General features: G+C 32.6%; 1 protein-coding gene and 1 long non-coding RNA gene across 2 annotated transcripts; one reads left to right on the top strand and one right to left on the bottom strand.

Annotated features, from left to right (window-relative positions):
* The first annotated feature begins 33,657 nt into the window (after positions 1-33,657).
* Positions 33,658-99,324, top strand: LOC143053777 (uncharacterized). The gene is made up of 20 exons (XM_076226558.1): positions 33,658-33,765; positions 40,949-41,014; positions 43,719-43,925; positions 46,741-46,764; positions 54,830-54,913; positions 57,114-57,212; positions 57,772-57,870; positions 58,430-58,528; positions 58,980-59,087; positions 60,850-60,921; positions 75,795-75,846; positions 81,415-81,657; positions 83,808-84,299; positions 85,396-85,502; positions 88,182-88,635; positions 91,455-92,230; positions 92,861-92,891; positions 93,857-94,128; positions 97,261-97,288; positions 98,781-99,324. The coding sequence occupies exons 4-20, from the start codon at positions 46,747-46,749 to the stop codon at positions 99,197-99,199; spliced, it is 3,453 nt and encodes a 1,150-aa protein (XP_076082673.1). The 5' UTR covers positions 33,658-33,765; positions 40,949-41,014; positions 43,719-43,925; positions 46,741-46,746; the 3' UTR covers positions 99,200-99,324.
* A 28,446-nt stretch (positions 99,325-127,770) lies between these two features.
* LOC143054990 (uncharacterized) lies at positions 127,771-129,890 on the bottom strand. Its single transcript, XR_012971904.1, has 2 exons — positions 128,580-129,890; positions 127,771-128,037 (listed from the first exon to the last, which is right to left on the bottom strand). It is a non-coding gene; the product is annotated as an uncharacterized LOC143054990 (long non-coding RNA).
* Between the last annotated feature and the right edge of the window lie 8,591 nt (positions 129,891-138,481).

The raw sequence follows: 138,481 nt of genomic DNA, 5'->3' as shown, positions 1-138,481 counted from the left end.
AATGCAGATCAGACCTGTGCAAATGATGAGTAATCAATGATAGCGTTAAATTAGAATTTGAATGTTATGGTCCCATATCATGGTTTAAAAGAATTAGGGACCAAAAACTGGCCATAATAAGCAAAACAACGTTTTTCTGGTTTCCGGACAATAACTTGTGTAAAAGTGTATTGATTTCTATAAAATTATACTACAAATATTTGCACAACGGAGGGAGGGTTGGGTTTTATTTTGTTGGTTATAGCTCAAACCGTTCAGGAGTAAAGTGCAAACAAGAATGTAAACACAATACACGAATGTCCAACTCGCACTATCATTATCTATTTTCAGTAGATAGTGAAATTGGGGCCAAAACTCTAATTTGGCATTAAAATTAGAAATATCATAGTATAGGGAAAATGTGTACTTAGTTTCGAGTTGATTGGACTTCAACTTCATAAAAAAAACTACCTTGACCAAAAACTTTAACCTAAAGCGGGACAGACGGACGACGAACAGACGAACGGACGCACAGAGCAGAACACATAATGCCCCTCTGCTAGCGTTGGTGAAGAATACAAATGGGTATTTTTAATGATTTTCGGAATATCAGTATACTAGTTATAATATCTATAATTTAAAGCACAAGATTCATAAGACCCAGAGGCCCCCTCCCCATTTTTGTGGGAACAAAATGGTTGATTGTATAGGGAATCACTGAATCATGACTGGAGCGCCCCCTTTTATAGGTCAGTCGACGGGCCCCTCCTTATGAAAAATTATGCATGGATCCGCCACTGAGGTTTCATTCCACAAAAGAAAGGTTGGGTCGATTTAGGGGTTAAGGATATATTGCTTAAAATTGTTATAATAATAGAGGCCAAAACAAGACTTTTTGAATACTTTGTAAAACCTAGATAGTTATTAATCAAAGAAACAAAAACCCTTTACTTCTCCGAAATCATTCCACCTGAAAATGTCAGTTTAGTTGTATACATAGAGATGAACGCGTTACGGACATAATTTTGCATTTACTAATCAATACATGTTGAGTTGTACAATTCATATTTCAATAACTGTTTTTCAATTTTCACTGAAGTTATATAAATATATATTTTTCAGTTCGTGTTCCTAAATTCATGTCTTTAATGTGTAAAGATGTTTAGTAACTTTTTATCACAGTAGTATTGTCAGTTAAAATATTTTGGTTAATCTTTGGTGATGTATTTTTTTTCCTTAAGTTAAAGGTATATAGAGTAATGATCTCTTTTTAAAATGCATCAATATACTTTTCTATTGAACCGTCTAAAATATATTATAAGCTTATATTACACATTCACCTTTTAAATAATTTCAATACATCAGTTTTATTTAAAATTAAAGATAATTCTTCTTCTGAACACCCCCCCTTTTTTTTCTTTTTTTTATATGTTGTATCGAAAAGAAAGGATCTGAATCAGAATTTACATCTATTTTTATCTGTGATCATGTTTCATTGAACGCAGCTGTGTACCTAGTTGCATGGGGTTGATATAAATGACATGTTAATTTGAAGTTATGCAGTTACTGATAAGTTTCCTTGTCAGTTTTACTGGATAATTTAAGAGTGTTCAGACTGGAGCGTTGTCAATGTGCACAACTTGTGTTTTTAAATTATAAAATTTCAATAGCAAGGTCAACATTCCAAAACTGAATGATTACCTTTGGAAGACAAAACAAAAGTTTAGTCGGAAGAATAGCCTGCTACAATATTGTACAGATGCTCGAAAAGCATCTTTAACTGTTGTTTTTGGGAGAGGAGTCGTCAAAATTATAAAAGAGGATGTGTCAAATTCAGAGGCGGATTTAGAGGGGACCAGGGAGCCCCCCCCCCCCCCGGGTTTCTGGGGGAAGTTTGGTTGATTATATAGGGAATCACTGAAGCATGACCAGAGCGGAACCCCCCCCCCCTATCTTAGGCAGTCAGTGTGCCCCCCCACGTATAACATTTCTGGATCCGTTAGTTAAATTCCCTATTCTCATACTATATATTTTTCTTATCATGGAACTTAATGCATTAATTCCCAGGGGAAGGCTATAGGGATAGCTTGAATAGGTCTTTCAAGCTTCATTAATATATGAAAAGGGTGGGAAATTTAAAACGGTCAGGGTTATTTCTAATTAAGTGTCTGATGCTAGTAGTATTTATCGTGTTGCGGTTAAAACCACATTAAAATTTTGTAAATGTGTCAGATGTTTCCGGCATTATTTGTAAATTTGCACCCATTTGACATCAAAAATAGACTGTAGGAATTTGCAAGTGTCGATAAGCTTTGTTTTAAAAATGTTTTAAAAGGGAATGGCAATGTAGCGCAAATCAGATCATTATATAGGTGTAGGTCTCCATTTTGGTATATAAATATCTGGAAATATACATGGACATATATATCATGTTTAAACAAAAATATACATTAGAAAAGGGACAGGTTATAAGCAGATCCGGGTGGGTGGGGTTAGGGGGGGGCCACGGGGTCGCCCCCCCATTTCCTGAAGAAAAGATTATATAGAAAATCACTGAAGCATGACTAGAGCGCCCCCCCCCCTCCTTTAGGTCAGTCATTGCCCCAAACCCCTAATGAAAAGTTTTGGATCGCCACTGCAGGTATATGGAGTCTTAATGGCTGACATCTACCTCCAAATAAATGAACAAATTAAATTCAAGATTAAACGGCCTTTTGGGAATAACTTTTTTGAAATGCCTATTTATTTTGATATTTATAAACATCATACAATAATATTTCAATAAAATCTTACTCGCAATGGGGATTCCTTGAAAATAAAGAGAAATTGTCTTTCAAATGACAGCACGCAGAACATGTATCTATATACATGTATGTTACTGTACGGCTTCGTTATCGATCCGTAGCATACCACATCGTCTTGGTTACATGTATATGCATAATTGTGTAAATTATGTTTGCATTTTAACCAGTTTGGGTATTATGGTTTGCAAAAAGATTATCAGCTAATTAAACTACTTATTTGGGTTTTTTGGGCCGCTAATTTGGGCTTAAATTTTATTTAAAAATTACCAACTTGACTGCCAAAAAAAATCTAAATATGTATATATTATAGTCCAGGCATGTTTCATATTAAAGAATTCCCATAATCGAGTTCTTATCAATATTAAAGTCAAACATCGAGTAAGAAAAGAGAAGATAAATGTTTAAGTATCGAGTTAACGAAGTAGGTTCACATTGTCGATCAGACTCAATCAACACTGATCGATGAAGCCACCAGAAGATTGATTTGACTCGTTCAACGAAAATTTTCGGGTGTCTATCTTGCTTGACACTGATTCCAATTTCTATGCGATAACCTTTGAAAGTCAATAAAATTCGAATAGGGACCAAGAAGTAGAATCCATGCACTAGATATTCGTCGGGAAATGTTAGTATATATAGAGAGAGATCAAGAAAGGTCATCATACAAATATTTGAGGTAAACGGACAGAAAGTCACAGGACAAAAGTCACAAGACAGAAAGTGAAAATTTGATAGGACAAACTAACAGTCACACTTACAATCAGTCACGCCGTTGCCGAGGAGGCATTAATTTTTAACCTTGTCTGTTCGTACGTATACGTAAAAATGTACTAATCTTATCGGGGCCTTTTATAGCTGACTAGGCGGTATGGGCTTTGCTCATTGTTGAAGGTCGCATGATGACCTAAAGTTGTTAATGTCTGTGTCATTTTGGTCTCTTGTGGACAGTTGTCTCATTGGCAATCATACCACATCTTCTTTTTTATAAATACGTCCGTACGTTCAAAAAAATGTATCCGTTCTTTAACTTTAGTTTGCCTTAACCAAATGTAAGAATCTCACACACAATGCTTATCACCACATAACACATATCAAGTTTGAATTTTGGTCTCAATAATTTTCACCGTTCCAGAGTTATGCCTTTTACAAATATGCAAAATTGCTGAATATTTCGTTTCTTGTCTCTAACTCAAATTTGCCTCAACCAAATGTTATGAAGTTTAAAAATGCTTACTGCCACAAAACTCACATCAGGAACACACTTTTAATGTTCTTGATTTATGAGCCTTTATAACGTCTTATGCAAGCGGGGGGATTATCTGCATATGGCCCATGCACACATTCCCTATTATGTTTTTTTATTAAGTGTTTTCTTTTTCAAAGAAAACTAATCTCAGAACTAAATTGTGACTATTTTGCCAAGTGACTTTTTGTCCGTGACTTTTTGTCTAGTGACTTTCTTTCCTACATATTTTAATGGTCAGTACTTGATAAGCTTGACTTTTACTTGATAAATAAATATGTACGACGCTTGGAGCTCAATGCCATTAATCTGCGTTTTATCTGTTTTCTAGATTTATTCGAACAATACTTCTTGATCACTGGCTGACTACTGCCACCATTAATAAATCCAAACCTGACCTATATTCGACTCTACCAAACTCGATCGCCTTTTGATTCCTATACTTAACCATGCACATGCACGAGTACAAATGATCGCTACAAGACTCTATGAAAGATATCCACATAGATAGGAAGATGTGGTATGAGTGCCAATGAGACAACTCTGCATCCAAGTCACAATTTATAAAAGTAAACCATTATAGGTCAAGGTACGGTCTTCAACACGGGGCCTATGCTCACACCCAACAACAAGATATAAAGGTCGATAAAAAATACTGGTGTAAAACCATTCAAACGGGAAAAACCAACGGTCCAGGTCTGATCTATATATAAAAAAAAAGATAAACGAGAAACACTCTTTCGATCGAGGTATAATATATATCTGTTATTAGGGGCTGAATGCCAGTCCATTCCATTATTCAAAATATTCATTTCATTATTTAAAATTGGCTATTTTTCAATGTTCACGCGTAATTCGATATTTAAGTCCTTGGTTACTCCTGTAATATCCGTTGCAGAACATATTGACTATATACCTTTTGTTCCTCTTTTAATAAGCTTTCGATTGAGGTATAATATATATCTGTAATTAGGGGCTGAAGGGTCATAGCAGTCCATTCCATAAATCAAAATATCCATTTCATTATTCAAAATGGGCTAACATGTTTAACCCCGTCACATTATTTATGTACATGTATGTGTCTGTCCCAAGTCAGGAGCCTGTAATTTAGTGGTTGTCGTTTGTTTATGTGTTACATATTTGTTCTTCGTTCAGTATTTTACATAAATAAGGCCGTTAGTTTTCTCGTTTGAATTGTTTTACAATGTCTTATCGGGGCCTTAAATAGCTGACTATGCGGTATGGGCTTTGCTCATTGTTGAAGGCCGTACGGTGACCTACAGTTGTTAATGTCTGTGTCATTTTGGTCTTTTGTGGATATTTTTCTCATTGGCAATCATACCACATCTTCTTTTTTATATTTCCTCATTTTTACGCATGTTGTTGCATTTAGGTCCTCCGTAAACCCTCTTATGGTCATTGTGAATCAAAATATAGCTATAGTGTCACAGTCAAATTTTTTTTATATTTATTTCACTATTCACCGCTTCGATTTGAATAATAAAACATAAACCATTTCATTATTCATCATTCATTTTTTAATATTGAATAGTGAATAGTGAACTATGAATAATGGACGTACTTCAGCGCGGTTCATATATGATATATGGGTAGGCCCAAATTGATCACTAACTTTTTTGCAATCTTTATAATGTTCATGTCGTGTTTTTGATACTTTTCGTATTTCATCGAGCACCCATAATATTTCATAATTGAAGGATGGCTAAAATATAGAAATAAGAAATATATTGTTTATTTTCAAATACCACAAATATCTGCCAAAGACCAAACGACGGTAAATTAAACAAACAAGTTGATAGACGGCCTTCAACAATTAGCAAAAGCCATAAAATGTAATAAATTGTTAGACAATTCAAACGAAGGTCACCAACAGCCTTCGGTATGTTATGATAAAACATGATAAGACAGAAAGCAAAAAATCAGGTCCCTGAAAATTTGATTTTACCCTGAACACAGACTTTAATTTTACATGTGACAGAATCACGTTGTTTCATACTTCGTGCTTAAGAAAATAGACACATGCATGGCCCAGAGGCGGATTTAGAGGTTTTTTTTTAAGTTGGCAGCCCCCCCCCCCCCCAATTTTTGGTAAAACAAAAATGGTTGGTCAAACAGGGAATTGCCGCGGCATGATTGCAGCAGCGTACCCCTCTTCGGCAGTCAGTGATCCTCCCCCTTATGAACATTTCTAAATCCGCCACTGCATGCATGGCAAATTAGAAAATAAAAGTCAGGAATAAAAGACCAGTTTAAAAATCTTTGTTTTCTACTAACACTGTCTATATTTTAAAAAGAATATTTAAGATAACATCTTATTTGAAAACTATTTACTAGTAGGTTTGTTTGAAATTGGTGAGAGAAAACAATGTTGCAGGGAGAATAAAGAATTTCATTGAACTTTATATTTCACTCTAAGTCATAAGCCCTGATTTTACACATAATTTACAGTTTTATCTCAGCATGTTATCAGTAATCTGTTACATATATAAACTTTGTGGTCACACTTTCTCTATGGTTCACTAATTGTAACCAGATGTATGTTGACTAAGTAAACCCCAATGTTAAACTGTTTTTATCAGAAATTGTTTTGTATAATTGGTATGTCCCTGTCCTTCCACAGGTTTCATTGTATTTTCTGCTCTCTCTGGTCAAAAATATGATGATGACAAATAAGATCGATCTTATCGAACGCGGCCCTTGTCTTTTTAAGATCGATTCAAATAAAGATCGATTCAGTTTCGTTGCCAGTGTAAACAGGGTCTTATACTAATAGTATAATAGTCCAGATAACATTTATAATAAGAAAAAAATACAAGATTGATAATGAAAAAACGAATATTTATTTTCTATTCCTTGTATTTCTTAATCTAATTTAATTTAATAAAATGTATGGAAAAAAAAATCTAGATAAATTTCTCATTAACTTAATGACTTCCTATTTTTTAAAACTATTGTTGAAGTGAATTCAGGAAAAAACAAAGATGTACCATGATAAACAATTATTCCAGCATCGACAAAGGATCTGATATATATATATATTTTCGTGCGTAAAAATTAACTCTTAAGTAGGCACGAGGTATGCATTGCCCTGCCTGTCTAGTTTGTTTAAATGATCAAACAAACTTTCAATTCCAAGTGTAATACGTAGCTGTAATTAATAGAAAACAAAAACTAACAGATCTTGGAAAAAGGGGGAGGGCTAAACAAAAATATTGTCCTTGATCTATGGATTCATTTTTTATTTATTTTAAATTTTAGATATTGATTGAACTTAAACATACTTTGGAGTAAAGTAGTTTTGACATTTTAGCTACCATTTATTTTACTTAAACTGCGGAGTCCTTGGGACTTTTCTGCGTGACAATTTCTTTTTGGCTTACGGTAATTCATCTTCTTGAATATTTTGTTTTCTTGGGAAAAAAGTTCTCCCTTGATGTCTTTAGCAAAGGTTTTAGGTCCAAAGTTGCATTCACTTTCTCCTGATTATAATTTTGATAGACACCCTTGACCCTAAACAAGAAAATCTGGAATAGGTGCAAAATGAAGACTTGCTGACAAGAAACCTGTATTTGAAAGACAATCTACTGTAACATTTTTTTGCAAGTGTTTGAACGGTTTATTCAATTTCATTTCATTTTGAATATTTTATAAGTTAATATAAACTATACGAAGATTTCAATTGAACAATTTGTTTAACTTTAAAAATCATCAGAATTAATTAATCTATAAGTAAATTTGATAATTTCCAAGCTGGAAACGTTACAAGGTTTAAAGAAAATCCATAAAATAGGGTAACAAGAATTCTGATGATTTGTGACCATAACGAATCACCTTCACAATGTTATTCTATGAAACCCTACTATAGAAAATTCTAAAAGGTTCTATACGGAACTAGATACTAGCTTTTGATCATAAACAAGGTTCTATCCAAGTTTGGCAGAAATCAATGACAGTTTGAGAAGGTTATTATCATTTTAAAACCTTTTACCACAGAATGAATATTTGTGGAGGCCGCAACCAACTACGACGGAATGTAGGATGGCTATGTATCGCTTTTGCGACAAAAGTTGCAGGCTCGACAAAAAGGGAGAAATATTAAAAACAAGAAAAATATCTGAAAAAACTGAAGAAAATAAAACATAGTAAATTAACTAACATGCGATACAAAATTTCAAGAAATTCCATCAAGTAATATGGGAGAATATTACAGCACACACAACTATATAAATCGAGATATAAATGTTGAAAAATAAACTTTGAAGTCCAAAGAGAATTTGAGCAAACTGGATTTTATGACAATATGCACATGACTTTGTTTCATTTTAAGATAACAAATCCATATTTATTTAAGTACAAATGCAGTAACAGCAACACATGATTTTCAAAAACTTGAAAAACATGAACTTGTTTCAGCTACCTGTATTTACCTATCTGGTTAATTAGTATGATTGTTTTGATAAGCATTCCTTTTTGTTGTAATAACTACTTGCACCTTTTTTTTTGGCATTTCTAAAGATATCTTACATATGTCTTCCTATGCAAGTCAATAAAGGCATATTGCCAAATTCCATTTCTACAAAAACTGAGGTAAATATGTCATTTGATAAATAACATGGTGTAGCTTTTGGTGTCATTTCAACATCGCACACGCCCTTGTCAAAATCAATTTTATCAAAAGATAAACGAAAAATATTAATTACACCCCAAATGACTATCCCCCTTTCTCCCCCATAACAGTACAATGTATTTATCAATTTCTTCTTTTCCAGCCTGCCCATTAATGCTTGACAATATCTGAACCTATGTCATTCTCTTTTTAAAAGTGTGTAATATTTGCTACTGTGCAAAACAATTAAAATTGCAATACAACATAATCCCTTTGCAGTTATCATAGAATAAATTAAAGTTTAATTATAAATATTTTAATATATTTCTTTTTCTATATCAACTTCTGATATCAAACTTTCACATAGAATCGATTCTAAATGGGCTAGATTTGATTTAGTCAGTTCTATACATAGAACAGTATTAAGAACTCTTTATCTTAAATGTAAATAAGTCTTATTAATAATAATATATACATATTGTGAAGCCAAGGTGGTCGAGTGGTATATATAAATATATAAATATATACAACTCGTCTAAACATCAACCCAACAATGTTAGATCTGTAACTTTGCTTTCGCAAATTTTTTGTTCTTCCCTCACCGGGATTCGATTAAAACTGACGAGGAAAGGTAACACACGGGCGCTGAAAGCTTTATTTTTGTGAAGCCCAGGTGGTCTTGTGGTCTAGCGGGACGGCTACAGTGCAGGCGATTTGGTGCCACGATATGTCAGTAGCATGGGTTCGAATCCCGGCGAACCCATGCTACTGAGATACCGTGGCACCAAATCGCCTGCACTGTAACCGGCGCGCTAGATCACACGAACACATGGGCTTCATAAAAATGAAGCTTTCGCTGGCCGGGTGTTACCTTTCCTCGCCAGTTTTAATCTAGAATCGTACTACAGTACATGCTATAAAAGGCATGAAGATGTTATTTTTACAGATCAGCTAAATTATCTATATATATAGTGAAGGATCCTACAAATTAATGTAAGATACAGTCGCAGAAATAATTATATTTACAAGTACGTCTGAACCAGTGACAATTTTACAACAGATGTATCTATCGGATCACCAGCAGTGATGGTGATACATGACTGTGTACATTCTGTATATACAACTCGTCTAAACATCAACCCAATAATGTAAGATCTGTAAATTTGCTTTCGCAATTGTTCTGTTCTTGTTATATATATATATATATATATATATATATATATATATATATATATAGGGCAGAACAAAAAAAAATGCGAGAGTAAATTTACAGATCTAACAGTTCTACCTATAACAGTTTAATACAGTTCTATCTAAAACTGGTTCTGACAGTTCTACTAAGAACAGTTTTTGGGGTAGAACTGTTCTAGGTAGAACTGTTCTAGGAGAGTTTACAACAGCTCTATGACAGATTATTCTGACAATTCTAACGAGAGATCAGAAGTTATATCCACTGTATGATTCCAAAAGAAGGTCCTGCATTTATTGTTCCCCTTCTTTTTTTTTAAATCAGGTCGTCATTTTGCACTTTTTTTTTTAATGACTCAGAGGACATAAGAGAAAAAGGTAAGCACGTGTAACCTGCCCCAAACGTTAGATTGTGTTTACGATAGAAACAAAAAGAAAAAAAAGCTGTTTACTTAATAAAACAGAATAAAAAGGGTGGGTTACCCCAACCTTGATTTCCTTTTCCCAGTCTAGGCGTATCAGTGCATGTTCATAGATCTCCGTTGTAGAAAAACATCTTCCTATATCTATTTGAAATACATCCAATTTGGGGTCCTCATTGCGGTCTGCTTTTAAATCATTTCGATTTCTTTCAGAAACAAATGAAATACAGAATTGTGAAAAATATAAAATTCAACTTTTGAACATGTTCAGTTCAATATAACTAAATATGTACAGTCATTTTAAAAATGAATTATCTTAATTTACTTGTCATAGTGTTTCTGAAAAACTAATGCGCGCCAATGTAATTACGCAAACGTAAAAAAAACCAAGAAGTAATTGTAACAGGATGCTGTTACGAAGTCTCCCAAACAAAGCTCCCATAACTCGCCATTCCTATGGTACCATCCATTTACAAGTATTCAAACAGGAGGGGGTGGTGGTGAACACCAGGGACTTTACCTACATTTCATTAGATTTGTTTTATCGTCCCATACAAGAATATATATGGTTTAGGGGTGGGGATCTCAATCATTTAAAAGTTGTGGGGTGGGGTTGACCCCATGGACTCTCCCTATATTTCATTTGATGTGCTTTATTCTTCCATTCAAGAATATATATGGTTTAGGGGTGGGGATCTTGACCGTTTACAAGTTTTCTATCAAGATGGGGGTGGGGTGACTCTCTAGGGACTTTCCTTTTATTTCATTTCATTTGTTTTATTGACCCCTACAATAATATAGATGGTTAAGGGATGGAGATCTGGACTGTTTACAAGATAATAGCACATTCTCAAATTGAACAGGGTGGGGATGACCCCAGGTACTTCCCTTTAATTTCATTTGATTTGTTTTATCCTCAAATTCAAGAATGTATATGGTTTAGGGGTGGGGATCTGGACCGTTTACAAGTTCTCAAACAAGAGGGGTGGGGTGACTCCCTAGGGACTTTTCTTTTATTTCATTGCATTTGTTTTATTGTCCCCTACAATAATATAGATGGTTAAGGGATGGGGATCTGGGCCGTTTACTAGTTAATAGCACGTTCTCAAATTGAATGGGGTGGGGGTGACCCCCCATGACATTCCCATTAGTTTTATTTCATTTGTTTTATTGTTCCATTCATGAATATATATGGTTTAGGGGTGGGGATCTGAATGGTTTACAAAATAATAGCATATTCTCAAATTGAAAGGGGTGGGGGTGACCCCATGGACTTCCCTTTTCTTACATTTGATTTGTTTTATTGTCCTCTACAAGAATATATATGGTTTAGGGGTGGGGATCTGGACCGTTTACAAGATAATAGCACATTCTCAAATTGAATGGGGTGGGGGTGACCCCCGGGACTTCCTATTAGTTTCATTTGATTTGTTTTATTGTCCCATTCAAGAATATATATGGTTTAGGGGTGGGTATCTGGGTCGTTTACAAGATAATAGCATATTCTCAAATTGAAGGGGTGGGGATGACCCCCATGGGACTTGCCCTATGTTTTATGCAATTTGTTTTATTGTCCTTTGAGCATTTCTGAAGACTGCATGTGTCTATCACTTATAGTTTTCAAGTTATATTCTTTTGAAAATTTTAGAAAATAGAATCCTATGCCCCTCCCTTCTTTCTGCCCCCCCCCCCAAAAAAAAATAACCCTAAATAGACCCCAATGCACAAACGAACACTTATAAATTGCTCATCTAGACATATAAGTCTAACATTCTATGAAACCCTAAGTTAATCTGACAAGCGATTTGGAGAAACGCTGCGGACAAGTTCATTTTTAAAGTGGCGGAAGAAGAGGAAGAAGGAGAAGAAGAGGAAGAAGAAGAATAATAAAAATAATAAGAACTGAGCAAAAACAATAAGTCTCCAAACTTTGTTTGGGAGACTTAATAATCACAAAATGCGCGCAAATGAAATGCGTCCGCATAACTTTCACTTACGGAAAAGCGATTTATGTTGTACAAACGGGTATCATTATTTGCGAAAGAGCCGTTAGCAAAAGACGACGACTGGGAAAAAAAATCCCGTTTACTTCGTGAATATTGTGAAATTTGCGCTAAAACAGCTTTTACTTTTTTTTAGTGTGCCCTTTTATACTAGTATGCGGCACATTTGGTTATTTTTTTTTTAAAGAATTATCCACCCATCTGTAAAACTGTGTTGAATATATTAAAAAGAAAGACAAATTTTAAAATGTATAATCTTAAATCTTTACGCTTTTCCAATGTAATGGGAGATAATTATTTTTAAAATAAATATTTTCCTCTGAAACAGATATGATTGTTGACAAAAAGAGTTACATCCCATCATAAATATTATCAAAAAAGTAATACGATATTTAAAAAATATCTGACAAAGTGCACTGTATAGAAGTAAATTTCGTATATATATGATTATTATAAATATCAAATGAAAGAAAAATGTCAAAATGTCAAAATATATTTAGTTTATAATAAGGGGGATAATCAAAACTGCTTGTTTCTAAAAATATATTCTATTTGTGTTGTTGATATGTACATATGTACTTCGATAAATACATGTTGTTTAAACTATTCATAACTGAATTATTCCTTATAAAAGACGATAAAAATCAATCCATGAAATTTAGCCATTATCCAAGCTCTTGTTATTTGTTGTGTTTTGGATTTTCTGTTACTGGGATAAAAGATAACCAGAACGTCCATGGAAATCTGACGAAGACCTTTACTTACTTGAAAATCTCTAAAGGTTTGGGGGATTTTCAAGATTTAGATATTGATTTACGTAAGTTGTAAATATTTTTTCAACGAAAGTTTCTTTTTTCTTCTTCTTCCTTTTGAACAATTATAATAAGCCCGATCGTAAAGTCGTCTTGTTTTCTTAATAACGTTTTCGCTCCATTTTATTTGGTACAACATGTATTCATATGACAGTAGTGAAGCCTTGTTGACCCTTAAGAAGAAGAATTACTTCATTATTGAAATTAAACAAGAAACATAATATAAAAAAGAAGATGTGGTATGATTGCCAATGAGACAACTATCCATAAAAGACCAAAATGATACAGACATTAACAACTATAGGTCACCGTTCGGCCTTCAACAATGAGCAAAGCCCATACCGCATAGTCAGCTATAAATGGCCCCGATAAAACAATGTAAAACACGTTACCAAAACTGGCATTAAATTTCAAATTTACCGAACAAAAATTGATCCGTATAAACTTGTTATTTAATCTAAATTAAAATTCAGTTAAATCGTTTGATATTAGTAGTTTCGATAAAAAATAAACGTATACCAAAACTGGCATTAAATTTCAAATTTACCGAACAAAAATTGATCAGTATAAACTTGTTATTTAATCTAAATTAAATTTCAGTTAAATCGTCTGATATTAGTAGTTTTGATAAAAAATAAACGTATGTTTAAACGAAAAATTTAACGGTGATAAACTAGATTTAAACCTTTTAAATAACAAATTTAAACTGCTATTATTTTTCAAATAAATAACAAGTTTAATAACCCATAAATCGGAATTAAACTAAAGAAAATAAGAAATTTAAAAAAATTATTAAACTTTCATAAACTACTAAAATTATTCTTCATAAATCAGACCTTAAATTCAAAACTAGAAATTTAATTTATGAATAAACTTTGTAAACGTATCATTTCATGCAGTGATGTTTGTGTCCCTTTCTAAAGGTAAATGCAAGCGGAATCATTATCTGTGTCCAAAGGACTCATTTGGATTTATTGCCCTCAAATGGATTTTACCATTTATTTTCGTGTTTGCCTACTATTTTGAAAATGAAAATAGAGACCATGGAGACAGAAAAACTTTATGATGATCAGTATGATCAGTTCTATACAAGTGAGACAACATGGTCGAACTCATTATTAGAATCCTACTTACAGTAAATGTCCATTGATGATGATTTTGACCATTTTTTTGTTTGCGTTTTTTGCCTCATACTGGATCTTAAATCTGCAATAAAGACAATATGAAGGCGACTTCTTATTTAAGTTATTGCCCTTTAATGTTGTGTCTTTCCTCTTCTTTTTTTTAATGTAAATAACAGAGAACCCAAGGACAAATTTGTAATTAAGGTAGTAAAATTTGATTTTGTTTGTTTGATTAGTAATGTTTTTAAATGGTAATTTTAGGGGAGATAACTATAAAACAGAGCAGACAACAGCCGAATGCCACCAATGGGTCTTCAAAGTAGCGAGAAACTCCCGCACCCGTAGGTGTCATTTAGCTGGCCCCTTAAAAAATATGTATACTAGTACAGTGATAATGGACGTCATACTATACTCCGAATTATACACAAGAAACTAAAATAAAAAATCATACAAGACTAAAAAGGCCAGATGCTCCTGACTTGGGACACGTGCAAAATTGCTGCGGGGTTAAACATGTATATGAGATCTCAACCCTCCTCCTATATCTCTAGCCAATGTAGAAAAGTAAACGGATAAAAATACGCACATTAAAATTCAGTTCAAGAGAAGTCCGAGTTCGATGTCAGAAGATGTAACAAAAGAAAAGAAATAACATGACAATAAAATATTTATAAATAACAACAGACTACTACATGATCTTTTGCTATTTTACATTTGAGCACGGTGACCCTTTCTTATCTATTAATGTTTTCAAAGCATTTTCTTTTCTAAAAGCTATCTTCTATCATTTGTTCACCATTCTATCATTTAATTTAGCTTCTGATCACATAATGCTGTTTTTTTTCCCTGTATATAATCCATAAAAATGTGTCATTTTGTCACAACCTGTATCTTGAGAAAATGTTCGTTTACCTATCATACTTATTATATTCCGAACATTTCACAATATTTCTAAGTTTGTTGCAAAATCATTTTTAATCTATTCTCCCATACCAAGACGATTTTCACCACCTATTTTGCATTTTGTCATATATCATAGAAAATTATAATAGATAAAGATACACTTTAAATCACAAAAATGATCTGCAAGTCAAGATCTGCTTACATGTCAAATTTTGCCGACATAGTTAAGTATAGTCCGGCGGCTACAATCATATATCAGACGAATTGTGTACATCCTGCTTCAAGCATGAAATTTGGCATAGACTTTCCTCAACTATTACTCTTTGATTTCAGATACGGAGGCATTTGAAAAAAAAGTCTCACTTACGGTAAAATTCAAAATGACGTACACCATATTTGAATCAGCCTAATATCGAAGACTAGTATTTGAAAAGGTATTATTACCATGCTTCTATCATAATATTCAGTACAAACCTTTGTTTTTGACTACTTTTGGATATATTATATAGATAAGATGTCTTTAAAAACACTACTTTCGGTAAAATCCAACATGGCGGTCATTGTACTAAAAAAAGTTTTTTTTTAGGAAGGGTAATTGAAGTGTGTTTTAATGTATTGCCACTATCATTACATTATGCAGAAACATTTCTTTAGTGCTTCCCATGAACATAATGTATAAGACGTATATCTTTAAAACCCTGACTTCCGGTAAGATAAAAAAAAATGGCGGACATAGAAATATCGATTTATTACTTAAATATTCAACTTTTTTAACATGTAAAGAAAACGTTGGGTCATTCAACTTTTGGCTTTAAGTTATCACCAAAACCACTTATTCTATTCTGTTGTAAATGTTTAAGGGGACGACCATTTGATATTCTGGGGGGGGGGGGGGCAGGAGGATTTGTTTTTGATCAGTTATTTATTTTTGTAATTTGAGAGGACAGATTATTCATTTTCTGCACTATTGAAGCAAGATTTTTCATTTTCATGAAAGCAAGGGACTGATTAATCATTTTCACAACTATATTTATGATACTCGAAAACATACATTTTTTTTAAATATTTGTTAACTATACATGTATAGTCAAGTAATTATGTACCATTTAATCAGAAAAGATCATTATCCCCTGCAGAAATTTTAAGGTTCAAGATTTCATTCATAACCCCAGACACATATACTTGTTTACAATAGGACAATATACAAACATTTTAAGATAATACATAGCGAGACAGGACAAACGAAACACAAATACATAGTAAAAAGTATGTTATAAAAGACAATTGATATAATTAGATTAAGTTTTTTTTTAATTTTCTGCAAGAAATAAATCATTTATGTTCCAAAGCAATATACATGTATTTACATACATAGTATTAAAGTTAATTTAGTTTGGTTTTACCTAGCCTAATTTAAAAGTATTGTCAAACATCTTTTTTTTTTTAAATTTTGAAGGGTTTTTGAACCGGTGAAGGCCATAGAAGCTATAGACCTGCTGAGTTATTTATTTTCAATACATTGCAAGTTGGGTTATTTATTTTCAAACCACCACAGAACAAACCATTTATTTTTGTGATTATCAAGGCTGAGTTATTTATTTTCAAAATCCTCCTGCCCCCCCCCCCCCCCACAGAATATCAAATGGTCGTCCCCTAAATACAAAGTTGACACTTCCGGTAAAAAATATGGAGTGAATAGATTGATTAAAACAAAATATTCACTAAATTACTAATTGAAATATTTTTTAAATTACTACTATTTGGCCAAAAAATACATGTTTATTCTCACTCTCCACCACATGCACACAACGCAGTGCACTGGGGACCCGATTTCCCCTATAACAACGACTGAGGCATCCTTTTTTTACATCCAAAATATACAAACTTCTAACAAAATGATGAGGCCTCAGAAAGATTGTTTTTAAAAGGAATCTTCTTTGTCCCTTCGCCATCCATTAGCGCCTGGACTGGCTAGCATTGGTAAAAAGAGATGGGAAAGTAAAAAAAAGGCTACTTAGCATTTAATTAACGAAATAGATGTGCACAATATCTCATGTACACATAGTGCATTTCTAAATACAAAACACTTTTTTAATAGAAATATTTGAAATAAATACATCAACAATGTAGGTCAAGTCTGTAGGGCGTTAAAAAATATTGTTATTTTTTTCTTCTTCACTGAAATGCGTTACTCATAAAATCCGTAAATATTATCAAGTTTTCGGTATATTTCTTATATTTTCATATATATTTCTTCGGATTATATGTATGTACCAACCAAAGATAGATGACTGTATCTCCAGTTATTAGTCCCGAAAAAGAGGAGAAATAAAATCAAATCTGGAACAGGCCTCGGTTACCCAGACGGTTGAATTTAAGAAATTAATATGTGATATATATAAAACAGTATCTTTATTTTCTCCAATAATGAAGAGCATTAGTTAGATCGATAGTTGAGGCAAACGTGGAAGATAGGACAGTATATTTACATATGATATATCAAAGTTAACCTTTACACAAATATATAAATGTAAAGAATGCGAAACAAGAGAATGAATTTAAATGTTTATCAGCCTAAGAAAGTATAGCAATATTTACACAGTAGAATCTTTAACACAACTAGTTGTCTAATATGTAGAAATTGTTCCATTCATCCAATTCAAGTCACACACATCCAGTATATGTTTGTGATGCAGGCCTTTTGAAACATAGTCCGTTCATCTTCGTTAGATCGAAGTCTGTATGACATCATAAGATGCATGCTAAAAAGTCTTCGTCAGTTAAGCTATGTAGATAGGCACTGAATTCGATTGGACCTATATCTGAGGGTCTCAATGGGGGGGGGGGGGGTGTGGGAGGTCTGTTATTCTGTAAACATTTAATTTTCACCCCTTTTTTCTCTAATCTTCCAAAAATAGGTCTATTCTTTAAAAGTGATTTTTTACGCATTATTCTCTGATTTTTTCCCCAGTTTTCTTTAATCTTAAGTTAAAAGTAAAAAACATTCTTTTAAATGAATGAGAACGGTGATTTCCAAACAACAGCAAGGCTTTCATTTGTTTCTCAACAATGACGTGTCGATGCGTATTGTTCTTCATGATAAAAGTGCTAGTTTAATCATGTAACAAGTCCAAGTTCTCATCAGTTCTTTCCGGTGATTTTGACTACATATAAGAAGATGTGGTGTAATTGCCAATGAGACAACTCTTCAAAGAGACAAAATGACACCGAAATTAACAACTATAGGTCACTGTACGGCATTCAACAATGAGCAAAAGCCAACCGTATAGTCAGCTATAAACAGGGGCGGATCCAGGTTTTTTGAAAGTGGGGCTGTATTTTGCAAAGATCGACGAGCGGAGCGAGGCAAAATTATGTTTGGCCCCTTTTTAGGACTTAAAACATAAAATAAGTGAAATATGCACTTTTTAAACGGTTCCTGGCGTGGGGCATGCATATTTTGTAATTGCTGGTAAGATGTAAGGGTTGGACATTTTAGATGCTGTATCTCCTTATTAATTTCTATCATTAAATGATAGTTTGGATCCAAGAGCTATGCACTGATACATTTAATGTGTGATGTGTCAGTAAAACATATAGGCATGAAAAATTCTCGCACGTTTGTTGTAAGTTAAGTAAGAATAACCTCACAGAGTTGTTGTTGTTAACAAGATATACGCTGGGCTATTCGATTGAATTTGAAATACGACCGACACGAGTAAAAATAGACAAACAAGCAATTTTTATCCAAATATTTGGTTGATATGTTTTACCAACAACATTAAGGGAAGTAAAGGGTTCCAAATCAATCAAAGGCTAAGAATGAGTCTGAAATGACAACGAATTTATGAATGCCGGCCGACAAATGAAGACATAAAGGCCACACCCAGCAGGTAGGTTGCAGTCTGGCCTTGAAAAAAGTATTCCATATATATCAGTTCGGCGAAACAGACATTCCGGTCAACCATGAAAACCCCTGCCACAAAACTTGAAATATGCCCGCTTTTATTCATCATGTTCATTTAATGCTAAATAATTCTGTTGGGAATTTTCGTTTCTAATAGCAAAATAGTGGACAAGATTTTTATTTTGCGTCTATAAATTTTGTTTAAGGCAAAAATCAGAGTTAATTTTTTTTCTCTCAAATATCTAAGACTGTCTCCTCAAATCAAATGGTTCGGGCTTACGACTTTAAAACTATATAGAGCTTATACTGACTAGGGATCATTATTCAGCTAAATTATTTTTAAATAGGCTGGGGCGTTTGGGGTTAAACATATTTCCGTAGTTAGATACTATTGCAGTGGAACTATTTTTCATGAGAGGTTAATGCTCTATTAATAGTCTATAGAGCATTACTTTCTGTTTGGTGGAATAGTAAAATAGAAGTCAATATGTTCTTGCTAAATCCTGTGTTGCTTTGAAGGTTATGATTGTCATCCTCAGCCTATGCAATGTGTTACTGTAATTTGAATTTCAAAATGAAATGCACTGCATGGCAACTTCACCATATCGAATCATATGACTTTGATAATCAGTAAATTCCAGCGAAAAATATCTTTATAAGTCAAAAATTGTCGTATAAAATTAAATAGTAGTACACGGGAAATGGCAAAAGTCACCATGTTCACGAAGTCTATATAAAAAAGAAGATGTGGTATTATTGCCAATGAGACAACTATCCACAAAAGACCAAAATGACACAAACATTAACAACTATAGGTAACCGTACGGCCTTCAACAATGAGCAAAGCCCATACCGCATAGTCCGCTATAAAAGGCCCCGATAAGACAATGTAAAACAACTCAAACGAAAAAACTTGGCTAACGGTCTTATTTATGTAAAAAAAAAAAAAAATATGTAACATATAAACAAACGACAACTACTGAATTACAGGCTCCTGACTTGGGACAGGCACATACATAAATAATGTGGCGGGGTTAAACATGTTAGCGGGATCCAAACCCTCCCCTAACCTGGGACAGTGGTATAACAGTACAAAATAAGAACGAACTATAAAAATCAGTTGAAAAAGGCTTAACTCATCAGATGGACAAAAATATAAATATGTCTGATTAATCTTTTTTTTTTTAAAGTCTGAACAAAGGACGCCCTCTACGCTCCCCTCTGGATCTGCCACTGAATTTAAAGTCCAAGTAGAAGTATCGGAAACCAGTTCACATTGACTGAATCCTATAGTTTGTTATCACGAAACCAAAAAAAGGTTTACCAAGTTTGTTTTCAATTTTATCATATTTTTACAATGATAATTTTGATAATTTTCTTTAAATTTTAAGAAGGAAAATTCTGTTAACAGTTAATTTTTAGTGTTTTCTTTTATTAATCATTCAATATTCATCATATTTTTAGACCATACATTTCTCTAATCTTTTTTTTTTTGCCCGTTATTCTCTAATCTTCATTTTTAAGGGCATTATTCTCTAATCAGTCAACCCCATCCAAACCCTCATATCTATTTCTATTAAATCACACCAAAACTTGTCCCTTTTTGACAGGAACAAGAGAGTACGATGTTGGTTAAGTCGTTAAAACAAGTTAGCTAAGTTGAAATCCAAGCCGTTATAACAAGTTAAACCCCAGTCCCTCTAAACCACGATCACACCACGCTCACCGAGATCTAAAATAAATTCAGATCGTGGTGAGGTCGCGGTATGAGCGGCATGGAAATGTAAATTTTCGTTGCTTTCACGATGCTACTACGTTCTCATTACGCTTCTACGACAATCCTTCTACGATATATAATAACACACTCTCACCGCACGTGGGCGTGGTGGTACTGAGGGGTTGATGTAGAGGCAAAGGGAGCTCTAATAGTTTCGAATCCTGATCCAGCTGAGATGTCGAACCGACCAATCAAATCTAAATTACAACCTATTGCTGGTCCATCAAGCTCAAATGACGATATTTTAGTGAACGATAGCAGAGATGACACAGATGTGTCAATAGAAATAGGAGATGTGATATGAGTGTCAATGAGACAACGCTCCATCCAGGTAACAATCTATATTAGTAAACCAATATTGGTCAAGGTACGGGCTTCTACACGGAAACTTAATGCTTAATCCAAAAATAACTTAATCCAAAAAAAAATGCTCACACCGAACAGCAAGCTATAAAGGGCCCCAAAATTACTACTAGTGTAAAACCATTCAAACGGGAAACCCAACGGTCTAATCTACTAGCATATAAAAACAAGAAGCATGGTTAAGCCGTTAGAGAAAAAGAAGTCCTAATTACATACAGACAAATAAAACCTGGAGAGATTTAATATATTTTATGTGAAAATGACAATGAGAATGATGGTCGTAAAATGAATGTAGTGGGGTCGTAAGAAGAGCGTGTTGAGGACGCCTAGGGCGTACTAGAATCCTACTATGGTCGTGAACAGCGTGGTGTTAACGTGGTATGTTTGTAGTTGGGTCTATTTGATAACACGGTGGTTGTAGTGAGGTCGTAATAACGTCGCTGTGAGATAATAGCGCTGTCTCTCCGAAAATAGAATCACGCTTTCGCTCGCTACGATGGTACAGCGACCTTTGTGATCTTACCACGACCTTAGTGCGCTCTCACTACGCTTCTACTACGACCTGATTTCACCACGACCGCACCACGATTGTTTTGAACATGTTCAAAGTTAGCCACGCTCATCACGATCTTGAAAACCTCACCACGATCGTGATACGGCCTTACTGCGATCTACACGATCGTACTACGATCATCAAAATTGACATTTTTTTCACAGATCGTAATAAAACTTCATTCAAATAAAAACCAACATCTGATAATTTTTTTTAAAATTACCAATTAAGGGGCAGCAACTCTAAAAACTGTTATCCGATGTGTCGAAATAAAATTCAGCAGATAGATCTTGACTTGATAAACATATTTACTCCTTGTCAGATTGACTCTGAATGCTTTGGTTTCAGAAATATAAGCCAAAATCTAAATTTTACCCAAAGTTCTATTTATAGACATGGCGGCCATCTTGATTATTGAGCGGGCCGGGGTCATGTGATATTTTTTTTAAAACTAGATACCTAAAGGATGATTGTGCCAGTAGTTTCAGAGGAGAAAGATTTTGTAAAATTTAACGTCGAAGACGGATGCCTACTGATGAGTAAATCTCAGTTAGTCCTCTGGTCCAGGTGAGCTAAACTAGCAAAACGGACAAAAAGCAACGGACAAAAAGCAAAAGTGTCGGACAAAAAGCAAAATTATCGGACAAAAAGCGATACGGACAAAAGGCAACGGACAAAAAGCAAAAGTTTCGGACAAAAAGCAAAATTATCGGACAAAAAGCGAAACGGACAAAAAGCAACGGACAAAAAAGCAAAAGTTTCGGACAAAAAGCAAAATTATCGGACAAAAAGCAAATTGCGGACAAAAAGCACCGTAGCACGCGGCTTTACTAGTTCTTAAAGGTAAAAAAGGGACGAAGAGAGAATACGTTGACGGGGTACTTTGATTGAGATACGTGCGGCTTTACTGGTTCTTAAAGGTAAAAAAGGGACGAAGAGAGACTACTCTGACGGAATACTTTGATTGAGATACGTGCGGCTTTACTGGTTCTTTAAGGTAAAAAAAGGACGAAGAGAGACTTCTTTGACGAGGTACTATGAATTAGATACACGCGGCTTAACTAGTTCTTAAAGGTAAAAAAAGGACAAAGAGAGACTTCTTTGACGAGGTACTATGATTTAGATCCACGCGGCTTTACTAGTTCTTAAAGGTAAAAAAGGAACCATGAAAGAATACCTTGACGGGGTACTTTGATTGAGATACGTGCGGCTTTACTAGTCCTTAAAGGTAAAAAAGGGACGAAGAGAGACTACTTTGACAGGGTACTTTGATTGAGATACGTGCGGCTTCACTAGTTTTTAAAGGTAAAAAAAGGACGAAGAGAGACTTCTTTGACGAGGTACTATGATTTAGATACACGCGGCCTTACTAGTTCTTAAAGGTAAAAAAGGGACGACGAGAGAATACCTTGACGGGGTACTTTGATTGAGATACGTGCGGCTTTACTAGTTCTTAAAGGTAAAAAAGGGACGTAGTGAGAATACTTTGACGAGGTATTTTGATTGAGATACGTAAGGCTTAACTAGTTCTAACAGGTAAAAAAGTGGAAAAAGAGAGACTTCTTTGACGAGGTACTATGATTGAAATACGTGCGGCTTAACTAGTTCTTAAAGGTAAAGAGGAACGACGAGAGACTACTCTGACGGGGTACTTTGATTGAGATACGTGCGGCTTAACAAGTTCTTAAAGGTAAAGTGGAAGAAGAGAGATTACTTTGACGAGTTATTTTGATTGAGATGCATGCGGCTTTACTAGTTCTTACAGGTAAAAAAGGGACGAAGAGAGACTACTTTGACGAGGTATTTGATAGAGATGCATGCGGCTTAACCAGTTCTTACAGGTAAAAAAGTGGAAGAAGAGAGACTACTTTGACGAGGTATTTTGATATGTGCATGTGGCTTAACTAGATCTTTCAGGTTAAAAAAGTGGAAGAAGAAAGACTACTTTGACGAGGTACTTGGATTGAGATACATGCGGCTTAACTAGTTCTTAAAGGTAAAAAAGGGACGAAGAGAGAATACTCTGACGGGGTACTTTGATTGAGATACATGAGGCTTGACTAGTTCTTACAGGTAAAAAAGGGACGAAGAGAGAATACTCTGACGGGGTACTTTGATTGAGATACATGCGGCTTAACTAGTTCTTAAAGATAAAAAAGGGACGAAGAGAGGCTACATTGACGAGGTATTTTGATTGAGATACATGCGGCTTTAACTAGTTCTTAAAGGTAAAAAAGGGACGAAGAGAGAATACTCTGACGGGGTACTTTGATTGAGATACATGCGGCTTTACTAGTTCTTACAGGTAAAAAAGGGACGAAGAGAGAATACTCTGACGGGGTACTTTGATTGAGAAACATGCGGCTTTACTAGTTCTTAAAGGTAAAGAAAGACGAAGAGAGGTTACTTTGACGAGGTATGTTGATTGAGATACATGCGGCTTAACTAGTTCTTAAAGGTAAATAAAGACGAAGAGAGGCTACTTGGACGAGGTACTTTGATTGAGATACATGCGGCTTAACTAGTTCTTAAAGGTAAAAAAGGAACGAAGAGAGGCTACTTTGACGAGGTATGTTGATTGAGAAACATGCGGCTTAACTAGTTCTTAAAGGTAAAGAGGGACGAAGAGAGGCTACTTTGACGGGGTACTTTGATTGAGATACGTGTGGCTTTACTAGTTCTTAAAGGTAAAAAAAGGACGTAGTGAGGCTACTTGGCCGAGGTATTTTGATTGAGATACGTGCGGCTTAACTAGTTCTTAAAGGTAAAAAATGAACGAAGAGAGACTACTTTGACAGGGTACTTTGATTGAGATACATGCGGCTTTACTAGTTCTTAAAGGTAAAAAAGGGACGAAGAGAGAATACTTTGACGGGGTACTTTGATTGAGATACATGCGGCATAACTAGTTCTTAAAGGTAAAAAAGGGACGAAGAGAGAATACTTTGACGGGGTACTTTGATTGAGATACATGCGGCTTAACTAGTTCTAAAAGGTAAAAAAGGGACGAAGAGAGAATACTCTGACGGGGTACTTTGATTGAGATACGTGCGGCTTAACTAGTTCTAAAAGGTAAAAAAGGGACGAAGAGAGAATACTCTGAGGGGGTACTTTGATTGAGATACATGCGGCTTTACTAGTTCTTAAAGGTAAAGAAAGGACGAAGAGAGGCTACTTGGACGAGGTACTTTGACTGAGATACATGCGGCTTAACTAGTTCTTAAAGGTAAAAAAGGAACGAAGAGAGACTACTTTGACGAGGTATGTTGATTGAGATACATGCCGCTTAAAAAAGGGACGAAGAGAGAATACTCTGACGGGGTACTTTGATTGAGATACATGCGGCTTTACTAGTTCTTAAAGTTAAAAAAAGGATGTAGTGAGGCTACTTGGACGAGGTATTTTGATTGAGATACGTACGGCTTACCTAGTTCTAAAAGGTAAAAAAGGGACGAAGAGAGACAACTTTGACGGGGTACTTTGATTGAGATACGTGCAGCTTAACTAGTTCTAAAAGGTAAAAAAGGGACGAAGAGAGACTACTTTGACGAGGTACTTTGATTGAGATACGTGCGGCTTCACTAGTTCTTAAACATGTTACAGGTAAAAAGGGACGAAGAGAGACTACTTTGACGATGTATTTTGATTGAGATACGGGTTGCTCAACTAGTTCTTAGAGGTAAAAAAGGGACGAAGAGAGGCTACTTTGACGAGGTATTTTGATTGAGATACATGCGGCTTAACTAGTTCTTAAAGGTAAAAAAGGGACGAAGAGAGACTACTTTGACGAGGTACTTTGATTGAGATACGTGCGGCTTTACTAGTTCTTAAAGGTAAAAAAGGGACGAAGAGAGACTACTTTGACGAGGTACTTTGATTGAGATACGTGCGGCTTCACTAGTTCTTAAAGGTAAAAAAGGGACGAAGAGAGACTACTTTGACGAGGTACTTTGATTGAGATACGTGCGGCTTCACTAGTTCTTAAACATGTTAAAGGTAAAAAAGGGACGAAGAGAGGCTACTTTGACGAGGTACTTTGATTGAGATACGTGCGGCTTAACTAGTTCTAAAAGGTGAAGAAGGATGAAGAGAGATTATGAACCATTTCTACTGGAATCATTATTTTTTGCCATCATTTCCCGTTTTGAGTATTCAGTCTTGGATATTTTAATATTCATTTTAATACCGTTTCAATAAAAGATTGTTTGTGCCACAAAAAAGTATTTAACAATAAAACTAACTCGAATTCCTACTTAAATTCACTTGACATTGCTGTTTTAAAAATGGAAGCAGTATTACAGTTTTTTTTAAAGTTCTGGAAGCGCAATTAAAATTAATTGAAGAACGAACTCAAATTAAATACCTCAAATCATAACTCTAAGTTTAACTTTCAACTTGAAATGCGACTCTAACTTGGAGCTTAAATCGAAATGTAAAAAACGAAACTTGAACTTATTAATAAACTCGAACTTTAGCTCGATATCTATCTTGAACGCGAAGCATAACTCCAATTTTAACTCAAACTGCAACTCGAACTTTAAGATCCGCTTGTGTAAAGTTCCGTGTACGTTGTTTTGGCAGCAATGTAGGGACCCCTGTTATTTCATAGTACGTAGAATAATTGTTGTAAGGGAGCTACCATTTTATTTCTAAGGGGGGTGAGAGGAAGGCTAAGATGTAAAATTTTGTCCTGCATTTTTTTAAGTGTAATCTCTGTCCTGTCTTTTAATTTTTCACTCTATTCGGTCCCCTACCCCACCCCCACCCCCCACCCCCACCTTTTTTTACTGAAATTATTCCACAGTCACCATTTTTTTTGCACGTGAACCAAAGACGACTGAACATGTACAAGAATTCGTTCGGTCTTTAATGCGCATGCGCTAGTAATTGTCCATATACAGCGATTACTTTTACTATAGATTTGTATGGGCAAATAGTTTTTATACCCGTATTACTTAATGTTAACATTTGAATTTCTTCTTCGCGTGGTTAAATATAGTTTCTTTAAGGTTTGAACTGTTTAATGATGTAAATTTTATGAAAATAAGATATTTTAAACATCCGTCACTTTTGATTTAAAATTTGCTACCATAAATAGCAAAGTAGCCCTTTTAATGTATACAGAGAAGGCATTGTTTTGCGAACCCCTGACATCTGTTTGCTTCAATAAAAAATAGTATTCGTTATTTTCTTATTTTCGCGTGGATATTTTAATAATCTCCAAAGACAGGAAAATAAAATGGTATTTTTGTCTAAAAATTAACATTTGAAATTCTCCCGTCTTTTTATGGTTGAAAATTGGAAACTGTCATGGAAAAGAGAATTTTACACGCTTGGATACGAAGTCATCGGAAAAAAACTTATACTTTTATGAATTAGTATGATTATATCTTTTAAGATTCTGATATACAATATAATTTTGAAGATATACATGTTTACTCTACATGTGACATTAAAGTAGAAATACTGGCAATACACAAGGTATACGTTTTTTTGTGTATTTTCCCCTTTTCAATCATGATAGAGGATAAAGTATACAAAGGAATCATTATGTTGAAAAGTGAACTTCCAACAATTAACAATCTCAATATATTTTTCATTACAATGACAAAAATAAATATGCTGGAAGCTTCCGAGAAAAACTTTGACAAAAGACTGGTGTAACGGATGCATGTCGAAATTAAAATCCTCCTTCTGATTTTAATTGAATAAAAGAATAAGCTTCAATCGTGACCATGCATAAACATCAATTGGATAAGGTTCTTTGGTTGCACCAGTTATATTTTTTAACAGAAAAAATGGCTATGATTTTTTAAATTATTAAAATTTCAATAATTATTATTTCATAATTTTTCCATAACCGTAAGTTAACTAACAACATTGTAGTAAATGTCTCCTGTAGTATATGTCTCTGCTAACAATAATGATTTATCTTCCCTGAAAAAAAAACCCACATATTAAACAGCCCAATACTCAGTAGTATGATAAAGTTTGAAATATGTTTTCACAGAAATATTTACTAATTAACTTTTTAACAACACATGTACTGCATAAACCTACACACCTCGGGATACCAATATTGATTTGTGTGAATCAAGTATCTTTGATTGTTCTCTACAGGGAGTGATGCGTGCATAAATATTATTAATTTTTCACACTTTTCTTATCATTTCAAGTTGAACACTTTCAGAGTTGTATCTTTGACGAGTTTTTGATTTGGCTAAGTTAGCTACATGTATTTTGGAGAAAAAAAAAACGTGTTTACTAAATACTTTGTCATAGTTGAGATCTGTTACATATATTCCTTTAGAAATAAACATTATTATGAAATAATCATTAAAACGAATATGAAAATAAATTAAAAAAATACTCAAAACTGTAATATATTTGGAAAAGTTTAATTCTTAAAAATCACACAATGGATTGTTACTTGAATACACAACGACTAAAATCATAAAATCTCGCATCATGGAGGTTTACATCTATTATGTCAAATAAAAGATACATGTATGCAACCTTTTAAAAGGTTTTACCATGAAAATCAAGTTATATTAACATTTGAAACCAGGAAGAGTTTAACCAAACAAATTGAAGTCAACAGGGCCGAATTTGTGTCCCTAGTAGTAGATGTTGTAAGAGACCAATATAACAAACAATATAATGAAATTATGTCCAGAATTGCAATATTTAAACAGTGACACTATAGATTGGTTTTGATTATAAAAATTGGATCTCTCTTTTAGAATCTACTATACTTTATGCAATATCATAATTTAATTTAAAAGATAAAATAAAATAAGGCCCAAGTGAGATAAAATAAACATACATTTTGTAGCTTCTGTAAGGAGTACAAATTGACTTTTCTTCCCTTTACACACGTATTACTCATTATAAACTTAAAGACAATGTAGACTTATAATTTAATCTTTTGTTAAGTGTTCATAGTTAAAACAACTGTCTTGCTTGAAGAACGGACAAATCACATTTTAAAAAATCTCTTTATTCGACAAAAAAAAATTGGAACTGTGAAACTGACATGTATGTTATGTTAGGTTGACGTTTTTTTCAACTGAGACCAATTGCATGCAATCCCATCAGAAATAATTATGGTTCACTTTTCACCGACATGCATGTTGCTTTGTTTTAACCAAGCTAGTTTTTAAAAAAATAAATCAGGCCGTTAGGTTTCTCGTTTGAATTGTTTTACATTGTCATTTCGGGGCTTTTTATAGCTGACTATAATTTCCGCAGTTGTTTAGTCATGACAGTCTTTCGAATCAATTTGTACGTGTCTGCTAAATGTAAAATGAAATTATAAAAAAAAATCCTAATGAAAACTTTTAGGATTAATGTATTTATATAACATTGACAATATCACTTAATGATTGTGATGCGTTCAAAGCGCTTTTCTGTATTTACCCTTATCAATATCCAAAGTTATAAAACACTATACAATTAATTGGTTAAAGGTGTCTTCTTAAAACTAAGGAATATATAAAGTATCAGTATGATGACCATAAAATCAGTAGGACATCATCGTTTACGAAGCAGTAACATAAAGGTGTTAATTCTGTTTATTTATGTTAACCTTACTATCTTTACATATAAAACATGTAAAAGATCGTAAACTGGAAATAGATATTCAACAAAATGTGATTACAAAATACTTTTTATTTATTTTTACCTCATGTATCGAAGAAGTGCAATCGATTTTTGTTTTAAATCATTCTCTATTTTAAACTTGCTAAATTTGCTGTTCAAAGATGAAAAAAGAAGCAAACTTTTCACAAAATTCGTTAATAGTTAAATTGAGTTAAGATGAGTTTAGAATTTTTCTCTGTACCGATGTAATGCATTGTCTGTATGAGACTCAAGATATATTTACTAAGTCCTTCAACCAGACATTGCAAAATACAATGTTTTAGGTGGGCAGATTTATTTCTTTTTTTGTCTTTTTTTTGTCTTATAAAATCAAATACTTTTCATTTTCTTAACAGAATTTGCTTGTTTAGAAAAGTGTTCAAAGATAAGAAAGAAGTATATTACACAATAATTACCCATCTCGTATAATAAAAACTAATTGAAATTATTATATATAAACCGTAATAATCCTAATTTGGTTCTAAACTCGGTTTTCTATTAAGATGACAAATTATTATTCTATTGGAATTAAGCGTGGACATCGCTCGTCAAACATTCAAAACCCGTTGTGATCCGATATTTAATTATTTATGTACACAAAGTCAAGTTGGCGTGCAAAAATCTCGTTTCCCTTTATAAGAAAATTGAGTTGCCTCCCCTTTTTTAGTACGAGTTGTCTTTCTTGCCCGAACTAATAGTTCAGTATGATCCCTATAAGACTAAGTTTTAAACGAATAAATATGTGCATCTGTTGTACCGTTCTTTCTGTGCTGTGTCTGATGACATTTAGCACCTGGTGTAAAACAAGAGAAAGTTCTAGTAAATATAGATGTTTATTTCTTGAAATCAGTAATCAAAGTGACCGTTGAAAACATAAATTGTTTCCATGCGGGCGTGGTCACATGATCACTGATTTCTTAACTTTCTCCAGTTTTCTTCTTCTTCTCTGTATTAGCTTCCTTTAAATAGGAACACCTCTAATATATATATTATTAGAGTATTTGGGGTAAATTTTGAAAGATTTTTTTCTGGTTGTATGTAGAGAAAAAAACCAATCAAAAATTACCTTGTAAAGCTCCCTTGACCACAACCTAATTTCACTGGTTGGTCAATAATCAAGTCATGGGTGACAGGTGTTATAAACAATTTCACACATGAGTAATAGGAAAAGGTTTTTTAACAAAAGCCTTAATTTACATGTAAGGTACATAATCCAAAGTAAATAATTTACCACTTACATGTCTCTTTGTTATCCGTCTTAATTACGTAATATAAATATTAAAGTTGTATGTCATTCTTCTTTATCAAAAATTAACATTCCAAAAATAATGTAACTTATGTAAGGAGAAATTTTAGAAAATAAAATTAAAAAAAATTTAAACTTCAAAATACTTTAACTCAAATTGTAAAAATTGAATAATTTTCACTTAAGTTTTGGTCTGTTATATTAAAATTTTGTCTTTGGCAATTCATAATTTTTCTATAACAACTCTTCCTCAACCTCACTAAGCTTTGTCCCAAAGCTTGAATTTGAAACATCATCTGAACTGATAAAATAAGAATAATAATTATATATATATACATGTAAAAAGAATAAAAGTATGATAAACACAATTTAAAAGTTCATATAGAGTCAATGTTTATATATCACAATCATGTGAATGTAGCCTGTTTTGTGATCTAATGCCCATAAAATACTTATGTAAAAAAAGTTAAAAATACATATATGTATGGTCATAATTGCAGACATTCATTCAATAAGACACTTCCAAAATTTCAAAGGATGTATGTTAATACACTTGTAACGGGGAGGCACTGAGGTATTGCTTGTTTGCAAATATGCATTCACTTAATATTGTCATTTTGCATAAGAGGAGGGATATTAACACTTCACACTAAAATATGTGTGTTTTAAAAATAGTACTGATGCAGTTTTCCAATAATGAAAAATCAAGTAAACCAGGTGCTTTAGTGCAACAGAAAGTCAAAGTACCAATAAATTTTCATATTAATAGACATATCTAACAATATAAAATTCAAATAGAAAATAGAAAATGAACGATTCATTATATGCTCACTTCTTGCAAGCCCATGCTCTGCAATCTCATGATCTGCAATCTCTAGATCTGCAATCTCTATGTTATAATGTAATCTAAAAATATGTTTAATATAACTGTGTTCTAAATCCTACAAAAAGAAATAAACTAAACATTAATACACTCTAAACTCCTCCACTTTGGCTCTCGGTAACATTTTACTGAACACTTAACTTCATCTTACATAACTATAACATTGGAATGGATTCTAGTTTCTCAGGACACTAAATTGCTAAAATAAAAAAAGTGATGATTAGTCGAATGAGCACGGCCGTACTCTAGCACTACTGACAACAAAACACATATGCATTCTGTTAGGTTTGACTTCACATCATAATTTGCCTATTAAATTTCTGAAATTAGAAAAAAAATGTTAATCAAAGGGTCAAATAATTTAAGAAAGGTCCACTGCGCAGATTCGAAACTTCAGTTCAATCCAGATTATTTGCATGTAAGTGAGTTATTCGCCTTTAAAGCTTTATCTGTGTTATTCCAGTAAATTTGTACAGTAATTTGTTTTCACCTATGGCCTTGTAAAATATTTCCTCTGTTTTCTCCTCCTTCCTTTTTTTGTTTTCCTCGTAAAGTATTCATGTATCAATCCCTCTCCAATATTCTGTTTTGGTTCCCATGTCGGTTTGGAACCATCTTTCCATTTCACAAGAAAATACTGTATTCCTCTTGTTTTCCTTGTATTTAGTAGTGTCTCAACCTCATGAAACGTATCATCAATAACATTGTTCGGTTCATCTCCATTATCACTGTCGGTTTCTGAATCTGTACTCTCATTGTCTGCAATTTGATCATCTTGATCATTATCTGCTGTTTAAGGTTGGTTATTTTGCGCATCAGGTGGATTATCTGGAACTGGACGTTCTGGAGCTTGTGGCGGGTCACGGAAATCAGTGGGATCTACATATTGCCTAAGATTGCTCGCATTGACCATAGCTTTAACTTCCTTCTGGTCACTGCAGCGTCTTAATTTATATGTGAAATTCGGCCCACAATCAGTTATGTAATAAGGACCATTAAATTTATCAACTAATTTTGGTGAACGACCGACTGGGACTACATGTTCTTTAAGTAAAACTTTATCTCTAAGCCTAAATTCTGGAATTTTGGTATTTTTGTCGTATCGTTCTTTCATTTTTGCTTGTTTAAGCTTAATATTTTCAGCAGCCAAATCTTGGGTAATTTTGAAAAATTGTTATAGAAAAATTATGAATTGCCAAAGACAAAATTTTAATATAACACATCTTACAAACAAGTTTAAGAGCAAAACGGTAAAATATATTTTTGGAAATATGTTAATAATTTTTAGTTATGATTTATCAATTAGTTGTTGCTTAAAACGTCCAGTGGCAAATATTTAATACATATTCAGAACGAGAAACCATCAGTCCCAAATAGGTTGGCCGGTCGGAATGAAGGACGGGAAACTTGAACCCCTTACGAATTTGTTTCAAGTGTTATTTCAAGTGCAGAGGGCCAACCTACTTTCTCTACACGAAGCTTCGATTCTGACCGGATGTGGCAGGGTATTTATACATCCCCGCCCTGTCAAACGGACACCTCCCTTCATCAAGGGTTAAAGTTTCTGCCGGAACGGGAGAAGTCCAGGTGACCATATTTCCGTGCCCCAGTCAACATTGTCAACCTTTGAGATGTTTGTAGTTATGACTCAGCATCATGTGCAATAAATTGTCAAAATGCATGTTTTTTCATCGATTATCGCAGACCCCCCTTTTTGAAATTAATAGCCTTGAACTTACTAAAATCAGAGAGAGATCATATACACATGCATGTAAAATTAAAATTCAGAATGGAAATGGGGAATGTGTCAAAGAGACAACAACCCGACCATAGAACAGACAACAGCAGAAGGTCACCAACAGGTTTCAATGCAGCGAGAAATTCCCGCACCCGGAGGCGTCCTTCAGCTGGCCCCTAAACAAATATATATACTAGATCAGTGATAATGAAATATGTCTCTGCTAAAATATACAATCTCCCTTTCTTTTATGAATGAAATATTGTAATATTATCTGGTGTATGTTCAATTATAATCACTTAACGGCATTTTTAATTGGTTCAAATAAATACATATGTGTATATTCACAGGCACTTGTCTCAGAAATTTTTTCCCCCTATATACCTTATTAAGTGCCTGTGTGTATATTGTATCATGCAATGAATGGTATTGTAATACATTCTAGATACCCGTATGTAAAAATGACTTAGCGACAGTCGTTATGTATGTGTGTTTACATATGAAACGAAAGTGGAAATTCATTTTAACCAAGTGGACAATTGTTTTTTAAAGGTAATTTTAGTTATTTCTGATAATATATGTATTGATTATTAAGACATTAATTTAAGTATCTTATAATCTATATTTGTGTGTTACACGATTTAATCTTCTTTTTTTTTTGAAGAATATCATAGGCTCTGATTGTACTGATTAATAAAAATAGGGGCGTACCAAGGAGGCACCTTATGGCCGAACATTGGGTTGTATGTGCATTTCTCAGGCTTTTAACTGTCGGGTCCCCTGTTTTTTTTAATGTGCCCCTCTGGCCCCCCTCCATTTTTGAAAGTCCTGGATCCGCCACTTGTGAAAGGTATCATATGTTACACATATAGGCCTTCCCTTTGGGGACCTCATTCGGAAATTATTAAAAAATATTGTATTGGTATATGGCACTTGTAACAAGTTAGCCTACTCTTTTGATCAACTTTCTTTTAGTAATTAAAAACATTGCTACATGTATCTGGTCGTAAGGGCCATACTTCCTTGTAATGCTCAGCGGATCCAGGGGTAGGGTTCCGGGGGTTGGAACCCCCCTTTTTCAAGTTTTGGGACGATCAATGCATTTGAATGGGGACATATAGTTGGAACCCCCCCCCCCTTTTTAAAATGACTGGTCCGACCCTGTTTAAATCTGGTCGTAAAGGAATACTTCCTTGTACTGGCCCCATATCTGTTTCCTTGGTATACAAAAATAAATATGTAATAGTATCAAAGACTACTGCCAGGACTAATTTGCCAGTAGGACAACGTTTCAAGTAATTAGTTTACTAAGTTATTTAACTCAATTCATAGTAAACCAAATAGAAAAGATGGACTTCTTAGTACAAAATTTTGGTGTAAGATGCACATATTTATTTATTTATAAACTAGTCGAACAGGTTTTTCAATCGTCTTTGGTTACCGTCCCAATGATTTGTAATAGCTATATAAGTCTTCTTTCAATAGGAAGCTAACAAAGATAAAGGTATTTAAAGGTCCATCTAACAAAGAAGTAAGCATAACGTCCTTATTGATTGTACACGCACAGGTATCCATTGACTATAACATTTAAAACTGATCCAGACAGGTTAACTAGACACAGATTATTGATTTATTTCCTTTGCATGCAACCCTAAACATCAGTAGCATGAGTCTGAGAATTTTTTTTCGATCAAAAGGGGAAAGATTGTACGCTCTAGACGTCTCCGCAGGCCTGGGTCCGCCACTGCAGATCACTGCAACTGCAACCTCTTCTTCTTCCAGGTAAGGAACCGGATTCCAGTGGCGGATGTGGGGGTCCACTGGCTGCCTAAGAGGGGGCCCGATCCCGTCACGCTTCAGTGATTCCCTATATAATCAATCAAATTTTATTCTCAAAAGGGGGGCTAAATTCGCCTCTGGATTCAAAACTGAATGTTATTGGTTCCGCGCGAAAAAAAACCCTCATCTGACTTAAGATTTTCCGGAGAAACAACTCCTGAAACGAGTTGTATATTATACGCACCCGTTTCGCGCCCCTGACAAAAATATGTTTCCTGTGAAAGAAAGGGTAAAACATACGATTTTAGTAAAACCTACTCAAAGATATACAGAGGTATTGTGAGAACACAGATAATTCAATTAAGATATAAGACGGACGTCCATGTTGTCTTGGTTCCAATCCGGGTCCGTTCGCCTAAATTCACGTTCGCTCCATTCTCGTTCACACCCACAGGCACTTGTTTCTATCCATACGAAGGTCGACTATCCATATAAATAGAAGAAGGTGGCTAACGAAAATATTTGTGGGGACTATGAAATTAGTTTAGTGTTAAAGGAAAATATTCACTGAATCGATTCATATAAGGTAGGGATTTTTTAGCATTAAGTTGAAGGGTAGAAAAAGCGTCCCAAGCGGAGACTGTCGTGACCTAAAAAAAATTTCGTTAGCCACCTTCTTCTATTTATATGGATAGTCAACCTTCGTATGGATAGAAAAAAGTGCCTGTGTTCACACCCCACACGTTCACATCAAAGGATTTGTGCTGAATAAGGGAGCTACCATTTGATTTTTATGGGGGGGGGGCTAGGATGAAATTTGAAAAAAAAATAGGCAGGACAGGAGTTTTGAGTTAAAAAAAAGGCAGGATGAGACACAAAAACGTTATGTAAAAAAAGTCACGATAAACTAAAAAAAAAAAAAACAGGACCGGATAGAGTGAAAAAAATAAAAAGGCAGGACAGAGATTACAACTAAAAAAAAAGGCAGGACAAAATTTTTCATCCTAGCCCCCCCCCCATAAAAATCAAATGGTAGCTCCGTAAGTTTGAAAGCTTAATTTATTTTAATCGTCCTTTTGATAGTGTTTTTTTTATTAAATAAAGAAAATTTTTTATTTTTTTATTCCGGGATGATTCCAGGTGTTTACAAATGGGCCCCTTGAATATCAAATTGGGAATTTTTTATCCCAATTGGGATTTTTTTATGCATACAATATAAGACGAAATAATATATAATTTTCCTGTAAAAACGGAAAATGAATATTAAGTTAATTTCTTCTGTACACTGATTGAAGAAATTATTGGATTCAGACCAGGGAAGTTGTAATACATGAATATCATTGCATATGATGCACTATAATCTTAACTTTGGTAAATGAGGCCTATTACAAAAAACATATATACCACAAGTACCAGCTAACATAAACCTATGGCAGGCCGTTTAGCTATTTATTCGAATTTCAAATTATCTCATAATATATACGATATCTCATATAATATATAAGATTTATTTAAGATATCTGAAAGTATATGAAATATCTTATAAATATGTTTTGTATAAGATATCTTATATAGTTCATTGGATATCATATTAAGAATATTATATGAGATATCTTATAAACTACATGTATAAGACATCTCATAAATTATTTCAGATATCTCGTGAACTATATAAGATATCTTATAAACTTTATAAGATATCTTTCAAACTATATCAAATATCCAATGAACTATTATATAAGATATCTTATAAAGTTTATGAGATATCTTGAAGTTAGATTAAATAGCAAAACGGCTTGCCATATTAACCAGTGAAAATTTTTTAAATGTATTTCAAATAGAACTGGCCAATTGTTGAATTAAGAAAAGCAATTACAAAAGTATATATATATATGCTTAATTGATAAGTTATTTAAAGCAATTGAACCAGTGAACTTTAAAATTATATGGATCATTTTCATTTCTTTTGAAACAGTTCCATTATGATGACATCGTATTTCAGGGGTCGGGGGGGGGGGGGGGGGGGTGTTCTCATTTCATGAATGGTCTATCATCAACATTATTTTCAAAAACGCTCAAACTTTTGTCTTTTGCGGAAAAAAGAGCAAAATATAAAATAATTTCTTTTACAAAACAAGTTTTAATCAACATAACCGGCTCTGCTGGGCGATCTGCTTTTGTTTTGACACCCATTTTGACAAAAAGCATATTTTTGTCAACCTGCTGAGCGATCTACTTTTACGAGACCACATACGCTCATAACATTTTAACTTCAATTGAATCCGCCCGCTAAAATTGTTTACCTCATGTTGACATAATTTAATCGTTGTTAATAAAATGCGATCATAGTCAGCATTTTTATCCGGATTTTCATGATTTTACTATGTTTTGACTACAAACTATGAAAAATTATAGTTGCCGTAATAGGAAACTTTTCCGGAAATACCGATTTTTGTTTTATTTTCCTGAATTGGGAATTAATATTGACAAACATTTTTTTGGGGCCGCTGGCCGATTTAAGGGCCGTTAAGCGGCCCTAAACTATATAGTGGAATCATCCCTGTTATTGTTTAAAATAAAATAGTGACATTCTAAAAACGTAAACAGGTTTTCTTTTGTGAATTATTTGGACAGAATTGATAATAAATATTGTCATGATAAAAAAATGGCGGATCCAGAAATTTTCATAAGGGGGGGGGGGGGGGAGGGGCACTGACTGACCAATAAAATAAATCATAATTAATATATCAGTCAGGGGTACTACATTTTACTTGTAAAAGTCATTTTTATTTACTTGAAGAAGTAAATTTTTTTTACACATTTAAGTTAATTATAATGTTAAATAATCTCCCCTTAATTTTCTGAAAAATTCACTGGTATATTAAGTAAATTTTTCTTACAATCCCACAAACATTCTTAAGTTTTGCGATGTAAAATCATGCTTTAATGATTTTTCCCAGGTTAGCTCATAATTTTTTATTAGAGTTCAATGTTTCATCTCATTAATTCAACAAAGAAACTGTTTGCAAAGATCTTAAGTATTTGCTCAAGGCCTTCAAAAATTGCTCCTTGGGGACTTGTAAATGAGCAGTGTTCTGAAGATAACAGACAAATGGGATTTTCATTGTCTGTGAAATTACACTTTGATGATTAGCAAAGACATCTGCAAAGGGCAGACAATTTAAAATTCTATTAGAGTAAAGAAATTCTTAGAATTCAAGAAAGGAGATAGGATGACTTTTTTAACTTAGCTGTATCCTTACTAATGGAAAAAGCTAGGAAAGGATGTTTTAAGATTAAGAAAACAATTGGATTGGATAATCCTTGTAAACTTTTAGAAAAATTATTTGATTCATTAGTAAGCCCCATATTGCTGTATTGTAGCGAGATTTGGGGTGTTTTTGATAATTCGGGAGACAATTCCATTTAGGAAAAATTTCATATGAAATTCATAAAAGAAATTCTAGGTGTTCATTGTAAAGCAATTAATGCTGCTTGTAGAGCTGAACTTTGTAGGTTACCGTTATGCTCAAAAATATCATTTTCTTGTATTAAGTTTTATGATCATATTTTAAGGTCTGAAAACACACTTATATCCAAAGTTTTTCTGGCAACTGAAAAAAATAACCCCTAGACAAAGAAACTTTATTCTATTTTTAACAATCTAGGATTTTCAAACCTAGCTGGGGGAAACTTTTCTATCAAACAATATCTACCAAGTATTAATTTAAACAACGAGTGATTGATCAGTGCACACAGGATCAATCATCAAAAATTCATGATTCATCAAAACTAAAATTTTACCAACAATTTCATAATTCAAAGCAGCGTAGTTCTTATGTTGATGTTCTAAGTAATAGATTAGAAAGGTCATCTCTGTGTAAAATTAGATTGAGTGCACACAATCTTGCTATTGAAAAGGGGCGATATTTAGGTTTACCCACCGATGAAGGAGTTTGTAATGTATGTAAATCAGGTGAGGTAGAAGATGAAAATAACTTTTTACTGAAATGTGAAATTTTTTCCAACTATAGAATTAACTTTAAAAATAAGATATTAAATATACTTCCTACATGTTGTAGTGAAAATCAGCTAAATATTAATAGTTGTATTAATAGTAATTCTTTAAAAGTCCTGAAAGTGACTAGTTCTTATATATATAAATGTCTGGTGTATAGATTTTAGCTTCTTAATTATAACATATTGAACTACTAATGTTGTATTCATTGTAATTGTGTTTGTGCCAATAAAATATTTGTATTTATTTGTATTTGTATACAAGTAAAAAATTCTGAATGTCTAAGGGACATAACTAAGCCATTTCTTTTTACCTATACATATACATGTACAAGCAACTAAAATTCACTTGTACAAGTATCCTACAAATTATTGTATATGTGTATATTTATTTTAACTCCCTCAAGTAAATAAAAATTACTTGTATAAGTAGTACCTCTGACTATTAATCATCTAATCACAGTCAAAAAATATATTTCATTAAAAAAAATCACGAATTTTTATTCATTAAAATATATAAATATTTTGATATATATGTATCTAAAAAAAATCTAATTCAACCAGCATTTGAATAAAAAAGGGTGCGAACGTAGCCAAGGGGCGAACGTGTGGGGGAATGTGTTTTGGGAGCGAACCATAAGAACATATGGATGGACCCCCCCCCCCCTTTAACCTGGGTTGGAACACCCTTTTAAAAATGGATCGATAATTGAATATTTATTGAATATTCTGTAATAATGAGTTGACCAAATCCCGAGATGGTACAAGTCTTGACCACTGCTATACATGGTTATATAATATAAAAGGATTGGAGTGATTTTTATCAGATACATCATCACGTTTGTGTAAAAGAATTATCAGCTGGTTATATGAGCCTGATTTATAGATACAGTGACATGACACAAAAATAACTCCCATTAGACAGCCTGGCTAATAATTCAGTGACATGACACAAAAATAACTCCCATTAGACAGCCTGGCTAATAACATAGTGACATGACACAAACATAACTCTCATTAGACAGCCTGGCTAATAATACAGTGACATGACACAAACATAACTCCCATTAGACAGTCTTGCTCATAATACAGTGACATGACACAAAAATAACTCCCATTAGACAGCCTTGCTAATAAGGCAATGACATGACACAAACATAACTCCCATTAGACAGCCTGGCTAATAATACAGTGACATGACACAAACATAACTCCCATTAGACAGCCTGGCTAATAATACAGTGACATGACACAAAAATAACTCCCATTAGACAGCCTGGCTAATGATACAGTGACATGACACAAAAATAACTCCTATTAGACAGCCTGGCTAATAATACAGTGACATGACACAAAAATAACTCCCATTAGATAGCCTGGCTAATAATACAGTGACTGACACAAACATAACTCCTATTAGATAGCCTGGCTAATAATACAGTGAGATGACACAAACATAACTCCCATTAGACAGTCTTGCTCATAATACTGTGACATGACACACAAATAACTCCCTTTAGACAGCCTGGCTAATAATACAGTGACATGACACAACATAACTCCCATTAGACAGTCTTGCTCATAATACAGTGACATGACACAAAAATAACTCCCTTTAGACAGCCTGGCTAATGATACAGTGACATGACACAAAAATAACTCCCATTAGACAGCCTGGCTAATAATACAGTGACATGACACAAAAATAACTCCCATTAGACAGCCTTGCTAATAACAGGCCTTCATGCTATTATGAATTTGTCCTAAAAACTTCTACACCAAGCTATGTATGGTATATATACAGAAGGTTAATATATCTCTTTCATTCATGACAAGATACTTGTTACAAGCTAAAAAAAGTATATAATACATAATATATTCAGAAATGGTTCAACTGATATTCATCTGAAACTGTAATTGAGCTATTTTATATTTTCAGTTTAAAGATCTACTGTTCGTTTTTATTTGATTCAAGTCCAGTCGGTTGAATACACGTTTAGTAAAGGTAAGTGAATATTATAGTCCAATTGTTTTGAATCGATAAGTTATTTATTTTATCAAATGAAATTCAATTGACAATGTTAAAATGCTTAAAGGGGAGATAATAAAGAGCTAACAGGATTAACATTTTGCACTCATCTACTTTTGTTATTCATGTATATATGGGAATCAAAAAAATATGTGACATAATTACATAATTACTTAACTAACATGTCTAACAAAACATTGCAATCATTACAATGTAAATTGCTTAAAAAATAAGAGTTTTCGACTATGAAGTTAACTTGGGATATTTATGTCAATGACTGAGGCAGCAACCATTCAATGAAAGAGGTCAAAATTGTATTGAATCATTGACAATCATTTTTAAACTATAAGTGGGTTTGTACTTACATTCATGAGCAACACAAGTGCCACATGTGGAGAAGGATCTGCTTACCGTTCCTGAGCACCTGAGATCACCCCAAAATTTTGGTGGGGTTTGTGTTGCTCAGTCTTAAGGTTTTCATTTCTCTACCGACAAAGTGGTAGGGGACTTTAGGTTTGCACTAAGTCAGTCTGTCTGTCCATCCATCAGTCCAGCCAATCAGTTTTCCAGTTTTTATACGCCGTCAAAATTTTGACGGGCTATTGGGGGGGGGGTTTACATGTCGCACCGTATAGATCTCAGAAACTATTTATGATTATTGCATAAAACTTCACACACTTGTTAGTTATATTAATCTGAAGATCTGTATACTTTTTCGTGATGATTCTTTATTTTATTTTTGAGTTATATAAATTGAATTTTTATTGAGCTTTTTGGTAAAAAAACATATAAAACATGTTGTGAGCATTTTTTTTCTGTCTCTTATATAAACTTCCTATTGAGCAGGAATAAGGATGAGCCAGGATATCCTGAACAACCCCCGTGTTATTCCAAAAACATTTTTTGATGTTTTTTTCACAAGACGACGGGCGTATCATGCGCTCGTGGCGCAGCTGTTTATTAGTCCCCTACCGACGAAGGCGAAGACGACTTTAGGTTTGCGCGCTGTCCATCTGTCTGTCCATCTGTCAGTCCGGCAAATCAATTTTCCAAACTTTTTTTCTTCATGCTTGAAGATATTGATTTGATATTTGGTGTATTGTTTTATCATGACAAGTTACAGGTCAAGTTTGATTTTCACGATTCTGGCTTTTCTCCATGTTCAGGTAAAGCCCTTTCTCTAGAATTAAATTTTTGATGAAATACAATGTACTAATTAATTACTAAATTTCTGTTCAAAGGAAAATAACTCATTTTTTAAAAGACATTGTATAAAGATAAATGACATTTTGTATTTTTCCTTTTCTTTAGTAAATTGTTTGAAGAATTAAGTGGTAGGTTTTTGTCTCGCTTGACGGAGTCAAATTATTATTTGTCCCCGCCCCTTCAGTTATGGTCTATTGACTTTGAAACTTTTGCTTTGTTTTCATGTATTAGTTTGTGATTAGGTCAGTTTATGGGGTACCACTAGTGGTAAGTTAATGATAATTGGTATGCAGTTGTTTAAGCATTAGCATATCTCATTTCCATTGAGATGATTTGGCCCCGCCCCCTCAGTAATGGTCTATTGACTTTGAAATTTTTGCTTAATTTTCATGTATTAGTTTGTGATTAGGTCAGTTTATGGGGAACCAATAGTGGTAAGTTAATGATAATTGGTATGCAGTTGTATAAGCATTGGCATATCTTATTTCTATGGAGAATATTTGGCCCCGCCCCCTCAGTCATGGTCTATTGACTTCGAAATTTTTGCTTAGTTTTCATGTATTAGTTTGTAAATAGATCGATTTATGGGGAACAACTAGTGGTAGGTCAATGATATTAGGTATGCAGTTGTATTAGCATTGGCACATCTCATTACCATAGAGATTGTTTGAACCCGCCCCCTCAGTTATGGATTATTGACTTTGAAATTTTGCTTAGTTTACATGTATTAGTTTGTGTAAAGGTTTGTTTAAAGGGAACTACTTATGATAAGTCAATGGTATTTGGTATGCAGTTGGCACATCTCATTTCAATGGAGATTGTTTAGCCATGTACCTTCAGTCATGGTTCATTGACTTTGAATATTTGCAAAACTTACATGTTAAAGTGTTGCTATTTTAATTTCAACATTTGCATTATCGAAATTACAACAAAGCGAGACATATCTCTGTGATAACAGTTTATTTTGTTATTTTATGTAGTTTACACCATGACAAGTTATAGATCAAGTTAGAATTTTGTTCCATTACAATGATTTTTTTAACCGGTAGGTGACTATGTGTTGCCATGCTTGTTTTCTTTGTGCTTGAAGATATTGATTTGATATTTGGTATATAGTTTTATCATGACAAGTTACAGATCAAGTTCAAATTTGTTCCAGTCTGATTATTTTGTGCAGAGTTATGGTCCTTGGACTTCGAAAATTTACTTAAATAATCAGTTTTCTACACTTTTTGTCTTCATGCTTGAAGATATTGACTTGATTTTTGTTATATAGTTTACACCATGACAAGTTATAGATCAAGTTAACATTTTGTTCCAGTACAATGATTTTTTAAATGGTACGGGACTATGTATGCCACGCAATAATGTCAGAATTCTTGTTTATTTTGTGTATTGTGTACTGTTGTTTGTTGGTGTTTTCTTTTTAGCCTAATTGTCTTTAGTTTGAACATCTATTATTTGTATTTTTTAGATCCTTGTCCAGTCAATGTGATCCTTGTCCAGTCAATGTGATCCTTGTCCAGTCAATGTGATCCTTGTCCAGTCAATGTGATACTTGTCCAGTCAATGTGATCCTTGTCCAGTCAATGTGATACTTGTCCAGTCAATGTGATCCTTGTCCAGTCAATGTGATACTTGTCCAGTCAATGTGATCCTTGTCCAGTCAATGTGTATATAGGTAAGTGTACATTATATGTGAACTATATAGGATCATTTACTTTTGAAATTTGTTTCCAATGTAAAATGTGAGCTATATCTCAATGAGACAGCAACCCAACAAAGCAAGTATGGTGATGTATACAGGTCAATATATAGTCAACAAATTGAAAATAACCTCATATGACAAGGTCCTCATTTTAATGAAGCGGGCCATTAAATTTAGGAATTATATTTATGGCAATGATATTATTCAGGCTCATTTTAATTTTCTGATGAGGTGAACACAAAGAAATTATTTGTGGAAAACTTTGCTATGTATTCTAACCAAATTAAAATCGTAAAAAATAGCATTTGTGTTTCACCCATCAGAAAATGAAAACGACCCTCACGAAAATCATGGCCAGATAAACAAAAAAACTTCAGACTATTTCTACATCTTAAGGTTTTTTTTTTTTTAAATCGCTCATAAAGTAATATTTTTTGTTGAAAAATATTGATTTTAGATGAAATGATAGGACATGTTTTTATTGGGAACTCACTTTTGTCAACTATCTGTACCTTTATTGTAAGTTTATTTTATTGAAACAGGAAGATAACCCACAAACATTGATATGTTTATAGGAAGCAGGGAGATAACCCACAAACGATATGTTTATACAGGGAGATAACACACAAACATTGATTTGTTTATACAGGGAGATAACACACAAACGTTGATCTGTTTATACAGGGAGATAACACTTAAACATTGATATGTTAAACAGGGAGATAACCCATACACATTGATTTGTTTAAACAGGGAAATAACCCACAAACATTGATATGTTTATACAGGGAGATAACCCACAAACATTGATATGTTTATACAGGGAGATAACACACAAACATTGATATCTTTATACAGGGAGATGACACAAACATTGATATGTTTATACAGGGAGATAACACACAAACATTGATATCTTTATACAGGGAGATGACACAAACATTGATATATTTATACAGGGAGATAACCCACAAACATTGATATGTTTATACAGGGAGATAACACACAAACATTGATATCTTTATACAGGGAGATGACACAAACATTGATATGTTTATACAGGGAGATAACACACAAACATTGATATCTTTATACAGGGAGATAACACACAAACATTGATATCTTTATACAGGGAGATGACACAAATATTGATATGTTTATACAGGGAGATAACACACAAACATTGATTTGTTTATACAGGGAGATAACCTTACAAACATTGCTATGTTTATAAGAAACAGGGAGATTACCCACAAACATTGATTTGTTTAAAGTTTTTGGTCAAAGGTAGTTTTTGATAAAGTCCAATCAACTTGACACTTAGTTCACATGTTCCCTGTGATATGATCTTTCTAATTATAATGCCAAATTAGAGTTCTGACTTCAATTTCAGGGTCCACTGAACATAGAAAATGTGTCTGTCCCACTTCAGGTTAAAGTTTTTGGTCAAGGTAGAGTTTGATGAAGTTGAAGTCCAATCAACTTGAAACTTCTTACATATGTTCCCTATGATATGATCTTTCTAATTTTAAGAGTTTTGACCCCAATTCCCGGTCCACTGAACATAAAAATGATAGTGGGAGTGAGGCATCCATGTACTATGGACACATTCTTGTATTTTCTGTTGTGCATTGTACAGGGAAAATTTTCATGAAAGTTTTCTTTGCTTTAATAATTTTAGGGAATGATCATTTATGCCTCAGTGAATATGTTACCTCAATAGGCCAGTTCCAGGATTCGGTAGTTAGTTGAATCTGTCATATGACTTCCATCACCACATGACTATAATGTAGGCATCGTCACTTCCAACACATGTTGAGCAAACGGGTAAAAAAGTTTGATCGTATATTGCACGAAATATTTGGAAAATTTAATATTTAATAAGTTGGTCAACCTCCCTTAAGTGGTATGGGAATTAAGATTACGTACTTACGGAACATAAATTATTTCTGAACTACCCTGCAGAATTACGATTCTGAAAATGCTTAAAACTTTAATAGAGTAGGGATACAGGCACGCCTTCTATCTGGTAAATGACGTCATAAAGGCGTGCACAATTGAGGATATTTTCCGGTGAAAGACATGATTCCAGAAATAGCCTGTCAATTGCATGCAGCGACACAAGTCTATTTGTCTAGTTCAAAGTTACCTTAAGGAGGTGTGGTATGATAAACAATGATACAATTATTCCTAGACAATAGGACAAAGATATAAACAATTACAGGTCGTCCAACAGCCTTCAATAATGAGCAAAACCCATGCAATATGATAATAAGGAGGTGTGGTATGATTAACAATGATACAATTATTCCTAGACAATAGGACAAAGATATAAACAATTACAGGTCATCCAATAGCCTTCAACAATGAGCAAAACCCATTCCATATACTCATCTATAAAAAGCCTTGATATGATATTTAATATTGTTCTTTATGTGTGTCTTAATGCTGGTAAATAGAACTTTTGACATTCTTAGGTCTGGGAAAGTGCAATAGATGTTCTGGTGTTCGATGGAAAGAGTCACAACCTGTTTGTAGAATACATTTGTACCTCATTGAGGTATGTGATCAGATCTTCAAGGTTTTGAGTTCAGTTCGTTAACTTCTAATAGCCCAGAAAAGTTGAGATAAATGACTGTTTCAATGCTATTATTATTTAATTAAAATTAGTATCTGAAAATATTAGGTCAGTAGTTTACAATCAATAAATACATTTGGCAGTAACAATAATACCTCAATAATAACTCAACAGTATATATTGAATATATTTTTTCTTTTTTATATTTAGACTATAATGGAGAATTGGAATGAGGTAAGCTTTACTTATTAGTCTACTTGTCAGGTGTTGTTTTGTTCCCCATTATGGTACAATTATATACAAGTATGTGGTAATTTGAGATAAAACTAGTAGAATTCTAGGTGAACTACAAAACTACTTATTCAAAGAACACAGAGCAAACAAAAAAATACAAAAATGGTACAAAGACAGGTGCACTTAAAACATTTGACACTTCTACTTATTACACGGGTGACACTTGCACTCATGCAGATATCCTAGTAACTTGATATATATCCTCTAAGGTTAGAGTGTCAGTAACTTACATCGGAAGGCTCTGCTTATTATTATAGGTTACAGTGTCAGTTATTACATGGAAAGGCTCTGCTTATTATAATAGGTTAGGGTGTCAGTAACTTACATGGGAGGGCTCTGCTTATTATTATAGGTTAGAGTGTCAGTAACTTACATCGGAAGGCTCTGCTTATTATTATAGGTTACAGTGTCAGTAACTACATGGGAAGGCTCTGCTTATTATTATAGGTTAGGGTGTCAGTAACTTACATGGGAAGGCTCTGCTTATTATTATAGGTTAGGGTGTCAGTAACTTACATGGGAGGGCTCTGCTTATTATTATAGGTTAGAGTGTCAGTAACTTACATCGGAAGGCTCTGCTTATTATTATAGGTTACAGTGTCAGTAATTACATGGGAAGGCTCTGCTTATTATTATAGGTTAGGGTGTCAGTCACTTACATCAGAAGGCTCTGCTTATTGTAATAGGGTAGGGTGTCAGTAACTTACATGAGAAGGCTGTGCTTATTATTATAGATTAGGGTGTCAGTAACTTACATGGGAAGGCTGTGCTTATTATAGGTTAGGGTGTCAGTAACTTACATTGGAAGGCTCTGCTTATTATTATAGGTTAGGGTGTCAGTAACGTACATGGTAGTGCTCTGCTTATTATTATAGGTTAGTGTCAGTAACTTACATGGGAAGGCTGTGCTTATTATTATAGTTTACAGTGTCAGTAATTACATGGGAAGGCTGTGCTTATTATAGGTTAGGGTGTCAGTAACTTACATGGGAAGGCTGTGCTTATTATAGGTTAGGGTGTCAGTAACTTACATGGGAAGGCTGTGCTTATTATTATATGTTAGGGTGTCAGTAACTTACATGGGAGTGCTCTGCTTATTATAATAGGTTAGGGTGTCAGTAACTTACATGGGAGTGCTCTGTTTATTATAATAGGTTAGGGTGTCAGTAACTTTCATGGGAGTGCTCTGTTTATTATAATAGGTTAGGGTGTCAGTAACTTTCATGGGAGTGCTCTGCTTATTATTATAGGTTAGGGTGTCAGTAACTTACATGGGAAGGCTGTGCTTATTATAATAGGTTAGAGTGTCAGTAACTTACATGGGAGTGCTCTGCTTATTATTATAGGTTAGGGTGTCAGTAACTTACATGGGAGTGCTCTGCTTATTATAGGTTAGGGTGTCAGTTACTTACATGGGAAGGCTGTGCTTATTATAATAGGTTAGGGTGTCAGTAACTTACATGGGATTGCTCTGCTTATTATAATAGGTTAGGGTGTCAGTTACTTACATGGGAGTGCTCTGCTTATTATAATAGGTTAGGGTGTCAGTTACTTACATGGGAGTGCTCTGCTTATTATTATAGGTAAGGGTGTCAGTAACTTACATGGGAAGGCTGTGCTTATTATAATAGGTTAGAGTGTCAGTAACTTACATGGGAGTGCTCTGCTTATTATTATAGGTTAGGGTGTCAGTAACTTACATGGGAGTGCTCTGCTTATTATAGGTTAGGGTGTCAGTTACTTACATGGGAAGGCTGTGCTTATTATAATAGGTTAGGGTGTCAGTAACTTACATGGGATTGCTCTGCTTATTATAATAGGTTAGGGTGTCAGTAACTTTCACGGGAGTGCTCTGCTTATTATTATAGGTTAGGGTGTCAGTAACTTACATGGGAGTGCTTTGCTTATTATAGGTTAGGGTGTCAGTTACTTACATGGGAGTGCTCTGCTTATTATAATAGGTTAGGGTGTCAGTTACTTACATGGGAGTGCTCTGCTTATTATAATAGGTTAGGGTGTCAGTTACTTACATGGGAGTGCTCTGCTTATTATTATAGGTAAGGGTGTCAGTAACTTACATGGGAAGGCTGTGCTTATTATAATAGGTTAGAGTGTCAGTAACTTACATGGGAGTGCTCTGCTTATTATTATAGGTTAGGGTGTCAGTAACTTTCATGGGAGTGCTCTGCTTATTATAATAGGTTAGGGTGTCAGTAACTTTCATGGGAGTGCTCTGCTTATTATAATAGGTTAGGGTGTCAGTAACTTACATGGGAGTGCTCTGCTTATTATAATATGTTAGGGTGTCAGTAACTTACATGAGAGTGCTCTGCTTATTATAATAGGTTAGAGTGTCAGTAACTTACATGGGAGTGCTCTGCTTATTATTATAGGTTAGGGTGTCAGTTACTTAAATGGGAAGGCTGTGCTTATTATAATAGGTTAGGGTGTCAGTAACTTACTTGGGAGTGCTCTGCTTATTATAATATGTTAGGGTGTCAGTAACTTACATGGGAGTGCTCTGCTTATTATAATAGGTTAGAGTGTCAGTAACTTACATGGGAGTGCTCTGCTTATTATTATAGGTTAGGGTGTCAGTTACTTACATGGGAAGGCTGTGCTTATTATAATAGGTTAGGGTGTCAGTAACTTACATGGGAGTGCTCTTATTATTATAGGTTAGGGTGTCAGTAACTTACATGGGAGTGCTCTGCTTATTATAATAGGTTAGAGTGTCAGTAACTTACATGGGAGTGCTCTGCTTATTATTATAGGTTAGGGTGTCAGTTACTTACATGGGAAGGCTCTGCTTATTATAATAGGTTAGGGTGTCAGTAACTTACATCAGGGACTAAACTTAACGCTCGCCCGGGAGCCCGAGGCGACCAGATTTTCGTCTGGGCGAATATATTTAGTCATCATGGTCGCCCAGCTAGCGACTGTAAAAAAATTGAAGTAAATCCCATTTGTACCCTTTCCCCCGCGATATTAACAAAGACTGTTCCCAAAAGGAAACCTGTTTGTCTTATCAAAGCAATATAGAAATATAGAGTATTTCCGAAAACCAGTAGGTTATTTCTAATAACTGAACCCAGTCGAACAGCTATGTTTTCAATCCGGAGTCACGATGTTGCATATATATATACCTTCTTCTTTCCGCATGTTTTCTTAGTTCTACGATTATTTAATTATTGAACAGTGTTTTCTATTTTACTTTTCAATAAGCATCGTGAAAGGAATGTTTTCTTATCGTCCTGTGAGTCATTACAAGCCTGTGTTAGACGGTAACTTGTTCCTGAATCGCTTTTTACAAAAATATTAAACAAAAGACGAAATTTAAAATCTCGTAAATAAAAATCCCAACAACTAGTTTGATTTCCAATCTTCATTAAAAACTTATTGAAAAATATATTTTGATCAACACTATTAGAGGATGGCTTGGATTGAGATAATATTTCATGTTCAAAGAAAGAGCCATATTGTCTAAAGGTCAACAGGAAGTTGAAAATTTGAAGGGAGATAATTTTGTTAGGAAACAACCTAAAATAAATATTGTCAAATCTTATGATACATTTCTGGTGGCAATCATTCAAATATTATAATGGTTACCACAGAAAACATTTTCAAGACTACAAGTAGGATTTCACAATAAGGCTTCATTAGAAAAACTGTTTTGTTTCATACCATGAACATACATTTAAAGAAGAATCAAAGAAGTTTGTATTTGAACATATATATGAAGACTACTTCCTGTTTTACTTCTTGTATGAATGATCCTCCTTACGTGGGAGCACTTAACAAATGTACAAGTTTGTTAACATAAACATCAAAATGATTTGCTTTGCTTCATAGTATGATAATTTGATAAAAAAAAAATCTGACTGGAACCAACATCAAGAACATATTAATTTCTGAATAAGGTTTAAATACAACTAATGTTCTCCAGCTGAGCCTATAGCTAGCAATATTCAAGGTAATTTATACAATCCCGGTTATTGCGCTAAAGTGCCCTTTCAGAAAACTAGCACCCTTCTGCCCTGAGATTTAAGCTGGAACACTGTTAGTAAGTATATACTAAGTAATTTTCAGTTTTGTTTTATTTTAGTATAAATATTAGTGGGCTCCTAAAATTTTAAGCGGGCCCCTGAAAAAAATATCTTAGGGGCCCAGCTGGCCCCTAGAAAAAAACAGTTAAGTTTAGTCCCTGTTACATGAGAGTACTCTGCTTATTATAACAGGTTAGAGTGTCAGTAACTTACATGGGAGTGCTCTGCTTATTATAATAGGTTAGGGTGTCAGTAACTTTCATGGGAGTGCTCTGCTTATTATAGGTTAGGGTGTCAGTAACTTACATGGGAGTGCTTTGCTTATTATAATATGTTAGGGTGTCAGTAACTTACATGGAAAGGCTCTGCTTATTATAATAGGTTAGGGTGTCAGTAACTTACATGGTAGTGCTCTGCTTATTATTATAGGTTAGGGTGTCAGTAACTTACATGGGAGTGCTCTGCTTATTATAATAGGTTAGGGTGTCAGTTACTTACATGGGAAGGCTGTGCTTATTATAATAGGTTAGGGTGTCAGTAACTTACATGGGAAGTCTCTGCTTATTATAATAGGTTAGGGTGTTAGTAACTTACATGGGAGTGCTCTGCTTATTGTAGGTTAGGGTGTCAGTAACTTACATGGGAGTGCTTTGCTTATTATAGGTTAGGGTGTCAGTAACTTACATGGGAAGGCTGTGCTTATTATAATAGGTTAGGGTGTCAGTAACTTACATGGGAGTGCTCTGCTTATTATAATAGGTTAGGGTGTCAGTAACTTACATGGGAGTGCTCTGCTTATTATAATAGGTTAGGGTGTCAGTAACTTACATGGGAGTGCTTTGCTTATTATAGGTTAGGGTGTCAGTAACTTACATGGGAAGGCTGTGCTTATTATTATAGGTTACAGTGTCAGTAACTTACATGGGAGTGCTCTGCTTATTATAATAGGTTAGGGTGTCAGTAACTTACATGGGAGTGCTCTGCTTATTGTAGGTTAGGGTGTCAGTAACTTACATGGGAGTGCTTTGCTTATTATAAGTTAGGGTGTCAGTAACTTACATGGGAAGGCTGTGCTTATTATAATGGGTTAGGGTGTCAGTAACTTACATGGGAGGGCTCTGCTTATTATTATAGGTTAGGGTGTCAGTAACTTACATGGGAGTGCTCTGTTTATTATAATATGTTAGGGTGTCAGTAACTTACATGGGAGTGCTCTGCTTATTATAATAGGTTAGGGTGTCAGTAACTTACATGGGAGTGCTCTGCTTATTATAATAGGTTAGGGTGTCAGTAACTTACATGGGAAGGCTCTGCTTATTATAATAGGTTATGGTGTCAGTTACTTACATGGGAGTGCTCTGCTTATTATTGTAGGTTAGGGTGCCAGTAACCTACTTGGGAGTGCTCTGCTTATTATCATACAATACTGAGCGGCAGTTTAGTTACACAAAAACATTTGAATCAGTATTGAGTAGCTTTAAGTTTTTTCACTTAGAAATTTATCGAATAATTTGAGTAAAAATTAAGTATGAGTGTCTACTCTGTAAAATTCTTTCCAGTAGTAGACAGTGTATTATGTATGTAGTGCCTTCAGAATCATTGTTTACAATGTCAAATATGTAATTCATTGCATTGGTCTATAGTGTTATTTGAAAAAATATTGGACAATTTTACTGAATAAAAAAAATACAGAAGTTCTCTCCCCTTGCCATTGTTAAGTTCATGTGAGTTGAATAAGACATATCTATTTTGTGGTATGAAGTGCCAACTGCTACAACACACAATTTTAATCCAAAAGTGTTTTGTTCTTGTTCAGTTACAGTCTCATTACTTTATTATAATACACATCTACACATATTCAATGTACAAACACTGATATAATTTTCTCTTTAAGTAAGTAAAGAGAGATTTCTACTATCTGATATAAAAAAAGGATGAGAAAGTACCTAGGGGCAATTAAAGGACTAAGTGAATAAAAAACACAACTACATGTCTTAAAAAGGACAAAATTAGGGGCAGTTAAAGGACCAAGTGAATAAAAAACACAACTACATGTCTTGAAAAGGACAAAAGTAGGGGCAATTAAAGGACAAAGTGAATGAAAAACAAAACTACATGTCTTAAAAATGACAAAAGTAGGGGCAATTAAAGGACTAAGTGAATGAAAAACACAACTACATGTCTTAAAAAGGACAAAAGTAGGAGCAATTAAAGGACTAAGTGAATGAAAAACACAACTACATGTCTTAAAAAGGACAAAAGTAGGAGCAATTAAAGGACTTAGTGAATGAAAAACACAACTACATGTCTTAAAAAGGACAAAAGTAGGGGCAATTAAAGGGCTAAGTGAATGAAAAACCCAAGTACATGTCTTAAAAAGGACAAAAGTAGGGGCAATTAAAGGACTTAGTGAATGAAAAACCCAAGTACATGTCTTAAAAAGGACAAAAGTAGGGGCAATTAAAGGACTTAGTGAATGAAAAACACAACTACATGTCTTAAAAAGGACAAAAGTAGGGGCAATTAAGGGGGTTCGCGGGTCTAAATCATTTATATAGGATTTCTCTATATTTTTCTATAAACGAACTTTATCTTATAGTTAATAGAAAAATAAAATAAAAAAATGGGGTCACCGTTCATTTGCGCTCACAATCTGCCTTCGAAAGAAGCATACATTGTTGTAAAGGTGCTTTTTTTCTGTTGAAGTAATAGGAGAAAGAAAGGTAAATATCGAAATAAAAAAAGAAATTTATTACAGAAATCGCTCAAATTTTACAATAATTTAGTTTAAGTACAGCTTATATGGAAATTATATTAAAAAAGATAGGTCACCGATGAGTTGAAAAAGATATTTCAATTTTAAAGCCAAAAAATGGCATTTTTCCACCAAAGGGAGATAATTTGGAACTTTTTCAATGATGTATACATTTTAAAAGTCATCTGGGGCCAACACGAATTGATTGTTTTGAAAGAATTTTGTACCATATGATAAAGTAACAATTACAAAAGGAAATAAATAAAATTTGTAATGAAAAACAAATGTTTGATTTTTTCCTGAAATTTTTATACCCTCGAGCCTCCTTAAAGGACTAAGTGAATGAAAAACACCAACTACATGTCTTAAAAAGGACAAAAGTAGGGGCAATTAAAGGACTAAGTGAATGAAAAACACCAACTACATGTCTTAAAAAGGACAAAAGTAGGGGCAATTAAAGGACTAAAAGAATGAAAAACAAAACTACATGTCTTAAAAAGGACAAAAGTAGGGGCAATTTAAGGACTAAGTGAATGAAAAACACCAACTACATGTCTTAAAAAGGACAAAATTAGGGGCAACTAAAGGACTAAGTGTATTACATGTCTTTAAAAGGACAAAAGTAGGGGCAATTAAAGGACTAAAAGAATGAAAAACAAAACTACATGTCTTAAAAAGGACAAAAGTAGGGGCAATTTAAGGACTAAGTGTATTACATGTCTTTTAAAGGACAAAGGTCAAAGTCCAGAAAACAATACAAGAAAGAAAAATCAAGGACATGCCAAATCTAGTCAATGATTCTATAAAAAAATAATTTTTCGAAGGTTAACAATTTTTGTTTTTCTTGATAATATAAAATGCATAAACTCCAACAATATATTCAATGTAAAATCTATGATGTATGTACATGTAGTCATAGCTAAACAGAAGAATACATTATTATTACCTAATTTACAATCTATCTCTTTTTACTTACAGAAACTTATTACAGCTGCTAGAGATGGAGATGGAGAAGCCTTAAAATTAAGCCTACAGAATGGTGCAGACATTGATGATCAAGATTAAATTTAATTTCTATGTTTTACTTACAGAAACTTACTACAGCTGCTGGGAATAGAGATATAGAAGCCTTAAAATTATGTCTACAGAATGGTGCAGACATTGATGATCAAGATTAAATTTAATTTCTATGTTTTACTTACAGAAACTTACTACAGCTGCTGAGAAAAGAGATATAGAAGCCTTAGAATTAAGCCTACAGAATGGTGCAGACATTGATTATCTAGATGTAAGTAAAATAGTCACATTCAAAACTACCTTAATTTAATACTTCATAGAAAAATCATTTAAATATGCGTTGTCTTATGGTACATGTAACTTAATAAAGTAAAACCGTGTAAAACTACAAGTATAAAACACACAACTACAAATTACTTTAGAACATAACATTGTACATAAGCAGTATAAAACACACAACAAGAAGTAACTTCAGAACATAACAAATTTTACATAAGCAGTATAAACATACAGCTTCAAGTTACTCCAGAACATAACAGATTGTACACCAGCAGTATAAAACACACAACTGCAACTTACTTCAGAACATAACATTGTACATAAGCAGTATAAAACACACAACAAGAAGTTACTTCAGAACATAACAAATTTTACATTAGCAGTATAAACATACAGCTTCAAGTTACTCCAGAACATAACAGATTGTACACATGCAGTATAAAACACACAACTACAAATTACTTCAGAACATAACAGATTGTACATCAGCAGCATAAAACATACAAATACAAGTTACTTCAGAACATAACAGATTGTACACCAGCAGTATAAAACTCACAACTACAAATTACTTCAGAACATAACAGATTGTACATCAGCAGCATAAAACATACAAATACAAGTCACATTAGAACATAACAGATTGTACTTAAATATTATAAAACACACAACCACAATACCATAACAGATTGTACATAAACAGTAAAAAATTAACAAGTACAAGTTACTTCAGAACATAACAGATTGTACACCAGCAGTATAAAACACACAACTACAAGTTACTTCAGAACATAACAGATTGTACACCAGCAGTATAAAATGTACAACTGCAAATTACTTCAGAACATAACAGATTGTAAATCAGCAGTATAAAACGTACTACAAGTTACTTCAGAACATAACAGATTGTTCATAAGCAGTATAAAACACACAACTACAAGTTACTTCAGAACATAACAGATTGTACATCAGCAGTACAAAAATCGTAACATAACAGATTGTACACAATCAGCAGTATAAAACACACAGCTACAAGCTACTTGAGAACATAACAGATTGTATATCAGGCCTCTACAATAACTTTTGTCCTGTAGGACAAGTACATACCAAAATTTACTTGTCCGAATAAAATTGTTACTTGTCCAAACAATTTCTATTAAAATAACCTTTTTACATTTTTAATTGATTAAAGGATCAAAACAAATTTAAACAATATAACAGAATTTGATGTATTTCTTTTGGAATACTTTTCAAAAATATGAGTCAAGTATAACTGCGAAACTAGTCATGTCACAGGAATTAGGTTCTAGTTTTCATCTATGCCAGTCTCATCAGTTTCTTCAGAACATAACAGATTGTACATCAGCAGTATAAAACATACAAATACAAGTTACTTCAGAACATAACAGATTGTACATAAGCAGTATAAAACACATAACTACAAGTTACTTCTGAACATAATATAATAATATATCTGTATGGAAACTGATATTTATATCATTATACTCTCATTAATTGTTTTTGTTTGTTTTGAATTATAGTTGATAAAGTTCTTGCTTTGAATATTTACAAGAACATTTTTTACACCAAGGTTTTACAGTGGATGTAAAACAAATATCACACATGTATGTTATTGCTTCACTTTGACCACATTCCTTAATATATACAAAATTATGTTGTTAATTAGACAGGGTTAATGGACAACAAATATTTGTAAGAATCATATAAAGTAGGGTCTCATTTTGTTCGTCTCCTTGTACTAAATCAGGAAATGTAACTATTTTTCATATTTCTTTGAAAAAGTTACTTTTTAAAAAATTGATCATTATTCTGAATCATGTTAATCAGACAGATTTAATCATTATATTAACAAATACTTGTTAGAATTATATAAACTGAGATGTTATTTTACTCAGAGAATTGTAATGAAACCATTAATGTAAATATTTTGTTCATTTCTTAAAAAAAACCAAAAAAAAAATTAACATCATGACAGTTCTGATGGAAGTTTGACATCTCACCAAAAAAACATGTTGTTTATTTGTTGTTTATGATCAATATAAATACAAGTGTGACTGGTCATTTTATTCAGTTTTGACCACTGATTCATGTGATATATATTTTGTTGATATTTATTACACAACATTGTCCAGTTTATCAGACAAGTTTTGATGTCAGTTGTATTATTCCAGGATGATGGACGGACAGCATTAATGTGGGCTGCCTGGGAAGGACACCTGGAGGTCTGTAGTCTCCTCATTGATAGAGGATGTAAGATCGACATCACAACAGTATGTTATCTACTTAGTCTGATCACATTACTATTAATCTACACAAAATCATGTTGTTAATTAGACAGGTTTAATGAACAAATATGTGTAATAATTATATCAAGTGGGGTCTCATTTTACTCGTATTATTGTTCTGAATCAGAAAATATAACTCCTTTTCATGTTTCTTAAAAAAGATATTTTATTAAAATGAACAATTATACTGAATCTACACTAATTCCTGTTGTTAATCAGACAGTTTTAACAAACAAATATGTGTAAGAATCATATAAAGTGGGGTCTCATTTTACTTGTTTTGTTCTACTGAATCCATTGATATAATTATTTTACACATTTATTGAAAAAAATATTTTTTTAAGATATCAGGTTTAATGGAAGTTTTGACATTTCACAACAAAACATGTTTATTTATTGTTTATTTACAATATAAATACAAATGTGACTGGTCATTTTATTCAGTTTTGACCACTGATTCATGTGATATATATTTTGTTTATATTTATTACACAACATTGTCCAGTTTATCAGACAAGTTTTGATGTCAGTTGTATTATTCCAGAGAGGTGGAGAGACAGCATTAATGATTGCTGCCAGTGGAGAACACCTGGAGGTCTGTAGACTCCTCATTGATAGAGGATGTAAGATCGACATCACAGATGTATGTTATCTACTTAGTCTGATCACATTACTATTAATCTACACTAAATCATGTTGTTAATTAGACAGTTTTAATGAACAAATATTTGTAATTATTATATCAAGTGGGGTCTCATTTTACTCATATTATTGTTCTGAATCAGAAAATATTACTCCTTTTCATGTTTCTTAAAAAAAATATTTCATTTAAATGAACAATGATACTGAATCTTCACTAAATCATGTTGTTAATTAGACAGCTTTAATGAACAAATAAGTGTAATATTTATATAAAGTGGGGTCTCATTTTACTTGTTTTGTTCTACTAAATCCTTTGATATAATCATTTTACACATTTATTGAAAAAAATATTTTTTTAAGATATCAGATTTTATGGAAGTTTTGACATTTCACTACAAAACATGTTTATTTATTGTTTATATACAATATAAATACAAGTGTGACTGGTCATTTTATTCAGTTTTGACCACTGATTCATGTGATATATATTTTGTTTATATTTATTACACAACATTGTTCAGTTTATCAGACAAGTTTTGATGTCAGTTGTATTATTCCAGGGAGTTGGAGAGACAGCATTAATGAAGGCTGCCTGGTTAGGACACCTGGAGATCTGTAGACTTCTCATTGATAGAGGATGTAAGATCGACATCACAGATGTATGTTATCTACTTAGTCTGATCACATTACTATTAATCTACACTAAATCATGTTGTTAATTAGACAGTTTTAATGAACAAATATGTGTAAGAATCATATAAAGTGGGGTCTCATTTTCCTTGTTTTGTTCTACTGAATCCATTGATATAATTATTTTACACATTTCTTGATTTTTTATTTTTTTTTAAGATATCAGGTTTAATGGAAGTTTTGACATCTCACAACAAAACATGTTTATTTATTGTTTATATAGAATATAAATACAAGTGTGACTGGTCATTTTATTTAGTTTTGACCACTAATTCATGTGATATATATATTGTTTATATTTATTACACAACATTGTTCAGTTTATCAGACAAGTTTTAATGTCAGTTGTAGGATATGTTGTATATTATTGATAACAAAGTATTGTACATAATATTTACATGTTATTTGGTTATATTATAGATTGTTGGAAGAACAGCTTTACATAATGCTGCTGAGGAGGGACATCTACAGATCACAAGATGTCTGGTAGAACAAGGAAGTGCCAGCCCATTGGTTACAACACATGAGGTAATATTTTATAGTATATGCCCAGTGTTCAACTATTAAGTATTAAATCACTCAAATGATGTAAACAGATATAGGAGGGTATGGATGGGGTATACAGATATAGGAGGGTATGGATGGGATATACAGATATAGGAGGGTGTGGATGGGGTATACAGATATAGGAGGGTATGGATGGGGTATACAGATATAGGAGGGTGTGCATGGGATATACAGATATAGGAGGGTGTGGATGGGGATACAGATATAGGAGGGTATGGATGGGGTATAATGATATAGGGGGGTGTGGATTGGTCATACAGATATAGGAGGGTGTGGATTGGTAATACAGATATAGAAGGGTGTGGATGGGGTATACAGATATAGGAGGGTGTGGATGGGGTATATAAATAAAGGAGGGTAAGGATGAGGTATACAGATATAGGAGGGTGTATATGGGGTATACAGATATAGGAGGGTGTGGATGGGGTATACAGATATAGGAGGGTGTGGATGGGGTATATAAATAAAGGAGGGTAAGGATGAGGTATACAGATATAGGAGGGTGTATATGGGGTATACAGATATAGGAGGGTGTGGATGGGGTATACAGATATAGGAGGGTGTGGATTGGGAATACAGGTATAGGAGGGTTTGGATGAGGTATACAGATATAGGAGGGTGTGGATTGGGAATACAGGTATAGGAGCGTTTGGACGAGGTATACATATATAGGAGGGTGTATATTGGGTATACAGATATAGGAGGGTCTGGATTGGGTATACTGGTATAGGAGGGTGTGGATGGGGTATACAGATATAGAAGGGTGTTTATGAGGTATACAGATATAGGAGGGTGTGTATAGGGTATACATATATAGGAGAGAGTGGATGTGGTATACAGATATAGGAGGATGTGGATGGGGTGTACATATATAGGAGGGTGTGGATTGTGGTATACAGATATAGGAGGGATTGGAGGGTTATACAGATATGGGAGGGTGTGGAACGGGTATACATATATAGGAGGTTGTGGAGGGGGTGTACAGATATAGGAGGGTGTGGATGGTGTATACATATATAGGAGGGTGTGGATGGGGTATACAGATATAGGAGGGTGTAGATTGTGTATACAGATATAGGAGGGTGTGGATGGGGTATACATATATAGGGTGGTGTGGATGGTGTAAACAGGTATAGGAGGGTGTTGATTTGTTACACAGATATCGGAGGTTGTGGAGGGGGTGTACAGATATAGGTGGGTATGGTGTGGGTATACAGATATAGGAGGGTATGGATGGGTTTACAGCAGATTAGAAAATCATGAATGGAAGAAGAAAAAATGAAAATGGAGAGAAATCGGTAAAAAATTAATGAATAGAAAAGAATTGGGTGCAAAAATATAGAAAATAGCGAACAATATTGGGGTGTTAAAAATATAAAGAACTGTCAATAATGTGTCCACAAAATTAGAAAAGATAGTTAAAAATGAAGACCCCCAAAGTCCTCCACACCCTCATGTAGACATAAGGATGCATTTACCAATCTTCAAACGGCAAAGAAAATTATAGGACAAAAAAGAGTTAAAAGCCTATTTAAAGTCTTCACAAAATTGTGAAAAATAATCTGAATGTCGTCTCATGAGTTATATATATATATGGTAAGCATCTGTTAAGATAAAAAAAATCACCACTTAGCTGCTACTGGTCTTACCTATTAATCTGTGTTAAAAAGTCTTCTTTGTAGTTAACAGATGAAAGTAATATAAAGATTTGTCTGTATTTCAGGGTGAGACTCCATATGATCTAGCAGCAAAAAGCAAAAAGAGGCAGTATGAAGAAGTGATGGAATACTTACAGGTACACATGCTTTAGAATAACAAATGCTTACACTCAGAATAAATCGATATAAAGCGATTTACAAAATGTAGAGGGATAAAAAACTAAATACCATTAAAGGGAAGACACACAAAACATGAAGAAGTGATGGAATACTTACAGGTACATATGGTGTTAAATTACATATGCTTACAATGAATCAAGTAGAAAATAATTTACTAAATATAAAGAAATATAAAACTCAGAAATCAAATATCACAAAACCAAGATACTTCAAGAGAGAAATCTTAAAAAATTAAACATTCTTTATGTCTTGATCACAAAATTTAAATTATAATGCAATTTATTGATCATCACGATTTTGATTGGACAACATCATACATTTGCATATTTACTATTTTACAAACTAACTGGTATCTGCTTGTATTCCGCTACACTTGAACAAAGTGTTGTAGTCGGAAGGGAACCAGTTTACATACTTTATTTTATTTACAACAAAAATGTTGACCTGTCCATAGAAAGGCTTGTATAGTCTGCGGTTTTATTCTCCAAAATCGGACCTTCCAGAGGGGGTGCGGACTATAGAGTACAATAAGCAAGAAATAAGAGAACAAGTTCAATTTCGCGGCGAGGTGGTTGTTTACGTTCCGCCATCATTGATATTGTAGAGGGCGCTCTCATCATTTTTCAAACTAATAATTTTAACTCATCCATATTAATAAGTTATTTCTATTTAATATCAAATTAAAACTGGTTAATATAAAAACTAAACCTTTCATTACAAACAGGGATGGGCACGATTACTGACAAATGTAATCGATTAATAATCGATTACATGAAGGAATTTTGTGCAATCGATTAATAATCGATTATTCAAATTTTAGTATGTAATCGATTACAATCGATTACTTTATCAAAAGTAATTACATTACTTTTCGATTACTTTCAATTACATGCTCAACATTTTACCAAAAAATCACAATTATATTGCTCAACATTTGTATAGCATTTGTATAGTGGAAATTAAGAACTTTATCAAATGCATCATTTAAAGCATGTTTCTAAAAGAGGGACGAAAGATACCAAAGGGACGGTCAAACTCATAAATCTAAAACAAACTGACAACGCCATGGCTAAAAATGAAAAAGACAAACAGAAAAACAATAGTACACATGACACAACATAGAAAACTAAAGAATAAACAACACGAACCCCACCAAAAACTAGGGGTGATCTCAGGTGCTCCGGAAGGGTAAGCAGATCCTGCTCCACATGCGGCACCCGTCGTGTTGCTTATGTGATTACAAATCCGGTAAATTATAAGTTAATAGCTGTTATTATATCAAATCTCTTAATGAAGATAAAAAATATTTCAAAAATCTTGAAATTTTTACTTTCAACATAAATGAAAGATGTCATCGCATTGCAACTATCACTTATTCATAACTAATTGTTTTTCAAAAAATTTCTATCTTACTGACTTCAGTTAGCTTTTTTGTTTTTACGCTTTAAAAAAAAAGATTTTAGCATAGTTAATTATAATGTTTTAGGAAATATAAAAAAAAGTAGAATAATAAGTTAGTTCAGCTAATTTTTAAGATCAAAATTTATTTTTATAATGACATGCATAATTTAAACCTTTTGTTTGGATAACCACCCTAATTACAGATTATTTAACTGCCACTGGAGTACAATTTATAACCTGGGGCTAAATACTGTAAATTTCCTTCTTAATTAGACATAAGATAATTGAAATAAAAACAAGCTATGTTTGTTATTGATTAGAAGACTTTGATTATGTTATTAGGAAAGGCAAGAATGTTGTTAAGATTTGTTGACTTGTCCAATCAAATTATATACAAAATATGTTTATAGTGTCTAAGAACTATTTTTTTATTGTGTCAAAGGGATACATGTATCTATTTCTAAAAAGAATTGCAATGCATTGCCATTGCCATTGGTTCATTAATGTTAAAAGGATTTCTTATTCTTTTTTAATTCATTTTATATACATGTATATCATAACATTTAAGAAATCAACTAATTATCTATTTTAAGCTTTAATTTCAACTCTGATTGAAAAAGATGTTTTCATGAAATAGAATTCAAATAAACTTTAAGTTACTACTTTTAAAAATGTATGACATAACATAACAAAAGACAGGCAATTTTCTTATTTCAAATCTATTTTATTATTTTAATATTAAAGCTCTTGAATTATTGACAAGCACATACATTCATTTGGGATCTGGTTGCTCACAATGCAGCTTGAGACAATAGACAGAAATAAGGCAGTTGCTTAACTCTCAAGTATTGTTGATGCATAGTATTTTATCTGTACTTCAAAGTGATAACATACATATTTTCCTCTGAAATAGGTTGTTTTTTCATCAAACTATTTTACTAAAGTAATCGAAATGTAATCGAAAAGTAATCGATGATTACATCCAATTTTTTGCTGTAATCGATTAAATTACGATTACATGTAATCGAAATTCTCTTTGATTACAGATTACTGTCGATTACTTGAAAAAATGTAATCAATTACAATCGATTACGATTACAGATTACCATTACCCCATCCCTGATTACAAATTTCTCGTTTCTTTTCAATGCATTTGAAATAAACTGGTATCTGCTAGATTGAAACGATACAAACATAGTAAAAAAGTCAACCGTAAACCAGCTTAAAATTTGTAAACTACAAAACGTAATCGGTTATTGTTCATTCTGTTTTGATGTTTCATACCGACTTATATGGTTTGTATAAGCTTAAGACTCTTCAAACATTAATGTGATAGGTATAATAAAGACTGTTTTACAAGAGGATGGAACTGTTTTACTTTCAAAGTCGTATTATCGTGATATCTGTCGTGTACGGAATTCGACTCTCACCAGTTAATTTCTTCTTTTACACATGCTTTTTAAACTTCCTGTTTAAACATCGCAAGTTTCAAAATTGTTTTTTAAGTGAATTTAACTTATTTTAACAATCATGAAGCGTTCTAGAATTATTTTTAAGCAGTTTCTACTTCTGTTTGACGATGGAAAACGGGTTTTCTCAAGAAAATACCGCAATTGATCGCAGAGGATTTGAAATGTACAAGTCAAATCGGCATCTAGTCAAATCGGCACCTATTTGAAGTCAATTTAGCATCCAATAATATTTGTTATAATATTTTCTATTCAGTTGATTAATAACTTTTACCAAGTACATAGTTACTATGCTGTTGTGTATAAAGGTAAACAACGAAGCCCTTACCCAAGCTGTTATTTTAACAATGAGACAATTAGAAAAATAAAATGGAAAACTATGAATCCCTTTCAATAAATCAAACTTTCATGCCAAATAATTAGCAAATTTAAGGTGGTTTTTTTTCTTCAGGAAAGTTTATACAGCATTAAACCAACAATCCTGTAAAATGCTCAACTGGTTAAAAAATGCATAAAGAATATCCAATACCTCATATATATGATTAAAAATACACATTTAGTTGAGAAAAATAAATATATACTAATGTACATGAACCCCCAAAAATGTGAAAGTTAATGTTTTTGGACAATCCCTTCCTTAGGTATTTAACTCTTTTTGCTTAAAATACTGTTAAAAATATATTTAACATGGGTGACAAATTGACTATATCAGGTGTCGATTTAACCAGGTGCCGATTTGACTATACCGGGTGCCAATTTAACCAGGTGCTGGTTTGACTAGAATTCTTTGAAATTACCTGGGTTTCATTAGACCTTTGATAACAGTAACAAAAAGATTATTTACTTAAAATTTTGTGGAGAGAAGGGGGTTTGGACTATGTACCAGTGAGAAATATACAGGCCTACGGTATTTATTTGTACAATTCAGGTAGTCTTGACCTATTCATTTGTCTTTAAAAAAACCAGCCAGTTGTCATCTTCACTTCACACACACACACATATATATATATATGAATATCAATTATATGCTTACGAGACATGTAGCATTGTTAAACTAATAATTGTATGTGCAAATCAAGACTTGCATAAAAAATATCCCAATATTAGAGACAGTGGCGTCATTTTTCCTCAGAGCTTTCAGCTCTTTGATTCAATTCAGGAATTTATTATCATATGATTTCTTCATTATTCAATAAAATTCGCAAATGTCTTTTATTTCATATTTTAGAGCGAACAAGACGAGAGCAAGTTTTCTTGATTTTTGATATTTAATTGTTTTTGGTTATTGACTTAAGGATGTACAGCGCCAGGTGGGCGGCTGCCAAAGACTGTCCGTTCATTAACATGAAAAAGCTTTGACAAAATCTTTTCAAATTAAGATATGTTGTTTCCTGTGACTAAATGAAGGTCAAGTTCAATTTTCACGATTTGAGCTGTTTTCGTTGTTGAGTTGTTGTCCTTTCAGTAACAAAAGTGATTTTTACTATGAATTTGAGCTATTTCCCTTTGAACAGAAATGGTGTAATTTATAAGTAATTTCTATGTCATTTGGTCTCTTGTTTATTTTGAGTTATTTCCCTTTGAACAGAAATGGTATAATTAATAATTAATTTCTATGTCATTTGGTCTCTTGTTTATTTTGAGTTATTTCCCTTTGAACAGAAATGGTATAATTAATAATTAATTTCTATGTCATTTGGTCTCTTGTTTGTTTTGAGTTATTTTCCTTTGAACAGGAATGTTTTAATTATTAGTATCTCATCAATAATAGAATTCTTGGGTTTCTTTAATATGCTTATTCTAAAAATGTACTTAGATTTTGGATATTGGACCATAATAGGTTAAGGGGGTACCCAACACTATACCCCAAAAAAATCCTGTTGTTTAATTTTTCTTAATTTTTTTTCATTGATAAACTAGGCCAACCTAAACATCTTGTAAAAATTTTAGAAGGTTAAATATGTTAAATTTTCTAAAATTTAATCCTAAATTGACAATAGCATAGCTAATAATGATAGCTGAGGTGAATATTAGTTCACTGATACCCTTTTTAGCTCACCTGGCCTTAAAGGCCATGTGAGCTTTTCTTATCACTTGGCGTCCGTCGTCGTCGTCGTCTGTCGTCGTTAACAATTTTTCAAACATCTTCTCCTCTGAAACTACTGAATGGATTTGAATGAAACTTAGCATGATTGTTCCTTAGTATATCCTGCACAAAATGTGCGCTTCGATTTTTGATCCGTCAAAAAACATGGCCGCCGTTACTTAAATAGAACATAGGGGTCAAATGCAGTTTTTGGCTTATATCTCAAAAACAAAAGCATTTAGAGCAAATCTGACATGGGGGTTAAAATGTTCATTAGGTCAAGATCTATCAGCCCTGAAATTTTCAGATGAATCAAACAAACCATTGTTGGGTTGCTGCCACTTAATTGGTAATTTTAAGGAAATTTTGCAGTTTTTGGTCATTATCTAGAATATTATTATAGATAAAGATAAACTGTAAACAGCAAAAATGATCAGCAAAGTAAGATCTACAAATAAGTTAATATGACCAAAATTGTCAATTGACCCCTTAAGGGGTTATTGTCCTTAAATGACAATTTTTCACAATTTGTTCATCATATTTGCTAACTTTAAAAAATCTTCTCCTCTGAAACTACTGAATGGATTTGGTTAAAACTTAGCATGATTGTTCCTTAGATTATCTTGCACAAAGTGTGTGCTTTGATTTTTGATCCGTCAAAAAACATGGCCGCCATTACTTAAAATAGAACATAGGGGTCAAATGCAGTTTTTGGCTTATATCTCAAAAACAAAAGCATTTAGAGCAAATCTGACATGGGGGTTAAAATGTTCATTAGGTCAAGATCTATCAGCCCTGAAATTTTCAGATGAATCAAACAAACCATTGTTGGGTTGCTGCCACTTAATTGGTAATTTTAAGGAAATTTTGCAGTTTTTGGTCATTATCTAGAATATTATTATAGATAAAGATAAACTGTAAACAGCAAAAATGATCAGCAAAGTACGATCTACAAATAAGTTAATATGAACAAAATTGTCAATTGACCCCTTAAGGGGTTATTGTCCTTTAATGACAATTTTTCACAATTTGTTCATCATATTTGCTAACTTCAAAAAATCTTCTCCTCTAAAACTACTCAACTTAATTCAACCAAACTTCAACTGAATGATCAGTAAGGTGTTTAAAATAAAGTATGTGCTTAATTTTTGATTTCGTCAAAAAACATGGCCGTCATGGCTAAAAATAGATCACAGGGTAAAATGCAGTTTTTGGCTAATATCTCAAAAACTCCAGCATTTAGAGCAAATAAGACAATATGTTAAAGTATTTATTAGCTCAAGGTCTACCTGTCCTGTAATTTTCAGCCGAATTGGGTAACTGGTTTTTCAGGTATAATGCCCCTGAATTGATGATTTTAAAGAAATTTTGCAGTTTTTGGTTATTATCTTGAATACTATTATAGATACAGATAAACTGTTAATAGCAAAAATGTTAAGCAAAGTAAGATCTACAAATAAGTCAATTTGACCAAAATTGTCAATTGACCCCTTAAGGAGTTATTGCCCTTTAAAGACTTTTTACACAATTTGTTCATCATGTTGACTTACTTTAAAAAATCTTCTCCTTTGAAACTGCTGTATCAATTTCAGCCAAACTTAGGCTAAATGAGTTTCAGAGTATCTAGTATAAATTTTATATTTCATTTCCTTGTATGTCAAGAAACATAGCTCCTATGGCTAAAATAGAACATAGGAGAAAATGATTTTTTTTTGCTTTTGAAGAAAATAGGACGATTCAAAGAACATTTAAATAAATTGAAAAGCCAAAATAATCATTGATGAGAGATTTAACCAAAAAAATTAAGGTGAGCGATTCAGGCTCTTGAGAGCCTCTTGTCTTGTAAGTTTTTTATTTTGTCCGAACTTTAATAGGGGAACCAGAATCTGCCCCGAAAAGTGAATGCTGTGCTTCTAGTATTTGAAGAAGATTTTTTTTTTTTAATAAAAAATGTGTCGTTTAATTTTTTCATAAAACTAAGCATTTGTAGTGCTATACTAGTCGGTTGTTCTTGCAAATTTTTTTTAAATTTTAACCGTTAGATTTTTTGGTATTTAAGTTTGAAATACGCCCCACCCTCAAATTGGTTCATAAAATAAGAGCAAAATCTATTCAAAAAGTACATAATGGCAATATTTGTTTTTGTCTTTTGAACTAGGCCTTAGATATTTGGCATGTGGATGTATCATAACGAGGTTAAGTGTCTTGCATCAAGATGACCTTTGTGTGACCTTCAAATGTGACCTCAAGGTCAACTCTATGTTTTTTTTCGTGAAAAACAACCATGTAGGCCACAACTTCTTCACCTTTTGACCTAGGCCTTACATCTTTGGCATGTGGATGTATCATCATGAGGTGGTGAGCCTTCTTAGAATTTTGACCCTCATGTGACCTTGAACTTTGACCTCAAGGACGATAATTTTGTTTTTTGGTAAGAAACACTTGTACCGGCCATGACTTTTATGAAGTTATGAATTCATATTTATTTTTAAAAATCATAATACACAAGCTTTAATCGACCATACAACAATATAGACACATTTCATGACATGTCAACCCATTCCATGCACACGGAATACATAATGGACATGTAGTCACATAAAATTGTTTGAAAAAGAGATAGTTTCCATTGAAGCGCAGTGTACGTACTTAACTACTCAACAGAAAGTAAAGTGAAAACTTCCTAGGAATCAAACAGTAGGAGTAGTTATTATATACCAATAATGGGACAGACGGAAGGACAGACGGGCAGGGGTAAAACAATACCCCCCTACTTTCAGTTGCAGGGGCAAAAAAAGGATGTAACTGATTTTTGATTTGAGATACATGCAGTTGAAGTTAAAAGCATGACACGTAAAAAATACCTATGATACAAAGGGAAAAGCTTTAAAGTTGGCAGATGCTTTACATGATCAAGATTTTCAATTTATTGGTCTACAGATTCAAAAATATACAATTCAAAACTTAAGAACAAAACTATTCGTGCAAAGAACCACGCCTTATAATGAGAGGTGAAATAGAGCTGACTGTGCAAAATCCTTATACTGTGTAATCAAGTTCGTTAAACTTAGAACTGTTTTTTAGTATTTCTGCAGAGGTTATGAAAATTAGATACAACTGGTTTTTACTTAAAAGCACGGCAGTTACACTATTTATTTTACATTATTTTTTGGGACCCTTATTATTATAGAGAATGATTACTCTATTCAGTAATAATCTTGAATTGATAGTTGAGAAGAAACATTTTCACTTGTCACTTGCAATAACACCACAGTTTCGTTTTTATGCCCCACCTACGATAGTAGAGGGGCATTATGTTTTCTGGTCTGTGCGTCCGTCCGTCCTTCCGTCCGTTCATTCAGGTTAAAGTTTTTGGTCAAGGTAGTTTTTGATGAAGTTGAAGTCCAATCTGCTTGAAACTTAGTACACATGTTCCCTATGATATGATCTTTCTAATTGTAATGCCAAATTAGAGTTTTAACCCAAATTTCACGGTTCACTGAACATAGAAAAATGATAGTGCAAATTTCAGGTTAAAGTTTTTGGTCAAGGTAGTTTTTGATGAAGTTGAAGTCCAATCAACTTGAAACTTAGTATACATGTTCCCTATGATATGATCTTTCTAATTTAAATGCCAAATTATAGTTTTTACCCCAATTTCACGGTTCACTGAACATAGAAAATGATAGTGCAAATTTCAGGTTAAAGTTTTTGGTCAAGGTAGTTTTTGATGAAGTTGAAGTCCAATCAACTTGAAACTTAGTATACATGTTCCCTATGATATGATCTTTCTAATTTAAATGCCAAATTATAGTTTTTACTCCAATTTCAGGGTCCACTAAACATAGATAATGATAGTGCGAGTGGGACATCCATGTACTATGGACACATTCTTGTTAATATTTATTTCGAAATTTAAATTTCATAAAGCAAAAATAACATGTTCTATTTATATCATACATATGTGTAGTTTCAGTTTCAACCATGATTCTAAATATAGACTTGAATTTCCCTAAATTGCGGACGGAATAGAAGACACCCTTTTATTTTCTACACCTGTCAGGATAAAAGGTTGAAAAAAGATACTAGAAAGATGTAGTATTTTTTTTTATTCAGATGAATGTGAGAGTGCATGAATATGTGTTGTGTTTTGTGGACTGAATCGGATGGTTATTTTTCTTCTTTTTGTCTTTGTTCTGTAACATGTAAATGATGCACTGGTGGTTGAGTATCCCCCTCAGTATCTTCTAACTTTTTACATGAATATAAATCATGTAATAAATATTCAATTGCACTTTAAAAAAATATGCCAGAAATTTTAAAATTATAAATTAATCATAACCTGTTTAACATTAGTGTATTACTAATTAAAGCCCATAGTGTCTTTCATTAAAAACTACAGGTATGGTTTTAAAAAAAGTATTGTGGAGTCAATTCAGTTTTGAGTTTAATCAATTTGGTACGAAGATCTACAAACAGAAGCATTGTATAATTGTCCATGGTTTATTTATTTATTTGGTTACAATTTTATTGTCAGAGGGAGCTACCATTTGAGGGGAGGCTTGGATGAAATTTGAAAAAAGCAAGACAGGCTTTTGAGCAAACAAGGCAGGAACAGTAATTTGGCATAAACAAGCAGAATTACAATTTATGTAAACATTTACAGATAAACTAATGAAAAATGCAGTTCCCTAAAGAATGAATATAAAAATCCAGGAAAAAGATGTCAGATGAGGGAGGGTAGGAGGGGTCCTGAATCCTGATCCTGGGCTTAAAACCATGAAATCCCGAGTATAAATTTAAATCCCGACATCCTGAAATTTGAAAAAAGAATTCCCGGATTCCGAAATATCGAGCTTAAAACACCCGATCCCAGTCCCCCCTCCCCCCAATGATTACAACTAAACAAAATGCAGGACAACATTTTTAATTCTAGCCCTCCCACCCGTAAAATCAAATGGTAGCATCGTTGTCCTTTATTTCATTTTATGTAAGATCTAGGCATTGGCAAGTAAAAAACGAAAACAGTTTTGGTCCTTTCTATTTCCCTCCTTTTCTAACGTCCTGGTTTTCTTTTGGTAAATTTATTTCACTCTGAAATTTCCCTATTATGTCTCCTTGAAGATTCCTTTATTGAAAATTAGTAACTTTAAATGGATTAAAAGATTAAATGAATAATTAACAATAGGTGTACAGCTGCTCTTTAATAGCAATAATGTAAACATTCTGATCATGATCATTTAAAAGCTTGCATATTGCACACGATTTTAAAACGTAGCAATGAGTAAGAGTTATCTTTTTTAGGTGTTCTGTACCCCCTTAATGTCCAATTTCAATTTTTTCAGTTCTTTGACCACATTCTTGTTGTGTCATAAACCTATGCTGTGTCAATTATTCAATTTTTTTAATTTTGTATAGAATGCATAGAAATGGAGATAACTGTAACGTATTAACTATTTTTAGCTTGGCCAACAATTAACTTTGTCCTACTTTAGCAAATATCCTTTTACGTAGCCAACAACTATATCACTAGCCTTTTTACACTACGGTTATGAGTTTGAGTCCCTCACATGGCAGGTCCTTTGACTTCTTAAATTCACGTAAGGAATTAGTTTTCCACACTTTTTGTCGTCATGCCTACAGATGTTGATTTGATATTTGGTATACAGTTTTAGGTTTACCGTGATAAATTATAGAACAGTTTTGTGCAGAGTTATGGTCCTTTGGCTTTAACAATAAAGGAAAGTAATCAGTTTTCAGCATTTTTATACGTTCATATTTATAATGCTCTGATGTCATAGGTGTTGTCATCAGCAGCGTCATCGTCCGTAGACACATTTGGTTTCCAGACAATAAATTTAGTTTAATTGATGTCTCTCTATGAAATTTTACCAGAAGGTTCAATACCACAAAAGGAAGGTGGGGATTGATTTTCAGGGTTATAGTACCAACAGATTAAGAATTAGGGGCCAAAAGAAAGCATTTTTATAGTTTCCGAACAATAACTTGTGTTTTTGGGTATGGATCTTTGTATAAAATTGTACTACAACGTTCCATACCACAAAGAGAAGGCTGGGAATGAGTTTGGGGGGATTTTTTTTTTCAATTTTTTTTGGGGGTTCATATTTTTTACTTCAAAATTTTTGAAAATTGAAATTTTTTGAAAAGTTTCAAGAAGAAATCTTCAAGAGCACTGTATTGCAAAAAGCACAGTATTGCACAATAGCAAGAAATCTTCCATTGTGCAGTAGCACAGTATTGCACAATGGCACAGTATTTGGGCAATAGCAAGAAATCTTTATTTGCACAGTATTGCACAATAGCATAGTATTGTGCAATAGCAGGAAAACTTCAATTGAAAATAAAGACAAATCTTTTAACCAATTTTAATGGGATTAATTTAAAGTCTTTAATTTTTTTCAAGGAGAAATCTTCAATTGCACAGTATTGCAAAAAAACACAGTATTGTGCAACAGCACAGTATTTCGCAATAGCATTGTATTGGGCAATAGCAAGAAATCTTTAATTGCAAAGTTTTGCGCAAAAGCACAGTATTGCACAGAAGCAAGAAATCTTTAATTGCACAGTATTGCACAATAGCAGTTTTGTGCAATAGCAAGAAATATTTAAGTGTACAGTATTGTGCAATAGCATAATATTGCACAATAGCACAATATTGCACAATAGCAGGAAATCTTCAATTGAAAATAAAGACATTCTTTTAACCAATTTCAATTGGATTAATTAAAAGTCTTTAACTTTTGGGGTTCTAACCTTGTATTACTATTTTAGATAATGAGCCCCATTTTTAAATTGATCTACATTGAGGTCAAAAGGGTCCAAAATTAAACTTTGTTTGATTTCATCAAAATGTGTATTATTGCTTTTCTTTCATATGCAGACTAACTGTGCATTTAGATTTTTAATTTTTGGGCCAGCTGTCTTCAAATTGGTCAATATTAAGGTCCAAAGGGTCCCAAATTAAACTTTAATTTTAATTTAAAAAAAGAAATGAATTCTAGGGGTTCTTTAATATGCTGAATCTAAGCGTATTTTAAGATTTTTGATTTCGGGCACAGTATTTAAGTTGGTTAAAATTGAATTATTATATGCCCAATCAAACAGTGTTTTGAATTTTAGATTTTGAGCATGTTTTCAAAGTTGGTCCAATTTGTGTTCCAAAATTAAACTTTGTTTGATTTCATCAAAAATTGAATTATCAGTGCTCTTTGGTTTGCCCAATCTTACACTGTATTAAGATTCTGGATTTTAAACTCCTGTTTGATATCATCAAAAATTGAATTCTTGCGGTTCTTTGATATACTTGGATTGTGGATATTGAACCATAATAGGTAAATGTCAAATTTTCAATTTTTATTCATTCTGTCATTCATTCTGTGTAACAAATATATTCTTGAGTAATTCATTCAGAACGAGAATTTTCATTGTACATTTACAAATATTTTGAGGGGGTAGATTCCACGCTCTACCTGCAGTCTTTAACTAGGGAAAGTAGCCATTTTGTATTCCGAAATTTATTCGACCAAAAAAATTATTTTTGTGTTTTTTACCAGAAGGTTCAATACCACAAAAGGAAGGTTGGAATTGATTTTGGGGGTTATGGTACCAACAGCATAATATAAGCATTTTTGTAGTTTCCAGAATAACTTTAGTGTAAGTGTATGGATCTCTCTGAAATTGGATCACAAGGTTCAATATCACAAAGGGAAGGGTGGGATTGATTCAATGAGTAATTGCCCTAAACGTTCAGGAATTAGGGGAAAAAAGGCCCCAAAAACAAGCATTTTTTTAGTTTCCAGACAATAACTTGTGTTTAAGTTTATGGAATCTCTCTTAAATTGTACAACAAGGTTCCATACCACAACGGGAAGGCTGGGATTGAGTTTTGAGGTAAAAAATCCATGGGGGGGTGTCAAAAAGTTTGGAGGGGGATTTTTTTCCAATTTTTTGGGGAATTCATATTTTTTTCTTCAAAATTTTTGAAAAGTTTCAAGAAGAATTCAATTGCACAGTATTGCACAATAACTAGAAATCTTCAATTGCACAGTATTGTACAATAGCACAGTATTGTACAATAGCACAGTATTTTGGAAATTGTAAGAAATCTTTAATTGCACAGTATTGCACAAAAGCACAGTATTGCTCAATAGCACATTATTGCCTAATAGCACAGTACTGCACAATAGCAAGAAATCTTAAATTGCACAGTATTGTGCTGTAGAACATTATTGCACAATAGCATAGCATTGCGCAATAGCAAGAAATCCTCAATTGCACAGTATTGTGCTGTAGAACAGTATTGCACAATAGCATAGCATTGCACAATAGCAAGAAATCGTCAATTGCACAGAATTGTGCAATAGCAGAAAATCTTCAATTGAACATAAAGACAAATTTTTTAACCAATTTCAATGGGATAAATTAATTGCAAAATATCACAGTATTTTTATGCCCCACCTACGATAGTAGAGGGGCATTATGTTTTCTGGTCTGTGCCTCCGTTCGTCCGTTCAATCGTCCGTTCGTTTGTCCCGTTTCAGGTTAAAGTTTTTGGTCGAGGTAGTTTTTGATGAAGTTGAAGTCCAATCAACCTGTAACTTAGTATATATGTTCCTTATGGTATGATCTTTCTAATTTTAATGTCAAATTAGAGTTCTGACCCCAATTTCACGGTCCACTGAACATAGAAAATGATAGTGTGAGTGGGGCATCCGTGTACTGCGGACACATTCTTGTTTGTTAATCTTTTAACCAATTCCAATGGGATTTATTTAAAGTCTTTAATTTTTTGGGTTTCTTACCTTGTAATTCTATTTTGGATATTGGGCCCCATTTTTAAATTGGTCTACATTGAGGTCAAAAGGGTCCGAAATTAAACTTTGTTTGATTTCATCTAAAACTGAGTTATTGCGGCTGTATGATATGCTGAATCTTATTGTGCATTTAGATTTTGTATTTCAGGCCCTGTTTTCAAATTAGTCCATATCAAGGTTAGAAGGGTCCAACATTAAACAGAGTTTGATTTCAACTAAAATTAAATTTTTGGTGTTTTATTTATATGCTGAATCTGACCATGTTGTTGCATTTCGGATATCAGACCATTCTAGGAAAATTAAATGTCCCATTTCATATTTTTAAGATCTTTAACCACATTTATTTGTGTCAGAAACCTATGTTATGTCAACAATTTGATCACAATCCGAATTCAGACAGTATCAACCTTGAATATTGTGTCCAAATGTAACCAAACTGTTCAGGGTCCGCAGTCGTATCAGGCTGCGCTCAGCGAAGCATTTTATTTTATTTTGCTTTAAGATATTGATTTGATATTTGGTATATAGTTGTACCATGACAAGTTACAGATCAAGTTCAGAGTTTGTTCTGGTCTGTTGATTTTGTGCAGAGTTCTGGTCCTTGGACTTAGAAAATTCGTTTGTATATATTGGTGTATACTATTGATTTTATTTGTACATGATTTGTGTCTGTACTCAGGTACTTGTGTGTTTAATTATGATGAAGGACCAAAACATATGGAGATTGAATACACAATCATCAAGTGTCATATCGAAAAAAGGCACACTGTTCAAAGTATCTATTTTACACACATCTCATAACTTATTTCATGCATTCCAAATTTATGACAACACACTCGACCTCGGATGAGTTGAACCTCTGATAAGTCGAAAAACTTTGGTCCATTACCTTCGACTTCGACATAATGAGGTTCGACTGTTTATAATGTGACACATTTTTATTGTATATTATTTTTGGGGGTAAATATTTTAGAAATTTAATAGTTCTATGAGTGACATGAGTGAAGATATATTAACATTGCATATTCCTCATTTTTTAGACTGTCATGTCAGAGAAATCTTCAGGTGTGACTGCTGGACAAGGGATAGAAGGTAATTTATTGTGGAGCCTACGACTTTTGTCACAGAAAGCTCGACATAGGTATAGTGATCCTACGCCGGCAGCGTTAGCTAACTTCTTAAAAGCTTTATATTTTAGAATCTAGAAGACCTGGATGCTTCATACTTTGTATATAGATGCCTTATGACGAAGTTTCCGTCTGTCATATGTCAATTGTCCTTGACCTCATTTTCATGGTTCAGTGACTACTTGAAAAAAAAAGTCAACATTTTTTGTAATGTTAATTTCTTTCTAATTATGAGTAATAGGATAACTATATTTAGGAGGTGTGTACCTTGCAAGGTCCTCATGCCCATCAGACAACTTTCATTTGACCCTGACCTCATTTTATGGATCAGTGAACAAGGTTAAGTTTTCGTGGTCAAGTCCATATATCAGATACTATAAGCAGTAGGTCTACTATATTTGGTATATGGAATGATTGTAAGGTGTACCCGTCCAACTGGTAGGTGTCATCTGACCTTGACCATATTCATGGTTCAGTGGTCAAAGTTAAGTTTGTGAGTTTTGTTCTTTTTTTCTAATACCATATACAATAGGTTGTATATTTGGTGTATGGAAATATTTTATGATGTTCGTGTCAGTCTCGCAGGTTTTATTTGACCTTGACCTCATATTCACGGTTCATTTCTCAGTGTTAAGTTTTTGTGTTTTGGTCTGTTTTTCTTCAACTATAAGCAATAGATCAACTATATATTTGTTGTATGGAAGGATTATAAGGTTTATATGTCTGTCTGGCAGGCATCATCTGACTCTGATCTCATTTTCATGGTTCATTGGTCAATGTTAAGTTTTCATGGTTAAGTTTGTTTCTTAGATACTATAAGCAATAGGTCAACTATATTTAATGCATACATTGATTGTAAGGTGTATGTCTGTCTGGCATGGTTCATCTGAACTAGACCTCATTTTCATGGTTCATTGGTCAATGTTAAGTTTTCTTGGTTATAACTGTTTCTTAGAAACTATAAGCAATAGGTCAACTATGTTTGGTTTATTGAATGATTGTAAAGTGTACATGTATTTCCCGTTTGGTTTATCTGACCTAGACCTCATTTTCTTGGATCATGTTAAGTTTATGTGTTACTTGTAGTGAAGCTTTATAATTAGGACTATCAACATAAAATCAATGGTTAGTAAAGAAGGTGAGACATTTCAGCGTGTGCAATCTTGTATGTTATACTCTAAGAATTGCAGAATAACGTGTTTTTGTACTATGTCCTGCAATCAACTGCAATGTATTGATGAGATTAGTCACTATAAATGATAATAACAAACTAACGTTAGCAGCTTTCCAATAGATGAAATACATGACATAGTAAGTACCATCAAATAATATGGTCTTCTGTAGGATGCTATATTCATATGTTTATTGGTACATATGTACTCTGCAATTGCAAGCAATATTCTACTTTGCTAGAATTATTTTCCCAAGAAAATTTCAAAAGGTAGGTATTGTATAGACAACATACTGACACTGAACTACAGGTTTCTGACTTGGGACAGGCACATAAAGAATGTGACGCAGTTAATATAAAAAAGAAGATGTGTGTGTATGATTGCCAATGAGACAACTCTCCACAAGAGACCAAATGACACAGAAATTAACAACTATAGATCACCGTACAGCCTTCAACAATGAGCATAGCCCATACCGCATATTCAGCTAAAAAGACCCCGTAATGACAATTGTTAAACAAGAAAACTAATGGTCTAATTTAGGTACAAAAAAATTAAATGTAAACAGACTTTTTGCCATCAGCATAATTTTGTATTGAACTGGATTTTAAGGAAAACAATTTTTTTCCTTACAATATTAAAAAAAAGAATATTTAATCTTATGTTTTACCAAGGACATGTTTTAGTTACTTGTGTTATATCATATGCTAAAAAAAGGAAATATATACTAAAGTTAGATAAATATCTAAAAAGCTTTTGTCTCGCCTGCAACGAAAGTCACAGAAAGCAGGACGTATGGATTCCGACAACGTTTCTGGCTCCAGCATCAACAAATAATCAATTTTCTGCTTCAGTAAGTTTGATTGGAACTATACTGACGGACTTTAGAAACACAACACTAGATGATTCTTTTTAATTCTAATTTAATTTCAAATTACATTATCGGTGTCTTCAAGCCTACTTTTCTTATCAAATATTTATAAAGAGTTTCAGGGATGATTCCACTATATAGTTTAGGGCCGCTTAACGGCCCGTAAATCGGCCAGCGGCCCCAAAAAAATGTTTGTCAATATAAATTCCCAATTCAGGAAAATAAAACAAAAATCGGTATTTCCGGAAAAGTTTCCGATTACGGCGACTATAATTTTTCATAGTTTGTCGTCAAAACATAGTAAAATCATGAAAATCCGGATAAAAATGCTGACTATGATCGCATTTTATTAACAACGATTAAATTATGTCAACATGAGGTAAACAATTTTAGCGGGCTGATTCAATTGAAGTTAAAATGTTATGAGCGTATGTGGTCCCGTAAAAGTAGATCGCTCAGCAGGTTGACAAAAAATATGCTTTTTGTCAAAATGGGTGTCAAAACAAAAGCAGATGCCCAGCAGAGCCGGTTATGTTGATTAAAACTTGTTTTGTAAAAGAAATTATTTTATATTTTGCTCTTTTTTCCGCAAAAGACAAAAGTTTGAGCGTTTTTGAAAATAATGTTGATGATAGACCATTCATGAAATGAGAACCCCCCCCCCCCCCCCCCCCCCCAACCCCTGAAATACGATGTCATCATAATGGAACTGTTTCAAAAGAAATGAAAATGATCCATATAATTTTAAAGTTGACTGGTTCAGTTGCTTTAAATAACTTATCAATTAAGCATATATATATATACTTTTGTAATTGCTTTTCTTAATTCAACAATTGGCCAGTTCTATTTGAAATACATTTAAAAAATTTTCACTGGTTAATATGGCAAGCCGTTTTTGCTATTTAATCTAACTTCAAGATATCTCATAAACTTTATAAGATATCTTATATAATAGTTCATTGGATATTTGATATAGTTTGAAAGATATCTTATAAAGTTTATAAGATATCTTATATAGTTCACGAGATATCTGAAATAATTTATGAGATGTCTTATACATGTAGTTTATAAGATATCTCATATAATATTCTTAATATGATATCCAATGAACTATATAAGATATCTTATACAAAACATATTTATAAGATATTTCATATACTTTCAGATATCTTAAATAAATCTTAAATATTATATGAGATATCGTATATATTATGAGATAATTTGAAATTCAAATAAATAGCTAAACGGCCTGCCATAGGTTTATGTTAGCTGGTACTTGTGGTATATATGTTTTTTGTAATAGGCCTCATTTACCAAAGTTAAGATTATAGTGCATCATATGCAATGATATTCATGTATTACAACTTCCCTGGTCTGAATCCAATAATTTCTTCAATCAGTGTACAGAAGAAATTAACTTAATATTCATTTTCCGTTTTTACAGGAAAATGATATATTATTTCGTCTTATATTGTATGCATAAAAAAATCCCAATTGGGATAAAAATTCCCAATTTGATATTCAAGGGGCCCATTTGTAAACACCTGGAATCATCCCGGAGTTTTCAAGACGCAAAACAGACATTGGTTTTAATTAGACAGATAAAATATGTGCAACGTGGTGCACATTAATGGAACTCTTTTATTACATTACTACATATCTAATAGAACTTAATACAGTTGTTTAGGTCTCGATACCACTGTCAAGCAAATTGTTATTTGATATTACTACATATTTTGTGAGGTATTTAGACTGAAAGCATTGTTTCTTGAACAGGACGTCATATAAGATGTTATACAAGTATTAAGTTGTCCTATTTTCAGAAAAGCAAGTTGCTGTACTATAAATAGTAAAGTAGCTTACACTTAGTTTTTATTTTTAATCGACATTCTTTCCCCAACATCTTTCTGCTAGAGAATTTGATAATAAATGGTTGATTTTTAAAAGGATTATCATTTTATTCTTTAACTATAGTTACGTTTGATCTATGCTACATAAAATCATTCTCTTAATTAAATTATGTGGCAAAAGTTAATGATTAAGGATTTATAAGATGTATTTTTCTCATAGAATTAACTGAAGATAAAATCTGTTTAAAAAAGATTTTCAGTTAAATTCAAGTCTTGGAGTATGGAATAAAGATCCATTGTGCTACTCGTATAATGGAATTGTGATTACTGTCATACAAGTTTGAGGCTTGACACACTTGATACCTGGTTCCCTCCACTTCTTGTATTCAATTGTGATTACTGTCATACAAGTTTGAGGCTTGACACACTTAACACCTGGTTCATGTAGTGTTTGCTATATATGATTTAGTATATCAGTATAGAAAGAGGGATAACTCTGTTATATGTTGGAACAATTTATGTAAACGGCTTATCTCCCTTTGTACTGTGTTTATATACAATATGCGGAGTTTCCTGTTATGTAATAAATGATGTACCTTCAATGGTGTTTGTTTGTGTGCCAGTATCAGGTTTAATCTGAGTGTTCTTTGTGACAGACACTATAGTTCCCTCCACTTCTTGTATTCAATTGTGATTACTGTCATAGAAGTTTGAGGCTTGACACACTTGACACCTGGTTCCATCCATTTCTTGTATTCAATTGTGATTACTGTCATACAAGTTTGAGGCTTGACACACTTGACACCTGGTTCCCTCTACTTCTTGTATTCAATTGTGATTACTGTCATACAAGTTTGAGGCTTGACACACTTGACACCTGGTTCCATCCACTTCTTGTATTCAATTGTGCATATACAAAGTCAGGTTATAACAAGTCAATCGTCAATAGTTTGAAAAGTTTTCACAGAATAATTCCAGTATATATTAACAGTGATTATTAGAATTGACTATAAAATTTAATATTGATAAGGTCTATGCTTTTCCAAAAGGGAAATACCTTACTGTATTTCTTCTTATTGTTATTATTCTGCTGCCAAACTTTGACACAATTTCCCTCGTAACCGTAAGACATCACAATCAGGTTCACACTTAATAATGTTATCACAAATAGCTATCTGGATCTCACCCTGTGAGTCTAAAAATTTTGTCAGTCCAGAGTTATCTGCCCAAAACCCAAACCATAAAATCTTGTTAGTAAATAAATGCCTTAACTGTCATAGGAAGACCAAAACCGATGAGTGGAATTTGTTCAAGAACTCACACTATAACTTTGATTTATTTAAACCGGAAAGACTACTTGGTGGGGTTATGCCCCTTTGAAAATTAAACAAAGTCAGTTGACCATTCTAAATCAGAAACCGTAAGTGGTAGACACTTGGGATTTTCACCAATGATTATTCATTCATGTGACCTTATAGATAACAGCTGGACGTTACACAAACAACAATCAATCCATGTTTGACATAGACTTTTAATGATTTGTTAATGAAAAATATTGAAAACAAACTTTTAAATTGGTTAGCATATCTATATTAAACTTAGACTTATTGATATTTTAATAGAAAAAGTTATAATTACAGATCCAATCCACACACAGACAAAGTCCTCTATGTTAAACAGGTTACTTGGCAGTGGAACGTATGTTTCCTATGACATGCGCTGTATGGTAACAGGCCAGTTCTCGGTCGGAAAATCGAGTCTTGTCAAGCTATTAGCTGGTGATGTCGTCCCAGAAGGAAGACATCCTACCGATGGTATTTCCCTAATAGAAGGTCGGTGTGGCCTTGATGTTGAGACTAGAAGCTGGATTTATATTGATCCAGGTAAGAAAATCTACAACATTAAAACTTTTCATTTATATTTGAATACCTCTTTGGTATCTTCCACCTCTCTACTAGCTCCAGAATCAGGTAATCTTTATAACTTGAAAAGACAAAGACATAGAAAAAACCTGCGGCTTATTGAACGAATTTAACGGTAATACGAACTCAATAACACTATTGTTGGGATTGGTGAAAGTAGTTTCTCTTATGATTTAAACAAAATTCTAGTCTGATATTCAGAGATATTGTCCTTTTATCATGTTAACGGTCATATTTTTTGGCAATTTTTATATGCCTTAACCGGCTTAAGATATTGTTGTGCATTTTTTTTCTACAGGGCAGTTATACTGAATTCTGATAAAAAAATCAAAAAACTTCTGCATATAATATTTGATTCTTACAACAAGTTCAAAAGGATATACTATCATGTACTCATTGCATAGCTCTTTATTAGTACCCTACCGACAGAGTCGAAGGGAACTTCAGGTTGCACTCTGTTCGTCGGTCTGTCCATCTGTCAGTCTGGCAAATCAGTTTTCCACACTTTTTATGCCCCAGCCATTGTGGAGGAGGCATTAAGTTTTACCCTTGTCCGTCTGTATGTGCGTACGTCCCAAAATTGATTTCTGTTCTCTAACTTAGCTGGCCTTAACCAAATACTATGAAACTAATACAGAATGCCTATTACCACAAAACAACGATCAAGCTTGAATTTTGGTGGCCTCACTTTTACTGTTCTAGAGTTATGCCCTTTACATTTGGAAAAATTGCTGAATTTTTCATTTCCGTTCTCTAACTTTTGTTTGCCTCAACCAAATGTTATGAAACTTTATATACACAATGCTTATTACCACAAAACAAAGATCAAGTTTTAATTTTGGTGACGTCACTTTTACCGTTCTAGAGTTATGCCCCTTTTACAATTGGAAAAATTCCTGAAATATATGTTTCTGTTCTCAATTAAACTTTAGTTTGCCTCGACCAAATATTATGAAACTTATGCACAATGCTTTTCAACAAAAAACTCAGATCAAGTACAAATTTGGGTAGCGTCACTTTTTCAGTTCTTGAGTTATATCCCTTTCTAACGTTATATGCAAACAGGGGCATCATCTGTGTCCCATGGACACATTCTCCATTTATCTACTCCATGCTTGAATATATTGATTTGCTATTTGGTGTATAATTTTATCATGACAAGTTACAGATCAAGTTTGAATTTTGTTTAGATCTGAAGATTTTTTGCAGAGTTATGGTCCTTTGACTTTCAAAATTCAGTAAAATAATCAGTTTTCCGCACTTTTTTTGTCATTCATGAAGATATTGATTTAATAATTGGTATATAGTTTTATCATGACAAGTTACAGTTCAAGTTTGAATTTTGTTCCGGTCACATGATTTTGTGCAGAGTTATGGTCCTTGAACTTAGAAAATTCACTCAAATAATCAGTTTTCCGCACTATTTTTTGTCATGCTTGAAGGTATTGATTTGTTAATTGGTATATAAGTTACAGATCAAGTTTTAATTTGTTTTCCAGTCTAATGATTGAGTGCAGATTTATGGTCCTTGGACTTACAAAAATCACTAAAACACTTTGAAGATATTGACTTGATATTTGTTAAATACATTTTAGTTTACATTATGACAAGTTATAGATCAAGTTAGAATTTTGTTCTAATACAATGAATTTTTAACTGGTAGGGGACTATGTATTGACATGCAATACTCACAGAATGCTTGTTAGCTATTAACTTGGAGTTTATCGTCTGTTTATCTACTGCCGTTCTGTCTGTAAATTTTTTTAAATATTTCTTCTTCTTAAACTGAACTTAAATCATACCTGAGGCTTCTAGCTTCAAATTCATTCCTGAATTTCCTGCTTAAAATTAAAACACAGGAATAAAACAGACAAAATGGTAGTTTTTGTCTTTGCTAAAAAGACAGTATGACATATACATATAGGGACTTTTTTTTTTCTGTTGAGGCATATGTTACGGTTTTGTTAACAATTATTCAATGCTTTTGGCCTTGACCATGTCTTTTGATGATTATTTAAAAAGATGGTATCAGTATAACAGCAGCACATTATTAAACCAAAATAATTTTTTTTTAAATATTATCTATTCAAGTGATATATATTATTTTACAGAAACGTATAACGCTTTAGATGTTGTTTACAATAAGGTGTTGATGACTTCAGTAGAAGAGGATGAAAGAAAAGAAGAAAAAACACCAAAGAAACCGCATTCACCAGATACAAACCCTGTTAGAAGTGATGATAAAGTGATGACAGCTGGTCCCTCCAAACAGCCTCTAGCAGCCACATCTGTCTCACCTCAAATATCTGAGAGTGTGTCCAAGAGAAGACCAGAGTTAAAAACACACATGAAATCGAAAATGACAAAAGAAGAAATAAGAAAGAGAATGGAAAAAGTCCTTAAAAGTGGAGACTACAAGATGAAAGTAGGAAGACTGATTTTTTGGGACTTTGGTGGACAGTATGTTTATTATACGACACACCAAACCTTCATGACGTTCAGAGCTTTGTTTCTTGTGGTATTTGACGGAAGCAAAGGATTACATGAACTAGTTCCAGATGTTCTGTGTTTTCCAGGGCAGCACATGACACCAACTCCAGCAGGTATTGTATGTTAGTTACAATACAAAGACTTATATTGAACATCATTTATTGTTTATTATGTGAAAAAAAAACATCTACTTTATCATCAGTAAAAACAAGGCTTCCAGGTTACTGTGCCAATACTTACTTTAATATTGTGAAGACAATGATAGTTTTCCCAATAATTAGTTGGAATTTACCTGTGATTTAAATATTTGCAAAGTGTACTGTCCCATTGAATAGTAACCGTAGCTTTGTTATCTGTGTTGATCATGTTTATGTTGTTCAAGGGAAACTTTGAATTTTGAATTTTCATGAAATAAAATCATTCATTGATTATAAATAGGGCTGTACAAAATAAATACTAGTGATAAAAATCATTAAGGTGGTACTTAACAGTGCAGGGAGATAACTCTGTAAAATCTGCTAAATGTTTTAATTACGTTGTGTTGCTAAGGGGATATTAATGTTAAGCTTCTCAATGATCAAAATTAATGTTGGTCAAACTGCTATATAACCAGTGTAATTTTTCTGATAAAACGATTGGTTCAAATATTTGAAATTTTTATATTTTTGTCAGATGGTCAAAGTAAATACTTTGTTATAATTTTATGAAAATTAAACGAGTCAAATTAATTTTAGTGAAAGTGTTGGGTACAACCTTAAAACTAAATAAATGACATATATTACAAAATTATATTAATGATAGACTAGAAATGTATCGTAGATAATTTCGAAAATCAGTGCCAATTAATTATTTTTAAGCATTCATGCCCCTTTGAAATATTAAATATATCTAAAATAGCTTTACCATGTTTACATTTGCATTCAAGTCTGTGTTTTCTAAGTTTTTTAACCTAAAAAGAAAAAAGAACAAAAAAAGGTTATTTTTTTAAGAAACTGCCACTGGACCTTGCCAAGGTGAAATATGTGCTATGCAGCGGACAGTCGTTGTATTTTATTTCAAATGGATTTCCGTCATCAAAAATAAATTATCTGTCAATTTGATCCCCAATAAAATGTATTTCCTTGGTTTTTATCACTATCAATTATGTCATATCAGTTTCTATTTGTATTAAAATTTTATTTTATTTTCGTTCTTGTTGATATATTTCAGTATTCCTTCAACATTGGGTTAACTCAATTCTAACGTATTGTAAGGTGGTATATGTAGGCATTCCAAAGATCTTGTTTGTTGCCACTCACAAGGACAAAATACCAGTGGTGAGTAAACTAGTTAAAACAGGAGGCTGATCAAGTCAATCTTGTCCTGTGTCCAGTTATTTATGTATAGTTATAAACTAAAGATTTAGATTGTCTTTTATTCTTTCGTAAGATATGACATAGTAAATTTTAACTCATGACAAAAGTCTTGTGCAATGGGTCATAATTTATTCATTCTATTGATTCATATGAATAAAAGCAGATATTTGTGTTGGTATTAAGTAAGTATCACAGCAGCCTAACATCATCAAAAACAAAAGAACATTAATAGTCAACAGTTATCAACAATAAACACATGATTTACAATTAGGCCAATTAAAATTAATTGATAGATTTTCATCCCCGCCCGCCACTCTGAAATGGTCCCACCCCGATTTTTTTTATTTAAAAAAAATTACGATTTCTGTTTTTTTTATCCGTTACTGGCAACCGTCGGTAATTTCGTTTCATTCAAAACTTGCTGTTTCAAATTTTGGTTTTCGTATTTTCTTCTGGTAATCTAATCGTTTAATGATTATTTAAAGACATATTCTGCACCTCTACGATGACAATATCATCTACCAAGAATAGAGATTGATTACGAGAAGGGCATGAAATATTCAGGTTAAGAGTTATAACTATGTTGTGTCTTAGAACGCAAATCGCCGTATCAACTGCCGGTATGTCATAAATTTCTGTGATTAGAAAACCATTGATATGATTATTTATGCAATGAATTTCTGTCAGGAACTTTCCAAAGCGAAAGAATCGTGGAAAACTTTGTTACACAAAAGATGACTGATTAAAGAAATTTAAGCAATAAAATATAATAGCCTTTCAAGATTTCATGATTTTGCAGACCAACACAAATTTGCTTCATTTTATAAGGACTAAGAACTATCAATTAGTAAGAAAAATAAATTATGTGTGCATGAAGGTAGTCCAACTGAAGGGAACATTTCTCCACGTTTTAACTGTTTACAATTAATAAGTGTCTAAAGCAGCAATAACATATAGAAAAGTGGTTGCCAATCAGTGATATTTGATAATTTTGATTCCTTAATTATACATGCATATACATGATATAAGCTTATTATTACACTTGCATATTTGGAGAGAAATTTTCAGGGACTGAATTTTATGCTCTCCCTTGACACCATTTGCAAATATGGTCTTCATACATAAAAGATGATAGTCTGTATGAAGGGGACAATAAATGACTGACCGGTGTTAAGAGAGAGAGAAATATGTCTTGCACATAAAAGACACCCTTTTAGATATTGAAAAAGAAGGGCAGGCTATTGCAAAAACATGGCAGCACTCGCACTGGCAAAGTGGAAAGGGATTCATATAATTATATAAGTTGCAATAACTTGTTTACTAATTAATCCACTATAATAAATATGTTTAAACTAACCTAAACTAAAACTAAACACTTGCATATACAAGAGGGTTTCATATGAAATAAAATTTAAAAAATAAAATCCTCCCACCCGTCCCATTTTTTCAAAAATTTGGATGAAAATCTACTAATTAATTTTAGTTCCCTTTATCAAGCACTAAATTATTTGACTGAAACAATTTTTTTTTAATTAAAGATCTGCTATTACGCTAATGTAACGTTAGAATACCATCTGCTCTATGGTCGGGTTGTAGTCTCGTTGACCTCTCCCCATTCCCATTCTCAATGTTATTTACCTGTATTGAGAGTAGATAACACCAACCTTAAATATTGTGTACAACAAATGTTCCAGGTTAGTGTACTCTACAATGTTAAGGCCACACACAACAAATAGTATGTTAATTGTCTGCAGGCCACACACAACAAATAGTATGTTAATTGTATGCAGGCCACACACAACAAATAGTATGTTCATTGTCTGTAGGCCGCACACAACAAATAGTATGTTAATTGTCTGCAGGCCACACACAACAAATAGTATGCTCATTGTCTGCAGGCCACACACAACAAATAGTATGTTCATTGTCTGCAGGCCACACACAGCAAATAGTATGTTAATTGTCTGCAGGCCACACACAACAAATAGTATGCTCATTGTCTGCAGGCCACACACAACAAATAGTATGTTCATTGTCTGCAGGCCACACACAGCAAATAGTATGTTAATTGTCTGCAGGCCACACACAACAAATAGTATGTTCATTGTCTGTAGGCCACACACAACAAATAGTATGTTAATTGTCTGCAGGCCACACACAACAAATAGTATGTTAATTGTCTGCAGGCCACACACAACAAATAGTATGTTAATTGTCTGCAAGCCACACACAACAAATAGTATGTTAATTGTCTGCAGGCAGGTATGGATTAAGGCCACACACAACAAATAGTAAGTTAATTGTCTGCAGGCAGGTATGGAAACTTTAAGTACGTTTATTGTGAACTGAACTCCCGGTCCCTGTTCCTGTACAGCCTACGCATGTATATATGATAATTATGTATGCCTACAGCCCATATCAGTTCAGTGTACACGCAAGAATGACGTCATGGTAAAAAAAAGAACATATGGGAAAGTTTTCTCGTGTATCTTGTAAACCTGTGTATTATGTAAAATTGTCAATAAGTACTTTGAAAACATGTATTGATGTCAAGTCCTAGGTATTTTTAATTTCATTATTAAGAAAAGTTAAGATTTTAAAAAGAAGGATAACGTCATATCTTAAATTATCACTTTTAAGGAGGATGTGGAGTCCAGGCGTGAGGAGTTGTACAATGGAGTAGAGGAATTGTTCAAGGACCACGAGGGACGAAACCACCTAGTCCTAACACAACGGATATTTGTCAATGCAAGGGATAACACAGATACAGAAATTGAAGTCCTGAAGAAAGCCATCACCGAACTTACGTTTGAACACCCTTGTTGGGGGGAGAAGATGCCCAACGCTTGTGTACCCCTTGAACTCGAGATTGCAGAGCTGGTGGCAGAAGGAAAACAAATCTTGTCATTGAAAGATGTTGAGGAATTAAATGCTATAAGCAACGTTTCTGTATTATCCCCAGACCTTCTCAAAGATTTCCTAAATTTCCACCACTCTCTGGGGAAGATTGTTTACTTTGACACTCCACAGCTTAAAGATTTTGTGATCATCAGCCCCTTACTCATGGTGGAGGTTATGCGGTCCTTTGTGACAGGTAGTTATGTCAATACTTATTATGGAAGTTAGACGGTATTGTGTGACAGGTACCGCAAAGCGGGTTATTTTTGCTTCTTTTTGCGGATAGAACAAAATCGTCAAAATGAATTCCACCAAATTAGAAGTGTACAACAAAAGTTTTCAATCTGCAAAAATATTTATCGCCAAAATATTTCACATACCTTCTTCTTTGAACATCGCGATATGTATCAACCGCGAAAAAATCCGCTTTAAGGTGTGTATGTAGAGAAGGCAATAGCAGTATACCGCTGTTCGTAGTTCATACATTGTTTGAGAACAAAACAAATCCGGATTACAAATTTAAACTGAGGGAAACGCATCAAATATAAGAGGAGAACTACGACGTAACAGAAACACAAAATTTAAAATAAAACACACATAAAAAGAACTATTATATGAAAATATTAAAATTCGGTTTTAAATGTCAATTTTAGCGTCAAATGACAGCTTATTGAACGCTGATTCCAAAAATATATTGTTTCTATACAAAAAGATATAAATAAGGGAGATCATTTTTTACTTCCGGTTTAAAAGATGTTACTTCCGGTATGGTTTGATAGTTTACTTGACACTGATTCCAAAATGGTTCTATATACATTAATAAAATTAATGGTACCAATTTTCTTGCACCAGATGCGCATTTCGACAATACATGTCTCATCAGTGATGCTCGTGGTCAAAATATTTGAAATCCAAAGATTATATAAAAGATGAAGAGCGATAATCTAAAAGGTCCAAAGTATAATTCCAAATCCGTGAAAGGAATCAGAGCTTTGCATGAGGGAGATACATTCCTTAATTTATAATAATTTCTATCATTTTGTAACAGCAAATTTTAATAACACAAAAAATCCGTATTTTCATGCCAGTACCAAAGTACTGGCTACTGGGCTGTTGATACCCTCGGGGACTAATAGTCCACCAGCAGAGGCATCGACCCAGTGGTAGTTATAAAATTAAATTAGTACAAAAAATTGATAATTCAGGTTTACAAACGGTCACTTCCATTTGGCTTTTTTCAAGGTCACATTGCTTGCAACCTTTTGCAAAAAGTCCCATGGCTTTATCATGTATACATAAGAGGAAAGAGCAAAGGTAGGTCAAAATCTAGAACGTTAAAATTACCTATGACCTTGAGCTCAATTTCAAAGTCATCAACTAAGGACCTCAAATCAAAAGACTCTAGGCCTCTCTACTTTATATTGTTAATGAGTTATATTACCATACAACTAAAATTAGATATAAAAGGGGGAAAACTCGCATTAAACGTTACGTACCCTTTTAAATGAAATTTACGTGTTACGATATGTCGCAACTAACAATTGTCTGAAAATATTTGTCGATATCTTAAGACTTATATGATTTCTGAAAATAAGAGATAACAAGCCAAAATCAAAAATTTGAACACGACCTTTGACCTTGACCTCATTTTCTTTTTTTGGACCAAGGACCTCAAATCTAAAGACTCTAGGCTTCTCTCACTTATGGTTTTCCAGTTACAAATTTATTTCACTTAGTTCAATACAAAAGGGGAAATAACTCTCATATGGAGTCTTCGCAAAGCTTCGGTCAAAATAAAACCTAACATCCTGAGGTTATAACGAGCAATTTGGAAAAAATAAATTTGTCACTTTCTTTTAAGTTTGTGGAGGAGATCTGATAACAAGAAAAACAGTGTTTGGGGAGATAACTCTTATAAAGAAAAGTGTTTGGTTCAACAGGGTCAGTTTCAAAAGCCTATAGACTGTATGATAGCATATACGAAAAAAAACTAAGCGACATCTTTTGAAACATTTTTACACGGCAAGAAAAAAATTAGGCGGAAGAAAAAAAAATTATCAGAAGAAAATCAATAGGTCTTTCCTGCCGGAAAGACCTACTAATGACGACATATCAATACTTTTATGGAAGTTATGTAGTTACATGTATCTATGTCAATACTTATTATGGAAGCTACATGCATGTCATCTTTTGTGACAGGTATTTATGTCAATACTTGTTATTGAGGTGATGAGATCCTTTTGTGAAAGTTATTCATATCGATACTCATAATGGAGGTTATCAAATCCTTTGTGATAGGTATCTTTATCAAAACTTATTATGGAGGTTATTAGATCCTTTGTGACAGGTAATTAGGTCCAGACTTGTTGTGAAGGTTATGAGATATTTTGTAACAGGTATCTATATCAAAACGTATTATAGGCGTTATGCTATCCTTTGTAACAGGTATCTATATCAAAACTTATAGACGTTATGCTATCCTTTGTGACAGGTATTTATATAACTAATTCTTAGGGAGGTTGTGAGGTCCATTGTGACAAGTTTTCATGTCATGACCTGTTATGGAGGTTAAAAGGTTCTTTGTGACAGAAATCTATATCAATACTTATTATGAAAGTCCTTTGTGACAGGTTATTATATCTTATACTTATTATAGAGGTGCTAAGGTCCTTATTGCAGGTATTTATGTCGCAATAATTCTCAGTTGCAGCATTCTGTAGTTTTCTCCTGAGACTTACTATGCCATTTAGCTGGCATAAATCCCAAATTTATGATACATTTTGAGAAGGGCATGGTGTCCTTTGGATACAAAAGGTTGATAAATTAGTAACCTTCAAGATTTGCTTGAAATAAGATGATAATTTGCTTTCAATTAAAAATTGATTAATTTCATGTTAAATCTTATGTGAATTACATTCAATATGGCTGGTCTGTTGTGGATAAAAGTAACATTGGCAATCATACCACATTATCTCTTTCTGACCAAAGTTTATTTATGTTTGATATATTTTGCAGATAAAGTTTTTTGGCCAAAGAAAAAGAGAATTCAGGAAACTTTCAAAAGAATGTCAAAGCATGGGATTATAAGACGGGAAGACCTCTACTTAATTTGGAAGCAAAAAGATTTCAGTCGGATTTTACCCTACAAAGAGTTTATATTTAATATCCTGATTCATCTAGATATCTTGGCAGAGCAACGGAGATATGATACATCTACAGGAAGTCGGTTACCAGTGGAGAACTTCTTTGTTCCCTGTATGGTTACAGAGAGAAACACCACCTGCTTCATGGACAAAGAATGTACACCAGAGAGAGCTATATGCTTAGCGTTTCTATTTAAAGGAACCATATTACCACCAGCTCTACCAAATCGTCTTATCAGCGCTTGTCTGAGCATGTGGACTGTCAAGCAGTATGAGGGTAGACAACTCCTGTTCTCAGGATTTATTGGTTTATCATTTGACAAGTCACATGATATCGTTGTATGCATTGAAGGCAACAAGATTCTCCTTTACATCATTCACAGAACCTCCTCCGGATTGATTGTACCGGATATAGCTACAGGTGTTAAGGAATGCTTGGTCATCACAATGGAAAGAATTTCTGATTTCTATCAGTCCACAATCCATGCAAAACGCAGCCAACAATCACCATTTCACATTGAATATACATGTTCAAAGTTGAAATGCTTCATCAATGAAAAAGAAACCCTGCAGACCAGTGGATGGATTTGCGACAAACATAACCAAACACACAAAACAGGACATTGGCGTGTTTGGAATCAAGATCAGGTGTGTATTATATATCAGAGAAAAGGCAAATAAACATATGAGTAACATAATCAATTCAAACACACATTAATTATATAATAGCATATGGAACAAACATCCGAGAGTAGTTAGTGGCAACATGGTGAAGCAAGTAAGCATCCAAGCAAGTAGTTGTACAAATATCAGTTTCACTGGATTAACTGTAAACCAACTTATGTTATAGAGTTAAGCCTTATCTGCCAGACCTTGTATCAATTTATATTTATGATTTTCGAATCATATGACACTGGTTAAACTGTAAACCACTTATTTATAGCGTTGAGCCCTATCTGACTTTATATGACTTTACATTGTTGGTTTTCTAATTTGGTTTCCTGAAAACACTTTCGTATAATAATCGCTGTCTTTGGCCAACATTTTGTTTGTTTGTTTATCCGTCCTGCCAGGTATCAAACATTTTTCACATGATAACTGCAGAATAACCTTGCTTCATCGAAACACAGATAAAAGATATACATATAAGGAAAAAGAACAAATATTGATTTTTGTGTCAAAAGGATGGCTGTATAATACAAGTTAAATAAAATATAATGTGCAAAAATATACTTTTAATATATTATTAGAATCTGCCGTACATTTATTTTTCTGCAGAACAAAGAACAGTGTGAAGAGGATTGTCAAGGTAAATATTGTGTCACTTCAAAATAATTCCAATCTAGAGACGCGTGTTGTGAAACCTGTTGATCTGTTTATGGATGTGTCCCTCTATGTAATTTAAATGGTGACTTGTGTTGTGAAACAGTTATCAAAGGTACCAGGATTATGTTTGTTTAAGTGTCCCTCTACGTACTTCAAATGCTGACTTATGTTGGGAAACATGCTGATCTGTTTTTTTACGTGTCCCTCTATGTACTATATTTGGTAACTTGTGTTGTGAAACCTATTGAACTGTTTGTTTACGTGTCCCTCTATGTACTTTAAATGGTGACTTGTGTTGTGAAACCTGTTCATCTGTTTATTTACGTGTCCCTCTATGTACTTTAAATGGTGACTTGTGTTGTGAAACCTGTGCATCTGTTTGTTTACGTGTCCCTCTCTGTAATTTAAATGGTGACTTGTGTTGTGAAACCTGTTCATCTGTTTGTTTACGTGTCCCTCTCTGTAATTTAAATGGTGACTTGTGTTGTAAAACCTGTTGATCTGTTTATTTACGGGTCCCTATATCATGTATATGTACTTTAAATGGTGACTTGTGTTGTGAAACCTGTTGGTCTGTTTATTTACGTGTCCTTCAATGTAATTTAAATGGTGACTTGTGTTGTGAAACAGTTATCAAAGGTACCAGGATTATAAATGGTGTTGATCTGTTTATTTATGTGTCCCTCTTTATAATTTAGATAAAATTAAGAAAGGAAATGGGGAATGTGTCAAAGCAACAACAACCCGACCATAGAGCAGACAATAGCCGAAGCCCACCAATTGGTCTTCAATGAAGCGAGGTGTCCTCCAGCTGGCCCCTACAATTCTGTACTTTTTTTACCTCGTGGTTTACACATTCTAGAATTCTTTGCTTTTAAAAGACATGTTTCTATTCTAATGATGATCTTGATGGTAAATATCATGTTTGCAATTAAATGTGTATTTCAGGTTTAAATGATGACGCTTTAAGCAAGACACCAAGTGCTATTGAGCTGTTGCGTTTTTCAAACCAATGTGAATCAAATCAAATGCATGAATTAGTTACACATCTTGGAATGGTTATGATATGGAAAGATATCGAATACAATCATCCTAAAGATATACAGGTTGCCAAATTTTTGCTGTTATCAAAGTGGAAAGAGATGAAAGCTAAATGCAATTTCAAAACTTTGTCAGAAGCTCTGATTAGCATGGGTATTTCAACACATGTTTTGTGTCAAGTAAGTTTGTACATAGTTTTTAGATACTCTTTCAATTCACCTTTGAATGAAAAATTATTAGTTATATTATCCTTATGGAGACAAATGTATTAAAAGGAGTAAGACCCCTTTTTGGCCCCAAATATAGCAGTTTTACAAAATTGTTATAATGTTGACTTTCAGTTTTAAATTTGAAAGAAGAGTGCTTCTGCTACATAAATATGGACTGTTTTTGAAAATACATGTACTATGCAAATATATCGGGTACTAGCACTTTTAAGTCATGATAAATTACTGAAATCGTCCCAATTTTAGCATTTCAGTTACACTTAAGACGGTTTCCGTCTTAAATGAAAGTGGCCGGATTTGTGTTCTTTCTTAATATCAAAATGTAAGTTGTATTTGATGATAATACATAACATATATAAAGGTTAAGGGTGAACACGGATGCGGCCACTTTCATTTTTTACAAAAAAAAACATCTGAAAAGTTCCTTTTTTTTTGCATATTTGATAGAAATTTCATGTTTAAGCTTGAGCCAGAGCGTTTTTAATGAGTAAATCAGTAAAAAAAAAAATCACATAAATTAATCGAATCAATAAAAATAGACACTTAAGTGTTTAAAAAGTGTCCAACATTTTTCTAATAAAAACTATAAGACATCAAGGTTTTAATCATCATTATAGAAAATGAAATGAAAATAAAGAAAAGAAGTTAAGTCAATCAGGAATTCTTAACAATTGTAACACTACAAATGTAAGCAAAGTACTTACATAATAGTAGGACTGCCCACAGGACGGTGGTATTGAATGTGACAGCGATAATGACCTCACCTTCGGCTCAGACGTTATAACTATCTTAGTCAATACTGCTGTACTGTGTGCAGTCCGTAGTATACCACGATAATTGCCAGTTATTATACCCCACACAAAGAAGTTGCGGAGGGTATAATGTTTTTGACCCGTCCGTCCATCAGTCCGTCCGTCCGTCCGTCAGTCCGTCAGTCCTGTTTCTTGTCATCGCAACTCCTCTCAAACCACACAACAGAATTTCCCGAAACCTTTTCAGATAATAAGGACATACTATGTAGTTGTGCATATCGACGGGAAATTGCAATTCAATTTTGTTTCTAGGAGTTACGCCCCTTTGAACTTATTTACTTTAATGTACAACTGCAACAGTTTGTCATCGCAACTCCTCTCAAACCACACAACAGAATTTCACGAAACCTTTTAAGATAATAAGGACATACTATGTAGTTGTGCATATGGACGGGAAATTGCGATTCAATTTTTTTTCTAGGAGTTACGCCCCTTTGAACTTATTTACTTTAATGTATTACTGCAACAGTTTGTCATCGCAACTCCTCTCAAACCACACAACAGAATTTCACGAAACCTTTTCAGATAATAAGGACATACTATGTAGTTGTGCATATGGACGGGAAATTGCGATTCAATTTTTTTTCTAGGAGTTACGCCCCTTTGAACTTATTTACTTTAATGTACTACTGCAACAGTTTGTCATCGCAACTCCTCTCAAACCACACAACAGAATTTCACGAAACCTTTTAAGATAATAAGGCATACTATGTAGTTGTGCATATTGACGGGAAATTGCGATTTAATTTTTTTTCTAGGAGTTACGCCCCTTTGAACTTATTTACTTTAATGTATTACTGCAACAGTTTGTCATCACAACTCCTCTCAAACCACACAACAGAAGTTCACGAAACCTTTTCAGATAATAAGGACATACTATGTAGTTGTGCATATCGACGGGAAATTGCGATTCAATTTTTTTTCTAGGAGTTACGCCCCTTTGAACTTATTTACTTTAATGTACTACTGCAACAGTTTGTCATCGCAACTCCTCTCAAACCACACAACAGAATTTCATGAAACTTCGTAGATAATAAGATCATACTATGTAGATGTGCATATCAACAGGAAATTACGGTTCAATTTTTTTCTAGGAGTTATGCCCCTTTGAACTTATTTGCTTCAATGTACTTCTGCAACAGTTTGTCATCTCAACTCCTCTGAAAACACACAACAGAATTTCATGAAATTTTGTAGATAATAAGGACATACTATGTATATTGACAGGAAATTATTATTCAATATTTTTTCTTATACAATTTTTTTTTCTTATACTTATTTAATTTCTCCAATGACAATGTGGGGACGTGGGGTATGTGAGCGTGCTCACTAAGGTTCTTTAATTCAAGAACTATTATGTTTATTTCATTGAGGAACCATGTTTTTGAAAAATCTCATAAATTCAAAATGTCCAAAGCAAACTCGAGTAGTTGAATCATTTCTATTACATAGAGTGAAGACCAGTCGTAGTAATACTGCCATTCATTTAAGTGCAATTTTTCAGTATATGAATACTCAATCGAGTTCTCTATAATTTCATAATTTACCAAAACATATGGTATACAATTCAAGAACTTTTATAATGAAAACAGGATTTTTTTTTATTTAAGCGACATCTCTCTAAACAGAAAAACCACGCCCCATCAGTCATTATCTTGTAAAAGACCGTCAACGACTGGTTTTCTGGTCCGTTTTGTTTTGTTAATGACCGATTAAATTTATTACTAAAGTGTAATAAATGTCATGTGACCCCTTTTTATCCAATAAGAGAATCTTATTCTCAACCGATATGAAATAAAAACAAATAACAGCATCCCATCAATACATGTTAACCCTGGTCCACTGAAATGTTGAGACGGTTCTTCTCTTCTGTCGAAATTCGTGGTCTTTCTCCTGAAGCATGCTTAGAATACAATATGATAGCCATTGGCAGCACAATTTGAGAGGTATAAAATTCTAGAAAATATAATTTATTGAAATTGTTGATTAGAAAATATAAAGACAGTGGAAGTGCTGCTAAACACCAAACCTGTTTTATTGGTTTTATTCTTGCAAAAATAATTTAAACGTATCCCTTAAAAGCAAGCTAACAAAGTGTCTATTTCATAATAACTGTCGTGTGTAGCAAAATATATGAAATAAATATACTTTTCCTGTTTGGTTATAAAAGGATATAAAATCAAATATTGTTGTCAACGGGGGTTTGATTTTTTGTCTGTCAATATTTAAAATCAAATATTGTTGTCAATGAGGTTTTTATCTGTGTTTTCAGGTAAGAAGAATCACTAAAGCAGAAACAGGTAAGTAGTAATACAGTCCTCTAATACATAGAAAATATCATATGGCTTTTTTAATATCACATCCGTATCTACATGAGACATCAATAAAACCATACAAGCTCTGCTCGAGGTTAAGGGTTGATACAGTATCATCCAGTAAATAATATAATTCGGTAGGTCACATTATGGAAAACGGAAGGATTGTAGTTAACACATAAGGAACATATCCGATATCATCTGTGAAACAGTTATTTCATAGCAGTCAACCAACTCGTGTTGGCATCCGTAAAAGTCACGAAGGGATGATTTCAAAATCACCATTTGGATCTCTTGGTTTAATAGCTTCCATGTAGGCAGCAGTCCTCTATCAATGCAATTATAATATGAATTACAGGCCCCGGGATATCGTTTTCTATTTTTGTTTTGAACCAACTCTCATTGTTAATTTCAAGATGTAAGTCAAGATATGACCCAGACTAAGCTGTATCTTTTGTATCCTTTATCGTTTAGTCGATGGGATAAATTGGTTCAACTAAGTCACTTAGAAAAGTTTACAGTTCATTTTACTATGTGATGAGATAAAATCTGCCGTCATGCTGTAGAGTATATTTAGGTGAACAGTTTAACTATTCTGTTCACCTGGTACAATGAACCAGTGAACTTTTCTTGGCGTCTGCTGCTAACTTTTACAAAAATACTTTCTGCAACTACAGGGCACAATTCAACTAAATTGATCGCAATCCTCAATTGGCTATTAAGTTTCCAAATCTGTGTTCAATGGCCCCGCCTGCCAACCAAGATGACCGATATGGCCAAAACATCAAACAATGCAAGTTTATCTATTAGGATTAACAGAGAAGATCTGACAATGGTAGACAAGTCTAGAATGATGAACTCTATCAATTGTCCATAAATTATAAAACTGTCAGATGACTTTATTTAGTATGTATTGCCTTTAAATGACAAATTTACCGTTCTTCATTTTTGCCTATCATCTTGAAAATTATAAAAAAAAAGTAGGAAGAAACTTGTAATGGCAAAAAAGAATAGCAAGACCAGTTCTACAAAATATAAGTCTGATGGTTAAAATCGTCAGTCGATTCCTCATTAGACTTCTTTGCCATTTGATAACAATTTTTGTTTTTATTTTTTATACCGCTGTTTTTGGCTTACATCTTAAACAAAATCTTCAAAACAGATGTGTGTCATGAATTCTATTCTTGTCTACAATGTTGGAGAGTGTCCTTTGTTGAACATTCATAAAGAATAAAGTGAGCTTATACAGGCCTTTAGAGCCTCCAGTTTGTTTTGTATTGTTATATAACTAATATCTTGATAGACACAAATAACACGGAATTCATTCTATTGATTGGGCTACAGGCTTAACTATCAGAAGGCAAACATCAAGAACAAGGAACTGCTTATTTCGTGTAATTCAAATTTTCACAGATCAATGAACTTAACAGTATTTTAAAGTAATCATTTGTTTATATAAAATGAGTTAATATTTCAGATATTCCAGACGATTACTTGGATTTCATTCCAACAGATGAGATTCTAGATACATTAGCCCCACAGATTGGTCAGGTTTTTTTACAACTTGGCACCGAATTTGGGCTGTCAATTCCTGACCTGGAAAATATACAGAGCAACAATCCTTCTGACTTAGCAGAACAGAATAAGGTCGTATTATTCAAGTGGAGAGAAGACCCAATAGTCAAACCTACAATACGGGTCCTTATTCAGGCTTTATCTAACATAGGGAGAGGTGCACGTTGTTTAGAAGAAGTTTTGAAGAACCTTGATCTGAACACTCTTATAGTTTCACAACAATCGAGAGGTAAAGGGGCAATTGCAAAGAAACCAAAAATAAAACCAGAACAGGAATCACAGAGTCAGCGAAAGGTGTCAAAAAAATGTTCAATAGCTTGAATAGAAAATGGTAAAAACAAAAGTGCATTTGAATAGGGAAAATATACTATAGGCAAAAGAAGTGAAAAATATTGTGCATAATTTAGCCTCATTGTTTGAAAGATAAGTTATGCTGTTAACCGTTACTTTTGTATTTGATTTCTTCGATGAGCATTCAACATATTCATCCCCTGTTAATATACCCGCTTTGAAAAAGTGAGTTGAGTGTTTATTGTTTGACCTCTGTCTGTTCATCAATCAGTCCACCCAACAGTTAATCTGTCAGTCCGTCAGTCCGATCGTCCCATGAATATTTTTCGTCGCATCTTTCTCAGGAGTTACATTTAATACAATGATTTCTGAAATTTGGTTGCAGGGTTTATAAAAGTCAGCGTTACCGTGTGTTTCGTTATCAGATTCATAATTGAACAATATCCCGTTAGCCAACACTTACATCATTTTACACATAACATCAAAATTGAACATTTTCTTTACATTTTTCTCCGGAATTACATTACAAGGATTTTAGGGTTTATATAAGTCATCTATACCTTGTGCTGTGTTTTCAGATAAATAACTTCACAACTTCCTGTTTACCTTAAAGTATTCGTTTGGGCATATCATCAGTGAGCAGTAGGTCGCAGTTACACTTGTTCATTGTAAGGTTTAACACACATAAGTGTATGTAAACCTCTTTGGTGAATTGTTCTCTTTTAAAACACGCCGTTGACTGTTGTAACCCTATTGGTGACATTTCTATCTATTATGTCTGTTTTTGTTTACACATCGTTGACAAGATAATTGAATTTGATATAACTCGCATACAAGTGGGAGCTAAAGCTAGCTATAAAAAGTTATCAAAGGTACGAGGATTATAATGATATTAGTACGCCAGACGCGCGTTTCGTCTACATAATACTCATCAGTGACACTCATATCAAAATATTATAAAGCCAAACATGTACAAAGTTGAAAAGCATTGAGGATAAAAAATTCCAAAAAGTATAAAATCAGGTTTAATCCACTATTTTCTACATCAGACAGGAATATGACAGTTGTGATCCTTTGTTTTATGTGTTTGAGCTTTTGATTTTGCTATTTGATTAGGAACTTTCTGATTTTTTTTTTCAGAGTTCATTTTTTTGTGATTTCACATTTTAGCTCACCTGGTCAAAATGGCCAAGTGAGCTTTTCTCATCATTTATAGATAGAAATAATTGTGAACAATCAGAATATTCAGTAAAGTAAAATCTACAAACACGTCGCCATCACCAAGACATACTCCTTAGACCTCTAGTTTGTTGTTGGTCGAGATAGCTAGTATAACCAATCGTTGATACGACGGCTTTAGGTCTATTGACGATGATCATGTGATTTTGAACTATAACTCAATAATAGTCAGCTCCTATCAAGAGTATTTTTTAAAGTATATAAGCGCAAATCTGGCTATGGTTTTGGCGGCGGATTCTGAAAGTTAGACTGTGAGATGATTGAATTTCTGTATTGGTGTTAGGCTACAATTAAAATGTATGGTATATTCGTATGAGTCCAAAAATGAGCTCCACTGTAAGACATCCCCATCAAAACGTGGCAAATTTAATTTAGGTAATCAATGGTTATTACTAAATATACTTGGTGGTTGTATGTACGAATATTCTTTGTGATTATTGTATGTTTGTAACTTCGGGTAAGGAAAGTTGCATGATTCATTTCCGGTATTAATTGCCTCTTACAGAATTCTTTCAGTAGGTGTTAGCATGTAAACGACTGTTTGTTTGTTTTACTAGTGTTTAATCTAGTTTTATAGCATTTGGCGTTAGCGTTCATTGTTGACTGTACTGGTCAATCAGAAGTTATGTTGGATTTAAATGCCACGTGTAGGAATTCTTATTATTTAGCTCACCTGACCTGAAAGGTCAAGTTAGCTTTTTTTCATCACTTGGCGTTTGTCGTCCGTCGTCAGTAGTCGTCGGTGTATATTAATTCTGACAAAAATCTTCTTCTCTGAACTTAATGGCCCAAATTTACCCAAACTTTGCAACAATCATCACTATTGTAACTAGTTTTACAAATTGTAACAATTGATTCCAATGACCCCGCTTGCCAACCAACATGGCCAACATGGCTAAAAATAAAACAAAGGGGTAAAACGCAGTTTTTGGTTTATATCTCTTAAACTAAAGCATTTAGAGTAAATCTGACATGATATGAAATGTCCATCAGGTTTAAACTATCAAACCTGGCATTTTTGGGTTGCTGTCTCTGGATTGGTAACTTGAGGGACAATTTGCAGTAACTAGTTATTATCTTGAATATTATAATAAATAGAGATAAACTGTAAACAGCACTTATGTTCGACAAAGTAGGTTCTACACATAAGTCGGCATGCTCAAAATTGTCAGTCGACCACTTTAGGAATTATTGCCCTTTCTAGTCAATTTAAAATAGTTTTTGTAAATTTTTGTAATCTTTTACAAAAATATTCTCCTCTGGATCTACTGACACAAATTTAACCATACTTGGCCCTAATCAATATTAGGGTATCTTGTTTCAAAAATGTGTCCGATGACCACGCCTGACAACCATAATGGCCGACATGGTAATGGATGGCTGGCTGACCCTGAGTTAGTAATTTTACAGAAAATTTGCAGTTTCTTTGTTTTCATCTAAGATATCATTATAATATCTGATAACGTATACTATAATTAAATAAATTATGATTTATTCTCATTTTACACGATTTTCCAAGGTGAGCGACACATGCTAGTGAAAACCTCTAGTTCTGGTGTATGTGCTCTTTTGTAGAGCATTGTGATCCGTTGGTGTGCATTGCGCTCCTTTGTGTTGAAGTGTACATTTGTGATGTAGTGGTTTTTTTGTTGTTAGATGTGCTCCTTTGTAGTGAATTGTGGACATTTGTGGTGCATTGTTCTCCTTTAAGGTTACGCTTCTTTGTGGTTAATTGTGGTCCTTTGTTATGTATGTGCGTATTTGTGGTGCATTGTACTTCTTTCTGTGAATTGTTTCCATTTGGGGCGTACTCATTTGTTGTGCATTGTTCTCCTTTTTATGTATGTACCCTTTGTGGAACATAGCACTCCCTGTTAGTGGATTCTGGTCCTTTGAGTAGATTTGGGTAATTTTGTGTGTATGTTCCACATTGAGGTATTGTACTCCTTTGTGGTGGATGGGTCTTTTTTTGTGCATTGTGCTCCTATATACGCAAAAATGTTAGCATATTAGGATATTTCTTTTCTGTAGGCTTTCTAACTTCTATTTTCCTGATGGTGAATGGGTCCTTAATGATAGGATTGTATTCTAGTACCGATCTAACCATGGCTTTTGAAGAAGGCTTGTTTGTTGCACTCTTCAGGGTACTTGCGTAAGTTTCTTAGACGGAAACTAAGTGTACAGCGTGTCTTTCTTATGATTTTCACTATGTGGCTGGTCAGCTTTTGGTCATCGGATGAATTAATACCTAAGGTACGGATTCGTTTGTACTTGCTTTTATCTTATATTGTCTAGTTGATATTTTTTTGGAGCATAAAATTTCATTCCCCAATTAAGTTCATACTTCCAAAGCTTTTTATCTATTTGGAGAATTAGATGGTCTTCAGTGTATGAATTTCTTGATAGTCGTCTGAAAATAAACGAACTTTTGATTTAACACCTTCCGGGAGGTCATTCATGTGGCTTAGGAAGAGCTGCATTCCTAGCAGTGTGACTTGTGGAACGCATAAAAGTACATATAAATGTATATTTTATTTTGTCTCTAATAGTAATATTACCATATGTTTATGTTTATAAATGAGTGTAATAGTATACTTATGTTTATATATGAGTTTTACCATATGAGTATGTGTATATATGAGCGATATTATGTTTATAGATATAGGAAGATGTGGTGTGAGTGCCAATGAGACAACTCTCCATACAAATAACAATTTAAAAAGTAAACCATTATAGGTTAAAGTACGGCCTTCAACACGGAGCCTTGGCTCACACCGAACAACAAGCTATAAAGGGCCCCAAAATTACTAGTGTAAAACCATTCAAACGGGAAAACCAACGGTCTAATCTATATAAACAAAACGAGAAACGAGAAACACGTATATATTACATAAACAAACGACAACTACTGTACATCAGATTCCTGACTTAGGACAGGTGCAAACATTTGCAGCGGGATTAAACGTTTTAATGGATCCAAACCTTCTCCCTTTTTCTGAAACAATAGCATAACATCACAACAAAGAAAAACATACGATAAAATATCAATTGGCAGACTTAACTCAATCAAAAAACGTATGATTAAACAATGAACGAATAAATTTGATCTGCGATATCTGAATACAAATGCACAGTTAATTAAATATAAGAGACAAACATTCATGACCAAAAAGCTAACAAACAAATTCAAACACAGGACATGACTGAGAAATATTTAACCAATCAATGTTCACTTTAGAACAAAAACGGTTTTTTTATAATCTTGAAGTTTATACAAATGTTGTAAGAATAAGTGAAAAATTGAAGATATTACAAATAATGAAAGCTGGTGTACAGACAAGATCCATATAAATAAAAAATAACAAAAAAGCATTATAAACAGTATCAACAGGTCGAATTAACAAGAAAATACGATTTGAGAGTACTCGCAGTTACTGACAGCTAGTTAAAAGCCAAAACCAATTAATAATAAAAAATCATGCATCAGAGACTAAAATCGACTAAAACACATCACAGGGATTTAGTATTTTAACGTCATTAATAGTCAAAGAAGACATGACTTGTGCAATGCCAAAAATAAATGTATCGACAGGTAGTAGTATAGTAAAGAGCGACTTCTATAGAAATAAAAGTTAACGTGTCTGTGTCTCTATACATCTCGCCTCAAAAGATAATGAAATTTAGTTATGTTTTAATTTGCTAATGACAATATCAATATTAGTGCCAATGTGAACTATATTCAGAGATCTTATTACAATATTGGTACGATAACCCTTACTTATAAGTTTGTTTAAAGGTTCGATGAGTTTACAAGGATCACATAGTGATTTCCTCGCTTTAAGTACAATATTACCATAAAATTTAGGATGTGAAATACCATTTTTTAATAGCTTTCTACAGGTATAGCCAAATTTACTAATCAAATCTTTGTATCTATGAAAGAATTTAGTAAAAGTTTTAAGTAATTTATGGTATCGAAATCCCTGACACAACAATTTACCAGTGATGCATTGATTACGTTCGTTAAAATCTATGACATCAGAACACACACGGGCAACCCGAACGAGTTGCGATATATAAACACCGTATGATGGAGCCAAAGGCACATCGCCGTCTAAAAAAGGAAAATTAACAATAGGAAATGAAAAATCGTCTCTTTTGTCGTAAATTTTAGTGTGAAGTTTCCCGTTTGAAATTGAAATGTCTAAATCTAGAAAAGGACAACTGCTGCTGTTTATGTTAGATTTAGTTAAAGTAAGTTCGTTTGGGTAAATTTCTGAAGTATATTTAGAGAACTCTGGATTATTCAACGAAAAAATATCATCCAGATAACGGTAGGTATTTTTGAATGTATCAACCAAATGTAACAATGATGGGTCTTTACTGAGTTTGGTCATAAACTGAGATTCATAGCAATATAGAAATAAATCTGCTATTAAAGGGGCACAGTTGGTGCCCATAGGAATACCTACTACTTGACGATACACTTTATCGCCGAAACGTACATAAATGTTATCAAGCAGAAAGTTTAAAGCTTCAATCATATCCTCACATTTCCAGTAAGTGTATCTAGCATACTTTCCTTTTTCGTTACAGAAAAAGGCCTTAAACGAGTTACAGCAAATAAAATTACAATGAGATTTTTCGAAAGACCATTTTATCAAATACAAAAACTTTTTCTTTATAAGATTGTGTGGAAGTGTAGTGTACAGAGTAGAAAAATCATAACTGTCAACAGAATTGTAAGGACCATTGAAAGCATGTATTTTATCTAAAACCTCTAAAGAATTATTTTTAACACTCCAAAAATAATTAATACCATTATTTTCATAAGCTTTATTACAAAAGTTAATAACCAGTTCTTTGATAGTAGTAAGGGAGGTGGTTAGAAGCACTGATATATTAGTAGTAGAACACTTACTGGAAGCGGAGATGAAACGGAATTTAAATGGTTTTTTGTGTAATTTCGGTAACCAGTACATGGTAGGGACTTTCAAATGTTCGGAAGATGCTTTAAGCTGGGCAGTGGCAGTGGTATGCTTGTTAACGATTTGACTCTCTGTGGTGCGCACTGACCTGAATGTAGAGGAATTGATAATTTCGTTTTGAAGAACTTTCGTGTAGTATATGCGTCACACCACCACTACATTATTTGCTGCCTTGTCTGCCGGTACGAACACAAACCGCTCTGCGAGTACCTTGAGTTGTTTGTTTTTTATTCTAGAAATGGGTATATCATGGTTCCTATTATTTATTTCAGAATTGTTTTCTAAATGAGATATTCGAATATCAACCGTATTCATAATTTTATTCAAATAACTGTCTAAAGATTTTTTATCGGATTTTTCACGTTTGCACCAATTTTTACAATAGGCAGACAGAGCTTCTTTAATGACCTGACGACACTGTTTCCAATCTATTGTAGATGGAGGACGGTATTTCGGTCCTTTCTTTAGAAAGGTTATGACTTCACGGTCATCGACGATGTTGAGGTCTCCTGTGATAACATGACCATAGGGAACATATTTAAAACTAGATGTTTCGCAATCTCAAGTGGAAGGAACATTATTTTCTATATTGACGTCTGTTGTAATTGACGTATAATTGAAAATCAAATTTCTGCTCGGTTTTTTATAAGAATACGAAATAATGGGTTGTTCTATATTATCAAAATATGGAGGTATTAAGCTATAGACAGAAGAGTCATTGAATATGCTAGACAAATTAATAAAATCAATACCTCTATTTATATATTTTAATTTGAGAAAATGTCGTTTATGATTTCCCGAGGGTATCACCAGCCCAGTAGTCAACACTTCGGTGTTGACATGAATATCAATAATGTGGTCATTTTTGGAAAATGACGCAGTCATTGTTCCATTACTGGCGACCTGAACTTCATTACATTTCTCTGCCTACCGCGCTTGGTTTCGTATTTACTATTTTCTATACAAACTGGAATCTGCTTGTGTTAATCATTAATTATGCATGAGAGGTCATTGTGTAGTAATCAGCCAGGAACCAGTTTACAAACTAGCTGGTTTCTGCTTGTATTCCACTACACTCGGACAAAGTGTTGTAGTTTGACGGGAACCAGTTTAGAATTTGTAAACTACAAAACGTAATCGGTTATTGTTCATTCCGTTTTGGTGTTTCATACCGACTTTTATGGTTTGAATAAGCTTAAGACCCTTCAAACATTAATGTGATAGGTATATTAAAGACTGTTTTACAAAAGGATGGAACTGTTTTGCTTTCAAAGTCGTACTATAGTGATATCTGTTATGTACGGATTTCCACTCTCATCGGTTAATTTCTTTTTTTACACGTGCTTTTGAAACTTCCTGTTTAAACATCGCAAGTTTTAAAATTGTTTTTTGAGTGAATTTAACTTATTTTAACAATCATGAAGCGTTCCAGAATCATTTTCAAGCAGTTTCTTCTTCTCTTTGATGATGGAAAATAGGTTTTTCTCAAGAAAATACCGCAAACGATCGCAGAGGAATTGAAACGTACAAGTCAAGTCGGCACCTGGTTAAATTGGCATCTAGTCAAATCGGCACCTATTTGACGTCAATTCGTACATAGTGAATATGTTGTTGTGTATTTAGGTAAACAACGAAACCAAAGTGAAATTATGTTGTTGTGTATAAAGGTAAACAACGAAGCCCTTACCCAAGCTGTTGTTTTAACAATTAGACAATTATTAAAAAAAAAATGGAAAACTATGAGTCCCTTTCAATAAATCAAACTTTCATGCCAAATAATAAGCAAATTTAAGGTGGTTTTTTTTTCAGTAAAGTTTAAAAAGCATTAAACAAACAATCCTGTAAAATGCTCAACTGGTTTAAATAATGCATACAAATATCCAATATCTCATGTATTAGTCCAAATAATTATGACGTCTGGCAAGGCTATTTTATTTTTTTTCTGTGACGTCTTCTTACGAAGTTCGTAGGAAGGCTTTCTTAGGAAGGCGTCCCAGAAAAAAATTAACATAGCCTTGCGGTCATAGAAAGGTGTCCCAGAATAAAATTAAAAAAGCCTTGCCAGACGTAATAATTATTTTGACTACTCGTATATATATCATTAAAAATACACCAAAAATGTCATTTAGTTGAGAAAAATAAAACTATACAAAATGTACAATGAACACCCAAAAATGTGAAAGTTAGTATTTAACTCTTTTTGCTTAAATACTGAAAAAAATTCTGGCAACCCCTTACTTATTTTTGTCGAGCCTGCAACTTTTGTTGCAGAAAGCTCGACATAGGGATAGTGATCCGGCGGCGGCTACGGCGGCGGTGTTAGCTAACTTCTTAAAAGCTTTATATTTTAGAAGGTGGAAGAACTGGATGCTTCATACTTTGTATATAGATGCCTCATGTTACGAAGTTTCCGTCAGTCACATGTCCAATGTCCTTGACCTCATTTTCATGGTTCAGTGACCACTTGAAAAAAAAGTTCAAATTTTTTGTAATGTTGAATTCTCTCTTATTATAAGTAATAGGATAACTATATTTGATATGTGCGTACCTTGCAAGGTCCTCATGTCTGTCAGACAGTTTTCACTTGACCTCGACCTCATTTCATGGATCAGTGAACAAGGTTAAGTTTTGGTGGTCAAGTCCATATCTCAGATACTATAAGCAATAGGGCTAATATATTCGGTGTATGGAAGGACTGTAAGGTGTACATGTCCAACTGGCAGGTGTCATCTGACCTTGACCTCATTTTCATGGTTCAGTGGTTATAGTTAGATTTTTATGTTTTGGTCTGTTATTTTCATACTATATGCAATAGGTCTACTATATTTGTTGTATGGAATGATTGTAAGGTGTACATGTCTAGCGGGCAGATGTCATGTGACCTTGACCTCATTTTCATGGTTCAGTGGTCAAAGTTAAGTTTTTGAGTTTTGGTCTTTTTATCTAATACTATATGCCATAGGTCAACTATATTTGGTGTATGGAAATATTTTATGATCTTTATGTCAGTCGCGCAGGTTTTATTTGACCGTGACCTCATTTTCACGGTTCATTGCACAGTGTTAAGTTTTTGTGTTTTGGTCTATTTTTCTTAAACGATAAGTAATAGGTCAACTATATATGTTGTATAGAAGCATTGTTAGCTGTACATGTCTGCCTGGCATGGTTCATCTGACCTTGACCTCATTTTCAAGGTTCATTGGTCTTTGTTTAGTTATCTTGGTTAATGTTAAGTTTATGGTACAGTTGTTATAAAGCTTAGCTTTATACTTAGGACTATCAACATAATATCAATGATTAGTATAGAAGGCGAGACATTTCAGCATGTGCACTCTTGTTACTCTTTTTGCTTAAAATACTGTTAAAATATATATTTAACATGGGTGACAAATTGACTATATCAGGTGTCGATTTAACCAGGTGCTGATTTGTCCAGGTGCCAATTTAACCAGGTGCCGGTTTGACTAGAATTCTTTGACAAATGTTTGAAATTACCTGAGTTTCATTAGACCTTTGATAACAGTAACAAAAAGATTATTTACTTAATATTTTGTGGTATTAGGTCTGTTCGCGCCCAATACACTTTCGCACCTTGCAGGTTCGCACCTCGCACGTTCGCACCCAAGGTCCGTTCGCACTCTACTCATTCGCGCTCAATTTTAATTCAAATTCAAGTTGAATAATTGGAAAATCATGATTGTTGTTTTAAATTGCTTTGGTGTAAATACTGAATGTATTTATAGCTTGGTATGAGTAAAACATTGAAGATTTTAAAGGAAAAACACAAAAGATAATTGTTTTTAACAGCTTGGTCCCTTTGATCTGAAACAACGAAACAATAAAATATAGGAACCAAAATATAGCAATCCACTATTATAACCAAAACATGATAAAATCTATTCAACACACAGAAAAAAACATAGTCAGAATCTCACTTCATTTTGAAAGAAGTCAATGAAACAAAGTTATAGCAATACACTAACCAAAACATGATTAAGAGTTATTCAACACAAAATAAAACGTTGACAAAATACCACTTTAATTAGAAAGGATTATTATTATTTTTAACAATACGCTATCCAAAACATGATTAAGATTTATTCAACACAAATAAAAATGCTGTCTCACTTTATTTTGAGACAATGACAACAATTATACTTATAAGAAAACACTTGCTTACAGAGTTATTAAACACAAAACCAATTAAGATTGGGTGCGAACATTTAGGGTGTGAAAGTGAAAGAGGGCGAACATGAGTGGGCGCGAACGGACCCGGATTCAGACTATGTACCAGTGAGAAATATACAAGCCTTTCTACGGTATTTATTTGTACAATTCAGGTAGTCTTGACCTATTCATTTGTCTTAAAAAAACAGCCAGTTGTCACCTTCACTTCACACACACACATATATACGAATATCAATTATATGCTTACGAGACATGTTGCATTGTTAAACTAATTACGGTATGTGAAAATCAAGACTTGCATAAAAACTATCCCAATATTAGAGACAGTGGCGTCATTTTTCTTCAGAGCTTTCAGCTCTTTGATTATAAATTTTCTGTTTACAAAATTTTGAATTTTTCAAAAAACTAAGGATTTTCTTATCCCAGGCATAGATTACCTTAGCCGTATTTGGCATAACTTTTTGGAATTTTGGATCCTCAATGCTCTTCAACTTTGTACTTGTTTGGCTTTGTAAATATTTTGATATGAGCGTCACTGATGAGTCTTATGTAGACGAAACGCGCGTCTGGCGTACTAAATTATAATCCTGGTACCTTTGATAACTATTTACACCACTGGGTCGATGCCACTGCTGGTGGACGTTTCGTCCCCGAGGGTATCACCAGCCCAGTAGTCAACACTTCGGTGTTGACATGAATATCAATAATGTGGTCATTTTTATAAATTTTCTGTTTACAAAATTTAGAATTTTTCAAAAAACTAAGGATTTTCTTATCCCAGGCATAGATTACCTTAGCCGTATTTGGCATAACTTTTTGGAATTTTGGATCCTCAATGCTCTTCAACTTTGTACTTGTTTGGCTTTGTAAATATTTTGATATGAGCGTCACTGATGAGTCTTATGTAGACGAAACGCGCGTCTGGCGTACTAAATTATAATCCTGGTACCTTTGATAACTATTTCAGGTTTATCAATAATAGGAAAAAGCCTGTGATGACAAAAGGCTGTAATAATACGGGTGTATTCATAAAATGGGCTAAAAAAAGAAATTTTATCACACTCCAGAAAAATAGCATATAATTTACTTATAGGTATCTGACACAGTTTGCATAATACTTGATGTCTGCCATTATTCTTTATTATAGATAACAGATCAGCAAGTGTATAATTTATACGATGTTTAATACGTTGATTACGGTTCTTGCGTTTACCATGAGACCTATTACTTCTAAGTCGTTTATCAACAATATTAATGACATCGATATGAGTTTTAGATATGTTCCCCTGCCCTAATATTTTATCATTTAGACCGAGAGGATAAGCTGTTTGAAGTCTTTTTATCCAAAACAATTCGCGAACTTCGCGTGATTTTTCAAATTGCTTGTGCGATTCTCCTGGTTGTTTTTGAACGGTTTCGAGCGGTTGGAATTTTATATATTTCAGATTATGATTATGCTTATCTAAATGCTGATATACTAAACTTTTGAATTTTTTGGGTCTACGAAAGCGGTAGAGATGTTCTTGATTTATGATTGAAGTTGTTACAATATTAATATGTGTATATACGATTTTCGCCATTTTACTTCCTATGTACATATAAGGATTTCTGATAACGTATTCATGTTAATTAAACATTTAATAAACAGTATTATATAGTTAAAAAAAATTATTAACAATTTTGATAACATGATAATACTGTACCCCTAGTTGAGCAGGATCTGATTGTTCTTCTAGGGAACCTCAGTTCCGCTAAAACCATCAAATTACGTCCGTTGTGTCGTCGTCTGTAAACAGTTTTACCTATTTTACATAAGATAGTACCAATATAAGCTGGTGGAGTATGACATACAAGTCCTTCCAGGGCATTAGTTCAATTTTGATCTCAATTAGCGTCCGTTGTGTTGTTTTGAAAAAAATGCTTATTTTACATTATTCACTTGTATAGCGAGAACTGCTTCTTTTGAGGGCACCTTGGTTCAGTATATAAGGAAACATCTTGTATGTTGAATTTTAAGGTTAAATAACTTGTATCCTACACGCTTTCTTAAGTTTTCGGCCAAATCATGTTGAAAACATGGTGATTTCACCTATTCCGTTTCGCAAATAGTCAAATTTAGGCATGTTTCCTTGGAATTAAACATGATTATATACACATAAGGGAAATGGTTTATTCAAAAGGGACAAAGTCACGTGTACAAACCACATAGATAAAGTATACATAGCTCTGATTTTGATGTAGTGAAACTTGTTGAATAGGAGTTCCTCGTCATTCTGGGGATTTACAGTACAGCTATCATTATAACTTCGCGTCCATTGAGTCGTCTTCTGCTAACAATTTACTTATTTTACAAAAGATAGTGACATTAGTTAAGAATGGTCTGCTCGTCCTTCTCAGTTCACCTATGACGAGCACATGGCGTCCGTTGTGTTGTCGTCTGTTAACAAGTTTACTTATTTCACATGACATAGTATATCTAGTAAAGCAGGATCTGCTCGTCTTTCCAGTGCATTTCAATTCATTTATGATGAACACATGGCGTCCATTTTGTCGTCGTCTGTTAAAATTTTTTACTTATTTCACCTGAGTTAGTACCACAAGTGGAGCAGGAAATGACGAGATGCACGTCCTTTTAGGGCACCTCATGCAGTTCAGTTGTTCTCATCACTATGTATTTAATATAATATATGCCAATCGTGGAGTATAGGAGATGCTAGTTCTTCCAGGGCACCTAAGTTCATCTATGACGAGCAGTTTGGATTCAATGAGTCGTTGTCTGTTACCAATTTACTTATTTTACATGAGATAGTGCCACTTGTAGATCATGAGACGCTCGTCATTCCAAGATACCGCGATTCAGCTCTTATCACTTGACGTCCGTTTAATCATCTATGTATTTAACATAATAAAGTGCCGCTAGTGGAGCAGGCGCTACTCGTTATGACCTTCCAGGGCACCTTAGTTCACCTATTTTCGTCACATGGCGTCTGTTGTATCGTCGTCGTTATTGTGTGAATTCGTGGTATAGTGGTTAAGACCGATGACTACAGTGCTGAAGGTCCCGAGTTCGATTCTCACTCGGGATGCTAAAAAAGTCAGTACAACAGTAGGGTTATTTTCACCCTCTCACAAACATCTCTGGTATCCAGACCGGAGTTTATACTAGGCAGTGTCTGCGCGTACTCACATGCGGGTACGAATATAGTCAAATTGCCGTTTATAGGCTACGCGTACCCACATCCGGTTTTACAATAAAATGCCATCGGATCAGGTATGAAATGTAAACTTTAGTCGTAAATTATCGATAATATTGGGGATTTCGTGTAGAACGAGTGAAGAGTAAAGATGATATTTTCAAATTGTATTTATTAGATAATAAACTAATCCATAATAAACATTGCAAATTAAATGCACACTGGTGGAAAATGAAACTGTACAGTCCCTGTAAAGGAAAAACATGATAAAAATCTATACTATTATAAAATGTAAATGCAAATTTAAAGAATAAAATTTTCCTGAATTTGAAAAATACCTTTTTGAGATTTAAAATAATCTTTTAGTTCAATGTAAAACAGAAACTGAAATTTTAAAATATATCTAACGACTAAAATTAAATCTTGGATCTCTATATAAAAATTGAAGAAGCAAGTAATGATGTCAAATTAAACCAATTTTAAAAGATTCATGTAACCTGGGAACAGTATATCTAACGGTCAATATCTGTTCCCGATGTTACTAAAAGATTTGAAACAAATTTTACATATCCAATAGGATTGTTTTGGTACATATTTCAACCCTGTACATTTCAAATGTTGCCAGTCAAACAATGGAATAAATTAATAGACTCCGAGTTTCTTTTATACAATTGTATAAAAATAATCGACTGATAGTGATAGTTTTGAACAAATTATTCCAATACATTACTTTAAAATGTGTAGTCTATAACTCTCTTCCATTTTAAGAATACTTATATTAACTGAAAAAAACTGTCCACTTACCTAAATATAAATATTTATAAAACTTCTGAGTAGTTTTAATTAATTTATTCACTAATTGCGACAATTTCCATATATATTTTGCGTTTCATTCCTGATCCGATGGTATTTAATTGTAAAACCGGATGTGGGTACGCGTAGCCTACGAACGGCAATTTGACTATTAGTACCTGCATGTGGGTACTCGCAGACACTGCCTTTAAACTAGCTTGGATACTTCGGGGGCCTCGGTAGGTTAAAGTTGTTCCCAGCTTGACCTGGAGATCAATCTACTGAAATCTCTTCGGGTTGTCCGTTCCCGCCGAGAAGCCCGGTGGATCTCTCCGAGTACTTTGGCTTCCTCCACCATAATAACAGACTTCCCGGTGTCCTACATGCTCCCTTCTTCACAAATGTTTAATTTCTTCGTTTATCAATATGATAATAAAAACTACACAATCCCTTTCCCGCAAATGTTTAATTTCTTCATCTATCAATATAATAATAAAAATTATCAATTTATTTCTGCCCGTATATTAAAAATGACTAATTTTTTTTATATTTAATTAAAAAAAAAAGGTTTTCTTGTCGCTAAATAGCTTCTTGTCGCTTCTTGTCGCTAAAATGATTCTTCTTGTCGCTTCTTGACGCTTCTTGTCGCTAATTAGTATGACCCTTGCAGTCAATCAAGGGGTGCGTCTATACTGGCGGAATCTCTACTTACGTTTTACTTATTTTACATGAGCTAGTACCACTGGTTGAGCTACTTGCCCTCTAGGACACAGCAGTTCAACTATGATCATCATTTTGCGTTCGTTATGACGTCATTCATACTAAAGTCCTTTTTCTCTAAAACTAATTATCCAAATTAAACAAAAATGAACAACAACCATCATTGGAGTATAGACCAACTTTGTCTGATAACCTCACTTGCCAACCATCATTGGAGTATAGACCAACTTTGTCTGATAACCTCACTTGCCAACCATCATTGGAGTATGTAATTGACCAACTTTGTCTGATAACCTCACTTGCCAACCATCATGGCTGACACGGCTAAAAATAGAATATTAGGTTAAAGTGCAACCTTTACCTCTAGAAGAAAACCTATAGATAAACAGACTTGGCAGGATTGTTCAGAATGTTAAGATCGACTGACAGTTCATTTACATAAGTTAAATTGACAGACGAATTGTATTTAACCATGGGAAAGATGCAAATCGAATTAGAAAGAATTGGATTGAGAACGGGATATATATATATAAATGGGATAAGTTCGGATGGAACCGACTGAATTTGGACGCTTCTTGAACCATATCTGATTATTGTCATGATTAAATAAATGTTGCATGTGACTATCTCTTAACACTAGTCATCCATTTATCGCCCCCTTCGGAAGAATTATCATCATTTCTTAAGACAATACTCGAAAATAATTGTGTCAATGGAGAGCCGAAAATTCAGTCCCTGGAACCATTGAGTTAGTAGTTCCAAGCGCTAACCATGCACTACACTATAGCTCTCCTTCATTTGTGTATAAATGCTGTTAAGTGAAATGTAAATATTGTACTTGTACTAACTTAGAAATAGATGTATGTATTTCTCAGTTATGATGTTCAGTGTATGTCGTTTGTTTTTGTGGTTCATTAGTGTTTCTCGGTTTTTTTTATATATAGATCTGACCGGTACCGTTGGTTTTTCCGTTTGAATGTTTGTTCCACCAGTAATTTTTAATCCCTTTATAGCTTGGTGTTCGGTGTGAGCATAGACTCCGTGTTGAGGACCGTACCTTGACCTATAATGGTTTGCTTTATTAAATTGTGACTTGGATGGAGAGTTGTCTCATTGGCACTCATACCACATCTTCCTATCAATGTGAATATTTGATCTGCACACGTACAACCTTTCATAAAGTCTTGTAGCGGTCATTTGTACTCGTACATGTGCATGGTTAAGTATAGGAATCAAAAGCGATCGAGTTTGGTAGAGTCGAATATAGGTCAGGTTTGGATTTATTAATAGTGGTAGTAGTCGGTCAATGATCCAGAAGCATTGTTCGAGTAAATCTAGAAAACAGATAAAACACAGATTAATGGCACTGAGCTCAAAGCGATCGGATATAATTATTTATCAAGTACAAATTAAATCAAGCTAATCGAGTACTGACCAGGAAAATATGAAGGACAGAAAGTCACTACACTAAAAAATGTTACGGACAAAAAGACACTGACAAAATAGTCACAATTTAGTTCTGAGATTAGTTTTCTTTGAAAAAGAAAACACTTATTCAATGAACTAAATGGGGAAAGTGTCTATGGGCCACATGCAGATAATGCCCCCGCTTGCAAAAAAAAGTTATAAAGGCCCATAAATCAAGATCGTTAAAAGTGACTCTACCCAAGCAAGTGTGTTCCTGATATGAGTTTTGTGGCAGTAAGCATTTTTAAACTTCATAACATTTGGTTGAGGCAAACTCGAGTTAGAGGAAGGAAACGAAAAATTCAGCAATTCTGCCTATTTGTAAAAGGCATAACTCTAGAACGGTGAAATTAATGAGACCAAAATTCAAACTTGATATGTGTTATGGAATAATAAGCATTGTGTATGAGTTTCAAAACATTTGGTTAAGGCAAACCAAAGTTAAAGAACGGATACATTTTTTTGAACGTACGGACGTATTTAGTACATTTTTACGTATATACAAACGATCGGAAAAGGTTAAAATTAAATGCCTACTCCGCAACGGCGTGACTGATTGTAAGTGTGACTGTTTGTCCTATAAAATTTATGGCTTTCCATACCCGTAGCCAGGGGTGGGGGTGGGTTCGGACGACCCCCCCTTTTGAAAACAGATTAGCACTGTTTAAGTCAACGTTCTGTTCGAATTGTGACTGTTAAAGACGAGATCGTGAGTCAAAATACATTAATATCGATAAGAACTCTTTGATGGGCTCTATTTTATATGAAACCTGCTTTGACTAGACCAGAGGCGGATTTAGGGGGGTGGGGGCGGGGCCACACCCAAACCGGATCCGGCTATAACCTGTCCCTTTTTAAATCATATTTTTTTTAAAGATGATATATACCCATGTATATTTCCAGATATTTATATAACAAAATGAAGACCTACACATATATATATATATAAAGATCTGATATGCGTTACATTTCCACTCCCTCTTAAACAAAGCTTATCGACAATTGCAAATTCCTACAGTCTATTTTAGATGTCAAATGGGTGCAAATATCAAAAAAATGCCGGAAACATCTGACACATTTACAAATGTGGTTTTAACCGCAACACAATACATACTAGCATCAGACACTTAATTAGAAATAACCCTTACCGTTTTAAATTTCCCACCCTTTTCACATATTAATAATCTTGATTGCAAAAAACATGAAACCCTGACGGGTTAAAATGCAAACATAGTACATTGTATACACAAATGACAAGAAACTTAATACATGATAAATGTTTTAAAAAAGTGAAGTTGATATTAATAACATATATCTATATATATATATCTATAATAATTGACCAATGTGGACCTTATTTTCGCAATTCCATAGATTCAACAATGAGCATAATTAGCTATAAAAGGTCCCTATATGACAATGTAAAACAATTTAAACGAGAAAACTATAACGGCCTTATTTATATAAAAAAAAATTGAACGAAAATCAAATATGCAACACATAAATTAACGACAACCACTGAATTATAGGCTCCTGACTTTGGACAGGAACATGCTTATATTAGGTGGCGGGGTTAAACAAGTAAGATGGATCCCATCCCTCGCTCCAACCTTGGACAATGGTATAACTGTACAAAATAAGAATGAATTTAGTCAATTTTAAAAATTACTAGTAAAAGATAAAAGCACTCTGTTTACATCTATGAAAATTTGCACGGTTATTCTTACAGTTTTGAACGCGTGCAACTGACCAGCAATAAGGGGGCTAACTTGAAGTTCAACATATATAAGTACAAAATCTTAGAATGATGAAATTGTCATCAGACGGATTCGAGCGTCAGACATAATGTCAAACGTGAAGCAGTCCTCGATTTCATGAGGGAAGGAATGGTCACCGAAAAACTGCGATAGCCATTAACCAATTTCACTTGAGTTTTCTCTATACTCTGTGCTTAGCCCAATAGACTGACACCCCACCCCCCCCCCCCCACTACCACCAACACCAGTTATTTCTGCGCAAGATAAAAACGACAACAGCCTATTTGCAGGGAAGAACAATTAGTATGACAATTTATAACATATGCATATACTGAATGACGAACAGAAGAGGTTTATACTAATAATAAAAAAAATAACATCCACAAGAACTTGACATGAACACAATCGGCGCCAAAAAAAAATATCGAACATTTAAAAAAAATGTCATACGCCCATCATCAGCAATGGTTCGGACGTATTTGAAAATCTGGTCCGACCAGCTTTTCAAAAATGTGTTAAAGCTTCAGAAATACGGAACAATTTTACCAAAAAATGCATTGTAAATAAAATCATCATAGATATCAGAATTTAAATTTTGTATTTATGACAGACGCGCGTTTCGTCTAAAAAAGACTCATCAATCCGAATCCAAAAAAAGTTAAAGGCCAAATATTATACAAAGTTGAAGAGTATTGGGTACCAAAGTGCTCTCATGTCGACAATTTTTACAGATATTTATAAAAAAAATATATTACATGTCTATATGAGCAATGTCTAGTACTAGTTCGAAATTCAATACTGGTCCCTTTTCTTTTACCGTCTGAGCCAATAGGGACGATTAATCTCTGCTATAAGTTTGATTCACAATTGACAAGAATTTTACATGCAAGGGCTAACAAACCAGGTGGCTAGACAGAAACACGCACACGTTCGGACGCCCATAGAAAAGTTCTATGTCCACCGCAACGCATGTCGCGTAGGGTGATACATTTAAGAATTATAAAGAAGAGCAGTGCTGACTGCCAAGCTTTTCACCAAAATATATATTAGAGCGATATTATTGACACGATTACTAATAAGAACCTTTTTTTTTACATGTATGTACTAATTTCCGAAGTTTACAAAAATGAATTCCGATCGTAAGCCCGTTCACAAAAATATAAAAGTTATATCATACCGCCTATATATGATTATCACACAGTCATGTCCCATGGCGAACAAGGCGGGTGCAAATAGCATAAGAAGTGTATTTTTATTATTATTATCATTTAACTTATATGTGTTTACGTCCTGTTTCACAAAAGTTAGGCGAATGAAAGAAATAATTATTGGCGAAAATGAAAAGCTGTTCAAAGAATGGTTTAAAAAGACCATGGCAATTCAGATTTAAATGAATATAGTATAAAATTATAACAACCTTTTTAGGAACTGAGTATGCATGAAGAAGATCCCTCCCCACCCCCTTGTGACACCACTGCATAAAAGAACATATGTTTGCATACATTTCATTTAGCAAAAAGCAATACAGAAGTAAAACGTAAATTATGTGTGCCTATATAAGACACGTTTAAATACCCCAGTTATAGTTGATGTCTTATTTGAAGTCCAATTATTAGTAATAATGTATGTGAATGTATATTTGAAAAAATACCTTACCCTAACCTTGGACAATGGTATGAAAGTACAAAATAAGAACGAACTATATATATATATATATATATATAATCAGTTGAAAAAGGCTTAACTCATCAGATGACAAAACTATAAGTGGACGTGGCCGGGTACTTGTACACCCAAAAACAACAAAATGACACTAGGAACAGATTTGAGAGTACTCGCAGTTAACTGATAGCTACTTCAAAGCCACTAACAACTTATCATCTAAGACTAAAATATGGACTTGCACATCACTATTATGCGTATAATCATCCCAGTTGCGGAACTAGAAATATTCATAAGTGGGGCTCAGTTAAAGGCCGAAAAGGGAGCTTGTTCCAGTCATGTTTCGGTGCTTCTCTTTATAATCAACAACTCAAAAGTCCCCAAAAGGGGGAGCAGGCCACCTGCCACCGGATTCCCTTGATACGCTTCTGCATTCTACAAGATATCAAGGTCGTTGCTTAAAAAATGTAGGAGTAGCTCTAGATGCTTGTAATATACATAACTGTTAAGGTTCAACTCGGTCTTCCTGGCATTTAAGAATATTTGACAAAAATCAAAATGCCTAAGTATACATGCATGAACATCTCAATTGTGTGTTCAAGCAAACTCTGAAATATTAAAACAGTAGTTCAACAAATGTCGGAAGAGGAAGCAGGACAAACAATGATCTCTCTCTTTGCATTTTATAATAAAGTGTATCCAACTACCTTGCATTTTGAGGATATTTGACTTAAAATGTTTCAGTTGCAACTCAAAAACTGTACGAGGTGATATTCGGACAAACCAATCTATAGCTGGGCGAACAGACGAACGGGTAGACGAACGAACCTGTAAGCGATAAATTAATATACTCTACGATGTAAGTGGGGTCATAAAAATCAAAACCTTATATATAGTGCTCAATTTGCTTAAACATTTCTCTTCAGTTTTATAATCATGAATTCTAAGATCTTAAATCGTTTTAAATTTGAGTCTCTGAATTGAAAGTTATTTTTCAGGGATCCGATTGTTGCTATCTGTCATTTCGGTTTTTTGTTTTAATCTCGTTTTCACATATTCTAGCTAGGCTATTGTTTCACATTTTGTCACATCGGGACATTTTATAAATCCCCCCCCCCCCCCTGCAAATACTGCAAATTCACCAGAGAAAACAAAACAAGCAACAATGAAAAGAGATAAAGAACATGTTATTGCCATTGTGGACCATCTGAATGAACCATGACTGATCCCTTTGATGTCTTATCAATATCTCTTCTAGAATGCATGCTTCAAGAATAAGAATAAGAATTTTATTAGTTTGAAATCCAAACAATAGGATTGTTACTAAAATACACAACAAAAACAAACAAACAAACAGGCATATTAAAATTACAAAACGATAGTCAATAAACAGTTACACTACAAACATGTAGCATTGAAAGAAAAACAAAAACATAGATTAATAGTATTAATTATAATACTATTTTTGACAGCATGCCTCCTCTTTAAAGTTATGTATTAAAATATTATGCTTATGTATGAAAAAATATATTATAATATACATTACACAGTTCATATATTGACATTATAATTGTTTCTCTCATTATACATTTCACTTATGTAGTTAACAATGATAAGTAAAATATCACATTCTTCGCAGGAAAATATAAAATCAAATTTATTTTCTTCACTCATGGAATTAAAACAGGGGACAATATTAGAAATTTCATTAAACATTTTGATCCTAGTTTTATTAATTTCTGAACATGTAATGATGAAATGAAATTCATCTTCCAACTCTTTATGACATAAAGGACATATTCTATTTTCTAGAGCTGTTTTGTTGTATCTTCCACGTTCAACAGCCAACATACTATTACTTATTCTTATTTTAGCATAATTTTTTGTAACATTTTTATCTAAATTCAATAAAAGGTACTTTTCTAGTTCATACTTAACTTTAAATTTTCTGTAGGTTCTTAGTTTATTTCCATTTATTGAATTATCATCATTAAAGAGACAATTTTTCCAAAATATAATGTAATTTTCATTGAGCTTCTTCACGACGGCTAATAGTAATCGTTTTTTAGAGAAGGTACATTGATTTTCCCAAACATGAGTGAAATTTAATTTTGAAAGTAGCATTTTAACTTTTGAAGCAAATCCATCATTTAACTGCTTGTTAGCTTTATAAACATTATATAATAAAGACTCATTTTCATTTGACTTTAAAATATGTAACCAAAATCCTATAGAAGACTTAAGGGCCTGTATACCAATAGGGTACATTCCCAATTCAGCTAATACATCTGTATTTACTGACGTTGAATTAACATTTAGAAGACCTTTCGCAAATTTGATTTGGAGTTTTACTGATTCCATAGATAAATATTGAGATTCAAGAGTTTTGTTGTTCTTCACAATATTTAGCGACCATATCTCACTACAATACAGTAATATTGGACTAACACAAGAATTAAATAGTTTCATATGGGAAGAAACATCCATCTTATCTGAGTAGAGTATTTTTTAATACAAAACAATGCCTTAGAAGCTTTTTTACATAGGAGATTTACAGCATTAGTGAAAATTCCTGATGGCTTGAATAGTATACCTAAATATTTATATTCTGTGCAACATTCAATTAATTCATTATTCAATACAAACTGGTCTTTTGTAAGTTTTTTACCACTTTTATTAAATATCATTGTTTTTGTCTTGTCAAGATTGACAGTCAAGTTCCATTTTTCACAATAAGTATTTAACTTGTTTAGACAATTTTGTAAACCTTCTGAGGATTCTGATATTAATACTAAGTCATCAGCATATAAAAGACTAGACAATTTTATGTCATGTAATGTTACAGGATCACATGTGTTATCAAACATTGAGGTTAAATCATTTATATAAAAAGAAAATAAGGTAGGACTTAGAATGCAGCCTTGTTTTACTCCAACTGAGGAAGGGAACATATTAGTAACGCCTTCAGTGACTTTAACTGCAAATAAAACTTCTTTGTACATATCTTTAAGGATATTAAAGAATGGTCCATTTATGTTATATTCAGCAAGTTTGTGCAACAGAGCTTCTCTATTTATAGTGTCAAAAGCTTTTTTAAAATCAATAAAACATGCATATATTCTTTTGTTTGATTTAAAAGCCTTATCAATAATAGTTTTTAAAGTAAGGAAGTGATCACTAGTTCTGCATCCTTTTTTGAATCCAATCTGTTCACGACAAATAATATTATTAGTTTCTGAATACTTTTCTAAACGGTTATACAAAACTCTTGTGAAAAATTTTCCTAAGCAGCTAGAAAGTGCTATACCTCTGTAGTTTGAGGGGTTATTAAAACACCCTCCTTTGAATACTGGTTTAATATAATTTTCTCTCCATTTAGAAGGATATATGCCAGTAAAAAGAATTAAGTTAAATAATTTAACATACATGTTGACGTTCATAGTACAAGATATTTTTAACATTTCATTTGTTACTCCATCAGAACCACATGCTTTCTTATTTTTCAAGGCTTTTATAGCAAGAAGCACTTCCTCTGCAGTTATCCTAACATTTAGTTTTTTGTTGCAATTATTCAAAAATTGATCATCAGTACATGATTTAAAACCAGAATTTTTGTCATGAGTAGTATTCATTAGATTTCATAAGTATTCAAACCATTCTTTAGCTTGAATGTTTGAACTAGGATCATTCAATTCTTTTTTCTTTAAAGTTTTAACAGTTTTCCAAAACTCATCTGAAGAATTCTTTGATTCCAAAATTTTTGTCAGCATTTTATTTCTAAATTGTCTATAGTTTTTCCTTATTAATTTGTTAAGTACCTTTTTTTTTGGACATAACTTCTAATCTTAGTTGCTTATTCCATGGTTCTTTACACAATTTCCTAGTATGGTGTTTTAAAGCTCTAAATTGTGCTTCACATTCATTATTATAGTAGGGTTTTTTAACTTTTCGGAATTTACTTTTGTTATTCCTGAGCGTGGATTGTTTTGGGCCAAGAAAAGCAGCATTATACAGTACTTGCAACCTTAGGCGTTACTGTTTGACGTGAACTTGACTGATCGGTGAATGATCGGTGACGGATGTTTGATGGATCGATGACTGATCGGTGATCGGTGACCCATAGGATCCGTCAGATAAGTCAAATAACCTATGTAAGAGTTACCCTGACAACTGTCACCGATCGATCAGTAAATTAAATTTATGCACGGATCGGACGGATACGTATATATTTAAAATTCTTATATAAACCGAACTCCACAGTGTTTACAATCGATGAACGCGGACCTCTACGAAGACACCTTAATTTACACGTTATAATTTGTAATAAAATTAGTTGCAATAAAAAAAGTAAAAATAGTTTAACAGAATAAGATGCTTAGAGCGTTAAATTGTTTGTGTTGATTAATATTTTCGTATTAAATATTATAAACCTCAGAGACATATAAAACATAATTGTATTATATGACTCAGTTAACATGAACTTATTTCTACGAAAATGGTTATTGTTGACCGCCATTGGATTTTTGAGCTTTTAATAGTTTCGAATAGGTTGTTTTTTCATGAAATTAAAAGAATGTCAAAGAAATGATATTAAAAGTTTGTTCCCATTGTTTAGAATTACCAAAATTAATCTTCTTTTTATCAAATATTGTACTATTTTATTTGCAATCAGTTATTTTTACCATCTTGAGACAAGTCTTCTAATCAGAATTGAGATATAATGAGAATTAAAATACTTAAACTTTTAATTTTGTGGAATAAGAATGCAGTTATTGATTTATTTTGATGCATATTATTAACTGTCATATGATTTCAGTACTTTTTGTACATAATGATTGGCTGTTCTTCATAAAATAATTTTACTTTAAGGAAAAAGATATTAAATTTTTGTACGCGTTGCCTAAAATGCAAATATTTCTTCATTTTACTGAAAATTATTGACCGCCATTGGATTTTTGTACTTTTTATAGTTTAGAATAGTTTTTTTTTCATAAAATTAAAAGAATGGCAGAGAAATCATACTGAAATTTTATTCGCATTGTTAAAAATAACCAAAATTGTTTTTCTTTTTATTAAAAATTATACTGTTTTATTTGAAATCAGTTATTTTTACCATCTAGAGACAAGTCTTTTAATCAGAATAGAAATATAGTGAGAATTAAAATACTTAAACTTTTATTTTTGTGGAATAAGAATGCAGTTATTGATTTATTTTGATGCAAATTATTAACTGCATATGATTTCAGTACTTTTTGTACATCATGATTGGCTGTTCTTCATAGAATAATCTAACTTTCAGGAAAAAGATATAAAAATTTTGTACGCGCTGCCTAACATACAAATATTTCTTCATATTACTGAAAATTATTGACCGCCTTTGGATTTTTGTACTTTTTATATTTAAGAATAGTTTTTTTGTCATAAATTAAAAGAATATCAGAAAAATCATACTAAAATTTTGTTCGCATTGTTTAAAATAATCAAAATTATTCTTCTTTTTATCAAAAATGATACTATTTTATTTGAAATCAGTTATTTTTACCATCTTGAGACAAGTCTTCTAATCAGAATTCAGATATAATGAGAATTAAAATACTTACACTTTTATTTTTGTGGAATAAGAATGTAGTTGTTGATTTATTTTGATACTAATATTAACTGTCACATGATTTCAGTACTTTTTGTACATCAAGATTGGGTGTTCTTCATAAAATATGCTTACTTTTAGGAAAAAGATATGAAATTTTTGTACGCGTTTCCTAAAATGCAAATATTGTTTCATTTTACTGAAAATTATTTACCGCCTTTGGATTTTTGTACTTTTTATAGTTGAGAATAGTTTTTTTTCATGAAATTAAAATAATATCAGAAAAAACATACTAAAATTTTGTTCGCATTGTTTAAAATAATCAAAATTATTCTTCTTTTTATCAAAAATGATACTATTTTATTTGAAATCAGTTATTTTTACCATCTTGAGACAAGTCTTCTAATCAGAATTCAGATATAATGAGAATTAAAATACTTAAACTTTTATTTTGGTGGAATAAGAATGCAGTTATTGATTTATTTTGATGCATATTATTAACTGTCATATGATTTCAGTACTTTTTGTACATAATGATTGGCTGTTCTTCACAAAATAATTTTACTTTAAAGAAAAATATATTAAATTTTTGTACGCGTTGCCTAAAATGCAAATATTTCTTCATTTTACTGAAAATTATTGACCGCCATTGGAATTTTGTACTTTTTATAGTTTAGAATAGTTTTTTCAACAAAATTGAAAGAATATCAGAAAAATCCTACTAAAATTTTGTTCGCATTGTTTAAAATAATCAAAATTATTCTTCTTTTTATCAAAAATGATACTATTTTATTTGAAATCAGTTATTTTTACCATCTTGAGACAAGTCTTCTAATCAGAATTCAGATATAATGAGAATTAAAATACATAAACTTTTATTTTTGTGGAATAAGAATGCAGTTATTGATTTATTTTGATAAAAATTATTAACCGTCATATGATTTCAGTACTTTTTGTACATCATGATTGGCTGTTCTTCATAAAACATGCTTACTTTAAGGAAAAATATATAAAATTCTTGTACGCGTTGCCTAAAATGCAAATATTTTTTCATTTCACTGAGAATTATTGACCGTCATTGGAATTTTGTACTTTTTATAGCTTAGAATAGTTTTTTTTAATAAAATTAAAATAATATCAGAAAAATCATACTAAAATTTTGTTCGCATTGTTTAAAATAATCAAAATTATTCTTCTTTTTATCAAAAATGATACTATTTTATTTGAAATCAGTTATTTTTACCATCTTGAGACAAGTCTTCTAATCAGAATTCAGATATAATGAGAATTAAAATACATAAACTTTTATTTTTGTGGAATAAGAATGTAGTTATTGATTTATTTTGATAAAAATTATTAACCGTCATATGATTTCAGTACTTTTTGTACATCATGATTGGCTGTTCTTCATAAAACATGCTTACTTTAAGGAAAAATATATAAAATTCTTGTACGTGTTTCCTAAAATGCAAATATTGTTTCATTTTACTGAAAATTATTTACCGCCTTTGGATTTTTGTACTTTTTATAGTTGAGAATAGTTTTTTTTCATAAAATTAAAATAATATCAGAAAAAACATACTAAAATTTGGTTCGCATTGTTTAAAATAATCAAAATTATTCTTCTTTTTATCAAAAATGATACTATTTTATTTGAAATCAGTTATTTTTACCATCTTGAGACAAGTCTTCTAATCAGAATTCAGATATAATGAGAATTAAAATATTTAAACTTTTATTTTTGTGGAATAAGAATGCAGTTATTGATTTATTTTGATGCATATTATTAACTGTCATGATTTCAGTACTTTTTGTACATAATGATTGGCTGTTCTTCATAAAATAATTTTACTTTAAAGAAAAATATATTAAATTTTTGTACGCGTTGCCTAAAATGCAAATATTTCTTCATTTTACTGAAAATTATTGACCGCCATTGGAATTTTGTACCTTTTATAGTTTAGAATAGTTTTTTCAATAAAATTGAAAGAATATCAGAAAAATCCTACTAAAATTTTGTTCGCATTGTTTAAAATAATCAAAATTATTCTTCTTTTTATCAAAAATGATACTATTTTATTTGAAATCAGTTATTTTTACCATCTTGAGACAAGTCTTCTAATCAGAATTCAGATATAATGAGAATTAAAATACATAAACTTTTATTTTTGTGGAATAAGAATGTAGTTATTGATTTATTTTGATAAAAATTATTAACCGTCATATGATTTCAGTACTTTTTGTACATCATGATTGGCTGTTCTTCATAAAACATGCTTACTTTAAGGAAAAATATATAAAATTCTTGTACGCGTTGCCTAAAATGCAAATATTTTTTCATTTCACTGAGAATTATTGACCGCCATTGGAATTTTGTACTTTTTATAGCTTAGAATAGTTTTTTTTAATAAAATTAAAATAATATCAGAAAAATCATACTAAAATTTTGTTCGCATTGTTTAAAATAATCAAAATTATTCTTCTTTTTATCAAAAATGATACTATTTTATTTGAAATCAGTTATTTTTACCATGTTGAGACAGCCTGTACGAAAAAATCCAGGCGTCTTTTACACGGATTCCAGGCGGATATTTTAGAGGGAATCCGTTTAAAGTCCACTTTTACACGAAGAATCTTTCTTACATGGATTCCAGGCGGGTTACGGGCGGAATAGAGCCGAAATATGCAAATTTATCCGCCTGTCTTAGGAGGAAAAATTTCCGTCTAATTAAAAGGAAAAATGTTTTTCTCAAAAATATATCCGCCTAAAGAGATGGAAAATATATCCGCCTAATGAAACGGAAAATATATCCGCCTTCGAAAAAAAATCCGCCTTAGAATATGAAAAAAAATCCGCCTTAGAATATGAAAAAAAATCCGCCTTAAGAATATGAAAAAATTCTGTCTTCAATGAAAGAATTTTTTCATTCCAAAGATTCAGGTTTTTACCACTGCCATGCCTTCTTGCGAAGAAAAACTAGGCCTTCATACAATAAAATGCAAAAAATGTTATCAAACTTGATCGAATTTATTTAAGCAACTACAAATTACTATACATGTATGTATAATTTTGACATTTTTAGTTCTTCACAATTTCTTCATTTTCAGTTATTAGTCATATTTTTAAGGGTTTTTCAGTGTTCTTTGAATATAAATTATTATCACAAGTTCCTGAATTTATTTCGTGCATAACTGATTTGCTCTGTAACAGCATCATTGATATGACCATCTTGCATGGATCTGTTGTGTTTTGTGCACCAAGCAGTAACATAACCTGAAAAAAAAGAGGACATAAAATAAAATTACCATGCATTATTGGTTTAACTAAAAGGAATTTGACAAATTTCTCTATGTTATACAGGTAAATTGTGAGCTGCCTAAGTAGGTGGGGTTTTCCTTCATTTTGACATATTGACCTGAATTTACTATTTTTACCATATATCATTCAATATACATATTACAACAGAAACATCTAAAACTTGAAATTATAAGATTAAACTATGAAAAATAAGATGTTAAGCATGTTTTAAAGAGTAATTATATTTTAAGAAAAAATCCTTGTAAAATCAAGGGCAGATAATTATAATGAATTTACTATGACCTGTTTTGGGGATTTTCTCAATAAAATAAGACCTTTGGGCTGTAACCCCTGTTTTCAATTTGCTAATTTAAAAGATATATATCATGTTTATATCAAAAAAATATAACAGATGGTTTTACAACTTTTGATTTTTTTCAAATTTGTTAAAAGTCCAATATGTGCAAAAGTTACTTAAAAAGCATTCATAAGGATTTCTTTCATATAAAACTACTTACTCCAAGTCTGATTGAATGTGTCCATTCTTCAGTCCTATCAGAAAACAATTTTCTGTTGTTTCACCAGTTCTGAAATATAAAAAAAAATTGTCTTATTACAATTAAACAAAATAATTATTACATATACTGTGCATGAAGTGTATAGGTTATTCTTTACTTTGATTAGTACATGTAGTATTGGTCTTTTATTTTACTTTAACATCATAGGCCCGCATTTACATGTACAAAATGTTTGTCTTGCCATTTTAAAAATCTTAAATTTGATCCATAATCATGATAATTGAGTACATATGTACTAAATTTTAAAAGATAACACTTTATGATTTTTCGGAATAGATGTCTATTATATATATTTAATTATTACAGTCATACAACAGATCTCCAATTTTGCCAAAACTTAACTATCAAATAATATCATATAAAAGAGATTGTCTTAAAGATATAAGTCTTGTGTCATACACAAATACCACAGTAATTATGAACATGATGTAATTATGCAAAAATTGAATGGTCTTATATAGTTATTTTCTTGATCCTACATGGTACTTATATATATATATGTCACAAGTTATTTGAAGGAAATAGCAGTTTCATAATATTCAAAAAGGTTGAAATACTTATATTCATAATTTCAACTTACCAGAAGATTCAATCCAAAATATATGAAAACATCAATCTTCACAAATCCAATAGTCATGTCATCAGAAGAATATATACATCTGCACTTTTTAATGTTAATAGAATACTTTGGCTCTTTTTAGTCCACAACTCTACATCCATGGTAAAATTCATATTTTGGTCAAGATAAATATTTAAGACATCTTTTCTTGTAATGTCTGCAAGTTCAAATTTTGAATCTGACCTGAGTGTTGGGGTTATTTTGGGAGTTGTTTGATTCCTTGAAATGTTTCCCTAATCATTATACTATTAATTACCTAAATCTTAAATATTTGATTTATAATAATAAATAAATAATATTCACCAATTTTTATCTATTATTTTTATATTTTGGACTGTAGCAATTTAAGAGAAATGTACAAAGCAATGTGGTCTCCTTCATAAGGCCCCAACTCTTGAGTGTGTACATATCATTTCCTGTCCATTTCACAGAGGCAAATGAAAAACAGATGGGGGACCTACATAACATTTCTATCACTAACTGATAAGAAAGAGACTGCATGGAAATACTATTTGTGTATTATCATGATTATTACTTAATTAAATAGAGATACACTTAATAATTAATTGTACTTGAAAATAAATTAATTTAACCTGCAATTCCTATGTTGGAAAATTCAAAAACAAGTTATTGTTATCACTGTTAGTGAAATAAGTATATACATTCTAGTCACTTTTTATATGTTTAAATGTATATAAATAGCAACACATAAAGTTATAAATTACCTAACGATGCTATCACAATTTGAATTTAATTGAATTTAATATGCCATCTTTAAGACTCTTTAAATATAAAAATATTAAATATGTTGGATTTCAGGGGGGTACAAATACTGGCTTTATGGCCCAAATAATCACCATGCATGCACTCTCTCATCAGTAATGATACATTTTCATTTGAAAAAAAAATTAAAAGAACAATTCTGCCTCAAAAGTTAGAAAAAATTTCTAAGTACAATTCCCGCCTGATAAATTTGAACAAAATCTTTTAAGTCTAATTTCCTCCTAACAAACTTGAACAAATATACTAAGTCCAGCATTCCGTCTATGATATTTCTTTTACTAAAGAAATCCTGTTAACTCAACAGGAAAGTAGTAAATATTTCGCCTAAGGTCTTTGATACTTTAGGCGGATTTTTTTCAATATTCCATGTCCGCCTTAATTCCGTCTATAAGTCTTAATTTTTAGGTGGATTCCGCCTGGGTTCCTGCTATTTTTAAGCGGAATCCTCCTAATATTCTCATACGGGAAGTCTTCTAATCAGAATTCAGATATACATGTAATGAGAATTAAAATACATAAACTTTTATTTTTGTGGAATAAGAATGTAGTTATTGATTTATTTTGATAAAAATTATTAACCGTCATATGATTTCAGTACTTTTTGTACATCATGATTGGCTGTTCTTCATAAAACATGCTTACTTTAAGGAAAAATATATAAAATTCTTGTATGTGTTTCCTTAAATGCAAATATTGTTTCATTTTACTGAAAATTATTTACCGCCTTTGGATTTTTGTACTTTTTATAGTTGAGAATAGTTTTTTTTCATAAAATTAAAATAATATCAGAAAAAACCTACTAAAATTTGGTTTGCATTGTTTAAAATAATCAAAATTATTCTTCTTTTTATCAAAAATGATAATATTTTATTCGAAATTAGTTATTTTTACCATCTTGAGACAAGTCTTCTTATCAGAATTCAGATATAATGAGAATTAAAATACTTAAACTTTTATTTTTGTGGAATAAGAATGCAGTTATTGATTTATTTTGATGCATATTATTAACTGTCATATGATTTCAGTACTTTTTGTACATAATGATTGGCTGTTCTTCATAAAATAATTTTACTTTAAAGAAAAATATATTAAATTTTTGTACGCGTTGCCTAAAATGCAAATATTTCTTCATTTTACTGAAAATTATTGACCGCCATTGGAATTTTGTACCTTTTATAGTTTAGAATAGTTTTTTCAATAAAATTGAAAGAATATCAGAAAAATCCTACTAAAATTTTGTTCGCATTGTTTAAAATAATCAAAATTATTCTTCTTTTTATCAAAAATGATACTATTTTATTTGAAATCAGTTATTTTTACCATCTTGAGACAAGTCTTCTAATCAGAATTCAGATATAATGAGAATTAAAATACATAAACTTTTATTTTTGTGGAATAAGAATGTAGTTATTGATTTATTTTGATAAAAATTATTAACCGTCATATGATTTCAGTACTTTTTGTACATCATGATTGGCTGTTCTTCATAAAACATGCTTACTTTAAGGAAAAATATATAAAATTCTTGTACGCGTTGCCTAAAATGCAAATATTTTTTCATTTCACTGAGAATTATTGACCGCCATTGGAATTTTGTACTTTTTATAGCTTAGAATAGTTTTTTTTAATAAAATTAAAATAATATCAGAAAAATCATACTAAAATTTTGTTCGCATTGTTTAAAATAATCAAAATTATTCTTCTTTTTATCAAAAATGATACTATTTTATTTGAAATCAGTTATTTTTACCATGTTGAGACAAGTCTTCTAATCAGAATTCAGATATACATGTAATGAGAATTAAAATACATAAACTTTTATTTTTGTGGAATAAGAATGTAGTTATTGATTTATTTTGATAAAAATTATTAACCGTCATATGATTTCAGTACTTTTTGTACATCATGATTGGCTGTTCTTCATAAAACATGCTTACTTTAAGGAAAAATATATAAAATTCTTGTATGTGTTTCCTTAAATGCAAATATTGTTTCATTTTACTGAAAATTATTTACCGCCTTTGGATTTTTGTACTTTTTATAGTTGAGAATAGTTTTTTTTCATAAAATTAAAATAATATCAGAAAAAACCTACTAAAATTTGGTTTGCATTGTTTAAAATAATCAAAATTATTCTTCTTTTTATCAAAAATGATAATATTTTATTTGAAATTAGTTATTTTTACCATCTTGAGACAAGTCTTCTAATCAGAATTCAGATATAATGAGAATTAAAATACTTAAACTTTTATTTTTGTGGAATAAGAATGCAGTTATTGATTTATTTTGATGCATATTATTAACTGTCATATGATTTCAGTACTTTTTGTACATAATGATTGGCTGTTCTTCATAAAATAATTTTACTTTAAAGAAAAATATATTAAATTTTTGTAAGCGTTGCCTAAAATGCAAATATTTTTTCATTTTACTGAAAATTATTGACCGCCATTGGAATTTTGTACCTTTTATAGTTTAGAATAGTTTTTTCAATAAAATTTAAAAAATATCAGAAAAATCATACTAAAATTTTGTTCGCATTGTTTAAAATAATAAAAATTATTCTTCTTTTTATCAAAAATGATACTATTTTATTTGAAATCAGTTATTTTTACCATCTTGAGACAAGTCTCCTTATTAGAATTGAGATATAATGAGAATTAAAATACTTAAACTTTTATTTTTGTGGAATAAGAATGCAGTTATTGATTTATTTTGATACACATTATTAACCGTCATATGATTTCATTACTTATCAGGATTGGCTGTTCCTCATAAAACATGCTTACTTTAAGGAAAAAGATATTAAATTTTTGTACGCGTTGCCTAAAATGCAAATATTTCTTCATTTTACTGAAAATTATTGACCGCCATTGGATTTTGTAATTTTTATAGTTTGAAATAGTTGATTTTGTTCATAAAATTAAAGGAATGTCAGAGAAATCATACTAAAATTTTATTCGCATTGTTTAGAATAACCAAAATTATTCTTCTTTTTGTTAAAGATGATATTATTTTATTTGAAATCAGTTATTTTACCATCTTGAGCTTCAAGTTACCGAAAGGAAAGGGAGGGGTATCAATACTCTGGCCATCAAAATGGTCCAGCAAAATTAAAAAACTAAAAGATGGAAATGAAAGGGTTATTGCAGTTAATATTACGGCAACCAATGATATATGCCTTATCAATGCTTATATGCCATAGATCTTATTAAATGAAACCTCCTTTTAATGTACATTTTATGCATATTAAAAAACAAATTCAAATGAAACATAATTTTAAATATAAATAAAACTAAGTCACATACTTAAGTGAATATACTTGTATGGTTTGTTATAAAAAGGTCCATGTAAATATGCCTTGCATGACATTTCTATTGTTTATTGTTTATTTATATGTGCTGTACATATGTTGAAAATTTTGTTTTATCATTTTAAAAATTTTTTTAAGTTAAGGGAAAACTCCATATATATTTGGAGGTGCTCCTAATTAAAGGAGGCTTATACCAAGAAGAAGAAGACACGTCTGCTAATTAGAATTGAGATGTAATGATGTACTTTTTATTGTTTAGGAGTAGTTATCTTTTTTATTAAAAAAAAGACTCTCAGAAAAATATAATGTAATGTTGTTTGCATTGTTGAAAATTATTTCTATTTCTTGTTAAAACCAGTTATTTTTGTAATTTGTTGTTTTAAATGCTTCGATTGTGACGAGAATATAGAAAGTCCGAGATTATGATAGGGTTTTGTTTAAGAATTTTATGATGATAAGGATACAAAAATTTAAAATATTGAAAAAAAATAGACTTCATTTTTCAATAACTGATTATTTCATTTTGTTTTTCCCGAGAATGTTTGGAAAATAATAAAATAAAAACCGCGATGTAGACACCGTTTTAGAACTCGCCGGTTTTGAAAATATATAACCTAAATAAAACGAAAAAGACCATTCTTTAATGATGATATTTTAATTTAGGTTTTATCTGTACATTTCTTTTCATTTCAATTCATAAAACTTTGCTAAATAATTAATAAACAAAATGTATAATTGAACGTTCGATTTTCAATAGTCGCCATTTTAATTAGATTAAACGAAACTAAGATTCCGTAATTTGTATTAGTTTATCATGTGACGTATTAAAGTTCAATCCGTCATCAAGGTCGATCGGTACTATCCGTCCGATCAGTCCGATCAGTCAATTACTTTTACTATAAGTCTGACGGATTGCTGACGTGAGTTTGACGCGAACTTGACTGATCGGTGACTGATCGATGACCGCTGACTGATCGCTGAAATAGTAACGCCTAAGGTTGCAAGTACTGTACAATAAAGATGATATATTAGAAACATTTTCATTAATTTTTTCTTCTACACTGGACAAGTTATTTTGAACAGGAATTTCTGCTAAGTTTTCTATTTCAGAAATAATTGGTTGGAAGTCAGTTTTTAATAAGTTTAATTTAAATGTATTTTCATATTCATTACTCCATTTTATGCACTTTAAAGGAGTTTTTAAGTTTTCTGGGGGTTGCCTATTTATTTGAGACATGATATTTACTGTTATTGGACAATGATCTGATACTGTTGGGTCAAATTTATTTATTGAAAAATTTATGATACTTGGCAAGAACCCGGAGCTGCAAATACAGTAGTCATCAATAGAAGTTCCATTATGATTAAAAAATGTAATTTTTCCCTTGGAATCTCCTAAAGTTCTTCCATTTAAAATTCTTAATTGAGCAGAAATGCATAACTCTATTAATTGTTTACCATAACTGTTGGTGTTTTGTGTTATCTCAGTACTTCTTGATTTAAGCACAGCATCTGCTATGTAATTAATAGGTAAAAAATCATCTAGACTGTCATCAATTTCATTTGTAATATAATCAGACTCACTAACATTGATATGGGCATTCAAATCACCAATTAAAGCAATATTACCCTCTAAAGAAAATTTGGTAATATCTTGCTCTAGTTTTTCAAATATTTGTTTATCACAATTAGTTCGCATAGTGTATGATGAGTTACTGGGCGGTATATACATGGAGCAGATGAATAGATTTTTCTCAAAGCCAAAATAATTTTTGTCAAGTTTAAACCACATCATGTCACTCATTGTTTTATCAATTAATTTAACACCTTGCAAAATTTCCTTTTTAATAAAAGTGGCTAAACCACCCCATACTCTATTAGTTTTAGACTGTCTGCAGTTAGTAAAACATTTGTATCCATTATAAAATAAAATATCCTTTGAGGAGGCATGTGTCTCTGATAAGCATACAATATCAGATGTCATTATATCACTAAAATTTTCATCATCTAGTTTACATATCCTGTCTCCACTTAATTTTCTAAATAAACCATTAACATTACATGAAGTAATTGATACATTCCTTGACACTTTAATACACATATTTTTGAGTTGCAAAACAAATAAACAAACATCATGAACAAGGATAGGGTTCTCATTAACCTAGTTATCTAATGCAATTAGCAAATGTATAATTCTTTTAAAATTGTATCAATTGTTCATTGTTGTACCACAATGAGATATATTTTGTAATAGTTATTAATTAGAACTGTTTTATTCATAATAGAATTTTAAATTAAAGCTTGTAAAATAAACAGCTAGAGTTATCCCTCTTTACCTAGCAAATAGATCAATGACTAAGAGAGAAAAACAAAAATATGAAATAAATTTACTAAGAAATCTAGAATTTACATCTTTTTAATTCTTCTATCAATGTAAAAAGAAAATGGGACTTTAAAGTATTTTTTCCCTTACTTAAAGTACACAAGACCCTCTGGCCTAAATCAACATGTATATATTCACAAGTTTGCCTAAATCAACATGTATATATTCACAAGTTTCTTAAAGTTAAAAGGAAAAAACATTCTTTTTAACAATAACTATTATGATTGTTTTCACACTTTTTGTGCAATGATTAAGAATTTAATGACATTTAAATACATTTGCAAATGCAGATGCAATACTGGTCGCTAAGTCAGAAATCTGACTTTGGCTAAGGTCTCTATCCATTTCATGTCTGTATGATTGGTTGTATTGAGATGTACTGTTGTCATAATTTCTGTAGTAGTTAACTTCTCCATCAGTATTGTATGAATTGCTGTAATCAAATGATTTTCTTGTACTATCATTTCTGTAATGGTCAAGTTCTGTCTTATCATCTTGAGTATACCAATTATTGTTATACAATGGTCTCCTAGTGTTATCACCCTTGTATTGGTGACTTTTATTGTAGCCTGTATTGCTGAATCTGTGGTTGTAATTATTCGAGATTCTTTGCGAACAGCTGTCGAGAAAGGCTTGAACATGTCTAAACATGTTATCACTAGACCTATGAACTACAAGAAAAGGCGAAGTCAAAATCATCATTGAGTTCACTCAACACAACCATCTTAGAGATAGGTACTGTCCACCCAGTCTGGGAATCTGCATCACAGAGCTTATTAGATGTACGGAAAAGCATGATCAAAGCTCGTATGCTCACTGGTACATATTTGGTACAGGCCGACAAATACAAATTTAGTCAATACAAGATAAATGCAACATGCCTGCTGTGTCAGAGGGAGGACGAAGATCTAACGCATGTCTTAACATTCTGTCCAGCTTTAAGGGAAACTCGTATGAAGTATTTCCTTCCTCTCAAAATCCTGGTCACAAATATCATAGGTTGCAAAGGATGGGAACAACTTTTTAACATTAACCAAAACATTGTAGCACTTTTGCTAGATTTCTCAGTTTTCCACAATCTGCAAAACCTCAGTAAAACCCAGAAGATGAATGTCGAGTCACTGACTAGAGACTTCTGTTACAAAATACATATCTGCCGCTTACAGCTTCTAAAGAACTTAGAAAACAAGTGAAATTCAATTGGAAGTATGTGAAATCTAGGAATGATCAGTATAGACAATGTACTCTAGTAACTTTTGTACCTAATCAATTTTATTTTTTTTTACTTATGATGGACAAGTTGAGTTTTAGATTTTATGCCTCCAAACATGTACATTTTTTCTAATCCTGTGAATATTTTTCCATCCCCATTTTATTGTACTTTTATTTCTTAACTACGTTAAACTCTCCACCATATGTACAGAGCACGTCTACTGGCCCTGTTTTACATTATTTATTTTATCGATTATTTTTACCTTTGTCTTTGGTCCTTTTTAACCCTATTGTAATTAACTTTTAAACAATATAAAATAAATCTTGATTTACCCACTACTGTAAATACTCCTCATTACCCATTGCGGGGTGTTCCTTAGATAGGAAGCTTATACTAAAAACGTTTGATAATTCAGGCCCGGTTTTATTATTACCTATTCCATTATAAGAGATATCTTTAAACGGTTTTCTGCTTTAAAAAGATACAGAAAAGATCTTTCAGATGCATTCATAAAATTAGAGATAGCTTATAAAATATGGATGTTATGAAAATGTTTGCAAGCCATTTCAGTGCACATTATAATTTTTACGGACTTTTACAAGTTATTCAGGCCCGGTTTTATTATTACCTATTCCATTATAAGAGATATCTTTAAACGGTTTTCTGCTTTAAAAAGATACAGAAAAGATCTTTCAGATGCATTCATAAAATTATAGATAGCTTATAAAATATGGATGTTATGAAAATGTTTGCAAGCCATTTCAGTGCATATTATAATTCTTACCGACTTTTAAAAGTTATTCAGACTCGGTTTTATTATTACCTATTCCATTATAAGAGATATCTTTAAACGGTTTGCTGCTTTAAAAAGATAAAGAAAAGATTGTTCCCCTGCATTAATAAAATAAGAGATAGCTTATAAAATATGGATGTTATGAAAATGTTTGCAAGCCATTTCAGTGCACATTATAATTTTTACGGACTTTTACAATTTATTCAGGCCCGGTTTTATTATAACCTATTCCATTATAAGAAATATCTTTAAACGGTTTTCTGCTTTAAAAAGATAAAGAAAAGATCTTCCAGCTGCATTAATAAAATAACAGATAGCTTATAAAATATGGATGTTATGAAAATGTTTGCAAGCCATTTCAGTGCACATTATAATTTTTACGGACTTTTACAAGTTATATAGGCCCGGTTTTATTATGACCTATTCCATTATAAGAGATATCTTTAAACGGTTTGCTGCTTTAAAAAGATACAGAAAAGATCTTTCAGATGCATTCAAAAAATTAGAGATAGCTTATAAAATATGGATGTTATGAAAATGTTTGCAAGCCATTTCAGTGCACATTATTATTCTTACCGACTTTTAAAAGTTATTCAGACTCGGTTTTATTATTACCTATTTCATTATAAGAGATATCTTTAAACGGTTTGCTGCTTTAAAAAGATAAAGAAAAGATTGTTCCCCTGCATTAATAAAATAACAGATAGCTTATAAAATATGGATGTTATGAAAATGTTT

The sequence above is a fragment of the Mytilus galloprovincialis genome, chromosome 12 (assembly GCF_965363235.1).
Source record: "Mytilus galloprovincialis chromosome 12, xbMytGall1.hap1.1, whole genome shotgun sequence".
Classification (NCBI taxonomy): Eukaryota; Metazoa; Mollusca; class Bivalvia; order Mytilida; family Mytilidae; genus Mytilus; species Mytilus galloprovincialis.
This window is presented reverse-complemented; position numbering and strand designations above follow the sequence as displayed.

Excerpts from the sequence above, each read along its gene's own strand:
- LOC143053777 (XM_076226558.1), top strand. Across the intron at positions 58,529-58,979 it reads GTAAGATCGACATCACAGAT|ATTGTTGGAAGAACAGCTTT; the intron begins GTATGTTATCTA and ends GTTATATTATAG. Across the intron at positions 84,300-85,395 it reads CATGACACCAACTCCAGCAG|TATTCCTTCAACATTGGGTT; the intron begins GTATTGTATGTT and ends GATATATTTCAG.